The sequence below is a fragment of the Rhipicephalus sanguineus genome, chromosome 6 (genome assembly GCF_013339695.2).
Source record: "Rhipicephalus sanguineus isolate Rsan-2018 chromosome 6, BIME_Rsan_1.4, whole genome shotgun sequence".
NCBI classification, from domain to species: Eukaryota; Metazoa; Arthropoda; class Arachnida; order Ixodida; family Ixodidae; genus Rhipicephalus; species Rhipicephalus sanguineus.
In genome coordinates, this window is record NC_051181.1 from 175,572,903 (window position 1) to 175,717,081 (window position 144,179).

Sequence of the window (144,179 nt, forward strand, 5' to 3'; positions counted from 1 at the left end):
TAGCTCAGTGGGCTAAACGCCCGCCAGCCATCGTCGCGGACCGAGAGGTCATGGGTTCGACTGATGGCGTTAATTTTGCTTACGTATTTCCGTGACGGAAGCACGTCATGAAAGCCTTGGTGGACCCCGGCATAACACACTTTCGTGTTGAAATGTCCAGGAAGGATTCCGCGCGGTGTTTTTGTAGAGTGCCGACAGCCAATCATATGAGGAGCGCTCCCGATAGAAGGCTACTCCATAATTCCTCGCCCCCAATACTAGAACATGTATTGAAACACAGCGCAACCACGACGCGGACCAAGAAAAAAGAGGGACAAACCACAGCGCTGGGTTCGCCCCCTTTTCTCTTGGTCCGCCTTGTGGTTGCGCTGTGTTTCGATATGTTTAAGAACTGTCACCAACTGGCCCAGCGTTCAGTTCCCTCAATACTTCACGACAGCGGTTAATACTTAATGCGCGTCGCATGGCGCTGTCTAAACACAACTAAACTTACGACAAGGGGAAAATGCGCGGAGAGGTTCATTGTAGCCGCTCATTTCCGACGAAATTTCGATGATGCATATCATCACACATCGGAATGCCACAGTAGTGGTTCGCAGTGGAACCCGAATTTAACGACACTCAGCTTGGCGCATGCCTGTGCGTCTGATCGTCGTCATTATGGGTGCGCGCATATGCGCATTTGACGTGCACGCTGGTATTCATTGCTATGGATTCATGCATGTGTATGCGAGCGTTCGTTTACGTCCTGCACTCGTACGTGCGTACAGAGCGTGCTTGTTTCTGAGCGCGTGTTACAAAGCGTTCATGCACGTGCGGTTAGAGTATGTGCGCTTTGTGGGAGCGTTCACGAGTGTGGTTTGTGTGTGTGTCCAATGCACACGTTTCCGAGTGTTTACAAGCACGTGCGTGGGTGTGTGCGTTTGTGCCTAATCGTGCTTGCCGATGCAAGCGCGTGGAATACTGCGCGCGCGTCTGAGTGTGGGTGAGCATATGAGCGTGTGTTCTAAGGTGCAGTAAAGAGAAACCGCAAACTAGTTTATAGGTTGATTAATCATTCTTCTTAATGTCTGGGTCTTTAATGTCACCGTTACAGGTTTATTGTTAAAAGAGGAAGAGAAAACGAACATCGAAGTTTCATTCGCCTAGTTTCTCGCAATAACCTCGTCGCCGGTACACCAATTTCATAAATGCTTTCTACTTGATTGCCTCCTTTATTGCTCCCAAATATTTTAATGTTAAGACCTTGGTTTTCTTTAAGCACAACGTAATCCATTTTTACCGATAATTAATTAACTGGCCTCGGAGCTCCAGCAGACGTCGTCACGACACGAAGTTCCAAGGCACGTAAGCGTCGAGGCGGCACTTAATTTTATCGCTTACCAAGCGTCACCTCGTGGCAGATGTGGTGTTCTTCGTAATGCAAAAAGATAATGTGCTAATGCGGGCGCAGTAACGTTGCCCTTAAATGTCTTTCTCAAGTAACTGCGTGCACGTTAAGCTTAAATATTGAAGCTTAACCAGCCAATCGTAACTGGAGGGGATTCGGCTTGCACGACACCGGCGCCAACTTACCGGTCGCGTCGAGGAAGAAGTTGATCAGGAAACCCTTGGCCGATCCCCTGAGCGAAGAGGACTTCACCCTGCGACCATGTAGCACACGCGTGCAGACACACTGATTTTGTCAGGTCGGCAATAGGGAGGGCGTTGCACAGTGAATATACAGATGGATGGGCTCGGCACCCCGCTGCTGCCCATTTGCCGCCTAAAGGTATTTGGGAAACATCCTTGAAAGACTTGAAGAAGCTTGTTTGCCGGCCGCTTGCCCCGCCAAGCACACATTTAATCTATATCCTGACCTTCGGGAGCATTTGGACAGCAAGGTGCAAGTTGGTACCACATGATTGTGTAGTTGCTCTGCAGACCTAGCGCAGGTACACAGACAACTGGCACAAGAACGTAAACCAAACACAGGCCTGTGCTCGTTCCGAAAACTGACACAATATTTTCGTGTCGGTTTTTCTGTCTATTTGTTCCATCTCTGCTGCCCAACCGATCACCTCGCAATCCCTTTGACCAATGATGATGCGTAATGCTTACCTAATCTTGTATTACAACCTGAATGAACCATTCGGCGCTTGTGCTCGTGGGGTTAAAGGCTTTTCGTCTTCTCTGTTTAGCCGTTTTCTTAAAAAATGCATCCATACCAACTCGCCCACCTGTCAGTAAAAAATTAAGAATTTGCAGTGTTGTCGTTCATCTTTCGTATTTTTAACTCGAGCGGCAAATGTTCTTTTACATAATTTAAGCGCGTGTTTACAACCGTTTTCTGCTTTTCATACGCGATATATTGCAGTTTCGAAGCAGCAGAGTACGCATACAGGGTGTATCACGTAATTAGGACCACATATTTTAAAGCAAGTGTTTAACAGAAAGTGAACTGAATTAATGAGCGTAACGATGTGGGCTTGTTGGTACATAATGCAAAGGCCGTTTCTGAACGCTGGTGTAGACGAGGAGACATAGGAACAGTGTCTAGTGTCTCTTCATATGGCCTTCGTCTACACCAGCGCTAAGGAACTGCCTTTCCTAAATCAACGACATATGGTTTGCCGTCATGTGAACCTATTTATACATTGCACTTCAATAGTTAATTAAGTAAGATCAATAAGCAAATTTTTGAAACCTACTGAAATTTTAAATGCACTGCGCTACAGAACCACCCTAAGCTGTGGAAAGGAAAAAGCAAGATATGGCAGGAAACAGCGCCGACTGTCAACTCTCTCAGCGCTATTTCTGAAATGGTTGAGCCCCATTTCCTCCAGTAATTCCAGCGCTGTCGTCTTGCACTTTTTCAGACACATTCTTACTTCCTTGAAGCTCGTTGTGACGGCTTCCATCACCTTGTCATCGTACAGGTTTTCTGCTAAAACAACAAATCCTCCCTTCTTGTCGGAAGTAAAAAACCGTGAGTCCTTCTTTTCTAAGGGTATCTACAATAGAGAGTTTTAGTTTAGCGCGCGCAAACCTGTACGTACGCAACGGCCTGCGCGCTGCGTACGTTAGAGTTGAGGCTGTCTCCTACATTTTTAGTTTACCGTACGCAACAACCGAAACGTGGACTGCGTCTAAGCGTCAGCACCTTCGTCTCGGCGTGTTTTTCTGCGCCATCTAGTGGCTAAGAAATAAACTACAATAGCCGATCATAGCTGACACAAGTCAAGGCACGAGACAAGGCAAGATTTTACGATGGCGCAAATTTTGTTGAGGTGATCTGTGGTGAACGGTGACGGTTGGTACGACTTCTATGAGGCTTGAAGCAGCGAGGGAGGAAAAATGCCTTCCAGCATCCTTTCGAATCAGCGCCTTTTGGCCACTCTTTCATGGGAAGAGATAGACGATTTGATGCTCACAACCCGAGAGCGGTGGCTTTTGAAGGGCGACTGCAGTCTCGACGACATCGAATATCTCCTGCATCTTTGCAGCGATCACTGTCCACTGCACTGGGTCCGCGAACGGATTCAAGCTACTCAAGTAGACAAGGAGCTCCAAATCGAGGGCAATTCCGAAATGGACGCGGGATTTATTCGCTGCCATGACCGCCGTGCCTCTTGTGCTGCTGTCGGACGCAGCCATTTTGCTTGTCTCGACCGGTCGAGATCTCGCGAGAGAAACGCCCGTAAGGTACGCAACGGCCGTAGCGAGCGCAACGTAAGCGCCGATATCTAACGTGCGCATCTCTTGCGCGCGCAAACGCACGCATCTCTCTTAGGTTCAGCGCATGCGCAGTCTTGCTCTCTCTCACCCGTTGCGTGCGCAAGGCCGTTGCGCGCGCTAAACTAAAACTCTCTATTTTTTTCTACAATAAAACGCAAAGGACGTTTGGGAACTTGTTTGCTGCTCATACTTCTAACGAAACATTCCACTCCTTCACCCATGACACATTTGACACGTTGAAGCGAACGAATAATTATTCGTCCGCTTCAATTAATTCCAGTTAACGCCGCAATTAGTACGCTACAGTTAGAGACAACAGTCAAACGTCCTCTATGCTTTCCCTGGCCTAACTGCCTGTTGGATTCACTTGCTTGCGTTCAACATATAAACGAGCCTGTCGGCAAGATTCCCCTTCTTTCGTTCAACCTTGTGGAGGAGACGGACAAAGTGAAGGGGCATAACTATAGCCACGTGCTCTTACTTTTTTTTTGTAATTTCTTTTATGTGATAGGATTTCACCCATAAAAACTGTTACCACCACTCGGCGAAGACCGCGCCACAATTAATGGGGAACACCTCGAGTGTTTCAGACTATCTGACAAGACTCCGCGCACGAGACGAGCAGTCGAGTTTATTCTGGAATTAACACGAGCCCCAACGATAACGCTGGAATTTTCGATCATTCATTTATAGAAGACGACACGTTAAACCGAGGGTTAGATTACTCGACGACCGACGAGCGGCGGTCGACGATATCGTTGTCTTGTCTTCTTCTTACTCGCTTGTACTACAGACTGGCGCGATTTGAAGGTTATCGCGCGAGCGTCGACCAAGGACTACAACAGTGCCACGGCCCAGAACCCTCTTTCGAAGGCAGGAACGTATCACACAAGCTTCCCTCACTCTTCTTGCTGTTAGTTAAGCTGCGATCACTCCAGTGTAAGAAAGGCGCATTTACACTTTCTTTTGTTAATGAAGACGCCATGAGTACATTTTGTGCAGCTGCCAAGTCGTTCAAATGAATCAGTGCCAAACAGAAGCTTTACCACACCTTTCCTATGAATTTTGCTATTGTCTGGGGAGATAAGAGCCAACGAACTATACACTTGATTGCAACGAACGGAAATCTTAAAACTGAGAGAAAGGGTGAAGAGTCCGTCTTGGGGGTGATCGTTGTAGCACGGAACAGCCAACGAGGGAGAGAAGAATGCGAAATCTTTGTTTTCATTGTTCCAAAACGTGTCGCTTGGTCCGTGGGACGCTAGGCCGGTCGACGCTCGCGCGATAGCCTTCAAATCGCGCTGGACTGTACAGTGAGTGTCACTTGATTTTCTCGGCACAAGTTGGCCAAATAAAGAGTTTCATCTTTATTGCCAGCCTCATTGCCACCTTCCTTACTGGCGTGGGACGTCGATGCGGTCGGGAAACGAAAAGGGCGCAATGCAGCTTCGAAGAGAGAAGAATGGTTTCTCGTAAAATATTAGCTACAAATGCAACATGCTTAGTAATTGTCTCAAACTCAGATGCACACCTGGAATCCAAATCCTTCGTGTAGTTTGGCGGTATGTGAATGGTGCCCCAGGCCTGCTCATCGAGCACCGCATCGAAGGCCTGGCGGAGGTCGGAGAACGGCTTCTGAAATAACAGCACGGATGTCGGGCTAGGTTAGGCTTATCAGCGGCGCCACGTGAGTTTGGCTGCCATTTCCGTATTTCTTTCTCGTTCTCTTTCTTATCGAAGGTGACGGGGAGAGAACTCTGACATTTCGAGCGAAGGTGGCCTTCTTTCTGGAGGTCAATATTTTAAATGGCCTTCAATGCCAGTTTACCGAATATTCACTAATACTGATATAAATAAAAAGGCAAAATTTACCCTCTTGTCGCGACCTTCTATGCGTGTAATATAATTTTATTTATTATCTCAAGTGCACTTAATGTGCGAGGTTATTATGCAACATAACACACACGACTGGTAATAAATACGTAGTGAACATGCGAGAACAGAATTCGTAGCAACGTTACAGTATGAAATAAAAAATAAGCGTGAGGGCTTTTTACAGTGAAGAATAGAGCCCTTTTACACCCTTTTACAGTGAAGAATAGAGCACAAATGTACGAATGCAACGCGCAATAACAGCAGTTAACAGCATTGACATCAGTCTTTTTTCAGCGTCGTTCTTATACAAAAAGGCTACTTCATGTGCAATAACGTGCGTTGAAAGTTAATTTATTATTTTTTGTTAGTTAATTTTATCTGAAGCGAAGCTAACCTTCAAGTGTTGCCTTGGTCAACCTTATTAATCCTGTTTACGTCTATATTCGACTAACGCGCAGCTCTTGTTTTCAAACTATTCGTCACTGCTCGAAGACAGACGCGAAGGTGGGCTTCGCGGCTGTGCCACTACACAGACCACTAACCGGTTCATCCTGATCATGGAGGTTTTTGCCCGCATCATCGCCGGCCTGCTCGTGTCTACCTTTTTGACAGCCTCGTCTGTCACTTCGGGAAACTTCGTGCCTGCTACCGGCGGAAGCGAACCTTGCGTTTGCCTCCTCCCTGTCGCCCATGCTTCAGGACATTCGGCAGCGCCCCCACCCCCGCTATGGATCATCGAAAGCAATCCAGCTGCCCTATCGCTGTCGACAACATCTTATGCGCAGCCTATAAAGCAGCAACCGCCGTCCACTGCACAATGTGGGCTTCGCGGCTGTGCCACTACACAGACCGCTAACCCGTTCATCCTGATCATGCAGGTTAGTAGTTCGTATCAAGCACCTACTAAAAGATCAAGTGATTACCTCTTGGTGCAGCTGCCAAGCCCACAGTGCTGCCTTTTACTTATTTCTGAATGTATCGATGTCCTACGCGCCTTGCTACTGCTATCGGGGGATGTAGAGACAAACCCCGGTCCTGACAAAGTCGTCCTCGACGAACTGAGAAAGTTGTCTGCCGGCCAGGCCACACTAATATCTGAGATGCAGAGCCTCAAAACCCAGCTAACAAGCACAAACAACACTATCGCCAATCTAAGCACCCGCCTCACAGACTTAGAAAATCATTGCCAAAATCTTCTAGCTCTCCGAACGTAGACGCCCTTAACTCTAAGACCGGCCAACTAACACATCGTATGTGTGACATTAAACAGCGCCTTGACGACCCCGAGAACCGTTCCCGACGCAACAACTTGATATTCTACGGTTTTCCTGACACCAACCCGAAGGTAACATACGCTCAATCGTAACAAATAATCATTAACCATTGTCTTAAAAGCTTTGGCCTTACAGTCGTGACTAAAGATACAGAGCGTGCGCATCGTCTAGGACGTTGCAGCACTAACCGGAAACGACCCATTATCGTTAAGCTTTCATCTTTCAAAACTAAAGAATCTTTCCTTTCGAACGGCCCAAAACTAAAAGGCACAAACCTCAGCATTGGCGAAGACTTCACGCGTCCAGTTCGAACTGCACGGAAACAACTTGTTACCTTTGCTAGGAGCAAATCCGTGCCATTTTCATTACGCTTCAAAACCCTGCACATTGGAGACCTGCGATATATCTTTCACAGTGCGGCAGGAATTGTCAGAGCCGTATCGTAGGCATCATGTCGCCGTCAGCAAGCACGCCATCAGCCCCGTACAAACGCAAGAGCAAACCTTTCATTTTCTGTACTTTACACTGTCGTGCCTGGGTATTTGGATCCATCCCTCCTCGGCAACCATGCTGTTGCTACGATAGGGCAGCGTCGTACCCGGACTACGTTTGGTAGCGTAGTCGAGTCTCCGGGTTGAGGAACTGCTGCTATAGGGGGTATGCACTGTATCTTGATCCGCGAGGTGGCGATAGCATCGCCGGGCAGCGACGCCATTTTGGCGGTCCGGCCGTTCGTGAGCGCAGTAGCAGTAGCGGCAGTATCGGGCTACATTCTGTATGCGTTCTGCTTAGCCCACGCACAGCAGTGTCTCGTGCGCTGTGCGTATTTATTACGTGAAAATCTTTGAACGAATTTATTTGCGTGTGCGGAGAGACGGTACGTGCCGTGGTTGCACGTCAGCCAGCTGCGACAATGGTGAACTGCGCCGTGTTTGGTTGTAACAACCACACGAAAAAGAAGCCTGTGGATCAGAATGCTGCCTCGGTTGGTTTCTTTTTCATACCAAAGGCCAGCTTTGCAGGTGCAGTGAGCAGCTTGTACCTCACCGTCTTCTTTGATGAGAAGCCACGGCGTAAGGGGCTTTTCATTAAATGACTGTGAATGAGGAACCTGGGAGCACAAACAGACAACCTCAGTGATGTGACCTAAACATTTGAAATAAATTAGAAAGCTATCGTAGCTGCAAAGTTGGAACACTAAGAAATTTCTGAATAAAGCAACGTCAACGCTGATTTGCAAGACGTAAGTGATCGACGCATCACGGATTCTTAAATTCTGGCGATCGCGTTTAACGCGGAATGGAGTTAGATCATACTTAATCCTTCAGGAAGCTGCGCGTCGCCCTAGCTAGAACTGTCGCTTAACGCTTGCGATAACTCAGCTACACATGAGCAAGGCAATCAGCGGTTGTTGAAATGCGAAAATCATTTAGAAACAGCCACTGGGAAGTGCTGTAATCCCTTCCTGCCCTGACGTCTCGTTACCGTGTTTACGGGTTTCACACGGCGCTAGCACGACAGAAAAAACGCGATTAGAAATAAACGAGGAAGTCAGCTTACTTTTCTGACAACAGCGATTGTGCTGTACGGCAGAACTTTGACGCCTGCACTAAAAAGCTGCGATAAATCGGCTGCACATTAGAACCGCTCGCAGCGGTTGTTGAGAAGCAAAAACCATTTGAAAACAGCCACTGGAGCAATTGCTGTGATCTCTTTCCTGCTATTACATCCCGTTACTGGGTTTTCAGTATCGGCAGAGCGCTCGCACGGCACAATAAACGCGATTACAAGTGGACAAGGGAAGTCTGTTTACCTTTCCAACTACAACTATCGTGCTGTCTGGGAGAACCTTGACGCCCGGCTGCTGCACCCATCCGCTCGTGAGATAGTTGTGACCATGCATGGATTTATAAGCTTTCAGTTGCTCACGCGACACAAAACTTGTCGCGTGAACAAGGTAGTCCTTTATGTCGGTGAAGTCGACCCGCGGCAGCAGTGCAACATTGGGTTCAAGTTCAGCGTCTTCGAGCTCGAGTGGGTCTACGCCGCCGCACAGACGACCTTTCTCCAGGTAGCGCAATCGCGCAGGTTTATCTAACCCACGTGCGTATGCGCTTAAATCCATTGCAGTCCACAGGTGCACCAAGAAAAGCGAAAAAACAGATAGTTCCACAGTGCCACCGTGAGGGCATCGAACCACCGAGACCGCCAAAATGGCGCCATCCTGGAACGACGCTAGCGCTCCTTGCGGATGACGTCAGGTGCATACCCCCTATAGCAAGATGGGAAAACAATAACAAGTTTACTGGCACATTTCGTACACTCAATTACATCGTTACAAGGGAAGAGTTCAGCGACGAGCGAATTGGATGAGCCTGTTACCGAGGGCTCAGAGCCCCATTTCTCACTCAGCACCGTCGTTTTAACCCCTCAGTTTGGCTCCTCCCTCTTGATGACCACCAATCACACACACGACCCCACCCACCATGGCACAGTCCGTTTCACTGTCGCTGAGGGGTCTGCACACTTGAAGCAGCAAGGGTCCGGCGGTTGACGGCACGCAGGTGGGGAAAGCAGGACAACAGGTTCCTCGTGCTTGCCCCTCCGATTCTTTCCGCGAAGGCAGAACGTTCTTGCTCCTACGATTCTTTCCCCGAAGGCAGAACGTTCTTGCTCCTGCAGTTCTTTCCACGAAGGCAGAACGTGCTTGCTCCTGCAGTTCCTCCCCGAAGGGCAGAAAAAGGTTTGCGGAGACTCCCGTCCAAACATACCCGTCAGGTGGGTTCGGCAGCGTACCAAGCCAAGCCCAGGTGGCCCATTGTCTCCGGCTTTGCCGTCCCGGACTTTGAGGCCGAGATTCTGCCCGTTGTTGGTCACTCGTCGTCCCAGAAATTCCGTTTCGTGGAAGGATGCAGGTGTTTTAGCAGTGTGAGAACGCCTCGCCCGCAGATTCTCATGGTCAGCGCATCGCCACCGACTGCCAGTCATAACAGCCTCCTCCCTCGCCAGTGGAGAAACGGAGGGTAGCAGCCACCGCTGCTGCTCGAAGGGTCGACGTAATTCGCCACCGTTGAATGCCCAAAGCTCGTCTTCGCTTGAAGCATTGTCTGGTCAGTTGCAACCCAAATTCTTCGGCCTCTCTGAAACTCAACCACATGCAGAGCAAGCACTCGGCCGCCTCCGAGCAAACCAGGCCAAAAGAGGGTTGGTATACAAACTTTCACTACTAGCTTTTACGAAAAGCTGACACTCAAAACTCTCAGGACTCACTTATGCTGAGAAGTCAAACGTGCTGCATTACTCAATTACACAAATAGTTGCACGAAAAAAACCTCAAATATCAATTTCGAGACATTAGGAAGGGCGCCCCAGACTCGCTTAGAAAGAGCGGCTAAGCGCGTCAGCGTTTCCATTCAAATTTTGCCCTTCTTACACTTAATGTCGAAATGATATTGCTGAAGAATCAAACTCCACCTCAGAAGGTGACTGTTCCTTGATGTCGCGGTTTGCAGCCCGGCAAGGGAATAACGGTCCGTATCTACGCTGAATTTGACGCCTCTGAGATAACACTGCAACTTATGAATGGCCCACACAATGCAAGCGCACTCCCTTTCTGAAGCGCAGTACGCCATCTCTCGAGAACTCAATTTTCGGCTCAAGTAGAGCACGGGATGTTCATTACCTTCGTCATCCTTCGGACATTGAACAGCACCTAGGCCTCGATCACTCGCTTATCTCTGGACCGTGAACTCTCGGTCGAAATCCTGAGCTCGCACAACCAGACGGTTAATCAGTACCGCCTTCACGCTTAAGAAGGCAGCTTCCTTCTCTTCATCCCAGACTACTTTCGCCTGTTCTGTCCCGCGAAGAACATCGGTCAAGGGGTGGCCAACGATGAATAACTTCCGATGCAAAGACTGCATTCCAGCTGCCCCAAAACGCCCCTTCGTCCGTCTTTGTTTTGGGCCGCGGATAGTCTACTACTGCCGAGCTCTCAAGCTCACTAGGTTTCCTGAAACCTAGGCCTACGCCGTGACTTAAATAATCTACGATTGCACCTGCAAAACGACCTTCTCATCCTTTATAGTCAGAACCCCAACAAAAGGTCCGACCGCGACTCATACATGCCGGAACAATCGCTCACACCGTAACGTTCGGAAAAGCTTAATGATCCGCTTGTGTGATCACTCGATCATTATTCTTTCACAAGAAAAAGAACAAAACATAACGGGATAAGCACTGCTTTCTAACTGGTTCATTTGGTTAAAGTTACCTGCCCGTGCCAACGCCTCTGATAAAAACCACTGTGCTCTCCTGAGCGCTTCAATTACCTCAATCCTACAGTGTTGCAAAAGACAAGGTACTATTAACCACTCACCTAATCCCTCTAAGTTCTTCTAAAAGCTGGTCCTTACGTTACGTTACAACACACATTGTACAACTAAAAAAATTAATAACCCCAGGTGTAATACACCTCAAAAGCACCTCAAACATTTGCATTGGTTTTATGCTAAAACCTTGCACCAAATGCCTGTCAATCCAACTAGCGCGTAACGAAAACTGCACCGCTCAGTGCCAAACTCATTTCGGAGACTGATGCAGATATCTTTCCTTAAATGCTTATTCACCCCAAATCGACATGAAAGTGAACGCATACGATATATGGACTAAACCTTTCAAAACTACAAAAATTGGTTTTCGCGCTAAAAACACCTTCATCAGAAGTTCATCCTAATGATTAAAAAAATCTTTGACGCTCTCTTCAGCCTTTACTGCTGCGCGGTTTTTCTTCTTAAAACTTTACACCGCATCTCGTAACCCACAAAATTAAACTGGCTGAATTCTTCATTCCTAACAAAACAATGAGTAATCCTAGTTTGCCCGCACGTGCAAAATTACTCGAACTGACCGTTCCCCCTTTCTCAATTAGATTCGCTTGAATCGTCGATGGGGCCGCGGTCCTGCAGGCTTTCTAGCTCGCCAGAGGCTACAACATGCACGAACTATCAGCGGCATTCTACAGTCACGCTTCATTCGGCACCTCGGTCGGCTCCCCCCAGGAAGGCGAATGGAATGCCAGAAACAGGGGGGAAACGCTGTCCATTCTCCCTTTGTGCTCGCCTCCGCGCGGTGCTTTGTTAGCCGCCGTACACTGGCCTTTCGACTTTGACGACTCGGACACACCTGCTTTCCCGAAGCTGTCCTCTACCTCGTCTTCCTTCGTGGGAGCGCACCTTGCTTTCTCCCTCTGCGCCCCTCTCGTTGCTTGCGGCTGAATGAACGCCTCAATTTACGTTTCCGCAAACTGTCCTGTCGCCTACCCTTTTGTCTTTTTCGCGCCGGGTTGGGACCTTTCTTAAGCTTACTCTGTGCCGAATGCTTCCGCCGCTTTCTTTTTCTACGATGTCGGCGAACATCCTTACTCTCGATACCTCGATCATCGCTTCGGGTCGCGACATGCGGAGTTGTGCAGCTCGTTGGTGCTTTTACTACACCTTCTTTCTCGCGCAAGCTTTTTGATTTCTCCGCCACGTCGGACGTTAGGGCCACATTATCTGTGTCAACACTCACAAATTCTGAAACTGGGCCCTCTCCGATGGTATCGCTGCACCCTTGGAGCGTCGCGTCTTTACTATGGTCGGCAGCCCCGCTAACCGTATCTACTTTTGACGGTTCTGAAACGTCCGCCGAACGCTTTCGCCTCTTTCCTTTTCTGCGCTTTCGGCAAACATCCTTTCTCACGACGCCTTCATCATCACTTCGGGTCGCGACATGCGGCGCCGTGCAGCTCGTTGGTGTTTCCGCTACACCTTCTATCTCGCTCACACCTCTTGAATTCTCCGCCGCGTCGGACTGTCGGGCCAAATTATCTGCGTCAGCGCTGATAAAATCTAAATCGGGGCCCTCACCGACGGTATCTCCGAACCTTTTAAGCGTCGCGTCCTTGCTATTGTCAGCCACTACGCTAACAGTGTTTAAGTTTGACGATTCCGAAACGTCCTTTCGAGGCACGAGCAAGGTTTCCAGCTTCTCCTTGAGCCCATCAGGGCGGCTGGCACAAACCTCGTCCACGCCAGGAACGTCTTTCGGAATTGTCCCTAACTCTAGATCGGCCAAGGCCTCATTCTCAACCTGCTCTGCTTTCATGCTCTCTTGAAACAGCGGGCCTTTCTCTGGCGCGATCTCGCCAACGGCGACCTGTCGCTCGTTGTTCTCAGGAGAAGGATCCCTTAGCATGCTTCTTTTGCTTTCCTCTGTCATTCCGAATCTCCGGTATAAATATGCCTTAATTACATCGTAGTTGTCCGCGTCCTTCTCACTGAGTCGCGCAACAACCTCAGCTGCCTCACTGGGAAGAACTGACAATAACCCCTGAGACCAAGTGTCTCGCTCAAAAGACAGTTCTTCACACATTTGTTCAAATTTTGCAAGATACAGGCCGATATCCCCTGATACCACATATGGCTGCATATACCTCGACATCTTGAACTCTGCCTTCTTGTTGAGAAGAGGTACCACTCGCTGGGGACAACTGCCCGACCTCTTACTCAACTCCAGAAGTTCTACCTTGACTTCTAGTTTGCGGAGCTCAATCTCGCGCTTACGCCACCTTTCCTCTCTTTCACGCTCACGCCTCATTTCTTCCCTTTCGAATTCTGCGTGGCGTTCCTCTCTTTCACGCTCACGCCTCTCTTCTTCCCTTTCGAGTTCTGCGCGGCGTTCCTCTCTTTCTCGCTGTCTGAGCTGCTCTTCCTTTTTTTGTTTGATGCACTCCCATTCTTCACAGAGCTCCTCATCATCGGCCCCCAAATCAATGATTGCCTGTATAATTAGGGATTTTCGTGCCAAACCCTTCGTATCGATCCCCAATTCCTTACATAACAGCAACAAGTCCGGCTTCTGCAGCTTCCGTAAATCCATGATCGTTCCGAGTGCCCGCCACTTCCAAAACAACTATCCGAAAGTACGTAACCTTGAGTCTTTCGGCAAAGTTATCTGCCAGTTCTAAAACCCTCGTTTAGAACCTGGTCCACATCAAAGGAAAAGCCAAGCACTCACCCACACGTGATCGATGTCTCGAGACAGCTGCATTCCCTTAGGCTGACTGTCGTTGTCGCTTGTAGCTTCAGATCCCAGCGCTGATCACCAGTCGTCGTGCCTGGGTATTTGGATCCATCCCTCCTCGGCAACCATGCTGTTGCTACGATAGGGCAGCGTCGTACCCGGACTCCGTTTGGTAGCGTAGTCGAGTCTCCGGGTTGAGGAACTGATGCTATAGCAAGATGGGAAAACAATAACAAGTTTACTGGTACATTTCGTACACTCAATTACATCGTTACAAGGGAAGAGTTCAGCGACGAGCGAATTGGATGAGCCTGTTACCGAGGGCTCAGAGCCCCATTTCTCACTCAGCACCGCCGTTTTAATCCCTCAGTTTCCTCCCTCTTGATGACCACCAATCACACACACGACCCCACCCACCATGGCACAGTCCATTTCACTGTCGCTGAGGGTTCGTTGCACACTTGAAGCAGCAAGGGTCCGGCGGTTGACGGCACACAGGTGGGGAAAGCAGGACAACAGGTTCCTCGTGCTTGCCCCTCCGATTCTTTCCGCGAAGGCAGAACGTGCTTGCTCCTACGATTCTTTCCCCGAAGGCATAACGTGCTTGCTCCTGCAGTTCTTTCCCCGAAGGCAGAACGTGCTTGCTCCTGCAGTTCCTCCCCGAAGGGCAGAAAAAGGTTTGCGGAGACTCCCGTCCAAACATACCCGTCAGGTGGCTTCGGCAGCGTACCAAGCCAAGCCCAGGTGGCCCATTGTCTCCGGCTTTGCCGTCCCAGACTTTGAGGCCGAGATTCTGCCCATTGTTGGTCACTCGTCGTCCCAGAAATTCCGTTTCGTGGAAGGATGCAGGCGTTCTAGCAGTGTGAGAACGCCTCGCCCGCAGATTCTCATGGTCAGCGCATCGCCACCGACTGCCAGTCATAACAACACTAACATATGTAGTTTTCTTCCCAAGCGCGTGCTCCTGTCTAATCAAATGCAATCGTGCGGCAGTAGTGTACTGATACTAACAGAAACATGGCTCAGTGACGACATTTCAGATACAGAGGTACTGGCCGACTTGCCAAATTTTAACGTCTTTCGTCACGACCGCAAAAACGCACGTGGCGGAGGCGTACTCATCGCCACTAAAAAAGAACTATCATGCTCTCTAATCAACACATCTTCGCCACTAGAATCACTACGGGTAATATGCCGTGCCCCTCCCGAAGCAATAATACTTGGCGTATGCTATAGGCACCCTCGAACTGATCCAGATTTCGCCCACAAACTTAACGAAATATTATCTCAGCTTACAAATAAACACCCTGACACACATATTCTGCTTTATCGGGATTTCAGCTTTCCCACCATTAATTGGCTCAATCAGCCTTCACCAACTTCAGGAAATACTGAAGCAAGGGAATTTGCCGATGTTTGCCTCAACTTTAACCTTATCCAACAGGTCAAGTCCAAACCAACGCGCGTGACTAGTGAATCCTCAAACATTTTAGACCTAATACTAACAAATAGCCCCGAAAGCTAAAATCTATTGCATACCTACGCGAAATCAGCGATCACAAAGTCATTCATACCACATTTAACTTCACCCCCAAAACACGCCCCATCTTCGCAAAACAATTCACTTGTATGAAAAGGGTAATTATGAAATAATTAATCATGAATTAAGAGATTTCCTGCCGTATTTCGAATTCAATCTCGGTTCCTGTTCTCTCAATGACAGCTGGCTAATGCTTAAGGACAAGATAATTGACTTGACTAATAAATTCATTCCCACGGTGAGCTTTATTGCCAATAAAAATAAACCACGGTTTTCCAAAAGCTTGAAAACACTCGAAAATAAAAAAAACCGCTCTTCCGAGCTGCGAAATATGATGGAAATGCGTGAGCATGGGACAAGTACTATGCTGCGGAAGACGTTTATTATGCTGCAATTAGAAAGGCGAAACAGACATTATATCACAATGATTTATCTAAAATTCTAAAATATAACCCTAGAAAATTCTGGGAAGTATTAAACCCGCAACTAACACAGGACATCTCGCTTACAAACGATAAAGATGAAGATGTAAGCGACGCTGATTGTGTCGATACCTTTAACATCGCGTTCTCATCCGTGTTCACTAAAGAAGCCAACGTACCGCTTCCTACGCCACCTACTATGACATTACCAGTGATGGACCCTGTTGCATTTTCTGTTGGTGGCATTTCATCATTCACTGACAAAATAAAACTTTCATCATCGGCTGGCGCAGGCGATATTAACTCCAAATTGTTAAAAAATACTAAAGAAATTATTGCAGTGTATTTTTCGATGCTGTTCTCACTGTCACTCGAAACAGGAATTCTACCAGACGACTGGAAGGAGGGAAAGGTCATTCCGGTCCACAAATCAAGTAACAGACAGTCCCCCCTAAATTATCGACCCATTTCCCTAACAAGCGTCCCTTGCAAACTCATAGAACATGTCATATACTCTCACATAATGCACTTCAACAATTTTTTCTTTAAATTTAACAACAATTTTTTTCATTTCTCTCAGCACGGATTTCGTAAATCATTATCTTGTGAAACCCAACTTGCTATATTTGTTCATGATCTACATTCTAATCTCGACTGTCACTTTCAGACCGATGCAATCTTTCTCGACTTCGCAAAAGCCTTCGATAAAGTGCCACATAAACGCCTACTACTAAAACGTGCCCAGTTGAACCTGCACCCGAACATTCTTGCATGGATCACACAATTTCTTACAAACCGCTCCCAGTTTGTATAAATTAAAAACGCCCGCTCTAGCTCCCTCCCAGTAGCATCCGGCGTCCCCCAAGGATCTGTACTCGCACCCCTCTTGTTCCTAATATACATTAATGACCTTCCCGCCCATGTATCTTCCCATATCCATTTATTTGCCGGCGACTGCGTCATCTATCGCACAGTTACCAGCATATCTGATCAAGCTGCACTCCAACAGGATCTTAATCTCGTGCAACAGTGATGCGATCTTTGGTTAATGAAGCTTAATCCCACGAAATGCAAACTCGTTTCATTTCAACGCCAGCGTAATCCTTTATCATTCTCATACCTAATCTCTAATTCAACTATTGAACAAGTTCAATCATATAAATACCTAGGCGTCACCTTATCATCTGACCTTTCCTGGAACGCACACATCAACAACATCATATCATCCGCGGACAGATCCCTCGGTTTCCTAAAGCGTCATTTGCGTCACGCACCACTAGACATAAAACTTCTGGCTTACAAATCACTCATCAGACCCAAACTAGAATATGCAGCGCCCATCTAATAAACGAACTAGAATCTGTACAAAATCGTGCCACTAGGTTCATTCATTCTTCATATTCATACGACATAAGCATATCATCCCTAAAACGTGATACTGATGTCGCTAATCTTTCTGTGCGTCGCCGCATCGCCAGTCTCTGTTTGTTCCACCAATTTTTCCACAGTTCCTTCCCTCAATCAAGCACCTTACATCACACCACGGACGCGCATATCTCACCGCACGACCCATCCTTATTCAATGGCACGCGCACATGCTCGCACTACTACCTTTGCTGCCTCATTTTTTCTTCGCACAGCAGTGGACTGGAATGGCCTTCCCCGTGACATTGCAGCCATCACGTGTTCATCATCTTTTGCGCACAACATAAATGCATATTGTTCGTCATGAAGATCACTCTCTGTAACCTCCATTTGTTAACCCACCCCTTATGTAATACCCCCTCACCGGGGTCTTTAAGGTAATAAAGTGAAGTGAACACACTTGAATAAAAATTAATTATAAAGGGTTTTTACGTGCCAACACTCATCATGAGCGTGGCGCACGCCGTAGAGTGGGAAGCCACGCCTGTTTTGATTACATTGAGTTCTGTTGAACGTGCCTAAACAAACTAAATGTATTTTAGAAACTGGCGGCCACCGAGGACGGGATGGAACCCAGCACCTTGGGGTTCATTAGCGCGACGCCACAGCCACTGCGACAATAGTCAGACGATATCCCGGATGTTCAACCAAGGACTGCCGAACGGTTTTTCAGGAAGAGAGAAATGTTCAGCAGTGCTGTTTCTTGGTGAACACATAGCGTAGGGTTGCGCGAAAGAACAAGGACGAAGGTAAGTGGACAGGACGGGCGCAAAACTTCAACTGAATAAACGGAAGGCCAAAGCCGTTAAAAAGTTTGAATCAACATCTGCCTGACACGTGCCTAAAAAACCGAACAAATATAAGAACCAATAAAAGCGGAAAACTAAGAACAACAAAATTTGAAACCTTATCTAAGGTCCACCGCGCAAACGCCAACCTGCAAACATGTGGTGATAGTGATATGCGGGTACAGTATGATCAGTAACATGCGCTGAAGTAGCAAACAAGAAAATAAAACACAAATGAACGTCTCATTACGTAAAACCATCTAAAAATTGCTGCTCCTTCGGGAGCAATGTCAGTGAAGGCATGCTAACGCAATTGTCGCTTCGCGCAATGAAGAAGGCCTCTATTAATTCTCTTTCCATCTTGTCATTAGACTTGTACAGTATTCGGGTCTCCTTTAGTTTCGGCGAACAACCACATCTCCTACAGTGTAAATCGAGATGGCCTCCGGTATGGGAGCGCACAGCTAGATTGTGCTCTCGCGCCCTCTCATTGAAGCAGCGTCCCGTCTGTCCAATGTAGCACTGGCCACAGGACAGGGGGATTTTGTATACCACACCTGTTACGCACTCTACAGCGGGATCAACATGCCGCTTACTACACGGCACGCGCAAACCTTTGTGCATCATGGAACAAACTTTTGCCAACTTGCACGGAGCCGAAAAAACCGTTTTTACCCCATAACGGTTGGCTACCTTTTTCATATTATGCGACACGCGATGTATGTAGGGCATTACGTGCACTCGTCTACTTTCAGTCACATTCTCGTTACGTTTACTACTGCCCTTCTTGCTCTGCAGCAGCCGTTCACAAGAGCTTAAAATCACAGTTGAAGGGTATCCCGCCTTGACCAAGCGTGCCTCCTGGAGCGCTAAGCTTTCTTTTATCTTATGGTGGCATGATTTTTCCAGAGCGGACCGACAACACAAGGACACAATTGCTCGTTTTGTTATCTTAGAATGGGCACTTTCATACGACAGTAAGGCCTTGGTAGTTCTTGGTTTGTACATCCAACACACGTGGTTGTTAGTAAAGAATAGACGCAAGTCTAAGAATTGTAGGCTGCCATTAGCCGGCTTCTCGTGCGTAAATGTCAGACCATCGGTCACACATGTCAGACCATAATATGAAAAAGGTAGCCAACCGTTATGGGGTAAAAACGGTTTTTTCGGCTCCGTGCAAGTTGGCAAAAGTTTGTTCCATGATGCACAAAGGTTTGCGCGTGCCGTGTAGTAAGCGGCATGTTGATCCCGCTGTAGAGTGCGTAACAGGTGTGGTATACAAAATCCCCCTGTCCTGTGGCCAGTGCTACATTGGACAGACGGGACGCTGCTTCAATGAGAGGGCGCGAGAGCACAATCTAGCTGTGCGCTCCCATACCGGAGGCCATCTCGATTTACACTGTAGGAGATGTGGTTGTTCGCCGAAACTAAAGGAGACCCGAATACTGTACAAGTCTAATGACAAGATGGAAAGAGAATTAATAGAGGCCTTCTTCATTGCGCGAAGCGACAATTGCGTTAGCATGCCTTCACTGACATTGCTCCCGAAGGAGCAGCAATTTTTAGATGGTTTTACGTAATGAGACGTTCATTTGTGTTTTATTTTCTTGTTTGCTACTTCAGCGCATGTTACTGATCATACTGTACCCGCATATCACTATCACCACATGTTTGCAGGTTGGCGTTTGCGCGGTGGACCTTAGATAAGGTTTCAAATTTTGTTGTTCTTAGTTTTCCGCTTTTATTGGTTCTTATATTTGTTCGGTTTTTTAGGCACGTGTCAGGCAGATGTTGATTCAGACTTTTTCACGGCTTTGGCCTTCCGTTTATTCAGTTGAAGTTTTGCGCCCGTCCTGTCCACTTACCTTCGTCCTTGTTCTTTCGCGCAACCCTACGCTATGTGTTCACCTGTGCACCAACTAGCCCAAATGAGAGCTTTACTGTTTCTTGGGCTCGTCGGAATAGCACACTGTATTTTTGGACGCGCTTGACCAAGGCAAGGACGCATACGTGTGTGGTTTATGTGTGCCTCTCTGCGTCTTTGTTTTTAAAGCACGTCCAAAAATACAGAGAAACGTTCTTCGAAACCGTTGTCAGGTGCGGCACACGTCCATAAACATTGAAATCAAATAAACTAAGCTTCACTAATTACCTCCTTAAAATTTACTTACGACACACTTATCGGCAGTGCGAATAATGCAGCCGGCGATTTTGACGGAGCATGTCACTCCGAACGAACGACCACGGTCACACTACCTCCGACATACTCATTCCCAAAGTGTGCACAAGAACGATCCAGCTACTTCTGCGTTACAATGCACAATACGGCGTTATGATAAGCATATACTGGAACAACAGTGCAATATTACCGGAAATTGGATGATGCGTATCTGAAAACTTCTACGTATATGTACACCCTGGCAGTTCATTGTAAAGGCCGAACCATATAGAGCGTTTTTGCCGGCGTTTCCTGGCGTTGCGTCCCTCGGCGTCGTCGCATCAACGCCGTCAGAGAGGGCGGCAAACCATATGAAGAGCGTTAGCTCAGCGTCACACAGTGTGACCAGAGGGAATGAATCTGACACCTCGTAAAGCAGTGTACAGTTTCCGTCAATGGACCAACAAGATATATTCCTGATTATAGCTTTTATGTCTCATTAGGAGTTCTGTGGTGCAGAAAACGAGTCACAGTGACACAACGCCACCGAAACGTCTATTTTTTTTATTTGACTTGTAGCGCCAGCTATTGGCATTAAGAAGAAGCACAAACTTGTAATATATGGCCTCTGAGCTTGAAGCTGCCGTATATCTTTGAGGCCACGTATTTGGCCAATACACTCATTCCTGCTAAGCCTACCGATGAACTTGAGTACGGCACCCGGAAATACTTCAAAGATATCACGATCCCTTTGCTGTCGAAGCTTCTAGGGAACAAGCTAAGTCAAATACAAGCATCAGTTGAGAACTTAAGGGCCACACAGTGCACGGCGACGACTTATTAGATCCGAGGCGGGCGGCAGCCATTTTGGCAGCACCGACGACGCCGTTACGTAGCGGAAGTCGCTGCCAGCCGCACGCTGATTGGTTCTGCGTCCATCGAACTGCTTCCGGCGTCGACGCTGGCGCCCGTGATGTCTGGACCGTCCAGAGGTGGACGTTTCGGCCACCGTCACCGGTAGCGTCGACGTCGAGGGACGCCGGCGTACGAAACGCCGGGAAAACGCCGGCAAAAACGCTCTATATGGTTCGGGCTTAAATGTTGTGCAGGCTCAGCGTTATTAGTCGCCAAAGTATGATAACGTAAATATCATAACGTAATTAAAGCGTTAATTGCACCCACCGTGCGTGACAGTTCCCGTTTGATAAAATTCTCTTGTATACTCCGAATCTTTAGGAATTTTCGCCACTATTAACACGTTGGCCAATGATAAACGAGGTTGGGGGAGCAAGCCTGCTGCCACATCAGGCAAACTTAACTGAGAAAGTGACATCGCCTCGCGATACACGCGTCCACGTCGATCGAACGTCCCAAAACCCTGATGTAATTATGAGGGACGACGAAGTAGAGCGCTCTGGAAATTTCGACCACCTGGGGTTCTTTAACGTGCACACTAAATCTAAGCACACGGGCGTCTAGCATTATTGCCTCCATCGAAAATACGGCCGCCGCGGCCGGGATTCGATTCCACGACTTTCGTGTTAGCACATTTGCACCATAACCACTAGACCACCGCGGCGGGTATCGAACGTACCAAATATTAGCTTGGAAGACGAAAAAGTAAGCTGCACCTAAGGTTGACCAACATGACGAAAATGCACTCCTCTGGGCTAGTCGGCACATAGTTCGAACTTGAGCTATGTTTACAATATCAAAAAGGGGGTTTCTTGCATCGAAAACCATGTTGGTGAACACTTGAGAATGGCGCGAAAGCAGAAAATCCGTTTCGCCGCAAGGGCGAAGAAGTGAATGCGATAGCAACAAACTGGAATGTTATACTGTCACGGGGTCGTGACGTCGACGAAGGCAGCAGTCGGCGTGTTAGGCCCGTATTCACAAACCGACCTTATCCTTATCTTTTGCCCTCCTTACCATTTCGGCCCCTTAAGGCGTTTCATAAACAAACCTTATGCCGTAATCCAGCCTTTCCTTAACCTTATCGCCGTGAAAAGGTGGCGTTCGATAACGTAGCCCGGCAGGTACCTTAAGGCGCCACTTATGCGGCGCGCTATGGCTGATTACGCAAGAAGCTTTACAATGTCATTAAAGAAAAGGTGACTTACGCTACCGGCATCCATATGTGCAATTTATGCTGCGAGTGCTCGTGAACCGTCAAAATTCCATGGAAGAGTTCAGCGACGATGCTGAGCAGATTCCGCTTATCGAAGCGAGCTCTTCATGTCCCCGAGCTTGCCGCTGGAAACGGCCCTCACTACGTCGGTTCTCCCGTGCCATCGCTCCTTCAGCTGCTGGTGGCGCTCTGTTTCTGCATCGCAGGTGCTTTTTAAATCGTGAATGGTGACTTCCACAGTGTCCCGCATTATTAAACGTGTGAAAAAATCAGTCATGGTACGGCGCGGAAGCCGACGTGTTTCTCTGCAGGATGGGATATTTTTTACCTATTTTTGCACTCACGTAGCCGCTGATCGGTGCGCAGCCGCACGTCGCTCTTGCTGCTTTGAGCTGCTCCCATTTTCTCGTGTTGTCTTTCACTAACACCGCGTGCTATCACAATTTTTCGCTATCACAATGCGGCGTTTCATGTCGACGAGTAGCGCTCAATCTTCAGTGAAATTCAATTTTCGCCTTTCTGTCGCACTCAATAACAAGCCTATGTATGATACACGCAAACAGCCACACACGCACACACGCAGACAGACGGTCAAAACCGCTCGCAACTCCACGCGCCTGTCGGCGCCCTCGTAGAAACCAGCGCTTCGTGGACCGGCGCATCTGGGCCCGTATTCTCAAACGATCGCAAAAGGCGAAAGTATCGCGTTTGGTGACGTAGAATTTGATGCGTTCAGTAAGTAAAAAAAAACATGGCTGATCCCTCCGTCATAGGAATCGGTATAACACGAAAGTGAAACGTGTCTTCACAGAAGTAGTGCTTACGATATATGACAGCTTGTACAATGTCTATTTGTGTTTGGCAGCTATAGCACCGTTTGACGTGGATGCACCCAAGTTGACAGCATGTCTCTATCGCGACGACTAACGCCCATGATCATGATTAAACCGTTGAGGTAGCTCACGGTGTGAACATATATTTGGACACAGCGAATCGCGAATCGCGCGTAAGGATGATATCAACAAGCTCATAATCAACACTGGTACCCGGTATGCACTTCTTCAAAGCGTCGTCAATTAAGGAGAGAAACGGCACGGTGTGCGCTTTCTAGTAATGGGTAGCCGACGCCTGTGAACACACACTACATTTCAGCAACGCGGGAGGTAGAGGTTCGTAGCCTGAGCCGCAAACGCGTGCGTCCCGCTGGCCTCTGTCTCGCAGGCGCTGCTCTCGCTCCACCAAGGCACGACATTCGCCCGTCGAAATCGCGTCCTTTCTGCAGCGCATATTGCAGCAGTTTTTGTAGTCGGTGTTCTCACAATTGAAGCAGTCGGCGGCAGAGAAATCCCGTTCGTGCACGTGGAAGCTGTACTACTCCGATGAGCCGACGCACGCTAACACGAATCCAAAGGCAAAGAACGTAACTGCGTCAAGGGTGCCTCGGCGACGCCAGCGCGGCCAGTCTACCTCTCTGGTATCGAGACGCTTTAACCGCTTTAACCATGACCTCCGATATCACGTGCAATCTCGGAGTAAGCGCTAGGTAGTGTCGATCGTGAAGCAGTACTTCTTTTCACCTCTCACAGACGGCAGCACCGCCCCGCTCCTCCTTTAGCTCCTCCCGCCGCGAAAGAGAATGTGTGAAAGATATAAGGCGCGTTCGCGCCGTGCCTAGCATCTCCCGAGTTGGCTTAGTCGGTAGAGCGTCGGGCGCTTGCCGTCGCAGCCGCAACGTCGTGGGTTCGATTCCCAGGGGGGTATCTTTTTCATGGTTTTTTTCTTTCTCACCCGTTGGCGTCCATTTTATCAACGTCATATCCGTGACGGATGTACTTGGTGGACCCCGGCATAAAACACTTTCGTGTTAAAAAACACTTGCCTGTGACGTCATTGTTGCAACTGGCCGTTGGTATTTCGAATGTCTCAAAACACAGGAGTGAGCGCACCGTACGAACAACCCGAGTGCGGCGTTTTCGAGCGTGTGCTGCTGCTTCTACGCAGTGGCCAGGCTTGGCCGGCTTGGCTGTGGCTACTTGAAGTATAAGACGTGTTGAAAGTGCTTTCAACGTTTTTTTGTTTGATTATTTAATGCACAGTATAATATATAAAGAATGCAACTTTGCGTGAAACGTATTTTCGTTGAGAGTTTAACACGGTGTACTCGGAGAGTTCAGCTGTAGCGTGCCGCCGCAGCGACATCGTCTCAAGATCTCAACATGTTGCCGGCTCGCGATAAGCCACGCGAGCAACGCACGGTTCATGTTCCTGGGACGTTCAAACCACGAAAAAACACGCGCTGGCAAAGAACGAGTGCTGATAACACCCCAAGGTAATGCTCGATGAAAGCTTCAGCGTAAAAAATGCTGCGTATATCCACCGAGGATTGAATACTAGAAGCTACCGCCTACGTCACTGAAATGCTAGACTTCACCACGAACCGACGGTTAACGGTGCCTTCGTTTATTGCAAATATGTCGAGAGCACCGTCGAGCACCATGACGCAAAATTGACGTCGGCGGAATTACCAGATGGCGCCCTAACTTTTCCGGTTTGCTCAATCGCCAATCAGCGCGCACCAAAGGCGATACTTTTGCGATTGTCGCCTTTTGAGAATACGGGCCCTGCCTCCGCATGTGGCGGCGCGTCTACGCGAGCCGCCGGTTGCTATGACAATGGTAAAACGTTAACAAAGGAAAGGAGCAAACGGCGCAGTAAGACGGCGCGCTTTCTTACCGAAACTTGCACGGTCATGCGTTCCTGCATTTGTATTATTATTTTGAGGAGCATGCAGTTATTTTTTCTTGCTAATAAACCAACAATGAGCCAGTAAAAGTTCATAGCCTCGCTCCCATGCTCGTTCCTTATGACGACAAGGCCGCCTTCCGTAAGGCTGCCTTAAAACCGAATAAGGCGAGTTTATGAAACGCACTGCGACCTTTTCTTATCCTTACACTTTTGCCTTCCTTACGAAAGGCCGCCTTATAGCGTTAAGATAAGGTTGGTTTGTGAATACGGGCCTTAGACTAAACTCTTAATTTGGCCGAACTTGCCGGGAAGCGGAAAGTCAAACTACAGCAATACACACTGTACACTGATAGAGGCAAACAGAGCGTCGGCCGTCGATAAAACTGATCTGCAGTAAGCGCGTCGGCATTTATACATGCGCAATCGAACATTCGAGCCTTATCGCTGGTGGCCGCGTTAGTCCCAGAATAATCTCAACTGTTAGCGTTTGCGCGCTCAATCGTATAAGAAGATTCTAAAATAGTCTGGAAGGTTCCCAGGGCATCAGGGCGCGGCTTGCACAAGGCAGCGGATACGCGCGCAATGGACTAGTTACATAAAAATAACAAAAGAAGCGCGCCTGGCAATACGAAGTAAGGCTAGCGCTAACCTCTTTAGGATCTTTAGGTAAGGGAATACGGCCACTCCTGTGAGCGCAGCGGTTTTCGTGCTGTCCTGAACGCGAAGTTGTGAGAGCACCGCACATACAACGGCAGGAGCCGTCTGCTCATGTATGTCGACATAACGCGCGCGCCAGCGCCCTTCTGATCAAAGTGCACAGTTGCTGCACGAGCGACGCAGCCCCCCACGGGCGCCCCTTCATGCTCCTCCGCCCGACGGAGCCGGCCGCTGCATTTAATCTCTGCTTGAGCCGCGCCCGTCTGCAGCCTCCGCAAGCTTTCGCTCGCACATAGAACAGACGGCGCACGGGGCGATGCTATCGATTTGGACTTTAAACGGAACACGACGGCGACGACAAAAATGCGCCTCGAGTGTCCATATAATTGCTATCGCAATAATAAATAATACCTATTTGAAACGATCATAAGCTATATTAGGCCAGGGCTAAAATGCATGTCACCTGCGCTACGGTCTCGTTGGAGATCTCGGCGAGAAAGGCGTGGCTGAAGGAGCCGTTCTTGTCCTCGTTGACCACGCCTACGGGCAGGTTGGTCGGTTTTCCGCCTACGAACAGGCAGAACACGACGCCCACGCAAGACGGTACCACCAGCTGGAACACCACCGTGCTGGAAACGAGGTTCCACCATGAACGCAATATTACACCATGTATGTATGTATGTATGTATGTATGTATGTATGTATGTATGTATGTATGTATGTATGTATGTATGTATGTATGTATGTATGTATGTATGTATGTATGTATGTATGTATGTATGTATGTGTGCATAGGCGTGCGCACAGGGGGGCAGGGGAGGCGGCCGCCTCCCCTAATCACCTAAGAGGGGGGGGCGCAAAATCTGCCCTATACATTGACTTAGAAGGGGGGGGCGCTGCGATGAACCTTTCCCCCTTATGGGGAACCCTGCGCACGCCTATGTATGTATGTATGTATGTATGTATGTATGTATGTATGTATGTATGTATGTATGTATGTATGCAGTGCTGGGCAGTATCGTAGATACATGTATCTTTGATACTATATTAGATACTCTATGTGTATCGTATCTGTATCGCGATACTTCTCGAAAAACGAGTATCTGTATCTGTATTTTCGATACATTTGATAATGTATCGTGTATCTTAAGATACAAGATACTTCTATCGCTACACAACCGTGCGAAATAATAATCGCTGGCCAAGCTCCGCTTCTCAAGCTGGTACTGGTGCCACTAAGCCATCCGAATAAGTCTTAGGGCAGTGAGGCAATTTTATTTTTCCGCCAGAGTAGCCCAGTGAGGGCAGAAGATGAGGAAGACAAGCGCGCGGACGTGCACGCCCAGCCCACGTACCTTTTGTTTGCTCGATTTCTTTTCTTTTTAGTTGCGCCAATGCCGCGATACTTGCTCTTAGCCACTGTCCTGCGCCGCGTCTATCGCGCAAATTCTGATGTTGCTACAGTGTCGTTATTGAAGATTCTCTCGCGTCTTGCGTCTTGCTCCGTAACTAAATCTGATGCGTGCAAAAATGGGGTTCCTCTGCGTCGCGTGTGTTTTACATATCAACGATTTGAAGGATCTCGTGGATGTAAGTTTGACTTGCATGCCATGAATTAACTTATATGCAAATAAGAATCTAACAACGTTAGCACCACTGGTACTGATGCTAGATCTAAAAGAGCAAGCGTTTACCTAACAGAAAATATCTTCGCGTACCGTGTTTTTCACTTCTTGCTACATTTATTCAAAGAATTTATGAAATCATAATTTTATTATTAGCACAAGTGCTTTCTTAGCTGTCATTTTGCATCCCTTACATTACCTAAGTCTGTGCAGTGTTTTTCCGGTCTGGTCACTGCAGTATGTCTTTTGTAACGCGCTCCCAAAATAAGATCTATGTTTTATTGTTCTGTCTACTTTATTTCCACTAATGTTTCCACAGTTACACGTTGCCAAGGCGATGTTGAAAACAAGTATATAATTACGTGGGCGTACCTTGAGTAAACAGTACAAAACATTCTGCTTACCGATTAGGAAAATAGCGAAATTGAGTTTGCAATATAATATTGGAAATCATTAGGAGCCATCTTAAAGATGTTAGGAAGGGGATTCGAGAAACTTTGTTTTTCTGAATGCTCTGTTTTGCTCATGAGCATCCCAACGATCCGTTTGAGGCAATTTTCCATAGGCACTGAATTTTCTATTGTCTCAACATTTAAGATGACAATACTTCATGCTCACAGCTATTAAGGGCGCCGTCTGCATTGTGTTTCTGTACTCATTCAATGTGAATGTTTGATGCACAACCACCTCTCTATTTAACTTATATTTGTTTTCCTGTTTTAGGCTTTCTTAAATATTTTTCGCATTACTAATCGCCACGTAATGGGAGCTACAAGTGGCAATAGCGCGAATAGCGGCGGTGTCCTGCGACGCTTTGTGTAACTATACAATACGTCTGAGACGTTTCTGTGTTGCACGTGTTCTCTCGTTGAAGAAAAATTGCTAAAAGATTGCACGTTAGTGAGTATATCAACAAAGAATCCTTTACGCCGGCAGATAAGTAGAATATGAAAATTCATTGCACTTTTATGTCATCTACGTATACACCAGGGGTCTCAATCTGAGCTTATAGCCAGCGGGCCGCAGTCGCGAAATTTAGTTGCAAGGGCCGGGACAGTGAAGATGGTGGGAGAGAGTTTGAAGAAAATGACGTTTGAAAGGAAGCCTTCCCCATATCTTATATATAGGTCATTTCTGAAGGCGATTTGGAGTCAGGATTCGAGAAACATCGATGCCGATGTACAGAATGACTGATATCTGGACGCTGATTTTGAAATATAGAGTTTTTGCTCCACGGTTATGTTTTAGTACATGGTGATCACATGCTCCTGACGAAAGGAATGCTTGAGACCAGTCATGCCTGTGCAGCTCACGAACATACTTATTTAGAAACTAAAAACAAATGAGACGAAGACAGTCATGTGTGCGGGCCGGGCCGCTAGCGAAAGGTCTCAAACCCCTAGGATACACCATGCGTCACCCCACCCCCCCCCAAAAAAAAAATAAGAAAGAAAAATGTCGCTACCAGCGTCGTTGCTGCTCTACACCTAGCTGTCCGGATATACGGTATTGTGCAAGCTGTCTTTTACAGATAAGGAAAAAAATTACACCATCTCCCGCTAAAGGGGACCATGAGGCGATGCGAAGCCGGAGCACTTGCACGATCGCGTTCCGTTGGCGTTCGTTGGGCATGCTACCGACCTCGCGTCGTGGAACGCGAAGAGGGACGCTACGCGCGTCGTATGTTCCATCTAGCCTGGCCGTTAATTCTCACAGGGCGAGCGGGGAACGCGGTCGACAGGCGGGCGAGAGCGGGGCAGCGTAGGAGAGGAGGGAGAAGGGGAGGGGACGCGCATGCGCTCGAGCTCATCGCGGCGTTGCGCAGGAGAGAATTTCGGCATGTCTAGCCCGCGTTTCAGAGGAAGAGTGGAAAGGGGGAGGGGAGAGGGAAAGTGGAGAGGGGAGGGGAGAGGGGTATGGCAGAGGGGGGAGGGAAAGGGGAGAGGGAGAGTGGAGAGGGGAAGGGGAGAGGGAAAGTGGAGGGGGAGGGGAGAGGGTGAGTGGAGAGGAGGTGTGTGGAGAGGGTACGCGCATGCGCAGTAAGGGTGGTCACGCCGCACACCACCACCACCACCACCACCACCGGATTGAGCTCCACCTTAAGATACTTCGCATCTAAAAGTCCTCACCGGTATTTGCGCCGTCGTGCGAAGGCTTCTTTTGAAGTTACTGTGTTTATATGGCAACCTGCCAGATGGTCGGCAAGCTGTGCAAAGCAAGTACCGCTGTCAGCGAAGTGTACAAAGAGTTGTCCTGTGAGGAAGCTAAAACAAACCCCGATAAGTTGTTTTGGAAGGAAACTAATGTTTCCTTCCAAAAACTAATGCTTTGAGCAAGAAGGGCAAAACGTTTGCGATACTAACAGACATTTCATTCAAGTGAAACAAAATAGGTCACAGTAAAGACATTTTCGTGCATAGGCGTTTGCTGCTACATTATATGGATCTATAACAACAAATTTGAGAATGTATCGAAGTATCTTAAGATACAATTGCCAAGTATCGTATCGGATACAATTTTTGCGGCAGTATCTTGTATCTGTATCTCCAATACTTCTTGCCTGAGTATCTTGTATCGTATCGCGATACAATTTCAAAGTATCTTTGCCCAGCCCTGTATGTATGTATGTATGTATGTATGTATGTATGTATGTATGTATGTATGTATGTATGTATGTATGTATGTATGTATGTATGTATGTATGTATGTATGTATGTATGTATGTTGGCATGTATGTATGTATGTATGTATGAGTGCTGGGCAGTATCTTAGCAATATCTTAGATACCCCTTGGATATCTTGTATATGCATCACGATGCGTCTCCCAAAAATTGTATCGCTATCTCTTTCCGATACGTGAAACAATGTATCGTGTACCTTAAGATAGAGGATACTGCTATCCCAACATCACCGTGCGAAATAATGAACGTTGGTTGAACACCGCTTCGCCAGCTGATACTGCCGCCACTGATACTGTCGTGGAGTTCTGCCTAGCTTTACGAGATGTGTTGAAAACTCTGTCATTCGAAGGGAAGCGGGTGATTATTTTAGGAGATATGAATAACAATCTTCTTGATGACACCAACGCAAAGGTTTCCGAATACATTTCCTGCTTCAGTGGGTATGGCTATGAGTGCCTCATAAATGCACCCACTCGTGTTCCACTTCATGGCAATGGCACTATTATAGATCACATTTTGTCTAACCTCATTAGCCCTCCTGAAGCAGCTGTCATCAAGGTGCCTGTCACAGATCATTATCCTATTTATGCAAGCATAGGTATTTCCAGTAATAATAAAACAAGTCGACGCTTCAAGAACAACCTGAATACTCCATCATTTGTTAGCATCATCGAGCAGTGTGATTGGTCGTGAGTTAAGAAGTGCGAAAATGCTGAAATAGGCTATGAACAATTTTCCTTTATAATTTCAAATACAGTCACGGCCGCTTCAACATTAATAGAAAGCAGAAAAAAAGTACCTTGTCCCAATTAATCCGTGGTTGACACCTAACCTGTTAAAATGTCTGCGGAAAAAGGATAAGTTATACAAAACGACGAAAAAGACCCCTTTCAATGTGTACCTTCAAAAGCGCTATAAAGAATACTCAAACACATTAGGAAAGTTACTTAAAGCCGCTAAATTAAAGTACTTCGAAGATAAAATAAAGCGAGCCGGAAATGACGTTAAGCAGCAGTGGAAAACTGTAAACTATTTTCTTGGCAGGGCCACGGTACATTCAGATATAACCTTGATTCACTCAGAAAATCGTGTGATCGAAAACCCATCTGATATCACGAACTCGTTTAATGACTCATTCGGTATTGATATTCCTCAGTCGACAGCACCCCTCGAATACACTTGTTCACCATTAACACATTCATTCTTTCTTTATCCGACGTCACCCGAAGAAGTATTCACCGTTATCAATAGTATTAGGAATACAAGCGCTGGTCTCGATAAGTTCTTTGCTGCTGACATGAAACTGATAGCTCATTTAATCTGTAATGCATTATGTTACATTAGAAATCTTGTATTTGAAACTGGGTTGTTCCCGACAGACCTGAAAAAAGCAAAAATTATTCCCGTCTTTATAAAAGGCGACAAGCGTTTAATCTCCAATTACCGGCCTATAGCAATTATCTCATTCTTCAGTAAAGTCATAGAAAAACTTTTTGCGGGACGTTTAAGGTGTTATCTAGATAAGTTTCACATTCTTTCTGATAAACAGTTTGGTTTCAGGCCCGACTACTCAACTGAATTAGCCATGATATCGCTAACCGACGAAATTAAATCTGCTGTTGACAGCGGTTGCGTTGTTGGAGGCGTTTTTCTTGACCTTTTAAAAGCGTTTGATTCTATTTCACACGACATTTTATTTCAGAAACTAGAGTCAATTGGTGTATCTGGCGTCCCACTAGAACTAATTCGTAGCTATCTGCGTGATCGAGAACAGTTGGTATACGTGTCCGGTACCTTTTCCAACCCTAAATCCATCAACATCGGTGTTCCGCAGAGTTCAATTTTGGGCCCGCTTTTATTTTGAATTTACATCAACGATCTTCCTCATTGTCTACCACATTCGTCCTGTATAATCTATGCGGACGATACCACTAAAGTAACTACAGATGAAGAGGTTGACTCGGTGCTGTTTAAACTAAATACCGACCTGACAAATATCGTTAAATGGTTCAATAAGAATAAATTACATAAAAATGCTTAAAAGTCAAACTTCGTTGTATTTTCGTCACCTAATCGAATTATACCAAGGAACCCCTCTGTCTACGTAAGCGATACTCAAATTCACTCTACCTCTAGTACAATGTTTCTCGGGGTCGAACTTAATGAACATTTAAAATTTAATTCACATATATTACAGCTTACGCGGAAAGCCGCATATGCCATTCGAATCTTGCTAAAAGTTCGCCCCTTCTTTCGTTTTGAGATATTGTTGTCACTATACTACGCTTTCTTTCACAGCAACATATTCTATTGCATTTCATCATGGGGAAATACGTATGCCACTCATTTATCAGCCATCCAACATCTTCAAAATCAAACATTGAGAATAGTAACCTTCAGTAGCTTCATGTCCAATGCATCATCCTTACTCTGTTCCCATAGAATTTTATCAGTTCAGAAGCTGGCCAAATATTTTCTCGGCATTCTTATCTACAAATATGTGAATGGAAAACTTCCCATTCCTTTACTAAAGTCAAATCAGTTTCCTCAGGCGTCATCGACTCGTTTTGCAAAGGCTAATACCTTCCTTTTACCCAAACCCAGGACTAATTACGGCAAGTTTACCACAAAATTTTCGTCTGTATCCTTGTGGAATTCTTTACCTTTGGAGATCAAAAATAGATCCCTCGAAGTGTTAAAAAAGGCTTGCGTTCGCACTTATTAAATTCATAGTGCTTGATATTATACGGAGTGAATGTTATCGCATTTTTGTGTTTTTTTGTGCTTATCTGCATGTTCTGTATAACTTATGTTCGCTATCTCGTGCTTATCTGTACATTTTGTATATCTCAATTTTTCTTTCCTTACAGTCATAATGCTTGATATTATACTCAGTGAATGTTATTGCATTTTTGTGTTAGTTTTTTCGCGCTTATCCACACATTTTGTATAACTTATGTTCGCTATGTTCGTGCTTATCTGTACATTTTGTATATCTCAATTTTTCTTTCCTTACAGTCATAATGCTTGATATTATACTCAGTGAATGTTATTGCATTTTTGTGTTAGTTTTTTCGTGCTTATCCACACATTTTGTATAACTTATGTTCGCTATTTTCGTGCTTATCTGTACATTTTGTATATCTTAATTTTTCTATCCTTACCGCTGTTTACTATTGTGTGGTACCTCTGATGAATGATTTTATAGGAGGTCTCACTCACAGTCTCGCGACTTTGAGACCTCCTTCTGTATTTGTATATAACACATGCAATTTATCGGTTGTATTTCCATTCTAGATAAAGTTCTAATAAAGTTTTAAAGTTCTTATAAGCTACCTGAATAAAACTAGAGGCAGCGACGTTATTTTAACTTCCCGCCAGAGTTCTCCAGCGAGCACAGGCGATCATGTCTGAGCGCATAGGCGTATCTACCGGGGGGGGGGGGGGCAAGGGGGGCGCTAGCCCCCCCCCCTCCCACTGAGAAATGTTGCGGGGGCGGATTCCCCCCACTTTCGACAGAGGTTACTGTCGGCTGCAGACAGGGAAACTAACAAGTCAGGCAAAGTTTTACTTGAACGCAGCAACAACATAATTTTGTAACAAAATTTCTCCTACGATTCTGCTGTGACGACTGTCTTCCGTTTGTCATGACGACGCACTGTAGGCTACCTGCGGTGCGGGCTGCCTATTCCACGCCTGTGCGTCTTGCGCTCGAGCATTGCAGAGGAGGCTATCGCTCAGCAGGGGCTCTATAACATTGCAACAATCTGTCACGATTTTGTCTTGCCTGGCCTGAAATTTAAGTAATCCGCGACGCAAATATGGGCGGGAACCAGTAAACGTTTTATAGCCCTATCAAACGCTCTCCTTTTTCAGGAAATTCCATTTCCTTGAAAAGGAATAGCATCGCCACTGGTCCATATTCAAGCTGCTGTGAGTTGATGAGTGTGCAGAAGTGTCCAGTATTTCAGTTGTGCCTAGCCAGGACAGCTAAAATAGATTCGCACTTTAGTCTCCGATTAGCCGGCTTCACTTGGCTTATCATATGGTAGCCTGCAGCGATCGTGGCGGCTTGTGAGCACATTGAGAAGCCCAGCTTTCAAGTTTGCCCCTTTACTTGTTCTACCTCACCAGGGAGATGATCAGCGTCCACGGTTTTCTCGACTAAGAAGGCTGCCTACTTGCAAAGGATTGTGTCGTTCCTAATAATATTTATTTCTCTCTCTACCTCTTTGTCAGCAACGATGAGTTCACAGGGAGTTGTACACGCGCAAAAACAGCTCAACATGGTTATACAACTGAAAGTATCTATCATACACATATGAATCCATCTCGCCCGCTGCTATAAGCAGTGATGCTACCGAGGACTTCTGATTCGGAGCAATTTTTGGAGCAGCAAAATTACCGTTTTGGAGCACTTTGGAGCAGCAAAATTTTCATCTTGGAGCACTTTGGAGCAGCGAATTTTACATCCTGGAGTGCACTACAGAAGCATATTGCATTAACATTCAAGCACCCGAATATTATTATAGGCTCTTATGAAGGCTAGAAATACTGGATTCATTGCAAACCTCATGGAAAAATCATCTCAGGAGCATAGGCGTGCGCACAGGGGGGCAGGGGGGCGCCCCCCCCCTAATCACCTAAGAGTGGGGGCGCAAAATCTGCCCCGTACATTGAACCTTCTAGTCACCTAAGAGGGGGGGGGGCACAAAATCTGCCCCATACATTGACTTAGTAGGGTGGGGGGGGGGCGTTGCGATGAACCTTCGCTCCCCCCTGATGGGGAACCCTGCGCACGCCTATGCTCAGGAGAACTCCATATTTCACTCGCTAATGAAAAAATAAGGGCTCATGCAGTTGAGTGTTCTGGATTAACCTCTTCGGCGATTATTTTCGACACTAGCAAATAAACAGAATACCGGGTCAAGAAAATTGTACTTTATAAAATAACACTCTAAGTACACCTATGTGGTTATCAGCAGACATGGTAGACAAACGCCGTGATGTACAGCAGTGCCTCAATGCCAAAGAGCCACACTGTCCCTGATGCATTCCCCTAAGACAACCCCAATGCGAAAGCCAGGTTCTTTGCCTTCTCGATCGACGGGTAGATCCTCCCCCTCTCTCTCTGCAAGCTTTCTGCACCTCAACTGGTTTTGCGCTAGCTCCATGATCGGCGCACCGATCACGGAAGCAGTGTAAAGTGACGATCTCATGTGATGGCGTCATCACGTGACGTCACGACATATGACGCCATGATGACGTCACAAGTTTTGACGATCTATGGCGTGATGATGACGCCATCACATGATGATTATTTTTAGCATCAATCGATTGACGCCGCCGACGGTCAATTTTCATGTTTGATAAAGCATCTAAGGCTTTCGCATTAATATTGCGTATTGAACGTTAACAGCCTGGCCTTACATACCAAACTGTCCTCCACCATGTCACCTCTGTGCCATGCGCGAAACAGCTTCGCTTATCATCCACTTCACAGAGTGAAATGGCTCCTCAACTTTTTAAAAATTTTTATTGTGATAGCAATTATATGGACACTCTCGGCGGACCTCTGCGGTCGCCGTTGCCGTAATTTTCCGTATAGAGTCTAAATTATTAACATCACCACGCGCATTCGAGCCGCTGGTAAAAACTCGCGAGCGCTGGCGACGATCGCGGCTGAAGCGGAGATTAAACTAGCCGGCCGTCTGTCTCCGTCGCACGGACGGCGCATGAGATAACATCTTCCCGCTTGCGGGCCTGCCGTCGATTGCTTATCAAACAGAGAGGAAACGCCCCGCCCATCTTTCGTAAGGAGCATGAAGGGACGCCAGGGGAGCGGAGGGAGGGGGGGGGGAGGGGACCGCATCGTTCGAAGGGCGCAGTCGCTTGCGCGCGCGCTATCTCGAGGCATCAGGAGACGGCTCGTTTAGAGAACTCAGAGCAAGAAAACGCTTCGGTTCCTGGAGCGGCCATATTCCCTTAAACCAGCGTTTTGTTGAGTTACGCGAGATCTGATTCAAAAGAGTTAGTTGCTAGCCTTACTTCGTTTAACAATACAATTTGTTGATATCGCATTCATTGCTTCGCCCTTAAGCGAAACGAGTTTTTTTAACCGTTAGCTATTGACCCCTGAAAGCGAGGGGCGGACGTGTAACATGGCGCAGCCGCTTCACTGTGGGCCGTCAGCGACGGGCCCGCTACTGACAGCTGCGCATTTGCGGCTGCTCCTACCAGGAGATATGTTTTTACTAATAAGATGACATTTTTTAAAAAACCAAGCAAAAAGTTCGAATTGGAACCCTAGCACGTGAGATCGAAAGGGCGGGGCCTTTTAGGGGGTATTTACCGCAGAGTGATTACAAACTCGGACGTGCTGGCGGAAGGAATTACGAAAAAGCTCTTCTGGATGAAGATCCATGGATAAATTATATCTGAGGAAAAGTGTCAGCGCGTTTCCACCGTTCGCGTGCTCTTCCATAACGCAAAGCAAGGAAAATTCGATATTCTTCCATATATCTACTGCTAGCGATCCCAGATTTCATTCCGCGATGTCCGGAAACAGAAGTGACAGACATTTTAGCGGCACGCATCTAGTTATTACTGAACATTGCTTTCCTTACGTGCCGTGCGACGCTTGAAACGAGCTATCAGCAGCGTTTCTGGAACAGACGACGTCCGCCGATAAATAGCCGTCGCACTTTCTCGCTACCGATAGGTCTAGACGTCACGAGCCTCTGCGGAGAGCGCGTTTTGCTGTCGAGCCGACTTGCAGAACAGAAGCTGCGTCGGCACCGTGCATGGCATCGTGGCTTAGGTACTCGGAACGCACGCGCGAGCGCTATTTATTCACCAAAGTGGTAAAGTGGGCATGTTGGTATTCCATGTTGGTATTCCATGCTATGTGTGTGCGTGTGTGTGTCTTCATTGTGTGCTCGTCTTCAGTGCGCTTCTACCCTTTGTTATGATCGGCCTGCCTGGCTTGGCGCCGCTTTGACGCATGAGACGTTGCGGCTAAGACTACCCTGATTTCTTCCGGGTCAGCGGTTCCAGAGATGCCCCAAGAGCGGCGACAACACGAAGGTCGTTCGTCTAATATTCTCAGGTTGTCTGCGCCCCTCGTAAAACCCTTTGGGCACGCCTGACCGACTGACAGTTTAGGAAGAGTTGTTGGCCGTCGAGGCGGCTTGCTTTGTCGTCAAGGTGCCCCGGACAAAGGACCCAGCGTCTGGGAACCGTCTGCGGATGCATTTCCCACGTTCCCCGTGGCGCCTTGTTGCCGCTGTTTCCACAATTCGTGGCCTGCCTGACGCCGCATCCCCATCACTGCAACAGACTACGAAATTGACTTCCACGTAAGACTCAACGTCTTCGTGCTGTGCCGTGTAGTGCGCGGTGGGCAGTGTTTTCCCCTCGCCATGGGACGAACTGGGCGTGCCTCTTTCTCCTTTCGTGGGTTGGGAAGGAGGCGGCGTTTCACCTTTCCCTTTTGGGGGCGGAGGTGAAGATGGAAATTTTCATTGGACTATCCTGGCCTCCATTGTTTTATCCTACAGGGAACCCTGGAAAGGCCAGGACATAAAATGCGAGCGCCGATGCGCTCCCGACAAGCTCTCACAAGTTCTCTCAAGCTCTCACGAGCTCCGAGAGCTTCCATGATGCTAACCCCATCATGTAGCAACACGCTACCTGTAAATAAACGTTACTGTTAACAGCTCCGGGCTCCTCTCCTCGACATCTCCCCGGTACTCTGGAAGGCTCCGGTCCTCTGGGCAGACCCCCGATTACATCAACTGGATGGCAGCGGTGTGATGCTGCTGACAACTGGAACACATCAACTGGTTAGCAGCAACGGGATGACCCATGCTTGACTCGGGCCTCAACGATATGGTGAGTGCTTGACTTTCTTTGAGTTTTGCCAGGTTTTAGCTTTTGAAGTTTTCTAAATTTGTGTGTAATCTCCTGTGCGTATAGGCTTCGTTGTACCGCTACCATACGTCACAGCTATTCACCATTTTAGTTTTCATGTTCTAAAACTGGCAGTGTTTTACCGTGCGTCTAGGCTTCGCTTGTTCGCTACCTAACGTCACGGCGGGTAGAAAGTCCTCACTCGTGAAGACCATGGAGTTGGTAAAGAAGCTAGAGAGACCAGACCTCTTACTACTGTGTGAAGAGCTGGGAATTAAGGTTGGGAGAGAAGAGAGAGAGTCACAGCTGATTAAGGCTATTCAGGAATGCGGGGCGGAGGATGATGAAATTGAGGAGTGCTGGGAGGAAGTTGAGAAGAACAAAAGATGGGCTGAAGAAGAGAGGATAAATGAGAAAAGGCGATTGGCTTTAGCACTTTATCAGACATCAAGTAACCCGAATAACGAGATAGCACCCTCAGATAAGAAAAAGAAAGGCAGTCCTGCTAAGTCCACGTCTACAGTGAGCCACTCAGAAGATCGAAAGAAAGAAAAGGCGTTTAAGGCTAGGAAGCCGGTTGTATGCCACCGTTGCAAAGAGCTAGGTCACATCGCAATCGGCTGCCGCAAGCCTAGGAATGTTCTCTGTTTTCGGGACAGCAGCGACAATGATCTGGAACAATTGAAACCCCCCATTCAGGAATTAGTTAAGGAAAACGTACCGCGGGACTCTGCCGCAACGTTTGATAGTGTACATCCGTACCCTTTGACAAATGAGGTGACCACAGGGGAACGCCCGTGTGCATGGCAAGTAGTTGAAAATGAAAGTGTGTGTTTGCCATTAGCCCGCGTTGAGAGTGAGGGACCGTTCAGACTGCTCGCCACGAAAACTTTGGTGTCCCAAAACCTGCCCGAGCATTATCCCTCTCAGAATGACGTGGATATGCTTTCGAAAGGCCTTTGTTTTGGTGACGAATCTGCGGCAGCTATGACGGATCCGATGGCCTGTGAGTCTGCTCATGACGTTCCGGAAGCAGAAAGCGCTAACGAAGCAGACTGTAAAAGTTCAGATGATGAGGCGCTTAGCTTACCACGAGAGGAAGAGGCGCTCAACATAGCGCGAGGTGATGAAGCGCTTAGATTAGCGCGAGGTGATGACTCTCATCAAGGAGAGACATCTGATGGCGAGCCGGCTGGTTTAGCAAGTGTCGATTGTAGCGTTGTTTCTGAAGAGCAGACAGCTAGAAATAACGCCGAGGATAAGCCAGTTGAGCCGCCTGGAGTTTTGAGCAATGTACTTCCGAGTATTATTGCCGAGTCGGGGAGCGTTCCGTGCCGCCCTGAAAGAAAAAGGCGCCAGCGAAAACTTCGGGGAAAGGGGAAAGGTCCAAGTTGCCTCGAGCGGAGGCTGGAAACCCCGAAAAAGTTGCGGATCTCGCACAAATCGAGATTAGGCATAAAGCGTGTCGCGAGGGCCAAGAAAAAGAGACGCCGAAGTGGTCGCCTGGTTTCATCATCTTTGGTGAAGGCTAAACGGTGGAGCAAAGCGAGGTGGTGCGTACGCGACTGTAACGACAAAGGTCCTCCCCCAAGTTTGCGAGAGAGTGACCGCTGCTCTGGGCGGCCCACAATGAGGAAGCTTAGGCGTCCGGGTGCGTCTTTGTCGGAGTTCGGGGCCCGCGGAACAAAGGTCACCGCCACTGTGTGCTTCAGACAGGTTGGCTTTTTGTCCCTCCGTCGCGATCTGGCCCATCGACAACTGTGGTATGCGCGTCCCCCAAGAGCACGTCTGAAAGGGTGCCGCATTAAATTACGCAGTGTCACGAAGGATACTAAGAATTTGTCTTGTATCCAGTTTTATTATTGTTTTGTTTAGCTGTCTAACGTTTGCATGTCTGCCGATGAGCAAGGACTGTGTCGATTTTTGAAAGTTTTATTTTCCTCCTCATCTTAACTGCAGACATTGAGATATTTGCTAAACTGCTTGTTTGCTTACATTTTGCAAAAGCTAGCACCCGAGTAGAGGGTTTTGCGCTGATTTTAACAGAGAAGTAGACTGGAGGTAAAAGCCTCTGTTTAAACCTTCTGTTCTTGCAGTGAAGTGTAGGTTTTGTTTCTGTGTTTGTTTTATGTTTTACGCGCAAGTTTATCTTAACAGAGAAGTAGGCTGAAGGTAAAAAGCCTCTGTTTAAACCTTATGTTTTTGCAGTGTAGTGTAGGTTTTTGCTTTTGTTGATTTTATTTTATCCGCATAATGTTCGGACAGTGTAAGGCTACCAAGAATTTCTCTTGTGTCCAGTTTTGAATTGTTTTGCTTTTAATGTTCGCGTGTCTGCAGATGAGCAAGGAATATGTCGATTTTTGTAACTTTTATTTTCTTCCTCATGATAACTGCAGACATTAAGATACTTATTGAACTGAGTGTTTGCTTACATTTAGCGAAACCTAACACCCGAGTAGAGGGTTTTGCGCAAATTGATTTTTAACAGAGAAGTAGGCTGAGGGTAAAAGCCTCTGTGTAAACCTTGTGTAAATTGCAGCACACTTGTTAGTATGCGCATCAGTGTAGTGTAGGTTTTTGTTTCTCTGTTTGTTTTATTTTCATACGCGCAAGTTTGATTTTGAGTTTTACTTATACTGTGAGAGGCGTAATTCATTAACTACCTCCTTTCGTTTTGTTTCGCCCGTAGCACCTGCGTGCCTTGAACGCTGTGAATCTCTCTGGGAAATGATACAAAACGTTAGGCTGTTGATTTGCTTCGCACGTAGTAGGTCTGAGTTTGTTATGGCTTCGTTATCTGATTCTTGATTTTCACGAGTGAGCGCACCAATTGTAAATTTCTAGGGAGTTTTACCATAACTGTAACCTGGCATTTCTCGAGGTCAGTTGAGTGCTCTATGTTTGTTGTGCCTCGGGTCTTGCGTGGTTCGTTTCTGGCGTTTGCTGGCCATGGCTCAGGTCCAGAGATTGGTGCAGCCTGCGTCAACGTCTACAAGGGAGCAGATCTACGGTCTCTGCGGAGTGCTTTGGTGCTGCAACCCCTTCGAGACCTCCTGTGACGGTGGACGGGCTGTTATGATCGGCCTGCCTGGCTTGGCGCCGCTTTGACGCATGAGACGTTGCGGCTAAGACTACCCTGATTTCTTCCGGGTCAGCGGTTCCAGAGATGCCCCAAGAGCGGCGACAACACGAAGGTCGTTCGTCTAATATTCTCAGGTTGTCTGCGCCCCTCGTAAAACCCTTTGGGCACGCCTGACCGACTGACAGTTTAGGAAGAGTTGTTGGCCGTCGAGGCGGCTTGCTTTGTCGTCAAGGTGCCCCGGACAAAGGACCCAGCGTCTGGGAACCGTCTGCGGATGCATTTCCCACGTTCCCCGTGGCGCCTTGTTGCCGCTGTTTCCACAATTCGTGGCCTGCCTGACGCCGCATCCCCATCACTGCAACAGACTACGAAATTGACTTCCACGTAAGACTCAACGTCTTCGTGCTGTGCCGTGTAGTGCGCGGTGGGCAGTGTTTTCCCCTCGCCATGGGACGAACTGGGCGTGCCTCTTTCTCCTTTCGTGGGTTGGGAAGGAGGCGGCGTTTCACCTTTCCCTTTTGGGGGCGGAGGTGAAGATGGAAATTTTCATTGGACTATCCTGGCCTCCATTGTTTTATCCTACAGGGAACCCTGGAAAGGCCAGGACATAAAATGCGAGCGCCGATGCGCTCCCGACAAGCTCTCACAAGTTCTCTCAAGCTCTCACGAGCTCCGAGAGCTTCCATGACGCTAACCCCATCATGTAGCAACACGCTACCTGTAAATAAACGTTACTGTTAACAGCTCCGGGCTCCTCTCCTCGACATCTCCCCGGTACTCTGGAAGGCTCCGGTCCTCTGGGCAGACCCCCGATTACATCACCTTCTTAAGCTATTTATTCAGCGGAATAATTCTTGGTTTATGGTTGCGACTTTATTGGCAGCCCCAAGATCGAGCTGCACATGCTCTGACGCGCCGGTGGTGCGATTGCCGGTGATAGACGCCCCCAAACCCGAGACTTTGGAGCAGTTTGGCGCAATTTTAGTCGATATTATCAGGATGGCGCAGTAAATACAATTTGGCGCACTTTGGCGCAGTTGGCGCAGGAGTGGAATCACTGCTATAAGCAGCCGCTGCCGATGTGATTGGCGGGCAGCCTTCTTCAATTACGTTCAGAAAGAGACACTGTCTGGCTATTCAAAAAAAAAAAAAAAAGAGTTATTGTTCAGCACAGTAATCTGCTGCTTATTGTGCACACTTTATTTTAACGCCGCGAGTTTTCGCAGACTTGTGACATCGCGTAACAATTGGAGGCGATTTTATGGCACATTGAAAAATTTTGACGAATAGCGAAGAACCAATGACAAACAATGCGCCGTATTGAAAATAGTTCATTATTATTATTTTTTACGCAGTCACGCGTGCGTGGTAATTACGCAGTGGATCACTTACGCGTCATTTTTGCGTCATTTTACGAGCAGGTGCTGAGAGCATGACCCAGAAAATTTTGACCAATCATTAACAGCTAACGACATATACGGAAGGAAACAATGCGGGATAGTTTAACGTTATAATGGCCCGCATTTTTTCAAGGAAAATATAGCTTACACAGTTTACGTAGGCTATTTACTTGGAGGAACAGCAGGGGAGGAGTAAAGGGCCACTTCACTGCTTTCCCGTCCGCCCCCCACCTAAGCTGGGAAAAATAGGAGGGCAAGGAACGACACCTAGCACATGAATTCGTAGTCGTTGATAATCTTATAACTATACACAATCAGCTCAATGTGGTTTGCTTAAGTATTAATTGACTAAACTTGGTCTTCTTCTTAAGAAAGACTTTATATTAGAGGGCTCTTACAGTAAAGAAATTGGCTCTCCGCTTATCCTGAAGACTTCTGCGCAGTACCCTACTTTGTCCGCCACAATTTTTGTTTAATAAGTGAGAACTTAAGGTACTAGAAGCATAGCAGATTCTTCATACTCATCGTATCTACAACGCCAAACTAAGACTGGGAAGTTTGCTGATGCAATGCTCGGATGATCAGGGTAAATTTGGGTGTCATTTTTAAACTTCAAGGTAATATTTCCAAAATGCTAATAAACACTCAGTTGTCGCGGTATAGGGCGGCCCAACCTGCACAGTCTGTCCATGCAGATTCTTCCTTGATTTAAAACAACGTTTTGAAAAGCAAGTCATCTGATCAGCTCTGTAAATACAATATATATATATATATATATATATATATATATATATATATTATATATAATATATATATATATATATACACACACACACACACGGCGGACAGAGCGAGCGACGCCCCCCCCCCCCCCCCCCCACTCGCGAACGAGTTGGTACGCCACTGTCTGAGCGTCCCTATTGGTGGAGCAGAGTCACGTGGTGACGCTCGTGCTGTCTCGACAAACCGTGCTCGGGCGTCTACGCGCAGCCGACTTTTTGTTTTCTCATTTTTTTTCATTTTAGTTGTTTTGACGCCATTACACGTGCTCCTAGACACTGTACTGTGCTGCGTACTCGCAATGCGTGCGGCGTCTTTTGAACATCTTCTGATGTTGCTATAGTCACATGGTGCGCTGGCTTCTCCATTAGGAACGGGTGATGTCTCACCGCAGCGCTCCCGTCGGCCGAGTCTGAACGAAAACAAGCTTCGCAGTGGAAGCACAAATGCAGCGATGAAGCGATCCTCACAATGGCCAGTTTTGGTCCGCGACTCTCCGGAGGCAGAGGTCGGAAGCGAATAGCTTTTTGAACGTAACATAAATCGTCCTCGGTCGCCATCAAAAACCTGCACGGCCATAACTCTGGCCTCTATACAATGACGGGACAGGTCCGATTGAGTAAAGGTGGGGGGCAGACTTGGCGCCCCCGTCAGATGATTATTCATTGACGGAATTTTCACTGACAAGCGTGGTGTGACCAATGCAATGGCGTCAAATTTTCAGTATAAGTAGCATCCCTTCGCCAAAAGTGCACATGCCGGTCACGTTGGAGGCGCTGGTATAGCCCCGTGGATAAGCAACAAGATTTTTTAGAGGGTGGTGGGATAAGACGATCGCCTTCTGAACATAGAGTCGCAGCTTCAGAACTCTCAGCCACTACCATTCTTCCCTTTCAGTTTATTTTGCCTTTACTTATTACTTTCCTTATAGCGATTACCAAGGCGATGTTTGAGCAAACATGATTAATAGCAGAATGTAGCAAGCATGCATAAAAACGACTCATTGCTTCCAAGCTGCTCTCGGTGTCCTGATGTGTGCCGCGCACACGCAACCTCTTCCCCAGGCAGAGGTCTGGTGAGCATCGAGGCGTCCCAACGCGCAGCCCGACTGCAAGAACCGAGCGACGAAGTGCAGGCAAAAGCGTGGCTAGGAGGCTGCTGACGCTGCGCACCACTTTTTAATGCTGATGCTGAGCGTGTTGTCAGTTGTGTGAACTGAACTTTACGAAAACCGAGAACGGCAACAAAATGAAGCTTGACTGTTAATCTTCAACCCGATTTTACTGCTTAAAGCTGGACTGGTCTTTTGTCGATTAATAAAGTCTGGAAGGCTTCAAGAAAAACTATTTCTAGTTCTTTTTCTCTTTTGTGTGTCCACGCTCTTCCTATGCAAATAACGGAACACCTTCTCTGTTCATCTACTCTCCTTCATATTCCTTAGCCTTTCTTCGAACCTGATTTAGCTCTGAGCTTCCCTCACCACAAAACTTTTCCATCCCATATCGCCCTTTATAGCCCCATATAGCCTTCCCGAGAGCGCCCAATACGAGGCCTCCCACAGTCCTTTGATTCACATCCATTCCCGATTGCACCTCTGACTTCATGCACACCACTGAGTTCCGAAATGTAAGCCCCGGAACCATTACACCTTTCCACAGACCTCGATGCACCTCGTACCTATTGTATCCCCATAACATTCTGTGCTTCATTATTACAGCATTTCTCTTTCCCATTGCTGCCGACGCTTTTCTGTACCTCCATGCATCTATCCAGGCATCTCTATGTATCTATCTATCCCTCATGTACCCATAATCCGAGGTGCTTGTATTCGCTTGCCCTCGGTATTTCTTGGTCATGTATTGACACCGCCTGATGATCGGGATCATTGAATACCATTAATCCACATTTTGTTACATTAAGTCCTAGTCCTAGAGCTTCACCTTACCTGAGGTAAAAGGAGCAGCGCAAACACACAAGACGACCCACATAGAAACGACACGGCACACGCAAGCGCTGACTATCAACTGCTTGATTTGTTTGGAAGTCAGATGCATATATACGCGCAAGGCAGCCTCACAGCACATGCGCACACAACAGTAGCTGTAAACAGACGTGAAACAAAGATGAAGTCGGTGATACGCGTAGACAAGAATTCGTACTCAGATGAACGGAGGGACAAGGATGTACCGCTGATACAAAGCTGAACTCGTTTCCTTATGTGGTAAGCTTCTAAAGCCAGCCGCGCATGCTCATTCTCGCTTCTGCCTAGGATCGACGTCCCTTCAAATCGCACTTCACAATTGCTGTAAGAATTATTATGAGCCACAAGATGGGCTCCTTCACCAGCGTTCTTCTTAACCTTTTGTGCATGTTCCCTGAGCCGCTCGTTGACGCATCTCCCCGTTTGACCGACGTAGGTCTTACCACACGACAGCGGGATGGCATGAACCACGCCGAGGGCACACGGTACGTAGGAAACACAGTGTCGGATTTGGCGTCCTCCTCTGCTCACGCCGCAGGTGCGGGAGCATGCGCCGAACAAGCTTTCGAAGCTTTCGAACAGGCTTTCGAACCACATTAGGGAAAAATTCGGGGTGATTTGCGGCGCACGTAGTTGCTTTAGTCGGCGGTAACGTGAGAGTAGGAAACAATTTCGGGGGAGAGTAGGGGGAGGGGGGCTGAAGCCCCATAAGCACCCCCTGCCTACGCCTCTGTGTGGTTCGGCTTTTACAGGAACACCAAAACCACTGCCTCCCCTAGGCCCCTTTGGTACACGTAAGAGCTCTTCTGACCGCTGTCCGTTGTTGCATGTGTAGGTAAAGCGAGGAACTTCGTCATAATAAAGTTGGGGTCTTTATTAGCGCGGCTCTATATATCTTAACGTGGTAACGTTAGAGAGCACGCTCGAAGAACACCCGTTTGCGCCAAAATTGAAACAAAAATCACGGCTTTTCAATCTTTCATTTCTGTAAAAACATCGTTAAACGTAAATTATTACCAAGTTAGTTTCACTAATTCGGTGGCATTGAACACTACGGGTACCTGCCGACGGATGGGAATTTCTTCGTTATATCGGAACTTCGCAAAATCGGGTTTCGTTAGATGGCGTTTTATAACTGCATGCATACCCAGTTATAGTTTAAAAGCAATCAAAATTTCTAAGAGCCTCCTGCCGAATAATGAAGTCAACGTGCAGCGCATAATGCCCGTTTTAACAGACTATATAACGTGACGCAACTCGAACAATGCAATAAAACAGCGCAGCGTACATGACCGCGTGCGTGTATCCAAGAACTTACATAACCTTGCGCATGATCTTGAGCAAGTTCTTGACCACCAGCGCCCTCAAGCGAAGACAGCTTCGGACGGGTCCCCAGTTTGCCCACGTGATCAGCGATTCCGGCACGGGACACGGCTTCACGGGCAACGCAGGGGCTAGCCGCGGCCGCCTCAGTGACTCGGGCTTCGGCTTCTCAGGGACTGGCGGCGGCTTCTCGACCTTCTGCTTTTCGGCGTTCGGCAGCGCCTGTTTTTCGACGGACGGAGGTGGAAAGTCCAGTGCCTGGCACACCTGCGACGAGCAGATAACTTGTTTCGGGCCGGTGCGCCTTCTATGCTCAGTTGTAATGTTCGAAGAGCAGTGGATCTGCCATATCTGACATTGCCTTCAAAAGTGGCCGCAGATCCTGCACGTGCAGATCAGATTTAGACCCACATATGTCTAACATTGACTGATTCCCCCCCCCCTCCCTAAATACAGGTTTATTATTTTTCACATTAATCCAGATGCGCTCCACAACAGCTTACTAAACGGACATTGAAGCACACAAAAAATTATGACGTCATATTGTAAGACGAGCTAGGAAAGCACATCGAAAATCTTGCTAAACTATAGCGTAAGTATACTCTGTTTTAGCAAAAAAAAAAGAAAAAGAAAATTGGTGAAACTTGCACTGAGCACTAAGCCGCGCAAGCCTTGAAACAGCGAAACTGGGCGATTCTGAAGACTAATCTGGTTGCTTCTAGGTTGTTTCTAGGTCGTAGCTAGGTGATGAGGGTTGTGTCTAGGTTGCTTCTAGGCCGTTGCTAGGCTTTAGCTAGGTGATGCTAGGTCGCTTCTACGTTGATTCTCAGCGCAGAGAGGTTCGAGCTAAACCACACACAGTCACACACACGACATGGATGTCCAACTATAGACAAACTCGCGTTGAAACCAAGCGTTCGAACCTCTCATTGATCTACGGGCACGTCGTCGTTGGCGTAGGTCTTCCATCGCTTCGGGGTCTTCTAGTGGCCGCCGTTGCCTTTCCCGTTCTCTAGTGTTGGGCTAACTGCTGCCTTCTGCCTTTTTAGTGGACCAGTGGTGAGTAGTTGGATTTATCCAATTTCTGTGGCACATACCCGTTTATTATGATAGCTTCTCGCAGCCGCCATTGCCTTTCCCGTTCCCTAGTGTCGGGCTAAGTGTGGGTGTAGTGGGACTTTCCCAATTTCTGTGGCACATACCCGTTTATAAATCGTTATACGGCACACGTACTACGGCAGCGTAAACAGCTTCGCTGCTAAAAAACACGCAGCAAATACCTCGTGCGGCATCGTGAATCTCGTCGCCACCTGTATGAATGGTCGAAGCTCACTGACATCATCACGGGTGTCGCCAAGGCAGCTCCTAGCAGTAGGGGACAGTGTGTTGCTAGTGTTTCCTTTTTCGTTTATAATTAGCGCATGGCTGTTGTTATGGCGAACAGAGGTAGCTTCAATGAGTTCGTTGTACGTCCATGAATGTTTGAAACTCGGAGTGCTAGCTTAGCACGTAAGGAGTGGCGCTGCAAAGCTCAAGGGCGCGGTCGCATTTCGATGGCGGCGACACGGAAAGAACATTCGCCTGCTGAGATTCACGCTCGAAGAGCCCCAGGCGGTCGAAATTAACCCGGAATCCCCCAATACGGCGTGCCACGTAATCACATCATGGTTTTGGCACATAAAATAACCCCAGCGATTATGTTTCACCCTGTCACCCGTGTGCGCCCGACGACCGGGGATGCCGCCAACGGCGATGACAGGGCACAGGAAAGCGTGTCCCAGCACGCAGCCATCAGCTGTGATATGCAGGGGATGCAAAAATATTACAGCGAATGCTGTTATGAGATCACAATAGCCGTTTTTGGCGTCGTAGTTGTCCGCCGCCGCCGGTGTCCCTAACCGCTATCGCACGAAAAAAAATAACGAAATAAGAAAAAATATCTAGGATGAAATGGGGTTTGAACCTGAGCCCTTTGCGTGGGAGCCCAGTATTCTACCACAGAGCCATGCCGGTTTTTGTTTTCTTCATTTCCGGTTGTACGTCACAGAAATGGGGACATCAGAATTATGTTACAAGACACCACAACATGTAAGCACACATCTACCGTCAACCACTGAATGGACAACATTGTGATTTAAAATTCCTTCATAGTAAGCAGGGGTTCTACCGAGTGATGCAGAACTATCGGTAAATTGACTATCGATAGTATCGATAGTTTCTTTGAAACTATCGATGGTGTACACAAACTATCGATAGTACTACTATCGACAAACTATCGATAGTCCAACTGGTAGTACCATCAGTAATATTACTAGCGATATTACTGCCAGGCGGGTTAATTGCTTGATTTTGATGTATTCGGGTTTCACCCACAGACTGTTAGCAGCGTGTGACGCAGACCGCGCGATTGCTTAAGATCTTCGCGATTGTTTGAGATCATTTTGTTAAGATTACGCACCAGACGCGAAAATTCAAGTTTATTGGAGAGCTTACGCGAGCACCAGCGATAACGCTGGAAGGTTCGATGACTGATGTATAAAAGACGAAGCGTTCCACCGATTACCAGATTACTCGACGGCCGGCAACTGTTCTCGCCGCAATTAGTGCGCAGCGTGTATCACTTGCATATTGAGTTAAGTTCGACTAAATAAAGAGCTTCATATTTCACAGTCTTGCTGCAGCATTGTTCACCGTCACAACCACGTGACAAACTATCCATAGAGGTGCGAATAACAATGCTGTTGCGGGCTGGCCGAATTGCCCAAAATATTCGCGATAGCCTACTATTAGCTTCGCTTAACTTATGAGTAAATTGTTGGCGAGAGAAATTATTTCTGCTGTGAAAATGGCGGCGCATTTCGATCAATAAATTCATATTCAAAAGCAACCAGTTACAACTTACAATTAAGAAACTTAGTTTGTGATAATTTTTGTTTTGAAATCATACAATGCATGCTATGTAAGTTTGAAGTCGCTCAGTTCCACCCCATGTAACGGCTTCCTTTCTGCTACAGCTGAATATTTTGACTTTATGATCATGTCAGCGAAGCACTCTGGTGAAGAACACAAGCATGTCAACTTTCTTGCCCTTCAGCCTGCTCCTCCGGCTCCGCTATGTACCACGCGCGCGGAGAACCAAGTTTATTCTGCAATGAGTTCGCGCTGTTGATTTTATACTATCGATAGTACTTACTATCGATAGCGCTATCGATAGTATTTTTTACCATCGATAGTTCGATAGTGACTCAGCTATCGATAGTATCGATAGTACCATCGATAGTTCTGCATCACTAGTTCTACCCTAGCCAACCATGAAGGAATACTTCCTTTGTTTTTTCTACCTCGGTCAACCGGATCATACTTTCTTGAAAATACTGTCTTGCTGGTCTTCTGTCCGGGTCACGGTAAAATCTCGCTATTCGTGAGCGCCATATACTGTGCAAGCCAATAATCATGATTAGGTCAAAAGGTAATCCGTCCTCGTTGTCTATTGCTAAGTACCTAATTCCATGAGGGTCTAACGGAATTTTTTTTTTTATTGTCCTCTGCAACACGACTCAAAAATACACCCCCTCCCAACAGTGCAGAAAGACGTGGTCAATAGGCTTCCCAACTTCCAAGCAACGCTTAGCGGCGCTGCTGGATGGATGGATGCTATGAGCGTCCCCTTTATAACGGGGCGGTGACATGTCTGCCACCAGGCTCGAAGGCGAAAAAAAAAAGAGAAAGAAGAAAAAAAGCTTCCTTGTTTCATGTTGTCCTAATGCCTTATCTACATTGATTAAATCTATGTTATTATACCAAAAAATATAAATTCACGGTCCATCTCTCTGCCTCTTAAGGCAGAATGACCTTATTTTCCCCCATTATTTATTTTTGTACTTTATCTCTACTTTTCTGCCACCAATACTCTAACCGTCTCTTACTTATTTCTATCGCGGACGTGTTCAGCTTTCCATTGTTGTCCCTAAAACCCAAGGCTTCATGTAGACTCGTGCCCACACGTATACCTGGGTGAATATCGCCACATTCAATCAGTACATGTTCCATCGTTTCCTTAGTTCCCCCGCAGCATGTACAATGTTCTTCTTCGTTACTGAATCTCGCTTTATAACTACGCGTTCTAAGGCAGCCCGACCTTGCTTCAAACAGTAAAGCGCTTCCCCTTGAATTATCATAAAACCTTTCCCTCCTTATTTCGTTTTTTCCTTTTCGGTAGTTACTCAGAGCCGGTTTCTTTTCCATCGCTGTCATCCAATAAGTCCTCTCCGCCTCTCTGACCTTCCGCTTAATGCTCCTTGTTGCCATATCGCCCGCACTGCCAGCCGTATATTTACTGGTGAGCCTCCTAGTTCTTTTTCTCCACTGCGTGTCAACGCTTTTTCTATACAAATACCTGAAAACCTTCTCTGCCCATCTACTCTCCTTCATTTTCCTCGGCCTCTCTTCGAATCTCATTTTGCTCTGCGCTTCCCTCACTTCAAAGCCTGTCCATCCCATATCACCCTTTACCGCCTCATTTGTCGTCTTCCCGTGAGCGCCCAACGCGAGGCGGCCCACCGTCCTTTGATTTACATCCATTCCTGATTGCACCTCTGACTTCATGCACACCACTGAGTTCCCAAATGTAAGCCCCGGAACCATCACACCCTTCCACAGCCCTCGAAGCACCTCGTACCTATTGTATCCCCATAAAGCTCTGTGCTTCATAATTGCAGCATTCTTCTTTCCCTTTGCTACCGATGCTTTCTCTTGTACCTCCATATATCTATCCCCCTCATTTACCCATACTCCGAGGTACTTGTACTCGCTTACCCTCGGTATTTTTTGGCCCTGTATTAAGACCGTATGGTCTCCGTGATCATTGAATACCATCAATCCACATTTTGTTGCACTAAATCCTAGTCCTAGAGCCTCACACTCCATTCCGCATATATCTGCCAGTCGCTGTATATCATCTTGACTGTCCGCAAGTAAGACAATATCATCAGCATATATACCTCGAGGTAAGTCTCATTCTGTCATGTTAAAGATGAATAATGGTCCACATGCACTCCGAAATGAAGCCGTACACGCCATCGATGTTCTGCGGCGTGGACTACGAATCATATGATTGTTCGTAGTAGAACAGCGCCGGCGAAAACAACAGACCAGACGAGGAGAAGGACACGTAACACAAGGCTTTGATATGGCATGCTCACAGTAGCAGCCGTGTACTTTCGTGAACAAACGTTTGCGGCGTGCGAAAAAAAGATTATACGGCCATGGCACTGCTTCCTGAGAAGGTTAGAGTCAAGTCCTCCGTGCCGCTGGAGAATCACCCGCCGATTAAGACGCGAGGTAGCTAGCTGAGCTTTAACCACTGTGAAGCAAGATGAACTGCTCGCCTCGTTTTTTCGGCTCTCGCGTCATGCTTGCAGTCTCTTTTTATGATATCGACTTGACAGGCGTATAAAACCTGTTGCGTGAACGCGGCTAGAAAATCGCACAAAATCAGAAGGTGGTTACTTCAAGGTTGCAATTGCAAAGCATGTATTAAGTGCCAGTTATATTTAGCGGCTTAAATATATATCACCCTAATAAAGTGACAAAAACAAAGCAAACGTGCAGAACGATGTCAAAGCTTGCTGAAAATGCACAGACGTCCGTTCCGGCGCGATAAAGCAGCCTTCCCGACGCGTGAAATGCAGGCGCCGAACTTCTGAGAATGTGCCGAGTTCAGTTGAATTCAACCAACCGCGCCACGCTAACGGTATAACGCGAATGTGAACGTTCAACAACGGCGGGTAGGTCTCACGAGCACGGGGAATCAAAACACAAAGTTGCTTGACTATATACAACCGTAACTGGACTTTAACAATGCGAGAAGACAGCGAGTATTCATTACTGTAGTCGCTGCGTGCATGCGCCGCGTTACTTACCGATTCAGGTAGTCGGAACGAACGAAAGCGATGAACTCAGACAGCCAAAATAGAAGGCGAGACAGCGCTGTCAGCGATCCACGCTTGCCGCCTTTATTTCTCGTGCGACACGCCCGGGAACCGATACAGTTTAACACGTGAATCGTGTGCCTTGGTGTTGTCTGCACTGTTGTGGCTGGCCACTAAACCGCAATACTTCGGACCACGCTTGCGCTTCCGCGGGGTCGTTTCTGCCATCGCGGAAATGCGCAGCTTCGCACAGCAAGCCTCTCGGTTCAACGTACCCAGCTGACGGCCCCCCAGTTACCCGCACCGAGAGAAGAACGCGTGCGCACGTTCGCTACCGCTACCGTGAAAGGGGCTGAGTCGGCCGCGCATAAGGTTCAGAGCTTTCCCACAGAGCCGCAGCGCGGCTGGCGCGGCGCTGTCGTCTCGCCGCAAACTTGAGCTTGGGTTCCCTATAGACCGATCTCACCAGACCATACGCGCATGCGCGAGTTTCCGACAGTGGCACTGCGGCCAACTTAGTTGTAGTTCTAGGAGCGCTGCTGGTGCGGTTGCTTGCTGCGTGTTTCAGGTATATTGGCGTTTTGCACCAATCCTCGACATTCAAGACAATTGAACGCGGTGGAAAACTGTGTCCGCACCTCCAATGTATGTTATTTTATTTCAGGTTAAACTGCATCCTAGCGCTAAAAGAAAAAAAGAACAGTTGATAGTGCTTACATGTTACGAGGTCGTCTCGTCGGGTTGGTAAGCGTGCGTCGTTTTGCTGAATAAAGAGTAGTAATAAAAGAAGAGAAATCACGTTCCCGTCGTCATGAGAGCAAGTATCTTCTTCAGTGAACGCAAGCAGGCAAGCGACACAAGCTACAGTACCCGGAAAATAACTTGCCCAAACTATAAAGCTCTATACGGCAACAGGCGAAAAAAAAAAAGCCGAAGGGACGAACAAAATAGCTTATTGCGCTTTTTTTTTTTTGTCGAGGCGACACTTTCCATGTAGACTACGTTGTCATCGCAGGACTTCAATCACAGTAATACGTTAAACGTGAATGAACATAAAACGGTCGCGCGAAGCAGGTTAGAGGCGCGTCCGCTGAACGGTGACTGGCCACTCATGCCGTTTGCCGAAGGTTAACATCACAAAAATCTCGTGAATGGCATAATATTTCCTGCTGCACAAGGGATGGATGAGTCAGTAAGAGATTTTGGCGACACACGCAATGCGGCGGATAAGGAGTAGCTCGCTCCGGTCAGAGCCATGTATGCTCCGGCTGGCGGTGGCGGCCTCAGCCGGTGGCTCGGCGCCGGTATCGTCGCTAGGCCTGCCGCTTCGAAACGGCAGTGTACGGTTAATAGCCTACGCTCATAAAGAAGTTCAGCTTTGCTACCGCTGTTGCCTGCTTTACGATGCGTTCACAATAATATCGCATATTGAAAGGAATAGGGAAATCCCGGCGGCGGAGTTGGCTGCGATGCCGGCACGGCCGAGTTTGCGCCGTGCGCTCCACGGCGCGAGCTGTACACAGCATGGAGGAAGGAATACTAAGGAGAAGCCCTATCGTATTTCAATGCATTGCGAAAAGTGTGGCGGAAGTCACGTCAGATTTATGGGGCAAACAAACCGGTATGGGGCAAACAAAACAGCAGACGACCTGCGGCGTGCTATCCGCGGTGGTTTGCTTCTGCGCAAATTTGTAGTCCCGGCGTGAAGTTAGCGCGTATTGTGTGGTTCGCACGCAGTAAAATGTTGCAAGCAGACGTTTACCAGGCTATTCGTGCGTGGCAGGCCCGAGCGCTGCGTGCTGAAATTCTTCGTGGAGCGTTCTTGTGCAACAGTACAGAAAGTACCGGTACGTGCCGTGATCAAAAACGTTCAGCCCCTGCATCATCGTATTCGAACTCACCTAGCAGTGACTTACGCGTTCTGCTGGGCGTTAGGCCTTCCCTTTCTCGCAGCCCGATTTCCCGACCTGTTCCCGGATTAGCGGTTCTTTGTTCTTGTATATGGAGTGAGCGGAGTAGCTATTCGGCGCAACGCCAACCTATAGTTGACGCAGGGCTGGGCAAAGATACTTTGAAATTGTATCGCGATACGATACAAGATACTCAGGCAAGAAGTATTGGAGATACAGATACAAGATACTGCCGCAAAAATTGTATCCGATACGATACTTGGCAATTGTATCTTAAGATACTTCGATACATTCTCAAATTTGTTATTATAGATCCATATAATGTAGCAGCAAACGCCTATGCACGAAAATGTCTGCTTCAAAATTTCTTAACTGTGACCTATTTTGTTTCACTTGAATGAAATGTCTGTTAGTATCTCAAGAGTTCTGCCCTTCTTGCTCAATGTACATTAGCTTCCTTCCAAAATAACTTATTGGGGTTTGTTTTAGCTTCTTCACAGGACAATTCTTTGTACACTTCGCTGACAGTGGTACTTGCTTTTTTGCACAGCTTGCCGACCATCATATAATCACAATAACTTCAATAAGAAGCCTTCTCACGACGGCGCAAATACCGGTGTGGACTTTTACCTTGTTCGTAAAAGACAGCTTGCACAATACCGTATATCCAGACCGGTGTACAGCAGCAACAACGCTGGTAGCGACATTTTTTTTCTTTTTTATTGGGGGGGGGGCGCATGCTGTATACTAGTGGTTTGAGCCATTTCGCTAGCGGCCCGGCCCCCACACATGACCGTCTTCGTCTCATTTGTTTTTATTTTCTAAATCGGTATGTTCATGAGCTGCACAGACATGACTGGTCTCAAGCATTCCTTTCGTGAGGAACATGTGGTCACCATATGTGCTAAAATATAACCGTGCAACAAAAACTCTATATTTCAGAATCCGCGTCCAGATATCGGTCATTCTGTACATCGCTATCGATGTTTCTCGAATCCTGACGCCAAATCCCCTTCAGAAAGGACCTATATATGAGATATGGGAAAGGCTTCCTTTTAAACGTCATTCTGCTCAAACTCTCTACCACCATCTTCGCTGTCCCGGCCCTTGCAACTAAATTTAGCGACTGCGGCCCGCTGGCTATAAGCTCATTTTGAGACCCCTGGGGTGCTATGCAGGATGGCCCGAGCTTCTCGGGCACACGAGTTTGCTCCGAGCCCGCCCTACGACGGTCATGATAGGAAGACAGTGCGGAGCGCGCGATAGAAGCGTTGATAACAGCATTTCCACGGAGTGAATGATGATGAGTGGGCGAAGCTGCGGAGGTTCATCGGTAAACCGTGAATCTTCCGTGAATTCTGCCCAGTACATCATCACCGACGTGAGATAGGGCGCGTTTATACTAAAGGTTCGATGAGTTATGACGACTTGCAGCTCACTTTAATTTTACATGTACGCTGTGAATTTTCATTGTTTAGAAAACCGTTGCTTCAGAAAACATCTGGCGTCTTTCGTTAAGCAGCTGGCGTCTTTTCCTCTTGCTTTAGAAACATCTGGCGTTCTTCCGTTTTGCTTTTACAAAACATCTGGCGTCTTTCGTTGGTTTATTTCATCAATCAACAGCGTTTTGAACAAAATTGTTATTGATTACTCACGCACAGGAGAAATCTCACCAGGCATTACCTTGGAGGTAAAGAATGGCTGCTAGTGGGAATGAGAGACAGAAGAAGTCGGCTTTTAGCTACCGCTGCGAATTTTTTATTGTTCAACAACGCACAGGAAAAATCTCCCACCGGCACCACCTTGGAGGTCAAAGCGTAAGACTGGTTACGGACTACGACTACGACTACGACTACGAGGGACGAACGGGTGCCGCCTTAAGGAGCTTCGCCCCTAAAAACGGCTACAAGAACGAGAATGGCGTCACAAACGCATGCGCGGCATTTCCGGCGGTTTTCAAAGGAATACCGCGTGCGTACGCGTCAGCGCCGCCACTCAGTCAACATTTTGACAGTGCAGTGACGCCAGCGTGATTGTCGCGCTATCTTTTTGCCAACTGATGATCGCGCCTCCCACGGGCGTGTTCGTGGGCGTTTGTCCTCTTTCGGAAAATTGTTTCGTTCCACCCAGTGCATGGAAATTTCCACTCTCGAAGGCAACAAGGGCGACCACGCAGCACTCTGGTGCGGCTCGTTTCGCTTCTCTGGAATATTACAGATAAATAAATGGACAGATTACTGCTATACTTACATTACACGTATGAACATGTTTTTTTTTTGTATTAGCGAATCGGTAGAAACAGTATCTCCGCAAACAAGTAATAGTAACATTTCTCGCCGTAAATCCCACCAGGGGCGCTTGCTTCATAGCTGTGCGTGGTACGTCGTCAGAGCGGTGAAATTGAATGCGAGGCACCGTAGCCACGTGATGATATAACCTTTAGTTCTTCGTGCGTGTGTGCATAGTCTGTGCGATTAGGCTCATAGATGAATCGTGCCGCTCGCTGGCTTTGTTGCGTGAGCACTGCTCCTCGGCAAGAGGAAACACGGTGGGCGGACCCGCTCTTCGCCGCGGGCGTCTGTCAATCAAATTGATTGACGCGCGAACTCGGGCACAAACTCGTTGATTCTGAAAAGGCCCCAGTTCAACTCGTGACTGTCATAGTGCCGGTGTGCCTGTCAAGTGTTTCATGCGGTGGACTCTACTCAGCAGCTTCTTTGCATATAAAATAATTTGTTCAGCTTGCAGTGCTTGTGCAGGGCTTGGGCCATCGGTGGAGCTTGTGAACACCTAGCTTCTTCCAGCTTTTTACGTGGCCCGTCTACTCAGTATGCTTGGTCTGCTTCGGAGTAATGACCGTGTCAGTTCGGTCTCAATATTGGTGCTATTGCTTAGGAAGGTCTTAACTAACATGATAGTGAATAGTCCGTTCTTAATTGTTAATGTTTTAATTACCACATTAATTGAATACAGAGGTAATTAGCATAATAATATTTAGCACGACCCCAATTAACACGTCCTCGGTGAGTAGGGTCTTGATTATCTTTGTTTTAATTACACGTTCCTATATATCGCCGTGTTAATTAGCACTAGTGGAATATATCTTAAATACCGCGCCATTATTTACTCAGGTTTAATTCGCAAGATCCTGGATAGTACAGAGGTAATTAGCGTAATCCTAATGAGCACCATTCTAATTAACACGCTAATAATTAGCGTCGTGGTAATTACCAATAATTAATATTGTCTTAATTATCACGGCATTAATCACACGTGTTTAATTTGCAAGGCCCTGAATAGTACATAGGTAATTAGCATAATCATAATTAGCACGATCCTAATTAACATGATCTCGGCGAGTAAGGTCTTGATTATCTTGGTTTTAGTTACACGCTCCTAATTAGCGTCATGGTATTTATCATGATCTCAATTACCTTGTTCTTAGCTTTACACGACTTCATTAGCATGGTCTTAGTAAGAAGTGGCTTAGTCAGCTCGACCTTAGCAAGATTTGGCCTAATCAGCTTCGTCATAGCACGTCCCGACTTAGCTAGGTATACCGCCCAGCCAATTAGCTAATCAGCTGGGCGCACGTGCTCTGGGACCGAGCAGGCGATGAAGAAGAGAACGACGAGGGCGCGCGCCGGCCGAGCAACGCCCTAGAATGTACAGGCCGACCATGATGATTATACACGTGGCCTCGGCGATTAGCTCTAGCCGCGGTGTTGTAAGGCGCTCGGTCGGAACTAATCTCGGAGGCCACGGTGCTGATTATTCTAAAGGATACTTGCTGCAAACATTAAACGCTTGAAAATGAATTCAAACGGCCTGCGCGCACATAAAAAATATAGTTAGTAGAGCTTTCTGCAACTTTTCCTGCATGGGTGCACGTCTGCACTCAGTGGAATGACAAACAAATGAAAGAAGGTGCCTCTAGTTTTACAACACCACCCAACCTTCTCGACCGCCCTTGACGTGACGTCGGGTTCCACCGTAACCAATGGAACGGAGCGCGCGCTGAGGGATGGGTTTCACCTTATCGTACTATTAGCTTGTTCAAAAGGGGGTGTCGCCAGAGCTCGGAAAGATACCGAGTTTCGCCAAACTCGGGCCATCCTGCATAGCACCCCTGGTGTATACGTAGATGACGTAAAACTGCATTGAATTGTCATATTCTACTTATCTGCTGGCGTAAAGGATTCTTCGCTGATATACTCACTAACGTGCAATCTTTTTAGCAATTTTTCTTCAACGAAAGAACATGTGCAACACAGAAACGTCTCAGGCGTATTGTATAGTTCCATAAAGCGTCGCAGCACACCGCCGCTATTCGCTCTATTGCCACTTATAGCTCCCATTACGTTGCGATTAGTAATGCGAAAACTATTTAAGAAAGCCTGAAACAGGAAACAAATATAAGTAAAAGAGAGAGGTGGTTGTGTATGAAACATTCCCATTGAATGAGTACAGAAACACAATACAGACGGCGCCCTTAATAGCTGTAAGCATGAAGTATTGTCAACTTACCTGTTGAGACAACAGAAAATTCAGTGCCTATGGAAAATTGCCCGAAACGACTCGATGGCACGCTCATTAGCAAAACAGAGCATTCAGCAAAACAAAGTTTCTCGAATCCCCTTCCTAATACCTTTAAGATGGCTCCTAAGATTTCCATTATTATAATGCAATCTCAATTTCGCTATTTTCCTAAGCGGTAAGCAGAATGTTTGCACTGTTTACACAAGGTACGCCAACATAATTATATTATAAAGGCGTTTATTGACGGCACTAGTCGACGAAGCACAACGGCGACAGTCAAGACAGAGCGCGGACTCCGAGCGCGAGGAGCGTGCTGTCAGAGAAGAGCCGAAGGGGACGACCCACTAGAAAGCGCTCGAGAGGGCGACCCATTACAAACTTCCAACGCTTCGCTACAATTACCCCGGGTACGAGAAAGGGAGCCGCCTGGCGACCTAACTGCTTGTCACTATGAGCGGGTCATGATAGGGCTTCAGGCGCTCCACGTTGACAATGTCGCGCCCTCGACGGCGCATGTCCGAAGATGGTTCAATGGGCTCGATCAGGTAGTTGACCGGGGATGTGCGTTCGACGACACGGTAGGGGCCATCGTACTTGGGCAGCAGTTTGGAAGAGAGGCCAGGTGCAGTGGTAGGGACTGAGAGCCATACGAGTGCTCCAGGGCGGAACATAGGCACAGAAGTAGTGGTGTCACCGCGAAGGCTCTTTTGGTGCTCTTGGTCATGCGTAGTAAACGTCTTGGCAAGCTCCCGACACTCCTCAACAAGTCTGGCTGTGGCAGAAATAGGCGCACACTCAGACGGATCCGGCTTGTATGGAAGGATTGTGTCGATTGTGTGCGAGGGGTGACTGCCATACAATAAGAAAAAGGGAGAAAAACCAGTGGTGCTCTGAGCGGCGGTATTGTAGGCGTAGGTGACGAAGGGCAGAATGGCATTCCAGTTGGTGTGATCGGCGGCTACGTACATGGAGAGCATGTCGCCGAGCGTGCGGTTAAAGCGTTCGGTGAGGCCATTCGTCTGCGGGTGGTAAGCAGTAGTTTTCCGGTGAGCAACGTTGCACTCTTTCAGGATGGCTTCGACGACTTCCGACAAGAAGACACGACCTCGATCGCTGAGCAGCTCCTGGGGTGGACCGTGGCGCAGCATGAATCGGTGCAGCAGGAAGGAAGCAACATCGTGCGCTGTAGCCGGTGGGAGGGCGGCAGTTTCGGCGTATCGCGTAAGGTGGTCAACAGCGACGATGGCCCAGCGGTTACCAGCCGACGTTAGAGGAAGTGGTCCATACAAGTCTATGCCAACGCGCCCGAACGGCCGGTCAGGGCAAGGCAGAGGTTGCAGAACTGCCGGCGACAGGTGCGTTGATGTTTTGCGGCGCTGACAATCGATGCAGTAGTGAACGAACTTCTGCACGTAGCGGTACATCCCTCGCCAAAAGTACCGTTGGCGAATGCGGTGGTAGGTTTTCGATACCCCAGAGTGTGCGCACTGCGGATCAGAGTGGAACGATTCGCATATGTCAGAACGCAGACTGCGGGGTATTATGAGTAGCCACTGGCGGCCGTCGCCGTTGTAATTGCGTCGGTGGAGCAGGTCGTCGCGAACGGCGAAATGGTGGGCTTGACGACGCAAAAAGCGAGTGGATGGTGTGGCCGATGGATCAGTCAGCAAGTCTATCAGTGAGGCGATCCAGTGATCCTTGCGCTGTTCAGTAGCGATGGTGTGAATGTCGATAGAAGAAACGGCATTGTGAGACACTGAGCTATGGGTATTTTCGTCAGGCAAGGGGGAGCGCGAGAGTGCGTCGGCGTCAGCATGCTGGCGTCTATTGCGGTACAGCACGCGGATATCGTAGTCCTGTAGGCGAAGTGCCCAGCGGGCGAGGCGACCTGAGGGATCCTTCAGTGACGACAGCCAGCATAGTGCATGATGGTCGGTGATCACATCAAATGGGCGACCGTACAAATAAGGTCGGAATTTCGTAAGGGCCCAGATGATCGATACCCCGCACCTCCACCAAATTATAAAGGCGTTTATTGACGGCACTAGTCGACGAAGCACAACTGCGACAGTCAAGACAGAGCGCGGACTCCGAGCGCGAGGAGCGTGCTGTCAGAGAAGAGCCGAAGGGGACGACCCACTAGAAAGCGCTCGAGAGGGCGACCCATTACAAACTTCCAACGCTTCGCTACAATATATTTGTTTTCAAAATCGCCATGGCAACGTGTAAATGTGTAAACAGTAGTGGAAATAAAGTAGACAGAGGAATAAAGCAGAGATCTTATTTTGGGAGCGCGTTACAAAGACATACTGCAGTGACCAGACCGGAAAAACAGTGCAGAGACTTAGGTAATGTAAGGGATGAAAAATGACAGCTAAGAAAGCACCTGCGCTAATAATCAAATTATGATTTCCTAAATTATTTGAAAAAATGTAGCAAGAAGTGAAAAATACGGTACGCCAAGATAGTTTCTTTTAGGTAAACGCTTGCTCTTTTAGATCTAGCATCAGTACCAGTGGAGCTAACGTTGTTATATTCTTATTTGCATATAAGTTAATTCACGGCATGCATGTCAAACTTACATCCACGAGATCATTCAAATCACTGATATGTATAATGCACGCAGCGCAAAGGAACCCAATTCTTGCCCGCATCACATTTCCTTACGGAGCAAGACGCAAGACGCAAGAGAATCTTCTATAACCACACTGTAGCAACATCAGAATTTGCGCGATAGATGCGGCGCAGGACAGTGGCTAAGAGCAAGTATCGCGGCATTGGCGCAACTAAAAAGAAAAGAAATCGAGTAAACAAAAGGTACGTGGGCTGGGCGTAGACGTCCGCGTGCTTGTTTTCCTCATCTTCTGCCCTCACTGGGGTACTCTGGCGCAAAAATAAAATTGCGTCACTGCCCTAAGACTTATTCAGATGGCTTAGTGGCACCAGTACCAGTTTGAGAAGTGGAGCTTGGCCAGCGATTATTGCTTCGCACGGTTGTGTTGCGATAGAAGTATCTTGTATCTTAAGATACACGATACATTATCGAATGTATCAGAAATACAGATACTCGTCTTTCGAGAAGTATCGCGATACAGATACAAGATACCCATAGAGTATCTAAGATAGTATCTAAGATACATGTATCTTCGATACTGCCCAGCACTGAGTTGACGTAACTTCACGTCGAAAAGAGGACACCGCTGTATTGTATACGCGATCGTGCACGTAAAGTTTGTAATTCCAGTACGCACACAACAACAAGCACGCAGCGAGCGCACACCGCACAATACATACATCACGTAGTCCGATAACAACAACATAAGTTCATTGCCCTTTTGTTGAAAGACACAGCCTCTAAAAACGTACGATGCCTTCGGCGCATGTTATGTACAGCCCGTGAGACGCCAAAAACAAAAGTTCACGTGTGTTCTGAGTTGACACAATGAGTAAGAAGCAACAGAGCGCACATCCGAGAGCTTCGCATGCAAATACCATGCATTAGTGATCAGCAATGAAGCGAACGTGTACGTACACATGAAAAATGACACCCGGTACTTTCCACAGTGCACATGGGCATTACGTAGCTTTCCTAAAGAACACACACAAGGAACAGCATGCGTGAATCGACTGCGCGCCGCGGCGCCGCTTCCACGGCGAAAAAAAAAAGGGCTCGAATCGCGCATGCGCTTGCAAACGATACGACGGAAATCGCGAAATGTTTCGAGGTCTATTCGCTAGGAGGCGATGCGGGTGTTTGCGATGTGGAGGCTTCACGAATGTGACGTCAGGGCCTCTCGTACACAGCATGCAGTTATAATCTTTGCTTGTATTACAGATCTCGTTCGTGCTAGACGCTTGACAGTCGTCATCGCATTGGTGAGAGGTTGGTTTAGGTCTCTCTATATATTAAAGCGATCTCTGCTGAGCCCGGAAAGGACGTTGCATCCAATCTGTCGCCACTGGCGGCGATCGCGCCGGCAAGGGGATCGAGGTCGCGTTATATGAACTTTGGCTGTCGCTGATCAGTCCATCGTTCACGCAGCAAGGTTTTTATGATGCAATAGGGCATGCATCATGCACAGGGAGTTCACAAACACGTTGAACAAGAAAGTGCGCGGTAGTTGCCTCTCTGTCCGACTTCGCTGACTGTCGCACACATTCTTGTCGGAGCTTGAAATCCTTTGACAACACGTAAAATCCGAGTCCTTTTGTTTCAGGCTCCTGTTATAGCATCCCAGCACACAGCACGTCAACCCAACCATCGCAATTAATCTAAATAAGGCCGCTAAAGCTTGTTAATGCAGCTCGCCAAAGCACCAGCTGTAGGCAGCTGAACGTACCGAGTACTACAAGTACCGGCATGCACTGCGGCAGCGGTGGCGTAGTGCAACTCGCGGTGAGATCGGTCTTTGTTACAGATTAAGCAGTCGGAGCCCCATGGCATATAGGAGTACCGCTGGAGGCATACAAAAGTACTGATGACTATTGGAAGCAGCAAACAAAAGAAATAAGCGAGAAAGCGAGCAGGTGGAGGGCAAATTATCTGTCCATGTTTGCTAGGGCTACCGTATGAAACTGATTTTTTTGTGTCTAAGCTATGGTACGCGATGCAAGTGATGTACTGTTCAAGGGTCAATGTGCAGAAAATCCACAGGGTGTTTGCGACATTTCTGTGGGGGTCCAACTGGGAAACGTGCAGTCGCACGAATTTGTTTAGACGGGTAAAGAGTGGAGGCCTTGGACTGGCACATCTGATCATAAAACAGTTGGTAAATAGGTTTTTCTTCTTTCGAGAGGCAAGTGACCCCTTCCTGTTAATAGTGTGCCAAATAAGTTGAATTGGTATAGCGCATTACGGGGAAGAAGAAACGGCCGAGCAGACCGACACAAGAGGACGACACAAGAGGTCTGCTCGGCCGTTTCTTCCCCGTAATGCGCTATACCAATTCAAGTACGACGAACCAACTCGCCCAATCTTCAACACTTGTGCCAAATAAGACTTGGTCGATTGTCGCCCGAGTTTGTTGTCAGCACTCGAGTGATGACAGGTGCAGTACAAGACTATGTGAAGCGAGTTGTGGCAAGTGTGCGTTTTTTGAGCGTCACAGGACGCGAATTCCGCAACGAGTAAGTCGTTCAATGCTTCAAACCCATTAAAAGGGCTCAGCCATAATTCTTCATCGTCACCAGGCTGAGCCCTAACAAAGTTCACATAATGCTTTACAGATGCGTAGCGGGTACCACGGTGCTAAGCAGAATGACGAAAAATGGCATAGTGGCTGCTTCCCTACTTCACAAAAATTATGTTTTTTTTTTTATAGCGTAGTGGGTACCTCACAAATGTGTTTGTATTAGTTGCCAAGGAAGCCCACAAGGCCCCCATGATCCATTTCCTCAAGGCCTCAATAAAGTTCTTTCCCTCTCTCTATCTCTCTTTCTCACGTTAACATTTGTTATGTAGCGTGGTAGGAGAGTGAAATAACGACCGGGCGTTACGCAATGGGAATTACGGTACTAGTAGGTCGTTTTAAGCTTCCAACCCATTACAAAAGGATCAGCCATAAATCTTCATTGTCATCAGCCGCCGCATCAACAAAGTGCACATAATGCCTTACAGATATGTGTAGCGGGTACCTCGCTTCTCCGCAAAATCTCGAATAGTGGCGTAGTCGGTGCTTCCCAACTTGACAAAAATTATGATTTATGGCGTAGTGGATACCTTGCTAGTGTACTTGTATTAGTAGACCCAAGAGAGCTTACAACGGGATCTGTGCTGCGCTTTCCGCGCAGGCGTGGCGTTTTCTACTTCTTGGCTAATCACCAATTTAGTGTTATCAAACCTATCACATAGTCAGTGATCGCGACTGAACCCGACTCAGATCACTCCTTTATCTGGATCAGATGCTGCCATATAGACATCGCGAGTTTGCTTGAAAACCGAAAAGATTCGATCGTGATCGAACACCTCGGTAGCGATTATATACACTTCCCCGTCTGCATCATCATATGAATAATTGTCGTACCGTGTAGCAGCGACGTCTCTGGATCTTCATCGAAAAATATGATCGGAGTCCATATTGAAACAGCGCAAAAGACGTAGGGCACAGAAATACTTGACAACACGAGCGCTGCGCTGGCTCGTTTTCATCGAGTCCGGGCTCGATCGAAACTGCCTGTGCGACATCGACGTGATACTTTGACGATCAAGCCCGGCTGTGATAAACATTTCTGATCGCGATCGAGAGCTGTCGGCACTATACGGGTACAACAAACCAGTTTCTAGCAGATTGATTTGATTCGACGTGTCAGTGCAAGCGACAGCCTGAAATCACGGCCGACTGCATTCGGGATCGAGCAAAACCACGATGGAAAGCACCCGTATGACTGCACACGATCACACGCTCGAAAGGCATTCAAAATGATCGTTTCGCGGTCTGTATTTACGTAGAGACGTAACGATAATCAGCGTGTTAACAAATAAGTGCAACATAATAATCATTCCCAGCGTACGCGTTTGGCGGTACAGCGCGCTAACGCGCCGTGTACAGTTTACGGGCTGCGATGACGTTAGCTTGAATTCCGAGTTCATTGTAGTTTTATCCGGTTTTTGTTACTTTATTAATTTATTATTTTATTAATTATTAATTTCTTTATTTTTTATGTCTTGGAAGTCTCAAAGTATAGTTTTGCTAATATGAAAAAAAAAAAAAGGTTTTTCTCTTTAGTGTCTCTAAGACTTCTCGACGCCTGCATGGGGTCTTTTACCAAAGCAGCTCGAAGCACTGGCATGGCTCTGTGGTGGAACACTTGACTCCCACGCAGAATGCCCGGGTTCAATTGCGGCTCGAACCTCGATTTTTCATTCTTTGCATCTGTCCGAATTTCACGGCCAGAGACAAATGCAGACACCACATTTTATGCGACGCGGGCAGTTTAATGCTGTCACGCTAAAATGCCTACAAGAGTGAAAGTCTTGTAGACGCCGTCAAAATATATGACGTCAGGGCGTTTGGTGCGGGAATTTAAAAGTGGTGTTGCCACCCGCATTTTCTTTTTGCGCATTTTCTCGCTTACCTAGCGTGTTCTCAGGTCTTCTCACAAGAACTCCATGTCGAAGCGGAAATACCGCGCCGCCCCTGAAGTTACCTTAGAATGATTAAGGAAAACTTATTAATTACCTGTCAACTACCATCAACTGACGAAGACAAGTCCACTTGTCGAAACCTTGGCTTTAACGACATTCCCTGTTCAAGGATTTCTTCATCTTTGTGGTTAGACTAAGCGTCAAAGGCTGTCGCCTGGAGCGTCCGGTAATGCGGTATTGCGCGAATGCTTTTGAGTGTATACGGTGCATACTATCAAAGTAACAGATGTGACGTGCCTTGAGGTAGGACTCAGCCAGGGTTGCCGTGCCGTACGTCTCCATGAGTTCGCCCGGCGGCCGCTCGCACCAAATCTTGCCATTCTTCATCACGCCCACCTGTGCACGTAGTGAGCGTCGCGAATGTGTGCCTCATATCATCGAAGTGCACAGCGGCCTTTAGTGGGTGACATAAGCGTATCTACCGGGGGGGGGGGGGGGGAGTCAAGGGTGGCGCTAGCCCCCCCATCCCCACGCACACACACACTTTCGACAGTGGTCGCTGTCGGCTGCACACTGCATGGGAAACGAACCACTGAGGCGAAGTTTTCCTTCGACACAGCACTCACGACATTTTATAAAGAAATTTGTCCTACGCTTCCGCTGTGAAAATTGTCTTCCCCGTCTCACAACCATACACTGTAGGATCTCTGCAGTGCAAGACGCCTATGCGACGCTTTCGTGCCTTGCGCTCCAGCATTCTAAAGGAGGCTACCGCTGAGCAGGGGCACTATAATGTTATAACACTCGGTCATGCTTTTATTCTGCTTTACCTGGCCTGAAATTTACATAATCAACGACGCAAGTACAGGCGGGTACCAGTAAGCGCTTTATGGACCGATGAAACGCTCAGCCTCTTTCAGGATATACATTTTCTCTCTTGGAAAAGGAATAGCATCACCGCTGCTCTATATCCAAACTGCTGTGGATCGACGAGAGTGCAGAAGTGTTAAGTGTTTCAGTTGGGCCGAACTGGGAGAGCGAAAAAGGGTTTCCGCTTGAGTCTCCAAACAACCTGATTCGCCTTGCTTATCATATGGTAACTTTCAGCAATCGTGGCAGCTTGCAAAAAAGCGACGAATAAGGCAGTGGACTCCAGCACATTGGGAAGTCCAGCTTTCAAGCTTTCCCCGCAACTTGTTCTACCGGACCAGGACGATCGCGAAGGTCTATCGTATTTCGCTGCGCCGTGCTCCCGACTGGGCTGCAGAAATAAGCGTCTCTTCCTCTACATAACCACAAACAACAACAACATCGTATTGTGGACTGAGGAGACTGAATTGACAGCCGGGATAGTTGGTCTTCATTCGGCTTGAATTGACTTGTACAGCGCAAAATACAACTCGCATGGCAAAGAAGCACACATGACCAGCGCTGTTTATTTCTCTCTCCCCCCCTCTCTCAGCAAAGCTGCGTTCACAGATTGTTTTCGCGCTAAAACAGCTCAACATCGTTACAATGCAACAAAAAATATGTATTATACTCGTATGAATTCATCTCGCCAGCTGCCATAATCAGCCTCTGCCTGTGTTAGCGGCGGAAAGCCCTCCTGAATTGCGTTCAAGATGAGACACTTTCCTGCTATTCCGAAAAAGTTTACTTATAGGTAAGCATAGTAGGGTGTGTTCAGATAAGGACAGACCAAGGAGGGTCCCGACTATTTTTTGTTTTGCACGAAATTTTTATATGAGCTGGGCAAATGCCTCTATAGAAAGGAATGAACCTTCGTTTTGCGGAAATTGTCACGGATTTCTAGGAAAAAATTCGCGTTTCACAACAGGTGGAAAAAGGCAATTCTGCAACTTTCAGATTTCAAAACTTTGGAGGCCTATCACTAAAAAAATTTAACGCAATGTGGACATCAGTGTTAATTTTTCGTAAATCTTCAGCAATAGTACTATCGGCCCACGGAAATTTAAATTTGTGTGACTGACAGTACATTTTTGAAAAATTGCCAAACTTTGATTTTTGAGCGGCTGCCTCTGGCTGACCCCAAATTCAAGGGTCTTTTTTTGCAGTTTTCGCTAAAGCGCTGCAGCTGAAAATATTTCTCACAAGTCTACGAAAGGTTTTTCGCTAATTAAGCAAAATGTTATGCGACTACATTGCATATTTATTTCGTTATAAAATCCCAAAAATGCCATAATTCCAGAACTAGCGAAAATTGCAACGTTTTAGGGTCGTTTTAAAAAAAATAATCATCACCGATTTTTATGAAAATGATGAACTATACCCGGCCATTACTGCTAAATATTGTGCTGCAAAAATATGTTGCATTATTTTGTTTTAAGTGAGAAAATTGAGCTTATTTTATTACCCATGTATGGTATTAACATCAATGTGTGGCGTTTTTATAATAAAATAAATTTAATAGACATATTTAGTTTGTAGCTCGCTTTTCTGGTTTTAATAATGACGATTGACCCAGCTTGTGCCTTTTTGACCGTTTTGAGTCACAGAAAAGCTGAGCTTGAATTTTCAGAGCTCCTCTGTCTGTGTCCCTACCAGTACATTGAGGCAGCCGGCACCCGAGAGCGCGTACAAATGAAAGCTCGTGGTGTACAGTGCAAATCTTTCTGCACGTCAACCATTTTAGTTCACATCATACCACGTATCTAACGCAAAAGAGATTTAACTAGTATTTCCCTAACAGTAGGGGAAAATGTTATAGTTGCGTTAGTGTGCCTAGACCCAATTGCTCGCTACTGGGTGGTAGAGAAAGGGGGCCCGAAATGTGAGGTTCGCGTTTGTTTCTTTAAGGAAAATGATTATAACTTGCCCTAAGACTACTTGAGGGCCATATTTCGATGAAAATACTGCAAAAATATCTTCCTATACTTTATTAATAATAAAAGTCTTCGTGTTACCATCTTCAACTGCGTACTTACCCTGATTTTCTTCCATCAAGCAACGAAATTTATGGACTAGAGTTGGTTACAATAATGTACAGGTGGCTCGAGCATTACCATTGTATGGGAATATTAAGACCGTTGCGGTCTTAATATTTCGACGAATTTATCATTTGCAGAAACGGGTTGAGATGGTGGGAATGAGGGTGTTATGAATCTACAAGAAGCACACGTTCATGTTGCGCTTTAAATAGTTTATTCACGTCACCTAGAATGAGTAATATCCATTCGGGCAATCAAATTTTGCACACTGCAGATTCACAACTCCTTCCACTCTGTGTCTGCGCACCGCGCTACGTACAGGAAATTCCCTTGGTCCGATTTCATGTGTTTGCACATGTGGGTTGCCTGAATACCATGAACCCGTCTGGCAACTTTCCATTCCTCCTTCTTCAGTTCTCTGAAGGCTTCCACTTCACTCTTCTTCATATGCAGTAAGAAAATCTTTTTAAGTTTACTGGCTACAATAGTAATGAAATCACTTGCGCACTGAATGACCTCGGTTGCGGGTGAACGCAGGTTATGTAGTGTGGCTTGGTGTTTCACATGGCCACCGACGCCGTCGCAGGCATTTTTGCCGTGCCCCGTTGCCGAAAAAAGCCACTTGGTTGTCTGAAGCTGACTGCATTGCAATTCGTGCAGTTGGAAGCGGTTCTTAAAATGGGCAGCTGCTCCATCACTCACAAGTGTTAGTTTCGTGTAAATTGGAGCATAATCTTCAATGTGATCCTTGATTTTTCTCAAGGCCGAGCAAGCATGTGCAGAGTCGTGGCAAACGACATCGCTAATTATTGCGTAGTTCCATGTCGACTTTCTTGTCGATACAACGCAAGATGCTAACTTGCGTACTTTGCCAATGGTAAGATTGTACTTTGTCTGGGAGTACGATGGACCAATTTTCGGCAAAGTCAAAGTGGAAAACAATGGAACCCTTTTCACAACACTGTTTTTCCTCGTGTATGGCATTTGTTTGCGTGCGCCTGAGGTAGTAATGAGGGATCCATTTCATGGTCACATTTTGAAATTCCTTTAGGAATGCTGGAGGCATCATGGTCTTCTTTATTAGTTCACCTGATTCCCAATTAAGTAGCAAATACAATTTCTTCGTCCGGTGCTATGCCAAGAATTCCCAGGCTGAGACCATTCTTCACAGGACATTGTTCGCACTCGCCTAAGAAGCATTTGGTGCTAGGCTGCGTGCACACACAGAGCGTCTGCACATCATCAGTCGACATCAAAGACCCCGACGCATTTTTGATCCCAATAAGGCATAGTTTGAAATTTGCACAATATTGTGCAAATTTCCACACACCTTGTTCTGCAGCTATCTTCCTGGCCCTTAGAATCGCGTGCTTCGTTGCCTCTGGAATGAAGCGTTGCACCTCTTTTATTCTTAGGCTCAGATGTATCAAGGATAGCAGACGGCAGCGCTCTCGAAAAGATGTGCACTTGATGTACGCTGTGTGTAGGTTGTTCTTCCAGCTGGCACAGGCGCAGCAACTGAATTGTGATGGAATGTCTTTAATGCGGTATGCTGTGCGAATTCCGCATCGAATGTTTCTTACAGCAGCTCTAGTAATTTCATCTGCCTTGCGCTTTGCGTACGAGAGTCTCTTCCCTTTCTTTACACTCCGAGGAGGCTTTAGAGGCGACACTGCTGATGGGGCACCAACGACTGCCTTAATGCTCTCCATAACTTCCTCTGTAGTCTGGAAACCCTGATTGGACTGACTGGATTCCTCTTCCATATGCTCAATGTCTTCCTTAAAGTTCCTAAAGCAATTCTGGCACACAAAGTGCGATTCATGCACTCTGAGCGCTGTGTCAGCTTCCAACACTTTCTTTAGATTGTCAATTCCCAAGTCTTTGACACTGCGGAAATTCCTTTGAAACCTGATCTTCCGCTTGTGTCTCTTTAAGTAGTCGGCGCAGCAATTTCGTTCAGGAAACTACGCCATCAGAACTGTGCCACAGTGCGGTCTCTCGGTGACACAGTAGGTTACAGTGAGTATAAGGTACACTCACTTTGGGGTGAAGCTAGCGTCCAAGGAAGTTCTTAGTGCAATAACGAAAGTTCAGTAGCCGGATCGCAGCTGATGTCTTGACACCAGGGTTTACGTGAAGAGACAGGGGCGTAGCCAGAAATTTTTTTCGGGGGGGGATCAACCATACTTTATGTATGTTCGTGCGTGCGTTTGTATGAGTGCGTGCCTATATACTCAAGCAAAACTGAAAAATTTCGGGGGGGGGGGGTTTGAAACCCCCCAACCCCCCCCTTGGCTACGCCCCTGTGAAGAGAGCTGCTTGCAGTGGGCTTCTTACTTACTCCGCAATCTCTATCTTATCTGCTTACGAGATAACTTATTATTAATAATAGAGGACGACACGAGAGTAACTACAATGTGATGAAAAAACTGTATCATTGACACACGTAGAAAACAACACGACTTCTTTCTTCGAGTTCACTATCCAGACTGACATATGGCCCACACCCAAAAAGCTTCTTTTCAGGGGTGAGGGGAACGCTCTCTTCTGTCTGGGGCCGACCGTTGCAGGCGCACCGCGGTGCGTCTCGCATTTCACGACGGTCATGTGTTCTCCGTCACAGGTTCTCAGCGTGCTTGGCTTTTATACGTACTTTTGTTTCCCTCTCTTCCGGGTGGCATTCAATTACGCTCTGGTCTTGCTGTGCGCGCGCTCTCGCGTGCCTGCTGCCTCAATGTGCCGTAGTATGGATACAGACAGAGGAGCTCTGAAAAATTCAAGCTCAGCTTTTCTGTGACTCAAAACGGTCAAAAAGACACAAGCTGGGTCCATCGTCATTATTAAAACCAAAAAAGCGAGCTACGAACTAAATATGTCTATTAAATTTATTTTATCATTAGAACGCCACACATTGATGTTAAGACCATACATGGGTATTAAAATAAGCTCAATTTTCTCACTTAAAACAAAATAATGCAACATATTTTTGCAGCACAATATTTAGCAGTCATGGTCGGGTATAGTTCATCATTTTCATAAAAATTGGCAATGATTGTTTTTTTTTAAAACGACCCTAAAATGTTGCCCTTCAAGGCCCTTCAAGCAACGTCGCAAATGCAAATACGTTAAGTAAAAAGGATGTACTACGCCTCTAATACCACAGATTCTTGCAATTTAAGGGAAACTTGTGGTTGACAAGTTAACGATGGTAATACAATAATAATAATAATAATAATAATAATAATAATAATCAATCAATCAATCAATCAATCATTTATTTAACGTGCCCAGGAACAACCGTAAGGTCTTTGTGCAGGCGCACGCAAAAAAAACAATAAAAATAAACTATACAATACAGACAGTCTTCAGAAATAAAAAGAGCAAATACACGTAGACAAAGAGAAATGAACACAAAAGGGGAGGAGTAAAATAAGACAACACGAGAAATATTGAAGGGGAATGAAAAATTAGATTGCATATATACAACTATGCGGAAAGGCGGAGAAGGGAAGACTTTGTACATTGTGCCATACTATGTCAAAACAGTGCAAAGCTCGGATAAAAACAATGATTGTGGACTATGAAAAATGTCAAGATCAAGAAAATTAACATTATAGAGACTTTGTATTCTGTGAACGGTAGAGTGTTGGAAGAAGCAGGCGGGTACATGAAACGGTCTGTTCTCTCTGGTTAACTTACGCGGAATTCGAAAATTAACACAATTGAGAAGTACAGGGCAGGATATGATACCGTGGACTAGCTTGTAAAGAAACAAGAGATCAGAACGATTTCGTCGGCAGTGAAGTGATGGCAATGATAATAATTCAGCAGTATTTGAACGAGATTTTTTAGCAAAGCGATGGTTATATATGCTAAGGAATTTTTTCTGGACTCGTTCAATGGTGTTACCGCTGGATCGAGCAATGCCATTCCATATCACGGACGCATACTCCAGTTGAGGAAGACATAGCGCGGTGTACAATTTTCGGAAGGGCATAGGAGAACGGAATTCTCTAGACAATCTGCAAACACAGCCTAGGGTGCGAAGACCCCGCAAAGCAACACGCTTAGCGTGAGCAGAAAAGTTTAACGTGCTATCAACAACAACACCAAGATCACTGATTTCATAAACCTTGCATAAGGACACAGAATTGACAGAGTATTGAAATGACACGCTAGATGTTTTGCGAGTGATAGACATGAATTTTGTCTTCGAGGCATTCAGAGAAAGGTTATTAGCGTTGCACCATTCGGAAAAAGAGCGCAAATCTGACTGCAGCAAGCGACAGTCGTTAACTGAATGAATTTCCTTAAAAATCTTGATGTCATCGGCATACAAGAGGAAAGAAGAATTACGAATGGCAAAAGAAACATCATTAACGTAAATTAAAAATAGGAGTGGGCCTAATACTGACCCTTGAGGGACCCCACTAGTCATTTTATACAAAGAAGACGTTTGGCCATTTACCGCTACATAACAATATCTATTGAGCAGATAGCTCTGCAGGAGATTCACAACCGACAAGTCAACATCAAATTGCGCAAGTTTAACCATAATCAGTGTGTGGCTGACTACGTCAAAAGCCTTGCTCAGGTCACAGTAGAGTACGTCAACCTGTCCTCTCTGAGAAATAGGTGTGGAGATCTGCGTCATGAAACTAGCAAGATTTGTGGTAGTTGAGCGGCCAGCGAGAAAACCATGTTGATTAGGAATCAATGAGCTTTTAACACTAAAAGACAATATTTTGTGAAGAGCCAGCTCGAAGATCTTTGATGTGGCACATAGTAGAGAAATCGGGCGATAATTAGAAACATCTGTTTTAGAGCCCGACTTAAATACTGGGAAAACACGAGCAGTTTTCCACATGCTAGGAAATGTGGAAGTGTCCAGGCAGTTATTAAATATCGTAGTCAGTACTGGGACAAATATACTACTATAAGCTTTTAGTATGGCGGAGGGGATGCCATCTGGGCCACATGATAAGGATGGTTTTAAGCACTTAATGCATTCGCAGATAAGATTTTCATCCAGCGACAAAGCACTGGGTGAGCGAACTGCCTTAGGCTGTCTGATGTCAGTGCTAGAGTCTGAGGCCTTATAAACGGATGAGAAATGTGCGGCAAAACAGTCAGCGACGGCATGCACTTCTACCCCATTTGAGTCTAGTAGTCTGAAAGACTCTCCGCTTTTGCTGGACCGTTTACGTACATACTTCCAAAACTCAGCTGGCCTGTCAGAAGCGCTTTTTTCTAAGAATGCAATATACGAACTATGATCCCGTTTATATAGGCGTTTAGCGAGAGTTAATAATAATAATAATAATAATAATAATAATAATAATATTAATAATAATAATAATAATAATAATTACACCAACGCATTATAAACACTACTTCGACTAACAGTAAACATGGCAAAAAACTATACGCAAAATTGAATATGTGCACGAAAGTGTAGTATTAATTAATCAAAAGAAAAGGTGCACTAATTGCTATTTAAATTAAAGACGCAAATATTAGTGTGCAGCTTTTACAAATTAACGAAATTTCAATGAATGATACAAATCTATACCTACTACTGGGAAGGCCGTCATGGACAGAATTGTATTCATGCATAAAGTTGTGTGGTTAATGTATAAAAAGTGTTGCTTGTAATACTATTACACGCATACCACGCATAGCATATGTATTGTTGTCCCAGTGTATGCTACATAAAACTGACTGTACGTCTGTAATGTTATGAAACATAGCTATGCAAATTCACATCGTATATAAAATATCACATCAAACTGAATGCGAATGAATAAGTTGTCTCTCTCTCCGCATATATAAAACACACGCGAACAAGTTGGTACGCCACTGGTGGGTGACTGCTTGCGATCATTGCATATGGCAAGAGCAGCGGCAGTCTTTCTGCAGAGGTGATTGGTGTGCGAGTACTCAAAACCGGCCGGCGTTACTCTTGTTCCATTGCTTCCGAGCAATTCCTCCCTAAGTAAAACAAATTTCACGCTGACATTCCCAGCCTCATTTATTTATTGATTTCAACAATTTCATTTTTCAACAGTTTAAACAATACGAATTTTCCGTAAAGCAAAATCAAAGAATTTATCCGGTATGTTCTTCCGGGCGTGAAGGCTGCCACCAAGAAAGCGTTCATTTTTTTTTATAGGATAAGTGAAACCAACTCACGGCAAAGCAAAAATTGATGACACTATTATACTTGATGCATATCACACGAGGAAATTAATTCGAAATATTGTGCGGTTATAATAAATGCTTGCAAACTGTTTGGAATGTTGAGGTGTTTATTTGACGGCAGTCGGCGACGATGCGCAATGGCGACAGCCAAGGCAAAACACGCACTCAGCGCGAGCGGAAAGAGCCAAAGAGGACGACCCACTAGAAGGCTATAGAGAGTGCAACCAATTACTCATCTCCAAGGCTTCGCTACAGTTACCCCAGGTACGAAAAGGGAGCCGCCCGGCGACCTAACAGCTTGTCATCATGAGCGGGTCATAGTAGGCTGTGAGGCGCTCCCCGTTGACAATGTCGCGCCCTCGACGGGGCATGTCCGACGATGGTTCGATGGGTTCGATCAGGTAGTTGAGCGTGAATGTGCGCTCGACAGCACGGTAGGGGCCTTCGTATTTCGGCCGTAGTTTTGAAGATAGGCCAGTTGCAGTGGTAGGGACAGAGAACCATACGAGCGCTCCAGGGAGGAACGTGGGCTCAGAAGTGGTGGTTCCACCGCGAATGCTCTTCTGCCGCTCTTGTTCATGCGTTGTAAAGGTCTTGGCAAGCTCGCGACACTCTTCCGCAAGCCTGGCTGTGTCAGAAATAGGCGCACACTCCGGTGAATCCCGCTTGTATGGGAGTATCGTGTCGATGGGGTGCGACGGGTGCCTTCCGTACAATAAGAAGGGCGAAAAACCATTTGTGCTTTTAGGGGCGGTATTATAGGCGTAGGTGACGAAGGGCAGAATGGCATCCCAATTTATGTGATGATGATGATGATGATGATGATTGAAAACATTTATTGAAAACAAAAGAGAGGTGCAGCCTTTAAGGGGCTCCGCAATGGGTGGAGTCCCTATTCCGGGACCCCATTGGTATCTGCCGCTAGCTTAGCCCTTCGGACCAAGGGCTTTTGGGCCTGAAGATCCGAGCAACTGAGCAGGGCCGCCTCCCACTCCTCTCGGGTTGGGTTAGGGTTGGGAGGAAGAGCTGAGTTGAGCTGGCAGGCCCAAACCATATGGTAGGTGTCAGCCACCTCCCCACAGTATTTGCACTTGCCAGCGAAGGAAGAATCGAAGTGTTTCAAGATTGCCGGGCACAATAAAGTGTTAGTGAAAAGTCGTAGCAAGATGCGCTCATTAGCCTTGCCCAGCACCTTTGCAGGAGGTGGCTATTGACGATGCCTATCTCTGTAATATGTCGTGATGTCTTTGAATGTAAGGAGATAGCCGCCTTCAGGTTTCAGGTACTCAGGATCTAAGTGGGACGCCCGGTGAATGAGTGCTCGGGCCGCCGTGTTCGCGGCTTCATTCCCCATTAGGCCCTGGTGGCCTGGAGTCCAGACTAGACAGTGGGGGGTAGGGTCGATTCCCCGGTTGCTATAGTTCTGCAATATTCTTTCCGCTAGTGGTGTGACCCAACCAGCCTGATAATTTCGACATGCCCCACGCGAGTCGGTTATGATACATTGAGATCGGGGATCAGAGGCAGCTAGGGCAATAGCTACTTCTTCCGCTTGTGTTGTGCCCGGGGCTTTGAATGTGAACACATCTACTTGCTTTTCCTCGTGGATAACCGCTGCCGTATACCAGCCCCCGCGGCATGAACCGGCCACATCTACATAGAAGACTCCGTGTTTGTTGCCATAGTGACGATGCAACGCGTCTGCCCTCGCCTGGCGACGACCAGTATGGTTAGGCCATTCGTCTGCGGGTGGTAAGCAATAGTTTTGCGGTGAACAGCATGACACTCTTTGAGAATGGCTTCGACGACTTCCGACAAGAAGACACGGCCTCGATCGCTGAGAAGCTCCTGGGTGGGGTGGACCGTGACGCAGCATGAATCGGTGTAGCGGGAAGGAGGCAACATCGCACGCTGTAGCCGCTGGGAGGGCAGCGGTTTCGGCGTATCGCGTTAGATGGTCAACAGCGACGATGGCCCAGCGGTTACCAGCCGATGTCAGAGGAAGTGGTCCGTACAAATCGATGCCCACGCGCCCGAACGGATGATTAGGGCAAGGTAATGGTTGTAGACCGGCTGGTGACACGTGCGTTGAAGGTTTTCGGCGTTGGCAATCGAGGCAGCAGCGAACGAACTTCTGCACGTAGCGGTACATCCATCGCCAGAAGCATCGTTGTAGAATGCGGTGGTAAGTTTTGGATACCCTAGAGTGCGCGCATTGCGGATCAGAGTGGAAGGACTCGTATATTTCAGAACGCAGACTGCGGGGTATTATAAGTAGCCACTGGCGGCAGTCAGCGTTGTAATTGCTTCGGTCCATTAGGTCGTCACGAATGGCGAAATGGTGGGCTTGACGACGCATCGCGCGAGTGGTTGGTGTTGCCGACGGATCAGTGAGCAAGTCTGTCAGTGAGGCGATCCACTTATACTTGCGCTGTTCGGTAGCGATGGTGTGAACGTCGATTGAAGAATCAACACGGTTAGGTACTGAGCAGAGGGTATTGTCGTCAGCCAAGGGGGAGCGCTAGAGTGCGTCGGCGTCAGCATGCTGGCGTGCGTTGCGGGATAGCACGCGGATATCGTAGTCCTGTAGGCGAAGTGCCCAGCGGGCGAGGCGGCCTGAGGGATCCTTCAATGACGACAACCAGCATAGTGCATGATGGTCGGTGATTACATCAAATGGGCGACCATACAGGAAGAAAAACCATCTATTCCGCTGGCAAAACGCAAAAAAAAGGGGGGGGGGGGCGAATCCAAGAAGCGCACAGCAGTGCTGTTGTAGGTCTCCTCATGCTGAGTGCTCCTGGAGTCCTGTTCGCGTTGCTTTTCCTGCAAGTCGTGAACCAACTAGCCTCAGCGCGCATCCTTCTGCGTTCATTTCATTTACCGCCGCTCTTTATATATAAGACAACGAAGTCTCGGATACAAGGGCAAATAAAAGATGCGCTCTGCCTGACGGGAACACAGCAAGCACATGCACACACTCAAGCAGCAACAGAAACTAGAACATTCTACACTTATCAATACATGCACAACAGAGTTTTATACAAAGAAACTGAACAACGTGCATAGTTGCACAATCGCAAAGGAAGATTCATACGGTTACGAATAACGAAAGCTAACGGATAAGATTTCTGCATACACAACCTATTAATCATTAGGGCAGTAAAGGAGGTAGGCTTCAGAATTCTTTTTGAAAGAGTTCAGGGGCACACATTTCCGAATAATTTTGACCGCCGGTAATGCAAATAAGGTAGTTCAGGCGAAGATGCAATCTTGAACCTTTAGAACGCGGGGTGTCACTGCAGCCAACGTTTCGACAGGCCGAAACATTGGCCCCGTGCTCCAAGGATTTTTCATCTATGTCTTCTTGAGAAGACAGGCGCGAAAGCATTCGAGTTCCTTTTCTTAATAAGGCGAATGTTTGTGAAGCACTGCGCACCTCGTGCTGCGGACGTCGTAAATATGTCGCTGCCCGAGGTGAACACGGGATATTTTTACGCATCCTGAATTCACAAATAAGTACCGACCACGTGGCTGTTGCAATTAGGTCGCACGCTAACCGGCGCTTTCAACACGGCCCGCCAACGCAAAAGTTCGTTTTCTGATTATTTCCAGGCAACACGCAGAACTTCCACCGCCAATCCTTGGCCCGTGTAACACGTATATAGTTTGTTCATTTGAAGGGGTACTGCAATTTCCTTTCTTCGAACCCGATAGAATCGTGATGTGACTAATTCGTCTGTTGCCGAATATATAAGGCGCCCGAGCTGTGGCGCAGCAATATTTCTTTTTTAAACAGAAGTGCGTTACGCGAAGCAAACCAAGTACTTATTGTTACCATTAGAAAGGAGTGGCGAATTCTCTTCGTTATTGTTATTGCAGTTTAGTTAATTAGACGTAACTATTTTGTAACTGGACAAGCACTAGCCTATTTATAAAAAAATGTCAACGAGGCATATGCACGCATGTTCAAATAACATCTAACTGCGCTATTTTCAACAGTGTACTAATTGCGTGCTCATTATTTCTTTTTTGCCGGTGGATAAAGAAAGCCAGCGAAATGTGAAAAATAGGCGTGCGCACGAGGGGCATGCGGCCGCCTCCCCTAATCATCTCAAGGGGGGCGTAATTTCCTGAGCCGGACCTTTCACGCCATTTTGAATGCGCAGGGCAAAGCGTGCTTTTATTGCGATGGCAATTATATGGACAGTCTCGACGGGTTTTTGCCGTCGCCGTTGCCGTCGCCGCCATGTCCCGTGAAGTTCAAATTGATAAGATTCCCCCGCGCATCGTATGTTCTACCGTGGGTAAAAGCGCGCGAGCGAGGGCGACGAGCGCGGCCGAAGCAGAGATCAAACGAGCCAGCCCATTTCCGTCTCTCGGAGGGCGCATGCGATAACATTACCCCGCTCGGGAAGCCTGCCATCGAATCATAGAGGAAACGCCCCGCCCGTCTTGAACGAGCATGAAAAGATGCGAGAAGGGTCGGGGGGGGGGGGCGCTGTCGCTCGAGCAGCAACTTTTGAACTGATTCTAAAGGCGCGGTCGAGATCGCTGGCGCGCGCGCTATCTCGGGAGCCATCAGCTGGCGGCTCGTATACCGCATCTACTTGCTGTGGTCTCAACGCGAAGTGACTATGCGGAAAGAGCATCTCTCCCTGGAGCGGCCGTATTCTCTTACACCAGCGTTTTGTAGTTACGCGAGATCGGACACAAAAGTGTTAGCTGCCAGCCTCACTTCGTATAACACTACAATTTGTTGATATCGCATTCATTGCTTCGCCCTTGCGGTGAAACTGTGACTTTTTTTGACCATGATGGCGACAGAGGTTTTCATTTTTTTTTTTGCATTCACTGAAAAGCTTATTTTCTTCGGACTCGACCAATAAGAGAAAGGGGTGGTGGTTCGTTGCAGTGAAACTTCGCTCCCTCTAATAGGGAACCCTGCGCACGCTCATGCATCTGACTAGGCTCCCACCCGCAAAAGAAAGCAGTGCCCTGAAGTAAGCTTACTGCAAGCAACCATTTAGCCTGTTGTCCGCTGGCATGAGAGGCAGTTCCGCACTTTCGCAAGGGTATTGGACGAGCCCTATTCTTACCGATAACGCGGCCGGAGCGCTATGTTCGCTTCTTCGACCGACGCGCGTCTTCCTTGCTTCTTCTGTACGCTTCCCTTGATACTGGCTACCTGGCAGTAGAGGTGTGCGCAGCCGCGCCGCGCCGCCTGCGCCGCCAGCGCGCCGCCGAAGTCCCAAGAAAGATCACGCCGCCGCCGACGCCGCCAACGCCGCCGCCGCGCAATAATTGCGGCGCGCTGCCGTTAGTGTTTTCTTTTAATTCGAATGGGGCATCTGGAAATAAAATACAGCACTACGCCGGAGGAGCTCTTCTCGATGTGTCCATGTAATGAACTGCCCATTACAGCGGCCACTGAATAGGGGGAGCTCGGCGAGAAGCGCGCCCCCTGTTTCTGGTTCCATGTCGCAGAAACGAGACGAGACGATCGAGACAAACTGCGTTCGATGCGAACGATAAACAAGATTCTTCCTTTTTTATAGTTTGTTGTAATCGAGGCTCATTCGTATTGAACTTTCTCAGGGTCATTGACGCCTCTTGGAGGATCTCTTTTGACTCCCGGTAAAGTTTTTCGGCTTCTTCGGGTGATTCGGCGCCCATTATCACGTCGTCGACGTAGATGTTGCTCCTCAGCTGCTTAATGGTCTCCGGAAACTTATCCTCCAACTTGCTGAGGTGGTGTTGCACTGTTTCTGCCAGCAGGAACGTACTCGGAGCTGTGCCAAACGTTACTCTTGACATTCGCCAAGTTACAACTCTTGCATCGCTTCCACTGGGAAGTCTGTCCCACCAAAGAAAACGCAGTGCGTCTCTGTCTTCCTCATGGACCAAAATTTGTAAGAATGCCTTTTCAATATCAGCTGTCATTGCAGTGCGATGGTGTCGGAAGTTCATCAGCATGTGCACAAGATCGCAATTAAGATTCGGTCCAGTTTCGAGGTTGTCGTTTAAAGATAACCCTTTTGTGGACGATGAGGACGCATCAAATACTATTCTTATCTTTGTAGTTTGACGATCTTCCCTGATTACGGCTTGATGCGGCATATAGTAGCAGTGGCTAAGTGGTGCACTTTGGTCCTCGGCCACTTCTGCCACTCCACTATTCAAATATTCTCTGATGGCACTGTCGTAACGCCGCATTATACTTTCGTCCTTCCGTAACCTTCGAGTGAGCTGTTTCAGTCTGGTGATTGCTACACTCTTGTTTTCATCAAGCTCCACGTTGTCTTTCCATGGAAGTCGTACCGAGTATCTCTTCTCTTCATACTTCAAGTTCCTGTTGAAGTACTCCATCAGATCTTCTTCTCTCTTTGCATATTGCTCGGTGCCCTTTATGCCGTTTGTTTCAATATCCCAGAAATGCTTTAGTTCTGTCTCTATGTCAGATTTGTCCACTTCAACATGAAGTACCATAACGGTTGACCTTTTCATTAATGTTGCAGCTAACTTGGCTTTTCCCTGCACCATCCAACCGAATATGGTCTCTGCTGCTGTCAACTTCTCTTCCAGTTTTCGAATGCCTCCGGTCATTATTTGCCAATACTGGTCTGATCCAACAAGGATTCCGATTTCTCTGCAGTCTGTGCTTGTATAAAGGCCGTCAGCCAGCTTTAATCCATCGTCCTGCAGCGCCATCATGGTAAACGAAGCTTTCAAACACTCTCGACACAATTGATAGGGATAGAATGCGCTTCAATGCAACGAACGCAGCCCTCAGAGATTCGATTTTCGGTGCACATGTCTTTTGATCGTGTTAGCCATCGATTTAGGTTTAATGCGGCCGCTCGTCTACCGCAGCTGTAAGGTCGGTACGCATTCCCTGCATCGTTCTCAAACATCTGGGACACATTCATATGGAAATTCAAACTTGAAAAGTTCCTGTTTCTGTGCATTTCGTCCACTCTCTTCTTACGCTAGGAATGTGCTGGCGGGTTCGGTGCGGTGACGTGGTCAAGAGCGAGGTGACATCACGGCTCACCGCTTTTTCGAATCACTGAATACGCTCTGCCGAAAGGGACTGTGGACACCTCCTTTGGATGAACGCATCGAGAATAGCTCCCCAGAAGATGTAGTACCTTTTTCTTCTCCAAAAATATCACGAGTATTGCCTGGCCTTAACGCTGCCGCGTCCTCCAGACTTAAAGGACGACGACCGAACTTGCTGGTTAGCATATTCTTGAAGTCTTGGATCTAGTACACTGCGCATAAATAAATAAAATAGATAAGTAATGTATATATCTCGGTGCGTTAGTACACTTTTTCCTTTCATTTTTACTCAAGTAAATCGATAAATAAATACAGAAGTAAAGTGAATGGCTAACTTCGAATATAGCTGGGCTAGTTGGTAGGTATTCATGTTAAGAAGACATGACGTGGAAACACGGACATAAAAGAAAAGTCAAGAGAGTGAACAAATATCTCTCACGTAGACCACTACTCGCACTTGATTGATGGGTATGGCCTCTTACGTGCTAATGCGCAGATAAATATTTGTGTCTACCTTCGGCTCCGCCGCTGAGCGATTTTTCAGTTGTTAGCGGCGTTTCTGGTGTCTTGACTACTCTCTTGTGTCCGTGTTTGCACGCCCTGTTTATAAAAAAGGACCCTAGCAGCCTTTGAAAATACAACATAAAACAAAAACAACGAGCGCGTTATTCTCTCTTGGCGTTTCTTGTCTTTTGGTGCACTTCGTGATGCCAGAACAGTGATTCACGTGACATCATCAGAGTACATACTCTCGACTGGTCCATATACGAGAAATAACAGTTGTGAATTGTCTTCCATACTGCTTTGCTATGCAGCAAAGCGGTATGGCTCTTGCTTCTCTCGCACGACTATCGTGCGCGATCAAATGATTTCGCTCCATTTTGTGCGTTTGCGACCACGCATGCAGAGATAACAGACTGCCGACAAGCGCGAAATCATGATAGGTTCAACGCTTAGTGCTGACATTGTACGCGTGCTTGATGAAGAAATAAGTAGCGAGGAGATGTCCCCTGTAAGAAGGCTACTGAAGGCGAGAACGAAACCAATGAAAAAGACGCCGGATTATATGATTCTTCCAACGGACGCACTCTTTACAGCGGAGACGATGCAGCTTTCCAGGAAAGAGGCGAGCCCAATTCGACAGTTTTTTGTATATTTTTATTGCGTTAGCGATTGTATGGACACTCAGGACAGGTTTTCACCGTCGCCTTCATGTTCCGTATAAACTCTAAATCGATAACATCGCTCCGCGCATTGTATGTTCTACCCTCGAGTAAAAGCTCGCGAGGGTTGGCAAGGAACATGGCTAAAGCAGAGATGAAACAAGCTGGCCATCTCCGTCACGCGGAATAACATCAACCTGCGTTTAAGGCCTGCCGTCGATTGCTCCTCAAGCAGAAGGAAACGCCCGCCCGTCATTTGCTGGGCGAAGGAGCAGGATGGATGTCTGGGGAGAGGGACTGCGTAACTCGAGCAGCAACTGTGAACTTTGACTATAAGGGCGCGGTCGAGAGCGCTGGCACGCGTGCTATTTCGGCAGACATCCCCCAGCGAATGGCTCGTACACCTTCTACGCGTTGTGAGCGTTGTGAGCGCTGTGATCTCACTGCTTCGCGCTCGGACCACTGATACGACAAACTGACCAAAAACCGCTTCTCTACCAGGAGCGGCCGTATTGCCATACACCAACGTTTTGTAGAGTTAAGTGAGATCGGAGCAAAAAGAGCTGCTAGCCCTCGTTCATGTATCATTACGGCGTGTACTTATCGCATTCACTGCTTCGCCTCTGCAGTCAGCAGACACTGTGCGGTGAAGACAACACGTTAGAAACATACAGCGCGCACATACACGAAGCGCTGCGATTCGTGCCCTGTGTTTGTGACGTGTCGTCTTAATCGCACAGTTTAAACGTTTCTACTGAGTCTATGAACCAACTCGCCCCACAACAGTTGCAGTATTGAAAATTAGTTAATTAAGGACGGCTTATGCGTAATGAGCAGCGGGTGGCCTTAAGAGGTGGCAGGTGGCGACGGTTTTCTTTATTTTAAATAAAGTTAGTGCGGTAGAAAGCGCAACAACGAGAAGCTCTCCGGCAAGCATCCGCAGGCGATCCACAAGCATTTCTGTAATTAACGAAAAGTGAAAAAAAAACGCCTTCACTGTTAAAATCAGTTATCGGCAGACATCTCGCTAGTATGATGAGGAGGTATGTTTATAGTAGGGGGATATATACACAATAATCCGAACAAATAAGCTTGAATAAATGTAAGGAGCATTGTTTTAAATGTTTTCCGTTTGATCTGTATGTTTTAGATTCTCGCTTTTATCGCAATACATAACACTGTGCCAGTGGCGTAAATCCAGCAAAACAACAGGGGAGGTTCCGGACTTTGCATGGCAGCCATCTTGATTATTAGAAATGTGCATTTTATTTTACACAAAAATGAAAACTTTACAATAAAACAAAAAGAAAACACACAAATATTCATATATCGCGTTATTGCAATGCTCTTGACGATCTGCACTGCGCGACGAATGAGTCATACAACGTTCTGAACTAGTTTCTACAACACAGTTCCAAACAGCCGATGAGTATTCGATGAATCTACACACTGGATATGAAACAAACGTTAAAGGAACACTGACACCAAAATTGAAACCTCGAGATGTTTGTATTGTTTGATTGTCTGTATGCGTGCAAGGGTACTTCTGGCCGTTTATAACTGGCGGACGTTAGCTTTCAGTTATCTTAATTTGATTTTGAAGCAAGCGTGAATGCTCATCTGAATTGACAGCACCTCGCGACATCTTCACTAGTATGGCGAAACATTGGTATTAATGAGAACTAACACACAGCAATGCCAAGGAAAGTATAGGGGGTGTTATTTGTAGTAATTAGAATATAAATGTCAAGAAAGTAAAGTGGACGAAAAGATAACTTGCCGCCGGCAGGGACCGAACCTGCGACTTTCGAATAACGCGTCCGATGCTCTACCACTTCGCTACGGCGGCGGTCATCTCCCCGTCCACTTTATAGGGTATATATGTGGATTGAAACTTCAGGAAACTTGGGAGTGTTAGGATTATTGGTCAGCTGCCTGCTCGTATATAGATCACGTGCTACGTGACGCCAAGAAGGCAGAAAAAAAGAGTGTTCCACACTCGACCGCACACTATTCCCCCTCGCCTCGTTCTCTCCGAAAGAGCATATGACAAAGAAAGTTAGAGGCGACCGAAGTCACTTTCATGTCCCTTTCATCAGGTGCATACACAAAATATTTTTACAGATATCAAGAACTCGTTGCGCAGCTTATGTTTACATAACAAAATTAGAGCCCGGTATACACATAAAGCCTTCTCCTTGCTTTCTCACCGCGGGAGCGGTTGATTGAAGGAGCCATGGGGCGACGCCCTTGGACGGTTCGCTCTGTGTTACATCACTACCTGCTTGATGTGCCATAATGGGATGTTTTGTGTCATTGATATACGGGAGATTGAAGTATGCGCTTTTTAATATTTTTTTATTCGCAAATACGCAACTCTGAGCCTTCACATTGCGAGCGTGCATGGTTTCTAAAGCCCTAACCGCACGTACGCGTTACAACGCGTCAGCTCGTGGCGTGTGGACTCGGCGCCGCGTCCTTTCCCTTTGGAGTGAGAGGACGCGCGGCTACACGTAGCTGCGCGACCTCTCTTTCCATAGCAGTCGAGAAGGTGTTGAGAGGAAAGACCAGCTGATCAACGAAGGAAAGAGAGAAACGAGCGAGGGCCTTTTTTGTATCATCAAACACGTGTAACTCAGCTATTACAGCAGCGTTTCGAAAAATTCTCACGGCTACGTGTTCGTTGATTGTAAACAATTTTGTTCATGAATAAACAGACTGTCCGAAAGTTAGCCACCAGCCTGGAGATCGTGCGTAGGGAAACTTTCGCCTGCTGGCATATTGCAGGAAAGCTGGGAGGTTGAACATTACAAAGTTTCGAGGTTCCTTCGCGTGATTCAAGAACCGCGCTAGGAAAGCCATGTAGATGGTGCGTAGAAGAGTTTTCGGGTAGCTCGTCACTGGACTCAATGCCTTGATAACATGTCACTGCTGTGCGTGCGCTTCTATCAACTCCAAGGCGATGACGATTCATGCTAAAATGACTGGGCGTGCAAGCACGGAAACAAGAGAGAAGTCAAGACACCACAAACTCCGATTGCGGCTCACTAGTTCGTCTCTCTGTTATTATTCTAAGGTAATGAATAGTTGGCCGAAGCGTCTAAATCACTCTTCTAAATGGCATTAATTCCTTCGGTGGGTGATCCTGGAACCGGTGTATGAAACCACCAAACATTCCTTGCTTTTTAGCGAATTGTATGAATTAGGGTAGTCCTAATAATAGCTCCATTGAAGCTAGTTGCAACGTAGTTCACGAAACCATTGATTTAAAAGTTATCTAGCAGATTTCTGTTAGTTGTTTAACGTAACGTGGTAGTTATCAACCTGTCTAATGACTGCAAGCCATTTTGGGCTTTCAAGGCGGCATTCAAGTAACTGTCACTTCCCCCTTTTTTAATCAGAATAAAAGTCCTTGTATGTTGCACTAAGGGTACCCGACAAAACAAAATTATAATCAATGATCAATTACATAAAAGGCTCACCTCATCAGTGTTTTTGGTGACATTGTCTTCCGAAGAAGGTCGCTTGGAGCTCGGCAGAAAGAACGAGCTCAGCGAACTCTGCCGCTTGTGCGGCATCTTCCCAGTCCAGTTGAAAGTCACAAGCACATTACGCCAAGAAGGTTGCGCGGCCGGTTGCAGTGCTGGCAGCACTTCTGTGGACGCGTGCAGGCTGAAACTGCCGAACGACTGACAAGTGATGTATTTGTGGAATATTGGGAAGCAGCCCCCATTTCAAAGCAGCTTTAATTGGAAAACCCCGCGGCGAAAAGGAGGAAGAGGGGCAACCCGGGGGACGCATTTTCGGGGTTGCAACCAAGGAGGTTGAAGGCGACGATGAGTACGGGAAGAGCGGAGAACGTCCTTGACATTCGTCGTTTTACGACCCACGCGCCCACCCCGTGAAAGAACACTGAAAGCCACAGGGAGCGTCACCCAACACAGGCAAAGCGTTTTCTCCCTCTGTTCTTCAAATTTGTTGCACGTGCGGGGTGCAGAGAAAATCTTTTGACTGTGCTTGTGTTTCTGTATTTCTATTTTCCTTTTCATTTTGCCTCTCTACGAGAGCACTGTAAATAGTGAACAAACAAAGCAGTCTTCGTGATGCGTTCAAACCAAGCGGACGTGTTCATTCTCTGTCGTCGTCCAACCTACTAAAGAAAATTTTGCCTCCCTGCTTTTCCGCCACAAAGTGAAACCGGAGGACAGGCGTCTTCGTTTGAACTACAGTGTACTAGAATTGGGCAGTGGGCTCACTGCCGTTTCTCTGCGCCGCGTCTCCACGGCCCTCTCTGCGTCGATTGCTTGGGCGCCCGCCAGGGGTCTTGCCGCCACTTTCTCCTGAAAACTTCTCTTGCGGGGTGTGAAGCGCGTCCACTTGGTCGGGGTTACGCTGGTTACGCTGTAATACCGGGGGGGGGGGGTATCAACAAACGCGGGGTTGAAGGCGGGGAGAGGGCCACCACAATGACACAACAAGAGATCACAAAAAAAAAAACAACGGAGGGAGAAGGGGGTTGAGCATTTTATTCTTTTTTAAAGCTGACCCAAGTAGTAGAAGCTACTGTTTCCATTCGTGCATGCCCTGCAGCGCATGTTCCCGCCATTCATTCTCTTGAAGGACCTTTGTCGGCACCACGCGAGCAGCTTTGCTGCACTTATGTATGCTTGTTTTTCTGAAGGAGCGGCATCTGTGTCTATCCGTACACTGCAACTGTCTCAAAGACGGGCCGCCGCTGCATCTGGACGGGAGGGAGGCGCTTTTTACAGTCTCCGGCGGTCGTGCACATAGAGCATGCAGCGTACGTGCAGAGAAATTTCTGGTGCAGCGTTTGACAACAAAAAACAGCTGGACCCAACGAAGCTAAGAGTGACCGCGCAAAGTCAAGTGCGATAACAATAAAAGCAAGAAAATACGAGGGCGGTGACAGCAAAACCTTACTCGTGCTTTGGTAAAGCGGTCAGGGTACTTCTAAAAAATGATAAAGAATTCTGGCTGCTTGTCTCGCTCTAAGTCCTAAGCACAGAACTACTGCCAGATGAAACGGGCTGGATAGAGCTCGATGTACAAAAAAAAAAAAGATTTAGGGGGGATGATTGAAGTAGCGGGGGAGCCCCACGGGGATTGGGCTCCTTTGAGATGCTCCAGTTAGATCGACGGTTGTCATCGGCAGTTTATTGTTTTATCACGAGTGACCATGCATGCATTGTTAATCCATATTGTGATATGGCCAGCATTTGCGCATACATAGGCAGGGTTTCGTGTAAATAAAATTAGTTTGTCAGCGCGTGACGCTGTCGAGTGTTATTTTGGTGGTGCAATTCTGCGGTGTAACAAAAATTTACGCACGTAATCTATGTTACATGTACTCATAATACCTATGTATAGGTTTTTTTTTTCATTGGACCCGCACGTACCAATATATATCGCCTACGAGTCCAACCAGTTTTGGTAACCTTGTATGATCTATGTCTGCAAATAAAAGAATTTAAGATTACCGTGAGGATACATTTAATACAAAGCCAAGTGATTCCGCCGATTATTGATTCACGAAAAAAAAAACAGCATTAAGTAGGTTAGTCGCAGAGACCAGCTCATGCGAAAGCAAGTAAATAAAAAATGAGGCATTGTTTATATCCGGCATAGTGGGGCTCGAAAGGCGGGAGTGAAGTCGCTAGAATCGCTACAGTGGCGAAAGGGCATTGAAAATCGTATCGACCAGCAGTACAAAAAAAAAAAAACTTGAACGCCCCACACGCAGGAGCATTCATATTCATCATAGCCTATTAAAATATCGCCCACCCTCTGTAAATCGGTCACAACGACAGTACTTTATTTCACAACTCACAGAAATTTGCATGAAAAGAAGTTTCGTGTGTCGCGCACCGTAATTCAGACTTTTCTTGCGCGCAAAACAGCAACGCGAGCTAGCCGCGCCCTGCAACCCGCCGGAAAGTTTCAGGTGACGCAGAGTTACTGCATATGCTACTTCTGACTCTAAGTGACTCTAAGGTGACGCTGCAAACACTTCTAGAACACTGTAGTTTGAACGATCGGGTGGATCGGGCCCAGAAGTTCGTCAAAAACGCGCGCGTAGCCAGGGGCTCCGGAAGTATACATATGGGGGCGATGGAATGAACAGGGGTACTGAAAAATGCGTGCAGTTTCAGTTGGGTGTGAAAAGATGACTCATTTGTGGCGATATTTGCAAGCGAAGGCCGAATATCTCTTACTCAATTTCTCTCGCCCCAGATTCGGTGCTGAAGAAATGTCTTCACGAATCTCGTTGCTCTCAGCGAGTTAGAAGGCGCAATGATACGTCACCACGTGGATAAACGGCCGCTGCATGGCAGCGGCTTTCGTGATTGGCGCTATGGATGTGGTTGCAGACTTTGATCATCGCAGGGAAGATGTCGTAAAAATATTACTGTAAGTTGTTGAATTGTGCTTATTTCTTTCGTTGTATCCGAGAGCTGGAACTCTGAGGCGATTTTGAATGGCACGTGTGAAAATAAACTTCAAGCAAGTCAAGATGAAAGATGTTCGAATGCAAAATCTCAGGGGGGGACCATTGCATAGGGGGTCCCCCCCAGTCTAAACACAGGGGGGGGGGGTCAGGACCCCCCTGACCCCCCCGGGATTTACGCCACTGCACTGTGCGCTCTCAACGCGCCATGCTGCTCACCGTGGCGGCCTTAGCGATCTCCTCGATGAAGTGCGTGGTGACGAGAAGGGTGACGCTCTCCTCCTCGGACAGCACGAGAAAGTACCGCCAGATGGCCTCGCGCAGCACCGGGTCTAGACCCACAGTGGGCTCGTCCAGGATGAGAAATGGCGGCTGGTGCATCAGCGCCACCGCCAGGGAAACGCGCCGCTGCTGGCCGCCACTGCAGCGCGCATGCGTCAAACGTGGCGCGTTACACGTGTACCGTCGGATACGTAGAATCCATAGATCGCATCAGGGTCGCCAGGCCGAGGAGACAAAAATAGCCAAGCAATTAGAAAAACTAGCCAGAAAGGTAGCCAACTTGAGCCAAAGACTGTGGAAGTAGCCAAATTAGCCGCACGGGTGGGTAAACAATTGTGACGTTTTCATTTAAATGAGTGAATGCAAGAGCCTTCTTGCGAAAATATAAATTAATACAGCATGGGCCGTAACAAAATCAGAATTGTTACGACTCGAGCACAAACTGCTGACTTTAGCAATGATTCCGTGCAAGAAAATGAATTTTCTCGTGCGGTTCCAAAAATCAGCAGTTTTAGACTAGGGTACGCAAACCTTTCCGTTGTCGTTTGGCGCTATACACATGGGTCATACGGCTCTTTGGTACGCATTTGATAATTTGTAAAGCAGCGTACGGACAGAGCAACGCGAGCGCTACGAACCCAAAGCTCTCTAGCGACACTCTCTACACGCTTCTTGCGTGACTTTTCTTTAAGACGTGAGCAAACAGCGCTAAACCCGGGACGAAGAAGTCTGCCGTTCTTCTTCGTCTCGTGTTTAGCGCTGTTTGCTCACGTCTTAATCATGCACCAACCAGCCCAGTTAAGCGCATTCCTGACTTTTCTTAAGATGGCAGAAGTAACAGCTTTCTGGCGACGATAAAATTGAGTACCGCATGATTATACTCAAGGTCACAGTTGCTGGGATATTGAAGCATAAATCGTAGTCACTTTCGCAATCACCTCTTGCGTGATGACGAAGTCTCAGCAGTTCATACTGCCGAGTCAGTACCTAATCTGAAGAAATGACACAGGCGTCCCATTTCTAATGTCGACGAGTGGAGAGCGCCGTGCATGCCGAGCGCTTTCGATTGTCCTTTTCACGTCCAACTACGGTTTAAAGTGGCGTTGAGCAATATCAGTGGTCTGAAAAAAGTGAGGCCCAATGCAACCGCTTTTCCCGACTCCTAGCAACGCATCTAAAAGCCTTTTTTGTCTAATGCAAGTGCCTAAATCAAATTTTGGAGCTGGAAACATGCCATATTATGACGCCACATGCTCGAATGCAAGCGGCTGCGACGTCATCAAATACTGATAATTTGGCTCAAATCGAGGGGAAAAGAAAGTAGCCAAAAAGTAGCCAAGTAGCAAAACCATTTTTTATGCTGCCATAGGCCCCAAAAAAGTAGCTTCATTGGCGCAAGGTATCCAGATATGGGCGCCAATGATCGGTCATGTCTACGACGGGTTGTCCTAGCAGTAGCTGGTTGGACACAACATGGTACATTTATTGTAATTTTTCCTGACATAATTTTATGTAAAAACGTTAAACGGTTCAACTTTCTTCTTGTTTCTAACAAAGGAATCTTGTGTAACTGCATTAGTGAACTAGGTGAGTCGAGTCTTCTATACTTGTTAAAAATAAATCTGATCGCCTTACGTTGCACTTTTTCAAGAAGCATAATGTCCTTTTTTGTAAAAGGATCCCATATGACTGCAGCATATTCGAGCTTAGATAAAATGAAAGTTTTATATGCCAAAAGCTTTACGCTTGAGGGAGCATGTTTTAATTTTCTTTTTAAAAACCATAATTTACGGATCGCTTTTGTGCAAATGTCTGTTATGTGTGGTGTCCAAGTAAGGTTGCAGCTGAGAGTAATGCCTAAATATTTATCTACTTGTAACACTGGACAGTCATGAAGAATATAGGGGAAGATGACCGGCCGTTTCTTCCTCGTAATGCGTAGCAGAACAGTTTTCTCGGAATTCAGCACCATATCCCACCTACGACACCAATCATCTATTGCCATTAGCGCTGTCTGTAAAATGTTTTGATCAGCCGTAGAGGATATATTTTTGAACAAAATACAGTCGTCTGCAAATAATGTAATGCCTACATCCTGGGGTACAACATCGACCAAGTCATTCACATAGATTAGAAATAATAGTGGACCCAGGACACTTCCTTGGGGAACACCAGAACTGACATGGAGCACCGCTGACTCAGAGTTTTTTATTGCAACAAACTGCACACGATTAGAAAGGTAAGCAGCTATCCACTGGATAATGAACCTTGGTAGCCCTATTTGCTGCAGTTTGTACAACAACTTCCCATGAGGCACTTTATCAAATGCCTTGCTGAAATCTAAGAACAGTACATCGACTTGTCCTGCAAGATCCAAAACGCATGAAAAATCATGAACGGTTGTGATAAGCTGTGTAATCGTGGATAATCCTTTACGGAAACCATGTTGATGGCATGTGAGGATTTTTTGTTTGCTAAAAAATTGTTTATATATTTAGCTACTATATGTTCAAGCAGTTTACAGCAGGAACAGGTAATAGAAACTGGCCTGTAGTTCGAAACCAGTAACCGGTCACCTTTTTTGTGTATAGGTACAACCCTTGCTTTAAGCCAATCAGTCGGAACCTTACCAGTAGTAATAGACTGGCTGAAGAGGTTAGCTAATGGTTGTGATAACTGCTCAGCGTAACGTCTAAGAAAAGCATTCGGAATTCCATCAGGCCCTACAGATTTTTTATTGCTCAAATTAAGCAGCATGTTCATTATACCCTCACACGATATTACTAAATCACACTCCGAGTCAGTAAAGCGTCCAGTAGGCCCTTCCCCATCGGACTCAGAGAAAACCGACTGAAAATAATTATTAAATGTATCACAGATAGCCCTGGGTTCTGTTATAAGGTCATTATTCACTTTTATTTTGTCAATTTCTTCATTTCTTTCACTTAAATGACGCCAGAATTTTTTAGGTTCAGATTTAACGAATTCAGCGAGCCGATTATTAAAAAAGTTTTGCCTGGCTGCACTCAAATTCGTTGAGAGCTTTTCTTTAAGTTCAACAAACTCAGGTAAATGGGTTTTATGCTTTTTCCTAAGTCTTTTAATCCTACGCTTCAAATGTATTATCTCACGATTAATCCACGGGTTTGCACGCTCCCTGCGAATTTTCTGAAGAGGGATATAACTTTCAATACAGTATTTGATTACCGCAGAGAACCGCTGCCATGATGTCTCAACATTTTCTATGTTAGTGTTAAGGTGCCTGTCCAGGTAATCAATGATAGCAACATCATCTGCCTTCTCAAAGTCCCTTACGAGGGCGTTCTTGGGAGTACCACTTTTATGGCAACGGGAAACAGACCACGAGAACGATAGTAATCGATGATCTGATATACCGGATTCCACTGTCACAGTTGCTTCATTAAATCTTTCAGAAGTAAACAACAAGTCTAACATTGTACTATCCCGAGTTGGGCTTTTTACTTGCTGTTCTAAGTTATGAGTGAACATAAGGTCTAATATTGAATCGCAAGAGGGTGAAACACCGTAAGCAAAAGAGTTCCAGTTAAAGTTTGGTAAATTAAAGTCTCCTGTTACAATTATGTCTCTTCCACTTACTTTGAATAGATAATCATAAAGGCTTGACATAAAGGAATCCGGGGCATCAGGGGCACGATAAACAGCACAAAGAAAAAACGAAATACCATGCGACGAAACTTTTAAAAGTAAACTTTCATGTGCATCAATTTGCTCCTCGAGATACACATTAATGGAATCCTTTGTTATAACGGCAAGTCCACCACCCCTGGTGCCTCTGTCACGTCTGCATATATTATACCCGGGCGGGACAACTTCATCGTCACGAATACCATCATGTAACCAGGTTTCTGTAATGACTGATGTGCGGATCATACAAAAGTAACAGATGTTCTAGTTTATCTATTTTATTGACTATGCTCCTTGCATTCAGTGATAGCATACGGAGTTCATGGTTCCTTGATCGCTAGCTGTCTCCCGTCGAGGCAGCCACAGGTGAAATAATTTTCCTGGAGTTTGAGGCGTCATCCCATGTGTAAAATTGATTATCTACGCGCAACTTCTCGTGTATTAAAGTTACACGTTTACCAGCTTCCATATCTCGCTTAGCTTCCTGCCAGAGAAGTTTACGCTTCCGAAGTGTTTCTGCGCTATAATCATTTTGAACATATATGCGCGTCCCTCTCAGTTTACCAGTATTGCGCAGCACTGCTTGTTTCTCGCGAAAATCCTGGAAGTAAAGAATAACTGGTCGCTGCGTGCCTGATTTACCCAACCGATGAATCCGTGCAACTGACGAGCAGTTAACACCCATTTTATTCTGAAAAACCTCTGTGATAATCTTAGTGCGCAATGCGGTTTCTGATTCATTAGGTGCCTCAGGGATCCCGAACACGACCAGATTAGACCGGCGGCTACGATCTTCAAGTTCAACCAGCTTATCATGTTGTGAACTGATTCTTTTCTGGACGTTCAAAATCGTTGGCCGCAAAGTTTCGATAGAACGAACCTGTATGTGTAGTTGCTTCACATCTTTTTCGAGAATACCTAGACGATTCCCAAAACTACTAACTGCAGATTCAGTTGATTCAAGACGATTCTTTATCGCCTGTAATTCTGTGCGAATGTCGTTCTGTCCCTGCAAGATAGTTTGAAACATCTCTTCAACACTGGGACCTGGGTTTTCCTCAACGTCTCCGCACAACAATAGTACACAGACAAGGTAGCAATCATATGCAATCATCATGCAAGTGCGTGGGCTCGGCACAACAAGAAGTAAGAGTTCATCCCCAGATCTAACCTTAGAATGAGAACAACTAACCTGTACAGCAAAAAAGTAATTCCTGATGAGCAACATAGTTCCAGCCGCTTCGCCGTGCCCACTGAAGAGGAATCGCTGAAGATCGCCTTTTATGCAGTCTGAGGCTTGTGACGTCGTCGACTTGCGTTGATACCACTGGTAGGCTCCCGTGACGTCGTCCACTATAGCTGTAGTCACAGAACACGTGCGGTTGTTGTCGCTGATCGGAACATGCTGGTAATCACTGCCGTCGAAGCTTTCGGCTGCCGTCGAAGTTGCAACTGTCAGGAAAACCTGTACAGCAAAAAAGTAATTCCTGATGAGCAACATAGTTCCAGCCGCTTCGCCGTGCCCACTGAAGAAGAATCGCTGAAGATCGCCTTTTATGCAGTCTGAGGCTTGTGACGTCGTCGACTTGCGTTGATACCACTGGTAGGCTCCCGTGACGTCGTCCAATATAGCTGTAGTCACAGAACACGTGCGGTTGTTGTCGCTGATCGGAACATGCTGGTAATCACTGCCGTCGAAGCTTTCGGCTGCCGTCGAAGTTGCAACTGTCAGGAAAACCTGTACAGCAAAAAAGTAATTCCTGATGAGCAACATAGTTCCAGCCGCTTCGCCGTGCCCACAAAAAAGAGTATACACAGGATAGAGCAAGATACACGGACCCGGTGTGCCAACCCCTGGCTACGCTAATGCAACATCAAGGTTCCTGGGCCGTCCTTATCGCCAACAACCTTGCGTGGCCATAGCCCTGAGCATTAAACAATGACGTGACAGGCCTAAATGAGAAACGGTGTGGGACAGAATTGGCGCCTCCTTTTAGATAACTAGGAAAAAGAAGGGCGGGGTTCCCCTCCTGTCTCCCCCGTGCGCACGCCTATGCTCGTTACACTAACGTTTCAGAACGTGCAACGACCCATTGGTGCCTGCGTAGTGGTTAGCGTACGCGCGTGGTGATTGAGTGGCAGCGAGTTCGCATCCTGTGTGTTTGCTGCAAATTTCCTTAAACTTATTTCTGAATGTGATGTCTGTATATCGATTGTACACGGCACTGGTCAACGCTCAGATCTCGTAGTGCATGTGCACAAATATGCAACAAAGGATTGAACGAGGGGATGATAGCATAAGTGGCAGAGCATTGCGCAGGCGTGTCAGCTTTTACCGGTGCCAAACAGCCTTTCAACCACTTTCACCAGGGGCGTAGCCAAGGGGGGGGGGGTTGGGGGGGTTCAAACCCCCCCGAAATTTTTCAGTTTTGCTTGCGTATATATACACGCACACGGACAAACACACGCACGAACATACATAAAGTATGGTTGAACCCCCCCCCCCCCCCCCCCCGAAAAAAATTTCTGGCTACGCCCCTGACTTTCACTTGTCCTTTTCCTGTTCTTTCTACACTGCAGCTAAAAAAAGATAGTTAATTTTGCGCGCTTTCAGTGTTTTTACTGCCTGTCGAGTTCATAGAGCAGCAACTAAAATATCGAACCTGTCTTGCACCCTGCAAACGTGACTTGCCGTTTTTATTTCGTGGCTGGCCCGAACGATTATGGACGTCGTGTAATCACGTGGCAATTCGTTCACACCCACGACAGCTCAAATGAGTGTCTAAGAAGCGGGAAACGTGACAGTTCGTTGTCTCTGCTAAATTCTGTGCAAGCAAATAGATTCGACCCAAAGTATAGCCTTTGTAAAATGTTCGGGGGTTATATGCCTTCACAATATGCTATGCCCGGCTGGTGGCACGGTTTCTGTACTGGAACACTAGACATCTGATTTCATTCCCAGGACCATTATAACTTCGGCTTACTGGAGGAATTTCTTTAATCAGAATGCACCTGCGTGACAGTGCAGCTTTCACAGCTGTTATCACTCCTCGGCCACTGTCACAGAATGTCCCACGTTATCACGGTTTCTATTGGCCGTTTGTATACGTATGCGTCTAGTGCTACACAGAATAAGCGTTACACTTTTGGTCTTAAATTGAACGCCCCGCGAAGCACAGCTTTTAACGAAGGTTACGTCGGATCATGCATGCCATGTATACCGCTCCACACTCGGGCTTTATTCAACAATACCTGCAACCGTATACTAAAGCGCACAGTTGGCGGTGTTGCTTGACGTTCACGTTTGAAACAGCCGCAAACAGGACAAGTGCGCAGTATAGAGTTCGTTTTGATTTGTCCCCAGGGGTTCAATCTCCCCCTCGGCCCCTCCCCTGAAATTTTAGGTACGAAAGCATCTTATGCTCGGGGAGCGTCCGTTCCGCGACGTCCGCACCCATACTGCGCATGCGCCAACTCTCCCCCTCTCCTCGCGTGAGCGTGAGGAGGTGGCGTGAGCGCTGCCTCCGCTTCGTTTCTCCTCTCCCGTTTCTCTCTCTCCGCCACACCTGTGCGCTAGTATATAATGTGGCGCGCGCTCGCTCCCGTTGCACTCTCCTTCGCAACGGCGCTATGGACGCTCGCGAAGCTGAACGTAAACGGCAACGCCGGCAAGCGAATCTCGAAGCTGTGAGGCTGCGAAAGCGCGTGTTCGCTGTGCTTCCGTCATTCTCTCTCTGTGCAACGGTGTGCGAAACGCCATGAACAACGTCGGCGCTAGTTGCAGCAGCAGCGCCACCGCCGCAGAGCAGAGGAAGGCTCGGGAAGCCGAACGTAAACGTCAGCGCCGTCAAGCGGTAATTCAAACGCCTCGACAACCACCGTCTCATAAGTCACATAAGAGAAACGGAAACTCGATGCGCACCCCCCGCGATGCTTTCGCCTCCCACCATGGTTGTCCGTAGGGGAGCTGATTTGTAATTTTTTTTCAATTTTGCACGTGTATGTATATACGCACACATAGAAACGCACGCACGAACATACATAAAGCACGGTTGAACACAAGAAATATTTCTGGCTGCGCTACTGTTCCCCTGCGTCCGATGCAATACCTGAGGTGCTCGACGAATCTGTTGGCGGGCAGCAGCTGAAAGAAGGAGCAGAGGAAGCTGATCCGCTCGTAGATTTTTTCTAGAGGCATACCGAGCAGCTGGCCGAAGAAGTACATGTTCTCGGCTATTGTGAAGTCCGAGTGAAGCGCCAACTCCTGCGAGAAGGTTATCATCAGGACACATAGATTAAAACGTAATGACTACCTACAGAGTTGTTTCAACAATAATAACTGCCACACATCTCTCAACTAAGTGGTTTCAAGGGTGTTTCGAATATCAGTGCTCGTCTTTTTACACGTTGTACATTTACAGCGCGATTTGTCGTTGCCACATTTTGTTTAACTAGGAAACAGTTTTCTGAGTAGTGAAGCGAAAATCCGCTGCAAATGCGTAATCATTGGAAAATATTGCAGTTGTAGCGTAGTAGTTTGTTAAACGCAATTATACCGCAAAGCAAGAAAGTCGTTTGAAAAATAAAATTTACGCAAATCAAATTACAATGCTCATCAATGGCAAACATGGATTTCTTTGGCAATTTACCTTCCGTTTTGGTGGGCACTGGTGCCAGATTTCACTGCAGTATATTTTTTAAACTTAAAACTACATAAGCGCCACACCAGTAGAGAGATTCCGCTAGCACTGCGTTTACGTTGAGCTATCACGATACACAAATAACCTTCGCAGAGAGCAATGCATAAAGCAGTGCATATGTACAGCAATGGCACAAAACAAAGGAAACGGCCGACATGTGCGAACCCACTTTTCAGCGACGCATCTTTTCTGAGCAGGATTTCAATCTCGCCAGCAGTTACATCATATACTCTGAAACTTTGTCGATAGCTTGGCTGTCGTTCGAAACGCTGCTTACATTGCTTTCCGAAACTAAGTGGCTCTCTTTGAACACATGGCGGTAGAGGCATGGTGAATAATATTATTACGTGAAGGCACAGAGAGGAGCAAGGCGTATTTACAATATATTTACACCACGCTTAAGCGTTAGACAAGATGGCGGAGAGCGTGCCCCACACAACATCACGTCGTGTTCTTTGGTGCCTTCCTTGCTTCGGCAGTGTGAAATATTCTTGTAACATGACCCCCGGGTGCTGAAGCACCGTCTCGGTGCTTGCTATGGTGTTGCCGAGCGGTAGAGCTTAAGGCGGGACACATGAACAGTGTCTGTAGGCAATGAAACGGAGGCAGATGTAGACTCGAGTGGGCCTATCTCGTAGGTGACATCTGTCACCTGGCGCAATACGCGGTAGGGGCCCGAGTATCGGGAAAGCAGCTTTTCAGAAAGGCCAACACGCCGGGTCGGGGTCCACAACAGCACAAGTGAAACCGGGGTAAAGGAAACGTCGCGATGATGTGCATCGTAACGCTGCCTCTGGTGGTCTTGCGAAGCTAAAATGCGGTGACGGGTGACTTTTCGTACTTTTGCGAGCTCTTGTGATAGCGTCACGGGCGTATTCAGTCGGCGCATCGACGGCTGCCGGAAAGATGGTGTCAAAAGGTAAAGTTGGGTCGCGGCCAAACCAAAGATAGAAAGGAGAAAAACCAGCGGTATCGTGGCGTGAGGAATTGTATGCAAATGTAACAAAGGGCAATGCAACGTCCCAGTCTTGATGGTCAGAGGAGACGTACATAGGGTGCATATGAGTTAAAGTCCGGTTGAATCGTTCAATCAGTCCATTAGTTTGTGGGTAGTAGGCCATGTATATTGAAATGATGAAGAACGGCAGTGGGGGCTTGGGCACGAAGAACGAGGAAGACGACGAAGCCGGCAGGCAGAATAAGAACGGGCGTCTCTCTCTTACAATGACGCAGTCGCGAAACACAGAGCCATCCCACGACGTTAATAACTATCGCCCTTCGAAGCGCACGAGTGCTTTAGGACTCGCAGCCACTACCTTCCGCGAACGGCGTCCCGGCCTCCACGGCGGCTCAACAACACGGGTGCGACTCCGAAATGATCCGCATTTGGCCATGTTGACGCAAATCTCCACGACGTGGCAAGTGGTTCTACTTCTGGCTTTGGATGCGCCGACTGCCATTCCGGAATTTCACGGGTTTCAGGACGACCCGACTATCTGGGTCTCGACCGTCGACGCTGTCGCCACGAAGTACCCTTGGCCAGTCTATCAAGAAATCCGTCGCGGAAGGCCGCCTCCGAGAAGCTGCACAAGCCTGGCATCGCTTTCAAGGAAGCAAGTATGTCTCATGGGCTACTTGGAGCGCGGCCCTCACGTCCACATTTGCACCGCTTCCGGGCGCCTATGACGCTCGCTTCATGGAGATGAGGTCGCGCCGGCAAGCCCGAATTGAAGACATTGCCGCATACATCTGCGAGAAATTACGCCTTCTGCAAGCTTGCGATATTGCTTGGCCCTCTCCGGCAGCCAGACAGTATGTCGTCGATGGCATATACGATTCGACGCACGCGGCCATACTATACTGTCTTTGCAGACAGCCCAACATGACATCGATGCTTTTATCCGACAGGCGGCAGAGTTGCAGGAAACTGCGCAGTCTCAGTCTCGCTCCTCCAGTCTCACCACTGGAACCCGCTACCACGCGGCGCGGATGCTTTTCCTGCGGGCGCTTTGTGCATGGATACAAGTATACTGCCCACAAGCGCCGCGTCAAGCCATCCAGTTCCAAGTGCGGCCACTTCCAACAGTTCGGGTCCGCGTCGACGGCGTCGGTGAGCTCACGGCACTCGTGGATACTGGAGCCCAGCGAACAGAGCTGCTTCGCCATCACGTGCCAGTCAACCTCCTGCCTTGGACCGAGCCGCCCCTACGCGGCCTCGGCGACAGCGTATTCCCTGTAAGGGGTATTCACACGAGGGAGAAATCGGCGGGGGACACGGGGGGATTGCGGATCACGTGACCACATCGTCACGGATTAGTGAGTGGGCGCGACCCCCCCGCGACTCCTAGGAGGAGACGGGGACCTTTTCCCCGACAGGACAAACGATCCCCCGGCGGTGGGGGATATGGCGTAATTTCGGGCTCTTGTTTGGCCACATTGTTTGGCCAACAAAATGAACGGAGCATTTTGTTATACAAAATGTTTCGTTTTTCTAATGAGCGTCTCAACGAGCCGGTCTACGCTATTTTACATAGGCACTGAACTTTCTGTGGTCTTACCTTAAATGCCTAATTGTCATGGCTATTAGGGATTAACCGCAGCGGTGGTCTAGTGGTTATGGTGCTTGACTGCTAAAGTCGCAGCGGGCGCAGTTCGATGCCCGTGTGCTTATATTTAAGTTTTATAACACCACATGGTTGAAATTTCCGGAGCGCTCCACTATTGCGTCTGTCATTATCATATCGTGGTTCCGTGGGACGTTAAACTCGGCAATTATTATTAGCTCTTGGGAGTGCCGCCTCTATCGTATTCCTATACTTATTCGTTTTGTTTGATGCAGAACCGCTTTTCTATTTTACTTCGTTATATTTGTTTTTCTTACTTAGTCTTCTCTAAATATTTTTACTGTTACTAATCGCCAGGTAATCGGAGCTTATGTGGCAATATAGTGTGAATAGCGGCGGTGTCCTGCGGCACTTTGTGCGACTACAGAACACGTCTGACACGTTTTCTGGGCTACACATGTTCTCTCATAAAAGAAAAATTGTTAGAAGATGACGCATTACTGAGTACGTCGCTAACGAACGCTTTACGCCAACCGATAAGTAGAATATAAAAGTGCTTGCTCTTTTATGTCCTCTACGTAAACAAGATGCGTCGCAAAGAATGTCACTACCAGCGTTCTCGCTGATGTACAACTGTCCGGTGATCGGGTATTGCGAAAACCGTGATACGTTTACGGGCAACGTAGAACTTAACAACGGTATTTGCACCATTGTGTGGAGGCATCTTATTGAAGATGGGAGCCCGCTAGCTGGTTGGCAAGGAGCGCATCGACTCCACGTAATTACAAAAGCTGCAAGTAAAAACCGTTATCAGCGAAGTGTATAAAGAGCTGTCATGGTAAGCATAAAGCAATAAGTTGTTTCGGAACAAAAGTAATATACCTTCAGCAAGAAATACAAAACTTTGGAGATACTAACAGACATATCATTCAAATGAAACAAAATTGGTCGCAGTTAATAAACTTTCAAGCGAACATTTTCGTGCATCGGCGTTTAGTGCTACATTACCGTAATACAGATATATAATGAGAAGTTTCCGAATGTATCGAAGTATCTTAAGATACAATTGGAATGTATCGTATCGGATACAATCGGCGTCGTGGTATCTTGTATATGGATCTCAAGTACTTCTTGCCTGAGTATCTTGTATCGTATCGCGATACAATTTCAATGTATCTTTGCCCAGCCCTGCCTTCTGGCTTGTGCGAGTTTGAGGTACTATGCCAAGTGTCGGAAAAAAAATTTAAAAAGCGATAATCCCCAGAAATTATTACTCCACATTATAAAGCACACTTTTTTTAGGAGCGTGTGAACATTATAAAGCAAGTCCTATTTTTGTTAATTTTTCGTAATTAAAAATTTCATTAAAAGTGGGCCTTACGCGAACAGTCCTAACTCAAGTTCCACTCAATAAAAAAACCTGTTTTTTTGCAGAGACATGAAAGATGCTTTGGCCAGTGCAATGAACCAAAACAAATGTGATACGATGAATATTCAAATAATAGTGATTAAATAACCAGAAAATTATGCACTAACACTAGGGGCACCTTCGTACCAAATAATAGTGATTAATAACCAGAATATCATGCACTAACACCACGGGCACCTTCGTATAACAGGCAGCCGTAATAAATCGTTTGGCACGATTTTGCTTATTGAGGTTCATTACGCACCAGCTAATGTGATAAGGAAGTGTGCGAAGTTTTAATGAAAAATCTTCATTAGCACAAACGTTATGAATGTTCGCGTACGGAAAAATACCAGAAATGTAAGTTCTGAGAAAATCAACAAAAGAGATTCGAAGCAGGTGCAGCGCTTACAGAAAGTGATCAAGAGCCCTAAAATGCTCGATATTTGTAGCTAGTTCCATCCTGGTCCTTACTCTTGTGTGCGTTCGCTCGAGCGGCAACTTCCCTTTTTTTTTCTAGCTTGCATTGCCACATCAGTGCCGTGGTGGGATGCTTTCGCGATGCGGTGCCGATCATTTCTGAGGCAAGTTTTTGCAGTGCAGAGGGGGGGGGGGGGGCAGGCTCGATGCCAACTTGCTTCAAAATATTAAATGTGCTTCTGTTGCCATGACTGAAATGACACACAGCGTCATACAAAGCAAATTTGATGATTTAAGGCTCAAATACGCGTCCTTGAGATGCACGACGTTGCGCGTCCACCTGGTGAGATTATGACTTATGATTAAAAATGATTGGTTTACAATGCTACCAGAGCATTATTACATGCTCTCATTTGATGTGATTGTGAAATAACTAACAAAATACTGCATATCAAGGCAATCTTATGATGCACACAAAACCGGCACTTTCAGTTTCGGTTTCGTAGATAATGGGTGGTCTAACATTTTTGCTTGTATCTTTTCAAAGAAACTGCGTAGACAGGAACTTTATGCACCAAAGTGATGGGCGATGAATTGCGCATTTAACATGACCAAAAACCGAAAAATGACGTTTTGGAAAAAAAAAATCCCCTTTTCTACTTGGTCTCATACCTAAACGTGCATGTGGCATACGTGAGAAGCAGCCCACATCGGCGTGTCGTCAGCCGCTCTTGTAAGAGACGGTGAAGCTGTATTCTTGCACCCAAGGCGGCCACAAGGGTCGCGAAGGTTGACAAGCCAACGCAACGAGTGGTGGTCAGTGAAGACTGTGAATGGCCGCCCATACAGGTAAGAACGAAACTGCGGAATAGCAAATATTACTGCCAAGCATTCTTGTTCCGTGACAGTGTAATTCTGTTCGGGCCGGCTTAGAGAGCGACTTGCGTATGCAATGACGTGTTCACGGTCACCATAACGCTGGACTTGAACAGCACCAATACCTATGCCCCTGCGCAACACCAAGGATGACATCTTTTGAGCAACGCTGCAGGACTGCGAAGCTCGCCCGGATAAGTCTGGCCGTCAATCGTGATTCTTGCAGTGCTGATTCCAGGTGGCGTTATCAGGTGGCCTCCATTAAAGTCCCTGGATATTTTTGGGAAAGTACCGTCTTTCTTTTAACTGAGCCGCCACGCCGAGCACCCTCCTCTCCCGCCTTCCACCTCCCCGCTTCACGGGCCGTCGCCCGGGAAAGGCGCGCGTTATCAGCCTGACATAGCATTCTTGATAGGAAAGTGGCGCAAGCCGGGTTATAGGGCCGGCGCTCTCACGGTGGCCGTTTGGGAGAGGATATACATAACGTTTGGACACTTGGGAGAGGAGGGTTGGACACTTCGGAGAGGATATGGAGGAGAGTGTCGCCACTTTATATATCAAGGGACTTTAGCCTCCATTAAACCCTGGATATTTTTGGGAAAGTACCGTCTTTCTTTTAACCGAGCCCCCACGCCGAGCACCCTCCTCTCCCGCTTTCCACCTCCCCGCTTCACGGGCTGTTGCCCGGGAAACGCGCGCGAACCTCTTTCTTTTTTTCTTATGTTTTCATTTTTCGCCGAACCCGACTTCGCGGGCACCAACGTTGCGCGCGTTATCAGCGTGACATAGCATTCTTGAAGGAAAGCGGAGCGAGCCGGGTTATAGAGCCGGCGCCCACACGGTGGCCATTTGGGAGAGGATATAGATATGGTTTGGACACTTGCGAGAGGAGGGTTGGACACTTTGGAGAGGATATGGAGGAGAGTGTCGCTACTTTCTATATATTAAGGGACTTTAGCCTCCATGTCCGAATTTCGGGTCCTTCCCAAGCGCTCTTTACTTCTTCAGATTGGTCATAGCTTGGTGGCGAACGGGCCTCTGACGACGGGGTAGTCGGCTCCGGTGTCGACCAGTGCGGTGACGTTGTGGCACTCAATAAGCACGTCAAGGTCAGATGTTCGCCGTCTTGCGTTAAAGTTAAGTCGCTGCGTCGGGTCGCGGCTAGGTCAGCTTCTCCCGCTGCTTCTACGTCATTTCGACAGGTGTTCAGGCCACGAGGTTTCGTCGTGAGGGCTTTGTCTGGTTTGCGTAGTGGTCTTAGGGTATCGTTGCGGCGTTGTCGTCGGCGGCGGAGGATCTTCGCCATTTCGTCGCACAGCAACCGCGCCACCATCGGTTGCTGCCCTTAGTTTTCTGGATACGGGCTAGGTGGCTGGCCCCGGGTTGGGCCAGAGTATGGTCGGCGTTGCGGAGAGACGTAGCGGCCTGGTGACGGCGATCGGAAAGGTCCTCGGGGGGCCCATTGCGCTCCTGCATGATAGTCGGCGATGTCACGTGGTCGTTCACCTCGTCCTGGACATGGCGCGTTGATGGCAAATCCACACAAGCCCATCTCGCGGTAGCGCCAGCGGCGGTAGGCGTGGCCGGCTTCTCCGCAGTGGTAGCAGAGTGAACGGTGGTCGGGGGCACGCCACACGTCGGTCTTCCTCGGAGTGTTGCGCTGGCCGACAGTTCGGCGGTACGGCGTCGGTGGCGGCGGCGGCGGCGGTGTCTGGCGGCGGAACTGCGGTGGGGTGGCGTCTTCCCGTGGGCGCGCAGAGGGAGCGCTACGACGCGCTGCAGCAGCGTAGCTCATAGCCTCCGGATGAGGCTGTGGTGGTTCGGGAATGCCCAACGCTTGCTGGACTTCTTCACAAACAATATCGGTGATCGAGTCCACTCGAGGCTGCGATTCCGGAAACATCTTACGCAGCTCTTCACCCACGACCGCTCGGATGGTCTCGCGCAGGTCGTCGGTGTTCTGGACTTAAGCTTCGGCGTAGTCGGTTTTGGGTGAGCGGTGGTTGTACTACCTTGCCCGCATCTCAAGCGCCTTTTCTATTGTTGTCGTCTCTGTAAGGAATGCGTCGAAACGCTTGGGCTGGTTGCGAACAAGTCCCGCAAACAGCTCTTTCTTGACTCCCCGCATTAGGAACCGGAGCTTCTCCTCAGACGTGGCGGGATCGGCATGACGGAAGAGGCGGGTCATTTCTTCGGTGTACATCCCGACGTTCCCATTTGCGGGCTGTACACGGCTTTCCAGCAGGGTTTCCGCCCTTTCCTTATGTACGATACTTGTGAAGCTTCCGAAAAACGCGGCGCGAAATAGATTTCAGGTCGTCAGGGTGGCCTCTTTGTTCTCGAACCAGGTCCTGGCTCCATCTGCAAGGGCGAAGTGTACGGGGCGAAGCTTCTCGTCGCAATCCCAGTTATTGAACTGGGCAACCCGGTCGTACTTTTCCAACCATCTTTCCGGGTCTTCACATAGTGATCTGCGGTATGTTGACGGTTCCCTGGGCTGATTCATGACGACTCTTTGAAGCGACACAGTAGCCGTCATGGTGCCTGTCGCCTTTGTGGTTTGTGGCCGTGGCGCTTGACTTGTCAGGCAGGGGTCCGTATTGTGGTGGCAGTCCTTGTAGTCTGCGGCTAGCTCGACTCTTCTTGGTGGTGTCGGTTTCTTCTTCGCTACGCGGACTGGGTTGACGGGGACGTCCGGGACACGAACAAACAGCACCTCCACCAGATGTCACGGGGTCTTGACGTGGACGAGGCAGCAGCCGGCTTGCTCAAGACTAAACATTTTATTTGGGTGAGCCTGTGCCCTGTAAACGAGAAGTCAAACTACAAGTGATACGCACTTACACTGATAGCGGCGAACAGAGCGTCGGCCGTCGATAATCTGCTCTGCGGTAAGGCGCGTTGGCATTTACACATGCAACATCGAACATTCCAGCCTTATCGCTGATGGCCGCGTTAGTTCCAGAATAGACTCAGCTCTTCGCGTTTCCGCGCTCAGTCTTAACAGATGACCCTAAAATAATTTGGAACATTCTCAGACATTCTGGCGCGGCTTGCGCAAGGCAGTAGTAACACGTGTAAGGGGGCGGTAATATAAAACATAGGTAGAAAGGAGCGCGCGTGGCAGTATCATATAGTATCTATAGTATCATATATATATATATATATATATATATATATGAAGCGGTCTGTGCCTGAAGCATTATCGCGGAGGCATCGAGAAGAAGAAGAAGAGGCTTGTTTTTAGAACAGGGATAATACATGGCGGAAGACATCCATCTCTGTCCAGCTCAATGTATGAGTAAATTACCTTAAAGGAACGCTACATTTTGGCGCAGCCGTCAATCGAACACGTGGGTGACATTCTTCGTCGATCGAACGTCACCAAGTGGGATAACCTTCTCCAGCTACCAAGTGGAAGGTGAGCCAGCGAAGAACCTTGGCCGAGATGCGACAACCGATACCCTCGTTCAGTCGGTGTTGCAAAGAGCTTCAATTAGCCGCGAAGAACTTCTACAGACGGGATCCGCCAGGCTGGCCCTGCAGCTGGACGAGCTCGAGGACTGGGTCTTGAAGCCTTCGCGCCGACACACCGTTCAGAAGGAAGCATCGGCGGAGGTGAGCTTTTTTACGAACCTCATCGAACAACAACAACGACAGATGACGCAGCAGACTGAATTTCTCGCAAACGTAATGAGATTGAATGACCACCGACGAAACATAGTGGAACCAGATATTTTCGAGGAAAGCTCCGCAGGCCCCAACTACTGGCTTTCGTTTTACGAATATGCATGCGAAAAAAATGGCTGGGTCTCTGACGACCAGAAGATTGAGAATATGCGCCGCTATCTTGGTGGTATAGCTAAAAAGTGGTATGACACGCAACTTCTGCTTGAACCACCAGCATGCTGGGAAAACTGGAAAATGATATTTTTGTCAATTTTCCATCGCAACGCTGTGGAATGTTGGGACGCGGCTCTGCGCTTCACCTACCGGTGTGGTTCGTTGCTAGGATATGTTCTTGAGAAACGGCGCTTGTTGCACGAAGCGGAGCCTAAGCTCGCACCACCGGTAGCGGTAGCTTTAATTATGCAAGGGCTATGCGTCGATGTCCGCAGCCAAGTTCAAATAAGAGACCCGAGGACATTTGAAGATCTCCTACAGTGCCTGGAATTCGTGTCGCCAACAGCTGAATTGCCGCAAGAACTGCCGCCCGGTAAAACAGAACAGGTTTCTAATTCAGCTGAATTGAACGCACCACATGAACTGAACGCACATGAGCAGTCAGTTCATGTGTCTAGCTCGTTACCTTGTCTAAAGGAAAGCTCATACCACCATAGCAAGGGTCATAGTGGCACACTGTCAGTACCTCAACCGTCACCGCCGAGAGAACCAGAGGCCTATGAAGAGCCCCAAATGACAGGCTTGTACGATACAGTCTACGTCGTGTCCACTTGCTTGCTCCACGTTCCTGTTAAAGTCAATGACGTGGAAATGAAAGCCCTCGTCGACAGTGGAGCATCCGTGTCGATAATAAACAAGAGGCTCGTGGACGTCAGCAGCCTGCATGCTGGAAGGACTCTGCGCGTTCAGGGATATGATGGGGCTGTGAGTTCTCGTAATGAGTGGGCATCTGTAGTTCTCTAATTTCAAGGCCACAGAATTACAACCGATGCGTTGGTGCTGGCAGATGTCACTTACGAGCTCCTACTATCTCGCCCTGACATAAAGAAGTTAAAGATGAACATTTATTGGGACGACAAGGTTCTAATTGAAGACCACCTAGGAACAAAGGATGAGATAGAGACGCCTCGACGATTAAGACAAATTTACTGCGAGGAAGACATACAAACAAAGTACCCAGAGCTCTCCTGCATAGGAAACTACCCTCCAGCAATATGATTTCATGAGGTTCCTTTCGACCTCGCGGACAAAGCAATTGTTCGACGAAGTCCTTATAATATGTCCCGAGAAAAAAAGGTATGGCTGAAATCAGAGTTACAAGCGATGCTTGATGCTGGCATTATAAGACCTTCGGTGTCGCCATTTGCATCGCCAATAACTATTGCTCCGAAAGAAGACGGTAGTTTTCGTCTGTGCACAGATTACAGTGCTCTCAACCAGCAAAATGAGTTGATACCATACCCAATGCCTAGGATTGATGATATCATTGACGAGACCGGTGGTTGCCGTTGCTTTTCACGATTAGACCTTTGCAAAGGCTTCTGGCAGATTCCATTGAAGGAAGACACAAAGAAGTACACCGCGTTTATTACACCGTTTGACTTATATGAATACAACCGGCTTCCGTTCGGGTGGAAGAATTCCCCAGCCTGGTTTCAAAAGATCGCGTTTATTACACCGTTTGACTTATATGAATACAACCGGCTGCCGTTCGGGTGGAAGAATTCCCCAGCCTGGTTTCAAAAGATCATGAACGAAATCCTGAAGCCGTATTTGGGCATGTTCTGCAATGTTTACATCGACGACATAATTGTTTATTCGAAGACCAAAGAAGAGCATCGGGAACACCTGTCCTTAATTTTGCAAGCTCTGAGTGTTGCAAGTCTTAAAGTGAACTTTAAGAAAAGTGCCTTCTTCCAAGAAAAGGTAGTGTTCCTCGGAAGAGTCTTTCGACGGGTCTACGAAAAGCACAAAGCAGGAATCTGTTGAGAGAATCTCAAAATTGGTAAAGCCCTATGACATACATTCATTGCGTGTTTTTCTGGGTCTGGCCGGACACTTTCGGTCCTTCATTAAAGACTATGCTATTAAAACGAGATGTCTCACACGCTTGACCCAGAAGGGTATACCGTTCCAATGGGATGGCGACTGTGAAAGGGCTTACTCTGACCTTGTGAAGATAATATCGTCGGACCCTATCCTACGGATACCAGACTTCTCCTTACCGTTTGTGCTGAATACAGATGCATCACATTATGCGACTGGAGCAGTCCTCTACCAGAAGCTACCAAACTTGAAGAACCAAAAACATTATGTAGTAGGATATTACAGCTATACAATGAAGCCGGCTGAAGTGAACTACTCGACCACAGAAAAGGAAGCGCTGGCCGTACTGAAAGCTGTACAGTATTTTCGAACGTACCTAGAGGGTGCAAAATTTACCCTCTTTACTGACCACCAAGCATTGACTCACCTACTCGGTATGACACAACCAAAAGGCCGCATCGCTAGGTGGGTAAATTATCTGCAACAGTTTGACTTCGTCGTGTCGCATCGTCCAGGTCCTCTACTCACTGATGCGGATGCACTGTCCAGGCTTCCGATACCAACCGCAGTTGATAATCCTCTACAATTTAATCACACAAAGCTCTGGGAAGGTAGCGCAGAAAGGAAATTCATTAATGGAAAATATCATGTGCCACCAACATTGATTACCAAGATTTTGCATCTTTACCACGACACCCCCAAATCAGGCGGACATGACGGTTTTTGGCGCACGTACGGCAAACTACTGAAAAGATTTAAGCGGCCAGGTATGAAAAATGACATCAGGACCTATATCCGTACATGCCACGAGTGCCAAACGAACAAAGTCAAATACAAGCAGCCCACAGACGTTATGATAACAACATTTTACTCCAGTATCCCATTCGACGTTGTTCACTTGGACTTCGCGGAGCTCAAAAAGAAATGGGAAGGGGTCAGGAAGACGCAAGCTTTCCTGCTCGCTATCGATGAGTGCACGAGAATGGTTACGGCCAGGGCAGGAAAGGAAGACGCCAACAGCATCATGGCTCTACTGAAGGCAGAATGTTTTCGGAGTACGAAGACATTAGTTTGCGACAATGGTCCGGCTTTCCGTAGCACAAAGCTTTCAAAATGGGCGAACGACCACGGAGTGACAATCAAGTTTTGCGCACCATACCACCCAGCTGCTAATGGCCTCGCTGAGCGTGCAATACGAGACGTCAAGCAGTATATGAAGATGTATCCGAACTTTCCTGGTGGTTGGAAATGCTGCCTCGAAGCCGCTGTGAGACATCACAACCGTTCTTGCACTAGTGGTCTTGGATGCAGTCCTCTTTTTGCTGCTTCAGGGACTGTACCGGTGCTTCCAGCTGACCGCGAACTGGGCCTTCTTGAAAACCTGGTGCTTTTTGAGAAAAAGAAAACGGAGAAACAGCAAGAGGCGTACAAAAAGAAAATGAAGAAAAACTTCGACAGCAGACGGAGCAGTGACATACCAGACATACAACCTGGAGACTTCGTCCTGGTGCGGAAAGGAATAAGGAGTTCCAATGAGAAGTTTTGTGGGCCCTTTCAAGTCATCAAGACGGCTTCGCAACGGGGTATCTTGAAGACCATCTGGTACCTGGGAGTCTCTGGGCACACAGAATGCGCCTCCATCAGCAATATTTTTAAATATTACACCAGGAGGTGTGAACAATGAAGTCCGGGAGAGTGAAGCGGTCTGTGCCTGAAGCATCATCGCGGAGGCATCGAGGAGAAGAAGAGGCTTGTTTTTAGAACAGGGATAATAAATGGCGGAAGACATCCGTCTCTGTCCAGCTCAATGTATGAGTAACTTACCTTAAAGGAACGCTACAATATATATATATATATATATATATATATATATATATATATATATATATATATATATATATATATATATATATATATATATATAGCGGTCGTCGGCGGATTCGAGCAATGGTTGACTGCCGTTTGGAGTCAATGAATGAATGAACGAAAAAAATAAAACTTTACTATTTGCTTCCGGCGCATGCGCCGGATGGTAATCGCCCACTCTTCGAAAAAATCCATCTGCTTCTCTCGCCGCCTGGCCACTGGTAACGAGCCGCAGTCAATATTTATTACATTGGTAATAATAGTAATTGTTGGGGCTTAACGTCCCAAGACCACCATATGATTAAAGGAACGCCGTGGTGGTGGGCTGCGGAAATTCCGACCACCTGGGGTTCTTTAGCATGCACCTAAATCTAAGTACATGGACCTCAAGCATTTTCGCCTCCACCGATGATGCAGCCGCCGCGGCAGGGACTCCATCCCGCGACCTTCGGGTCAGTAGTCGAGCAGCATAACCACTAGACCACCGCGGCGGGGATTTGCATATATGACAATCTCATCGCATTTAAGTCGAACTTACACACGTGAGATCCTTCATATAGCTGATGTGTGAAAGCCACGAAACGCAAGGCAACGAAATTCTTGCATTCTTCAGATTTCGTAACGAAGCGCCATGAAAGAGAAGCTTCGATAACGACACTATAGCGGCATCATATTTTGGACGATAGACGCCGCACTTATTGGAGCACACGACCGTGGCTACAAACTTCATGGTACCAACACAACAAAAAAGGGAAAAAAAACGAGAAAACAGAAGGTTTGCCAGACGTAGACGCTTGCGCGCTTGTTTTTGCATAGACGTCGTGAGCGCCACCACGTCTCTCCTCGACTATTAGGGGCGCACAAACCTCCCCGGCTGGCCTCGCCGGAGAATTCTGGCGGAAAGCTTGTGAAAGAATGTCACAGTAGTAAGGAAAGCCGAGCTAGGTGGTACTGAAAAAATAAAACAGCAGTCACCTTGTTCAAAAGAAAATGAATATTTTGTTTTGAACAAGGCGACTGCCTGTTTTATTTCTGCAATGAATCACCCTCGCCTTGGACTAAGCTAGTCGGCATGAATGCATTGAATGCTGCCTTTAGTTTTATTCAGGTGGCTCAGTGGCAGGAGTATCAGCTTGAGATGCGGAGTTCAGTCAATGTTTATTGTTTCATACCAGTATCTTGTACCTTAAGATACACGGCACATTATTTTATGTGTAGGAAAGACAGATATTGATACACGTCTTGCGATATGTATCGCAATATAGATACAACATACCTAAAGATTATCTAAGATACATATATCTTCGACACTGCCCAGCAATACGCTTAGTGAAACATTTTAGCCGCGAAAGAGCACATACACAAAGCAAAGAAACACACAACGACATGCTTTGTGTATGTGCTCTTTCGCGGCTAAAATATGTCACTAAGCAAGTACCAACTAGGCCAACAAACAGTCTTGTTAAAATGCGATTAGCACATGCACGTGCATCGTGTGTTTAAAGGGCCCCTAAACAAGCTCATAAAATACAATGCACGAGCGCGTTATTCTCTTCAGCCTTTTCGGCGCAATTCGTGAGGCCAACTGTCTGCTCACGTGACGTCACGAGAAAATTGTCTCCAACCCTGCTTTGCCATGCAGTTGAACGCCCGTTTTGCCTTTTCTCGCACGACTATCGTGCGCGATCACCTGGGTTTCACTTAGTTTTGTGCGTTTTCGACTGCGCAAGCGGGGATAACAGCGTGCAGCTGAAAAGTGCGAAATCGTGATGGGCTCAACGCTTAGTGCTGACATTGTCCACGTGTTCTATGAAGAAATGAGTGGCGAGGAGGAGATAGCGCGTGTAGGAAGGCGAGCAATAAAGCACTCCCTCATCGTTGAATTCGGAATGGTTTATAGACCCCCCCCCCCAATGTGATGTACTTACCTGTGGCATGAATCCGACGCCTGGACCGGGAACCAATCCGTGGTGCAGCTGCTGGCCGAATATTAGCACTGTGCCAGAGTCCGGCTTGGACAGACCAACGAGGCACTTGAGAAGCGACGTCTTGCCACAACCGCTCGCGCCAAGCAAGCCGTAGCTGCAACGAGGCACACGGAACCGCGCATATAGATGGCACAAGTACGCCAAAACGTGAATAATTACATTACAAATTACGTTTATGTATTAATTGTAATAAATTACATTATAGAGGTCCAAAAGGGATGTCATTACATTACTATTACTTCTGAAAAGTAATGAAATTAACGAAAGTTCATCATTCATGCCCTAACCCAGGTAACGAACGCAGGACCGTGACCTTCCAGCACTTGAACATTCTTGGAACAGCGCAACGACGACGAGGACGAAGAGAAAAGAACCACAAACAACAGCGCTGACTCGCAACTGAATGTTTAAAAAAGCACATGAAAGACGAAAAGGAAGAAAGAAACTACACACCCCTCACACCCATGTGACCTCATTTGAGCAAACAAAAGCCGCAAAAAAACAGCAAGGCAGCATTGCTTCTTGAAACAAAAAAACCGGAAACAGACCACGTGTACTCTCCAAGACAAGGAATATTAAGATACTGTACTACCTAGGAAAATAAACTCGTTATCATGTAGAGCAATAGAAGGTACGCTAATGCATTCCTCACCCCTTTTCCTGATATTGTAAGCCTCAATTATTTCTCTTGTGATCTGGTCGAGATATGTTGACAGCACCTCAGCTTCATGAAACATACGTGTGCAATGGCACAGCGCAAGTTTTATTCGGGTCCTCGTCGTCCAGAAGCACACGTTGTTAGGCTAGTCGGTTCATGTTCATTCAGAAGCCATGGTTATGGCTATTTCGCGCAAAGAAACAACAAGGCAAGGGTTGAGGGGAGCGCAAGGGTCGTTAAGTGTCGTTGCGCTGTTTCAAGAATGTTCAAGTACTGTCCCCAACTAGCCCAGCTTTCAAGCCTTCCAGCAGCGTTATTCAACGTTCCGAGTTCGGATGCTATACGCAGCTTTTCCGTGGGCCTGCCTCGTTTGTACGTTTGAGGTTTGGGCCTCACATTAACTTTGTTATTTTTCTGTGCTTTCTTGGTCAATTTTTATGCAATACGGAAAACGGACATATGCCATATTATTATAGTCAAAAGTAATTCGGAAAGTAGTGAGTAATTTTCTTGAACTCATTCAGTTGAGGTAATGCATTGCATTACTAAATTGTCAGCCGCAAAAGTAATTCATTACATTACTCACAACAGCAAAAAAGTAATTCAATTACTGTAATTTCGTTACTGCCAAGACAGCACATATACGAGATACTGTCCCACCAAGCAGTGTTAAAGGGGCCCTGAAGAAGAAACGAAATGAAATAACGCCGAACAAATGAAGTAATGAACTTTGGTCGGCGTTATTTCATTTCGTTTCTTCTTCATGCTCCTTCCCGACCAGACGATGCTTCGTCAAACCATCGATTTCTTAAAGGGGCCCTGCGACACTTTTTCAGCATAGTCAGAAAACGCTGCCCATTGGTAGTCGAGGCTCCTGAGAACACGCGAGCCAAACATTATTGGTCTGGTGAGCCACCGATGGCGGCGCTGCGAACGGCGCTCCGGTGACGCAAGGGCGGGGATCCGGCTTTTATCGTCTGCTGGCTCTGGCTAGAACAGCAGCATTTTCGTCATAGTTCGCTCGCGTCACGCGGCATTCATCGACTACTAGCTGTATTTTCTTCTACTGATAGTTCTTTACATGGCTACTAGCACTACAGGACGTTAAGAAACGTTAACATTTAACGTATTTTTTATATACCCACAGCCATCGCGGTCAGGATCATGCCCCCGAGATCGTGTCGTCACTCACTGAGCTGGATGGCGTTGAAATAGCTTACGTGAAAGCGCGAACGCCCCGCCAAGCGAGTTAAAGAGCGTCTGAGCTGCTTTGGCAGAGAAGCGCAATCAATAGAAGTTAGCGTTGTGTAAACAGACTTGAGTGGAACGAAAACTCACACCCCACTCCCAATTGTAGTGATGTACACCTGTGTGCACAAAACGTTTGCCGACAAAATAAACTTGATAACTTCACCGACCAGTTATTGCGGACAACTAGCGCAAATTGGGCGAGTTAGACGCACATTAAAACTTGTTACACGTACTATCGGCTCCAAATGAAACGCCAGCAGTGGTGCACGTGGTACAGTTCGCACCGTCATGATTAGAGATACGCTCATGCGCATAGGCGTGCGCAGGGTTCCCCGTCAGGGGGGGGGGGAGCGAAGGTTCATCGCAACGCCCCCTCCCCTATAATTCAATGTACAAGGCAGATTTCGCCCCCCCTCTAAGACGCCCCTGCCCCCCTCCCCCCCTTTGGCTAACTATTGCTATTATTTACTGCGCTGCAACAAGATTGAATATGTTTAAGGTGAAAGCCTTACATTCCTCATCAAACACGAAAATTGACCGTCGGCGTGCCGCGTCGGCAGCGTCAACACGAGTGATGCAAAAAATCATCACACCATGACGCTTTTGCATTGCCTCCGTGATCGGTAGGCCGATCACGGAGGCAATGCAAAACGTGGTAAGAAAGCTTGCAATGCCTCCGATCGTCTAGGCAGTGCAAAACCACGTTACGTCCAGAAAGCATTCGGAGTGGGCGGGGAAGGAACAATACATCGACCGAAGAAAAAGAAGATGGATTTCGCCTTCGAGTCATCGTAGGCAAATGCATAAGGGACCCTGTGAGTCTTTTTAGTACAGTGATCGCACCACGCCCTATCAGCAGTCGACAGCTGAGAGTGATTTACACTATTTTATTGCAAATACATATTATTTACGACTTTCCGATGCGAAAGCTTTTATTTATCTACGTTAGTATGGTTACACTAATTCTTTTCAGCATACTTTCAGACGACTATGAACGAGTCAGAAAACGTCAATTTATTAACGTAGAGATTAAAACCTCTTGCATAAAATAAAACCAACTCAGCACAACCTACCAATATTTCATACCACTGTCGTGCATCCCCTTTTGACTCGGGCTCTCAACTATTTTATTTCGTGTTTAAATTTCAAGTACTTACGACGCGCTTACACGGTAGCTGCTGAAAACTAAGATTTAACCAAAGGTTGCTGCCTGTAACTACCATTTAATTTATTTAAATGACATCACACGTCGTTTCTCATGCGCTTAAAACTCTGAACCAGGGCTGGGCAAAGATACTTTGAAATTGTATCGCGATACGATACAAGATACTCGGGCAAGAAGTATTTGAGATACAGATACAAGATAATCGCGGAATAATTGTATCCGATACGATACTTCCCAATTGTATCTTAAGATACTTCGATACATTTGCAAATTTGCTGTTATATATCTATATAATGAAGCAGCAAAGGCCTACGTAGAAATGTGTTTACTTGAAAATTTCTTAACTGCGACCAGCTTTGTTTAATTTTAACAAAATACCTGTTTGTATCACAAGATACAAACTTTCTTGCTCAAGACGTGTTAGTTTCATTTCTAAACGACCTATTGGGATTTCTTCAGCTATTTAACATGCCAGCTCTTTAACTGCTGCGCTGTTAGTTGTTTTTGCTTGACACTTCTGTAGTTTATTGGTGTCGCTGTTCTACTTGGCGAACAGCTAGCTGGTTACCACCTACTTGCAAGTGCCTTCGCACGATGGCGCAAATACCGCTGTGCAGTCTTACCTTGTCCGCAAGCGTATTGTTTTCGTAATACCGCATCCACCGACAGGTGTGCAGCAGCAACAACGTTGGTAGCGGTATTGTTTGTGACGCATCGTGTAAAGACGATGAACTACATAGTCGGCGCACATAAAACTGCAGTGATTTTTCATATTTTACTTATCTGCTGGCGTAAAGCGTTCGTTAGCAACATATTCACTAACATGCAGTCTTTTACCATTTGTTCTCCGAGAGAACCTGAGCCGCCAAGAAACGTCTCAGACGTACTCTCGGCACAAAACGCCGCAGCTTATCACTGCTATTTACACTATTGCCACTTTGAGCTCTACTTACCTGCGGATTTGTTACAATAAGAATAATTTAAGGTGACCTAAAAAAGTAAAACGAATATATTTAAGTCAAATAGCAAAGTAGTTCCGTATTAAACAATCAATGTGAATAAGTATACAAGGTGTTTCACGTAAGTAGAACCCAATATCAAAAAACAAGTGGCTAACCACCGCTGAATGAAACCAAAGGTATTTGGTTTGCCGTCATGTGACACTCGTTATGGTATGTTTTGTACTAAGCGTAACTGGTTAATTAAATAAGGTCATTTATGCGACATTTTTAATATTCAATTTAGGGCCAACTGCACTTCGACACATCGTAGAGCGAATTTAAAAACGACCGACCCAATTTTTTTGGGTAGCGTACATGCTGCGTGGTGAATTTTTGCGAGCTCTTAGAGAAAGCCCGCGAAATATGAAATAAAACCACGTTCGCAGACAGTTAAAAAACAGAATAAAGGAGAGAACGTATTTTAGCACCAGGTTACAAAACACATATTACAATAAACAGATGGGCGAAAAACTATGCAGAGGACTAGGTAATGTATGGTATGCAAACGGAAGACAGCAAAGAAAGCACTTGTGCTAACAATGAAGTTATCATTAAAAGAACTTTTCAAATAATTTAGCAGGAAGAACAAAGACACAGCACGTCAAAATATTTCCTGTTACGTAAATGCTTCTTCTATTGCATCTAACGTCAGCACCGATAGTGGGACGGTTGTTAGAATCTCCTTTGCATGTAAGTCAGTTTCATCGTACTATGTAAGTCAAGCTTGCATCCACAAGATCTTTCAAATCGCTGATGTGTGAAAGGCGCGAGACGCAAAGGAGCCCCATTTTTGCATTCTTGAGAGATTGCAACGAAGCATCACGCAAGACAAACTTCGATAGCGATAGTATAGCGACATCAGAATTTGTGCGAAAGACGCCGCATGCATTGGAGTACGCAGCAGAGTGCAGGGTCCATGAACAAGTGTCATGACATCAACGCAACTAAAAAGAAAGAAAACATCTAGAAAAAAAGTATAGGCTGCGCGTAGACGTTCGCACGCTTGTTTTTGTCGCGATGGCTCGAGCGCCACCACGTGACTCTGCTCCATCAATAGGGACGCTTAAACATCATCGCCTGTGCTCGCTGGAGCACTCTGGCGGAAATATACAAGAATGTCACTCTCGTTAGTTTTATTCAGGTGGCTTAGTGGCAGCAATATCAGCTTGAGAACCGGAATTCCGGTCGACGTTTATTGTTTCGCACGCTGGTGTTTCTATAGCAGCATCTTGTATCTTAAGATACAGATACATTATTGAATGTATCGGAAATACAGATACAGATACTCGTTTTGCAAGACGTATCGCGATACAGATACAAGATACCAAAAGAGTATCTAAGATAGTATCGAAGATACATGTATCTTCGATACTGCCCAGCACTGCTCTGAACATGGGAACTGAACCAAAGGAGCAGGCTTGGCAACTGAAGACGCGCAGCACGCGGTATACATATATTGCGTTTTAACGCAGACACGGAAGCCGAGGCCCGAACGCTGAAGTCAGTGATTGGAAACGGGCCCGAAAGTCATTTTGAGTGCACCACGGCCATAGAACAGTCGCGAAAAGAAATCGTCGCCATACATGCAGATGCATGGGCATTCGCTGGGCATTTTGCTTGAACATTCAGTACAAATTGCTTTATGAACTTGCCCACTAATGTTTCAATAACTCGAGCAGGACGGACTGGCCAGGAGCTTCGAGCAGCCTTCACGTAGCGAGCGCGCGCACGAAGAGGGGCACCCAAGTCCTCCCTTTGACGTCACACGCGAGAGGGCGCCACTTAAAGATCTCGAGGCGAATAGCGCAGCACGCAGCCTGGAATTTACAATTAACCCTCAAAGTCAACTATAAATCGTTCCCTCTTCCCTCGACAAATGATGCCATAAACCCAAATGACCGCGCCATAAACCCAAAGTCCACGTCCACTGGCTCATTTGAGCATCCTGACCTGCATGGTTACCGCGCCCGCCGCGGGATGGCGCCACGTACCCGCGCGCGCGATCACACTGAAAGCAAGCCGCGCGTTAGAAGAAAAAAAGAGAAAAAGTGCTCAAGGTCATTACGCGCGCTGACAAACGGACACATCTCCTTGCCCCCTTGTCATCCATCTCCTCGCCCCTGCGTAGCTTTCAGCGTGCTCGCTAGTACGAGAGGGGAGAGAAAGCGCTTGAGGCGAGCGGCAAATCCCTCTTGACTCCGTTCGTACTTCACGGATTCTAAAAATTTTTGCGGCAGTCGATTCGTGAGGCAATAAGCTCTTCTAATGAATCTATTCGACGATTACTTGGAACAGTGTTGCAGGGCCCCTTTAAGTGGCGAATGTACGCACAGATGATGATTTTATTACTTGTATGCCGCGGAGTTCATGCAGTTTCTCATGGTGCTGCCCATCACACAGAGCATAAGTGCAGATGTGCAAAGAGCGAAAAGGTAGTCCAAATCCGACCCTTCGCAATGATAGACCGTGTCTTCTGAAACAGTTCGGACACTGTGGGGCATCCCTTGGACGTTATTGCAGAGTGTGTCCGGTTGGAAACAATTCAAGCTGACCTAGCTATCTCAGAAGTTCCCTTCGGCATTGCGAAGACTGCAGGGGTCCTTAGCCAATGGGAAGGGCAATTAGCCCCTCCACATCTATTCATACGCGTCGCGTCATCTGTTCGGCGTCTCCCTGGCGTCTGCACGCAGGCGTAGGTTGAGGAAAGCGAATAGACGGCTTCGCCGGAAAAGAAAAAAAAAAATGGCTGTAGCCATCGCAGCTGGTGCCCTGCTTAGAGTTTATCAACACGTCATCGTGCGCTGTATGACCCGTAACTTACAAGCTCACGCTCGTGTTTGCTTTAGATTAGTGTGCTGATGCTTCGACAGCAATGTAACCGTGGCTATATTGCGCTAATTCCAAGAACCATTATCAAATTCTCGGTGCGTTAGGTTTCGCAAGCTAAACAAGAAGGTGATCTCGCAAATAACGACAAAATGTACCTGATGTCTGGTGCTCAGACTCAGATGGCACAAAGCGATGGCTCATTTCACCATTTATTTGGTGCCGCCAGCGAAGTGGGCGAATAGCAAACGCAAGTTCGGATCGAAGCGGGCGGTCGCATCTGCATAGGCGCTGCCATGTGGATTTGTAACCACACGGATTCTACATCGAGACAGAGCCGTTTCTGAGGTTAGTCTGAAAAGACTGAATAAAAAAAAGAAAAGAAAGGTTAGGGTAGTTGTTTGTATGGAGAAGTTTTAAGGAATCGCAATTGGTAACTACTTTTTTTAGAAATAAAAAGCATATTCAGGCAGTTCACATGCACTGTGGCAATCGATGTTATTGTGAAGCGGTCGGAAAAGTGCTGACGGTGGGACATTGCTCGAATCGGAGCCTAACGTTACGAGACATCTAATGCACGTCTTTGTGCAAATCACAGCGGCTGTGTGCATTACGCGCGCTGAGTGCCTGGTACCAGGCCAAGCAGGGTTGGTTTTATGCGAGTAAGTATCGTTCATGTCACGACATGTATCCCAGACAACACAAAAAGTCCTAAGGATGCTCCAAACAAGTACCCAAGTCCCACATCCAATAAAGGAAGTCATATGGGTGTCCCGTAGACTTCACCTAATGGATGTCCATTAAACATCCCAGAAGAGGACACGAATGGGTGGATGCTTGCATGCCTCATATATCACACGCGTTTTCAATCTACTTACTGGTATTAATTGTATTAACATGTATTAATTAAACAGGCAAGAACACATAACGGCTCTTGTTTGCTGAAATTTTGCATACTAATTATTCTGTCGTGCAGGCATTAATTTAAGCATGTCCGCCTTGGGCAACGATATATTGCGTGATGTGCTGTTGTGCTGCGCGCGTTGCTCGTTTATTCGGAACCAAATTTATGCACGCGATCAACCATGCTCGCTAAACTGTTTCAACGTACTTAGCTCCGATGGCACACGAAAAAGTCCAATATAGTTAAACAATAATGGGGATTAAAACCGCCCCATGTAAAACTAACCTTCTTATGTGCTCCGTTCGAGAAGCGGCGAACAGTGTCGGTTTCAGTTCTTTGAATGTATCGCTTTACGTGTACACTGCTCTTAAGTGGGCAGGCGAAAATTTATGAAAACAAAAGTTTTGTAATTCGTATTTGGAGTGCGCTGTAGTTTCTTAACCTTTTATTTTATTTTATGCTCATTATATGTACGAGAACATTACAACAACGCGGCTGTGGCTGCAGCCTGTTTCTATAGTTCCGCATTTAAGCGCGCCTTTCTATGGCACGTGCAGCTCGTGCGGTTACAAATTCGCGTGCACTCTGAAATTTTGGTTCGCGGAGCTGGCTGTAATCGAAGGTAACTGTTGCTTTCCAACTGTTTTTTGATCTGTCAAGCGAGGATATACGTGTGTTGGCCTTGTTTTTTATCTTCTTTAGAGCTTGCATATACGCTTGGCGGGAAGCGCGCGCCATGGAAAGCGAATACGAGAGTAAGTTATCGTTGCATTTATCATTCCTCTACGTTTGTTGTGTTCATCTGCCTTTTGCAATGTGCATTGCGATGCTATATTAAGCAGCGCGACACAAGTGAATTTACCGGTTAGTGAGAATCCGAACGGCGAAGAACACTGTAGCAAACGAGGAACCACGCTTCCATGGCTTCCATGTCGAGAGCGACTGCTTACCGTCGCATCAGCCACGCCGTGCAGGCCGATGTGAGCGCAATATTGGTAGCTGCTGGCGAATGTATTGACGCGGAGGAGAATCTCTCACGTGTCGCTTTTACCTCCAATCTACCAGAAGTTCCCGAACCGCCTCTGAACCGTTCACTCGGCCAAGTTGCGAGTGCCGGCGTTTATGGCGGCGTGCAGCCAGAAGTTCCCGAACCACCTCTGCACCTTTCGCTCGGCCAAGTTGCGAGTGCCGGCATGTATGGAGGCGTGCTAGAATCTTGCGACATGGAGTACCATACTGGTGACAACATGCACAGTGTTCCCGTGGAACCCGATAACGTGCCTGACGGGTGCCACAGATGCCTTACACAGCAGGACACTGCAACGGATTCTAACTCAAGCATATTGAAAGAACTGGATATTGCATCGTTGAGAGAAGACCTGTGACAATGGAGCTTAAAATCAAGTGTGCCTCACGATGCCGTCACAAATCTGTTAACGGTTCTTCGCTCGTATTCTTGCATGTGTGAGCTACCAAATAGCGCCAGGGCGCTTTTGTCCACACCAAGAGTGGCAAATGTCACACCACTGGATTCTGGAGAGTATTGTCATTTTGGTTTGCGTGAAGGGCTTCAATCTGCTCTCAGGCATGTTGACCATGTGCTAAACCCTATTGTTATCCACGTAAATGTGGATGGACTACCACTGACAAAAAGCACACGTGGTCAGTTCTGGCCCATTCTTTGTCGTGTTTCAAACTGCAAAGTAAGTGAACCATTTCCTGTAGGCGTCTTCTTTGGGGAGTGCAAACCATCTCAGGCTAATGTATACCTGCGGCCATTTGTGCGTGACCTGAAAAATGTGCTCCAAGAAGGCTTGATACTCGAAAGCAAAAATTTTGCCGTGCAGGTTGGAGCGCTAATCTGTGATGCGCCAGCGAAGTCGTATGTTCTTGGCATCAAAGGACATAGTGGATATTTTAGCTGCTCAAAATGTACGACTGAGGGAGATTTCGAGCAAGGACGAATGTGCTTTCCAGAATTGGATGCACCATTAAGAACAAATAACAGTTTCCGCACAGCACAGCAAGAAGAGCATCACATTACGAAGACCATTTTGTTGGAATTGCCAATTGACATGATTCAGCAGGTTCCACTAGATTACATGCACCTGATCTGCCTTGGCGTGGTACGAAAGCTCTTGTTACTTTGGATCAAAGGTGAAAAAAATACCGTCTTGGAAAAAATTCAAAAGGTGCTGTGTCAGAAGCAAATTCAAGAATGAAGAATTTTGTACCATCTGAATTGTCCAGGAAGCCGCGAAACTTGTCAGAGCTTGATAAGTGGAAGGCCACAGAGTTTCGCATGTTTCTATTGTACACAGGGCCTGTTGTATTAAAGTCACACATCGCACAGTGCTTAATGGACAACTTTATAACATTGCATTGCGCTGTCAGCCTGCTTTGTAGCCCACAACATTGCAGCCAGCACTTGGACTACGCCAGAAGGCTTCTGAGGCATTTTTTGGAGGTGTACATCACACTGTATGGTAAGCATGCAGTGTCGCACAACATTCATGGGCTTATTCATGTAGCAGATGATGTTAAAGTTTATGGACCATTGGACAACTACAGTGCGTTTCCATTCGAAAACTATATGTCTAGGCTAAAGAAGTATGTGCGAAAGCCCGAAAAGCCACTGGAGCAGCTACAAAACCGCATTATTGAAGAACGTTCTTTCAGCAAGCCTTCACCTAGTCATTCAGCCCCGCCTCCATCCAGCTGGGATGCCATTTTCACTGGAGCAAAACCTGCAAAGCTCAAAGGAAGACACGAAGATGGACCCTTGCCACCTGGATGTGTTCAGCCACAGTACAAAGGCCTTGAATATGATTCTGTTACCTTCAAACCAGGCAAAAGGGACTCCAAAAGCTTGCTTGAAGATGGAACAATCGTAAAAATTGAGAATTTTGCACTGTCTGAAGATTTTCAGCCTGTAATAATTGGCAGAAAATATGAAAAGTTGGAAGAGCTTTACATGTACCCATGTAGTTCATACCTCTTGGATATATACCTGGCATCTCAAGCTTCTGCTTTGGAATTCTGGCCAGTGTCAGAAATCAATACGAAATGTGTGAGAATTCCAATCGGCAAAAAATTTGCAGTTTTTCCATTTGTGCACCAAAAGTGACTGCATTCCTCTGACCATTTCTGCAGCTGTTTTTATGTGTGTGTGTGTGTGTGTGTGTGTGTGTGTGTGTGTGTGTGTGTGTGTGTGTGTGTGTGTGTGTGTGTGTGTGCGTGTGCGTGTGCGTGTGTGTGTGTGTGTGTGTGTGTGTGTGTGTGTGTGTGTGTGTGTGTGTGTGTGTGTGTGTGTGTGTGTGTGTGTGTTTAGCTTGACATGCCAACGTCATGAACTGTAGGAACCTTTCTGCCTTGACGTTATGTGAGAAAGAAAATCATACTGGTGATTATGTTAACTGAAGTAGTTGCACATTGTTAGGTGGCCCCTTTGCTGTAGTGACATTCCCTGAAGAGGGGGACACCATGGCCGTTATTCACACGTCATGGCTGAAAGAAGATCAGCACTCTACTTTGTGGCCACTAGAAAAGAATCCTGGAAAACGCCGAAAGCTAACAATGCAAGGTGCTAAGCCAACAAGCTCCTGGATTGAAGTTCGGTGCTTCGTGAAACGCTGGGCTGGTGTGACTGCCTTTGACTTTCTCAATTTTATTTTGTAATAAGCTTTTTATTATTTCTAGATACCTATGAGAGAGCGAAGGAAAAGCTTATTGCCCTCCAGTACTCATCTGACTCCAACAGTGGAAGAGAATTGGGACGGGGCAAAAGGAACCGGAAACGTGCTCTGCGTTATGATGATGACGAGGAGGATGGCAGTACAGACGACGGTGAAAGGGATCAATATGTCCAACGAAGGGCACCGACACCACCTCAACGACTATTAATGACAGGCAAGGGGGAGCTTGTCAGCATGCCATTAATGTAAAATGTACATTGAAATTTTGAAGATTTGTAAGACTACTTGCTATGTTACCACTTACTCAGCTTTTTTGGTTGTTTCTTTTGTCACCTTTTGTTCCCTTCATCTATCTTCACAGCACAGAGTAACCAACCGCTACTTGCACTGGCTCCTCTCCGAGACGTTGGCTCATTGTTTTTTTCTCACCCACTCTGCTAGCAGTAAGTCGTGTGTGTGAGTGTGGAACGTATACTTACCCCTCTGTGACACGGCGTCCTCATTTTGAGATAGTCATTGTCATCTCTGCACTATTGGCAAGAAATAGACCACAAACACTGAGCTAATGATAAATTAAGCATTCTTGTTGTCTAAAGGTCCCTTATATCAGTTCTGATTGTTATATTTCGCTACATACTATGGCATGGTGAAGACAGTACCAAATTCAACGAGACATTGAACGTGGTGAGTTTTGGCAGGAATTCCAAAATATTTTTTTACCTTTTTAGGAATGCTCGCTGCCAGCAGAAAATTATCGCATGTAATTTAGGTGGGTCATGGAATTCGGTTCATCAAGAAATATAACGTGATTGACTGTATTATAATTAGGTAATTTGGATGTTGTAACTACAATTAGTTGCTGTAAAATACACTATAATTTACTTTAACACTTTCACTTGCTTTAGATATTTCTCCAGAACCCTGGCATCAAGTTGCGTAGATTTCATGCATTTATAGAAAGTCTATATGTGTCTGGCAATAGGCTATATATAGTTTCTAATGTATATACATATTTTTTTTCTTTTCAGGCAGCTATGAGCCAACCTCAGCAGGGCCGTCTTACCAAATTCCACTCTGTACAGGTAAGCTGCCTTAAAGGGGTACTGACACGAAATTTTCCAGTTTTTTTTTTTGCGTCAAATGAAAGGTCAAGCCTTCAAGAGCCTAGAAAATGTATTGCTAAGCGTGAGTGCACCATGAAAAAGTAATTACAGTGTATTCTTGAAGCTAGTTTCGGTTCCTACTGTACCCCGATGTCATAACACGGCATGAGCTCACGTGCTCGCGCAAAATATCGTGACGTTTCCACGGCCGCTTCGCACCGTGGCTCCATTGATGACGCACAAGCGGCCATTTTGGAAGTTCTGGTATCTGACGTCATCACAACTAGCCGGACTGCTGCGTAAAGTCGCCACAGTTCGTACTGTGCCCCGACATCAAACTAGTGTCGATGTCTGTAGGTGCGCCGCGGGAAAATTGAGTTTAATATCAAAATAAAATATCTTACCAGCATTTGCTGAGCCTCACACTTGCTCAGAGCTGTCTCTGTATAAAGGAGATTTGTATGGCAGTGTAAACACACCCCCGAAAAAGGTGTCAATACCCCTTTAAGCAATTCAAATGCTGTATAGTGTGTAAACACTGTTTTACTTCAGATGTCCAGGACTGCTCAGTGTCACTCATGGAGGCTTCGCAACCAAGTTCACAGCCTGGTATGTCTTTCACTATGCGACTCTTCTCCAACTTTCCGAGTTTAGCCTGACGGAATTTAGACCAGTACACTGCAGGATTCTCTATGTGGTAATTTCACTTTATCTCTAGCTTCGTAGAAAGTTGACTGTCACCTCCCTTGAAATGTTTCAGCTAATTATTTGCCTCTGCCTAAGATTCATGCAAACATGGGCTGTCGCCTGTGTCGTCGTTCCTCCCTCTGTCCTTGTCTTTTCTGTGCAGTCAAGATGTCGAACGAACATGCAAACATGTTCCAAGAAATTGTAATTGCTCCTTATTTCATTCTGGCTAGACTGCTCTTATGTATGGCTACACTGCTTGCCATGCAATAGCCAGGTAGTGTTTACGAGAACGGATAACTGGGCTAGTTTGTGGGAACTCATGTTAAGGCAGGTAGTGGTCCACAATAAATTGTTTTTTCATATATATTACAATAACAATTATAAAGTGGTATCCTGCAGAAAAGTTAGTTAACCATTTGGTGAATTCCCACTTGGTAATTACTGGTAGTACCTTATTGAGTCTTTAACCAGGCATACTTGCACTTGCTCATCTTTTTTTAAGCTGTTCTATATGAGTTCTTGATGTTGTCCAGTTTATTGCCTGTAAATTTTATGCTTCTTTAAGGTATGAAACTTTACTATGCATTTGGTGCACAGTTTTTTGTAAATCTTCCATGGCATGCCTCAAAATCTCATGTGAAACTTCGGCTTGAGGAACTGAGTCTGCAGGCCCGAGTCAATGCATTCTCATGCCTTCACTTTATGCATGCTCTGGAGCATTGTTCTAATTTTTAACTCCACCTATGGCTCCTAACTTACAAGCTAATTATATTGACCCTAACTTTTTGTATATGCCTCCAGTTTGACGGAGAAATCCATTTTCTCAATAAAAGTACCTGCTAAGGACTGTCACTTTGCTGGAAGCTCCAACCATAGGCTCAGCAAATTACAGTATCATATTACGTTTTTTTTTTAGTTTATAAGCTGGTCTTTTAGGACAGCCATATCCAACGTAAGATTTGCACACTTCAGTGTTGTCAGCAAACTGGTCATGATGCAACCTTACAGGACTAGGTAAAGCTAATTATTCTCCTGCAGCCTCTTGGTTGTCTCACACGCTATGGCATGATGCCCCTGTGTCGGCGTAGAATGTTTTATTTCTTTTTGTAAATTCTGTGGACAGGTGGAGCATAACCAGTAGCCTCTTCCTGTTTCAGCTGTACTGTTTAGACCTGGAACTATGCCTTTTGAGACGAGGTAGTATGCAGAAGCACAAGTATCTGGTGTATCATTATGTTACTGCATCCAGTTTATTGTTATTTTTTACAACACTGACAGTGCCACATAATGCGCTTGTGCAATGCAGGACTAGAATATTATGATACAAGTGCATTGTGCGTATTGGGTGGTATTCTATAAAGGTACACATAGTGGACTGTCTATTTTGGCTGCTGCTGAACTGCTGATCAGCTGAGCTGCGGAACAAGTGAAAAGGAGGCAGGTGCCCCAGCTTGTCTTGTTCTCCAGCCTATCCCATCCGTGCTCCAGTGCTTTAACAACAGTATAAAGGTACAGGCCCATGAAATGGGCACTTACAACATACCCGTCCCCCACCACCCCAGCTTCTGCACGTAATGTAGAAAATTTGAGACCATTTGCACAGGCTTTTTTAAATGAATATCAGTGCAATACAACAGAAAAAAACACAGATGCTTTTAATGTGCACGCAGTTTATTAGCACACTCAATGTTTTGCTGGTCTGAGTGTAATATAGGTTTTTATCTGTTTGTGAATTGTGTTTTCAAATGGAATGTAAGCCATGCCGTCTTTGTTTCAGATGGTTTGCAGAGGTCTGTAGCTGCCCATGCTTAAACTCCTAGCTTACACACGGAATTGCAAGTTCCTGGTTAGTTGTCCATGTCATATACATCTTTATGCTGCTGTCATTCACTGTTCTTCCTAGTTTTAGTTTTTGTTCATTTATTAAACTATGGTCCCGTGGAGCATAAACTATGGTATGTTTTCCATTCAGGTTCAGCACACAGGCCGGTATCCACATCTCTCACAGAAAATTCAAGCTTGCACACAAATCCACATGGGGCAGGTATGCAATTCACATGCCACGTGTTTGATCTTGAGGCAGTTCTGTGTCTGTTATTGCTTATGCATTGTGTGGCAAGGTGGAGTACAAACTATGGTTTCTATGTTTTAGGTGCTTTGCACAGGTCGGAAGCTGCCAGCTCTTTTACGGAACTGCAATCCCATGGTATGTCATACGGTATACATCATTATGTTGCTGTTATGAAATGTTTCCAGTTTTTATCCTTTTTTTGTACAGTCATTGCGCTATGGTCAAATGCCTGTTGTCTGTTTTATGTTTAGGTTCATCGTACATACCAGTCACCTCAACTCTTGCTGCGGCTGCAAAGCTACACACGGAACCGCGCATGCTTGGTTTGTGATTCTGGTTTCACATAGCAATGTTTTATCTTGCTGTGATTGGGCGTTTGCTTTTGCATTGTGCGGCAAGGTGGAGTGCAAACTATGGTTTCTATGTTTTAGGTGCTTTGCACTGGTCGGAAGCTGCCAATTCTTTTACGGAACTGCAATCCATTGGTATGTCATTTATGCGGTATATACATCATTATGTTGCTGTTATGCACTGTTTCCGCTTTTTATCTTTTGTTTTGTACAGTCATTGCGCTATGCTCAAATGCCTGTGGTCTATTTTATTTTCAGGCTCATCGCACATACCAGTATCCTCAACTCTTGCGGCGGCTGCAAAGCCACACACGGAACCGCGCATGCTTGGTTTGTGATTCTGGTTTCACATAGCAATGTTTTATCTTGCTGTGATTGGCGTTTGCTTTTGCATTGTGCGGCAAGGTGGAGTGCAAACTATGGTTTCTATGTTTTAGGTGCTTTGCACTGGTCGGAAGCTGCCAATTCTTTTACGGAACTGCAATCCATTGGTATGTCATTTATGTGGTATATACATCATTATGTTGCTGTTATGCACTGTTTCCGCTTTTATCTTTGTTTTGTACAGTCATTGCGCTATGCTCAAATGCCTGTGGTCTATTTTATTTCAGGCTCATCGCACATACCAGTATCCTCAACTCTTGCGGCGGCTGCAAAGCCACACACGGAACCGCGCATGCTTGGTTTGTGATTCTGGTTTCACATAGCAATGTTTTATCTTGCTGTGATTGGGCGTTTGCTTTTGCATTGTGCGGCAAGGTGGAGTGCAAACTATGGTTTCTATGTTTGAGGTGCTTTGCACTGGTCGGAAGCTGCCAATTCTTTACGGAACTGCAATCCATTGGTATGTCAATTATGCGGTATATACATCATTATGTTGCTGTTATGCACTGTTTCCGCTTTTTATCTTTTGTTTTGTACAGTCATTGCGCTATGCTCAAATGCCTGTGGTCTATTTTATTTTCAGGCTCATCGCACATACCAGTATCCTCAACTCTTGCTGCGGCTGCAAAGCCACACACGGAACCGCGCATGCTTGGTTTGTGATTCTGGTTTCACATAGCAATGTTTTATCTTGCTGTGATTGGGCGTTTGCTTTCGCATTGTGCGGCAAGGTGGAGTGCAAACTATGGTTTCTATGTTGGTGGAGTGCAAACTATGGTTTCTATGTTTTAGGTGCTTTGCACTGGTCGGAAGCTGCCAATTCTTTTACGGAACTGCAATCCATTGGTATGTCATTTATGCGGTATATACATCATTATGTTGCTGTTATGCACTGTTTCCGCTTTTTATCTTTTGTTTTGTACAGTCATTGCGCTATGCTCAAATGCCTGTGGTCTATTTTATTTTCAGGCTCATCGTACATACCAGTATCCTCAACTCTTGCGGCGGCTGCAAAGCCACACACGGAACCGCGCATGCTTGGTTTGTGATTCTGGTTTCACATAGCAATGTTTTATCTTGCTGTGATTGGGCGTTTGCTTTTGCATTGTGCGGCAAGGTGGAGTGCAAACTATGGTTTCTATGTTTTAGGTGCTTTGCACTGGTCGGAAGCTGCCAATTCTTTTACGGAACTGCAATCCATTGGTATGTCAATTATGCGGTATATACATCATTATGTTGCTGTTATGCACTGTTTCCGCTTTTTATCTTTTGTTTTGTACAGTCATTGCGCTATGCTCAAATGCCTGTGGTCTATTTTATTTTCAGGCTCATCGCACATACCAGTATCCTCAACTCTTGCGGCGGCTGCAAAGCCACACACGGAACCGCGCATGCTTGGTTTGTGATTCTGGTTTCACATAGCGATGTTTTATCTTGCTGTGATTGGGCGTTTGCTTTTGCATTGTGCGGCAAGGTGGAGTGCAAACTATGGTTTCTATGTTTTAGGTGCTTTGCACTGGTCGGAAGCTGCCAATTCTTTTACGGAACTGCAATCCATTGGTATGTCAATTATGCGGTATATACATCATTATGTTGCTGTTATGCACTGTTTCCGCTTTTTATCTTTTGTTTTGTACAGTCATTGCGCTATGCTCAAATGCCTGTGGTCTATTTTATTTTCAGGCTCATCGCACATACCAGTATCCTCAACTCTTGCGGCGGCTGCAAAGCCACACGCGGAACCGCGCATGCTTGGTTTGTGATTCTGGTTTCACATAGCAATGTTTTATCTTGCTGTGATTGGGCGTTTGCTTTTGCATTGTGCGGCAAGGTGGAGTGCAAACTATGGTTTCTACGTTTTAGGTGCTTTGCACTGGTCCGAAGCTGCCAATTCTTTTACGGAACTGCAATCCATTGGTATGTCATTTATGCGGTATATACATCATTATGTTGCTGTTATGCACTGTTTCCGCTTTTTATCTTTTGTTTTGTACAGTCATTGCGCTATGCTCAAATGCCTGTGGTCTATTTTATTTTCAGGCTCATCGCACATACCAGTATCCTTGGTTTGTGATTCTGGTTTCACATAGCAATGTTTTATCTTGCTGTGATTGGGCGTTTGCTTTTGCATTGTGCGGCAAGGTGGAGTGCAAACTATGGTTTCTATGTTTTAGGTGCTTTGCACTGGTCGGAAGCTGCCAATTCTTTTACGGAACTGCAATCCATTGGTATGTCATTTATGCGGTATATACATCATTATGTTGCTGTTATGCACTGTTTCCGCTTTTTATCTTTTGTTTTGTACAGTCATTGCGCTATGCTCAAATGCCTGTGGTCTATTTTATTTTCAGGCTCATCGCACATACCAGTATCCTCAACTCTTGCGGCGGCTGCAAAGCCACACACGGAACCGCGCATGCTTGGTTTGTGATTCTGGTTTCACATAGCAATGTTTTATCTTGCTGTGATTGGGCGTTTGCTTTTGCATTGTGCGGCAAGGTGGAGTGCAAACTATGGTTTCTACGTTTTAGGTGCTTTGCACTGGTCGGAAGCTGCCAATTCTTTTACGGAACTGCAATCCATTGGTATGTCATTTATGCGGTATATACATCATTATGTTGCTGTTATGCACTGTTTCCGCTTTTTATCTTTTGTTTTGTACAGTCATTGCGCTATGCTCAAATGCCTGTGGTCTATTTTATTTTCAGGCTCATCGCACATACCAGTATCCTCACTCTTGCGGCGGCTGCAAAGCCACACACGGAACCGCGCATGCTTGGTTTGTGATTCTGGTTTCACATAGCAATGTTTTATCTTGCTGTGATTGGGCGTTTGCTTTTGCATTGTGCGGCAAGGTGGAGTGCAAACTATGGTTTCTATGTTTAGGTGCTTTGCACTGGTCGGAGGCTGCCAATTCTTTTACGGAACTGCAATCCATTGGTATGTCATTTATGCGGTATATACATCATTATGTTGCTGTTATGCACTGTTTCCGCTTTTATCTTTTGTTTTGTACAGTCATTGCGCTATGCTCAAATGCCTGTGGTCTATTTTATTTTCAGGCTCATCGCACATACCAGTATCCTCAACTCTTGCGGCGGCTGCAAAGCCACACACGGAACGCGCATGCTTGGTTTGTGATTCTGGTTTCACATAGCAATGTTTTTATCTTGCTGTGATTGGGCGTTTGCTTTTGCATTGTGCGGCAAGGTGGAGTGCAAACTATGGTTTCTACGTTTTAGGTGCTTTGCACTGGTCGGAAGCTGCCAATTCTTTTACGGAACTGCAATCCATTGGTATGTCATTTATGCGGTATATACCTCATTATGTTGCTGTTATGCACTGTTTCCGCTTTTTATCTTTGTTTTGTACAGTCATTGCGCTATGCTCAAATGCCTGTGGTCTATTTTATTTTCAGGCTCATCGCACATACCAGTATCCTCAACTCTTGCGGCGGCTGCAAAGCCACACACGGAACCGCGCATGCTTGGTTTGTGATTCTGGTTTCACATAGCAATGTTTTATCTTGCTGTGATTGGGCGTTTGCTTTTGCATTGTGCGGCAAGGTGGAGTGCAAACTATGGTTTCTATGTTTTAGGTGCTTTGCACTGGTCGGAGGCTGCCAATTCTTTTACGGAACTGCAATCCATTGGTATGTCATTTATGCGGTATATACATCATATGTTGCTGTTATGCACTGTTTCCGCTTTTTATCTTTTGTTTTGTACAGTCATTGCGCTATGCTCAAATGCCTGTGGTCTATTTTATTTTCAGGCTCATCGCACATACCAGTATCCTCAACTCTTGCGGCGGCTGCAAAGCCACACACGGAACCGCGCATGCTTGGTTTGTGATTCTGGTTTCACATAGCAATGTTTTATCTTGCTGTGATTGGGCGTTTGCTTTTGCATTGTGCGGCAAGGTGGAGTGCAAACTATGGTTTCTACGTTTTAGGTGCTTTGCACTGGTCGGAAGCTGCCAATTCTTTTACGGAACTGCAATCCATTGGTATGTCATTTATGCGGTATATACATCATTATGTTGCTGTTATGCACTGTTTCCGCTTTTTATCTTTTGTTTTATACAGTCATTGCGCTATGCTCAAATGCCTGTGGTCTATTTTATTTTCAGGCTCATCGCACATACCAGTATCCTCAACTCTTGCGGCGGCTGCAAAGCCACACACGGAACCGCGCATGCTTGGTTTGTGATTCTGGTTTCACATAGCAATGTTTTATCTTGCTGTGATTGGGCGTTTGCTTTTGCATTGTGCGGCAAGGTGGAGTGCAAACTATGGTTTCTATGTTTTAGGTGCTTTGCACTGGTCGGAGGCTGCCAATTCTTTTACGGAACTGCAATCCATTGGTATGTCATTTATGCGGTATATACATCATTATGTTGCTGTTATGCACTGTTTCCGCTTTTTATCTTTTGTTTTGTACAGTCATTGCGCTATGCTCAAATGCCTGTGGTCTATTTTATTTTCAGGCTCATCGCACATACCAGTATCCTCAACTCTTGCGGCGGCTGCAAAGCCACACACGGAACCGCGCATGCTTGGTTTGTGATTCTGGTTTCACATAGCAATGTTTTATCTTGCTGTGATTGGGCGTTTGCTTTTGCATTGTGCGGCAAGGTGGAGTGCAAACTATGGTTTCTACGTTTTAGGTGCTTTGCACTGGTCGGAAGCTGCCAATTCTTTTACGGAACTGCAATCCATTGGTATGTCATTTATGCGGTGTATACATCATTATGTTGCTGTTATGCACTGTTTCCGCTTTTTATCTTTTGTTTTGTACAGTCATTGCGCTATGCTCAAATGCCTGTGGTCTATTTTATTTTCAGGCTCATCGCACATACCAGTATCCTCAACTCTTGCGGCGGCTGCAAAGCCACACACGGAACCGCGCATGCTTGGTTTGTGATTCTGGTTTCACATAGCAATGTTTTATCTTGCTGTGATTGGGCGTTTGCTTTTGCATTGTGCGGCAAGGTGGAGTGCAAACTATGGTTTCTATGTTTAGGTGCTTTGCACTGGTCGGAGGCTGCCAATTCTTTTACGGAACTGCAATCCATTGGTATGTCATTTATGCGGTATATACATCATTATGTTGCTGTTATGCACTGTTTCCGCTTTTTATCTTTTGTTTTGTACAGTCATTGCGCTATGCTCAATGCCTGTGGTCTATTTTATTTTCAGGCTCATCGCACATACCAGTATCCTCAACTCTTGCGGCGGCTGCAAAGCCACACACGGAACCGCGCATGCTTGGTTTGTGATTCTGGTTTCACATAGCAATGTTTTATCTTGCTATGATTGGGCGTTTGCTTTTGCATTGTGCGGCAAGGTGGAGTGCAAACTATGGTTTCTATGTTTTAGGTGCTTTGCACTGGTCGGAGGCTGCCAATTCTTTTACGGAACTGCAATCCATTGGTATGTCATTTATGCGGTATATACATCATTATGTTGCTGTTATGCACTGTTTCCGCTTTTTATCTTTTGTTTTGTACAGTCATTGCGCTATGCTCAAATGCCTGTGGTCTATTTTATTTTCAGGCTCATCGCACATACCAGTATCCTTGGTTTGTGATTCTGGTTTCACATAGCAATGTTTTATCTTGCTGTGATTGGGCGTTTGCTTTTGCATTGTGCGGCAAGGTGGAGTGCAAACTATGGTTTCTATGTTTTAGGTGCTTTGCACTGGTCGGAAGCTGCCAATTCTTTTACGGAACTCCAATCCATTGGTATGTCATTTATGCGGTATATACATCATTATGTTGCTGTTATGCACTGTTTCCGCTTTTTATCTTTTGTTTTGTACAGTCATTGCGCTATGCTCAAATGCCTGTGGTCTATTTTATTTTCAGGCTCATCGCACATACCAGTATCCTCAACTCTTGCGGCGGCTGCAAAGCCACACACGGACCGCGCATGCTTGGTTTGTGATTCTGGTTTCACATAGCAATGTTTTATCTTGCTGTGATTGGGCGTTTGCTTTTGCATTGTGCGGCAAGGTGGAGTGCAAACTATGGTTTCTATGTTTTAGGTGCTTTGCACTGGTCGGAAGCTGCCAATTCTTTTACGGAACTGCAATCCATTGGTATGTCATTTATGCGGTATATACATCATTATGTTGCTGTTATGCACTGTTTCCGCTTTTTATCTTTTGTTTTGTACAGTCATTGCGCTATGCTCAAATGCTTGTGGTCTATTTTATTTTCAGGCTCATCGCACATACCAGTATCCTCAACTCTTGCGGCGGCTGCAAGGTCACACACGGAACCGCGCATGCTTGGTTTGTCATTCTGATGTCTCATTGCATGTTGCTGGAGTTTTTTTACGTTTACTCTTTAAATTTAGAATCATTTGCCTACTTCAGGTGCTTTGAGCCTGCATGTCTGTCCCTGTGTCTATTTTATCTCTGTCTGCCTGTCTGTGTTACTCTAGATGTTAACTTGTGGTGTCAATTATGTTCAGATTCATCCTACTGTCCAGGACCCACATATCTGACCGGGACTACAAGATCCCAAACAGACCCACAAGTGCTCGGTAAGTCATTCACCTTCTATAATAGTTACAGTGCATACTGTTCAGTGTTCTTGGGTCTTATTAATACTAAGGGAAAATTTTCAGTTTTGTTTATGTGTTTTCTTGCTTCATGTTTACTTGAGGCAAATGTTTCCTTTGTATCGTAGATGTACTATTCACATGTGTGATAGCGCATGCCCAGAAGAGTGAAAGTAATTCCACGAGTATTGTTCTTTACTATAACGTGTTGAAAACGGAAGGTGATATTCTTAGCACTAAATCAACTTAGTTATTTGCTTGGATTACTAGCTTCATGGTGGAAAAATTATGGCAGAACCCATCTTACAATGACTGTCACCAGTAATGTGATTAGTGTTCAAGCAATGTAACAGCCTGCTGTATTGCTCCATCTCCATCATTTGAGCTCGTGTATCTGGGCAGTGTCCTATTTTCTTCATATATGCTATGTATCAGCATAAATAGAAACGCAAACAGCATAGCTTCTGCACAGTCTGCCTCACCTTGCTCTGGTTTCATGATAATGGTATGAGTGTGAGCATTCATTACCCTCACCTGTGCCGCAGCCATGTATCACAAATGAAAAAAAAAATGTATGTTGCTGCTGGCATAACCTACTTTCCCATTGTCGTGACACAGTGATACACTACCATGAGTCATGTTGAAGAGACAGGGCGTGCGAACATGAACACAAGAGGGAACTCAAGACACTACAAACGCCTTGACACCTTGGCTTCTCTCTTGTGTCCGTGTTCGCACGCCCTATCTCTTTAATATGAGTACCTACAACTAGCTCAGCTTTCTGTCATTCTAACATAAGTCAGTGGCACAGTTTATCCCTTTGTTCTTCTTTAGGAGTGTGCTTCATTTGAGAAACGATGGTTGCTAGTGTGCAATCGGTGACTTCTAAAAACATTTGTGCTCGTGGTGCTGCTACAGCATCGATCAAATCGTAAATCCTCACTTACACTGTTATCACCAAGCGAGTGTCGCAAAAACTGCAAAGAAGGCTGTTCAATGCATGGTAAAGAACTCCAGGTGGTCAAAATTTTTGGCTACGATAATCATGTCGTGGCTCGGAACGTAAAACCCCAACAATTCTTATTGAAAAGAAGACTCATGCTTTGCTGTTAGCGCTCCTACGAGTAACTGTCAGCAATGTTCATGACCGTTTCTTTTTTCATGTGTTGCCATATAATTCACTGAAAAGTTTTAAAACTATATTTTGAATATAGGTTGACCTATAGCTACCTGAAAAAGCAAAGCACTTTGAACATTACATACCTTTAGTTATGCCTGGCTATGTTCGTATTATTGCGGCAGTTTTTCATCTTAGACAAAGTGCTGAACTGAAAACTCTCATAACACTGATGCCATCACTTCTTTTTCAGCCTTCATGGAAAGAATACTGCAAGTGTTAAATACCATTAGGCACACCCAGCAAGTCCATTCAGAATATTTCAACGAGCTGCGAAGTAATGCCGACAGGGCAGCTCCACCCCCTCATGGCCTCCCAGACCTGCCCTTCTCAAATGTGGCAGATGTTCTTGCATATGAGGAGAAGCTCAAGACAGACATCCAAGCTCATGATCAAATGGTAATTTCTCTGCTTCATGGCCTAAGCTCAGTAAAAGTTGCCTGTCTTGTAACTACAGCGTGCTGGAGTGACTAGGCATTTATAAATTGATGTGGATATTACTTATGACAGTCTAACTAATGATGTACTGTTGAATTTTTACATAGCTAGCTGCGTATGACAGTTCCAAAGAACTTAACTAAAGCTAGAAGCCAGCTTGTATTTCTTTATTACCACAAGATCATTTAGGTTGCAAAACATTCAAAGTAATCTGGATCCCAATGTATCTTTCTGGCTGTATATCTTCTTGTTTCCTTTTAACAGAAAAGGCACATGGCTGTACAAGGGGGAGATTCGACGAAACAGAAAACAACACGTGTACTGCAGTCACTCCTCAGCTGGAATGCTGCAGTGGGCTTCAGTTGGTTTGGCACAAAGGGGAAAAAAATTCTGTGAACTGCACCTCTGCAAGCTGATGTGTGGTGAGTCAGGTGTAGCAAGCTTGATATAACTTGTATTTTTGTGAAATCTTCTGTCAAGCAGTATACTCAATATAGCTAGGTTGTCTATTTATACTGTGCTGCAATTAGTCCTGGTATTTACTTTGAGTTTTTAAGTGTGTAGTACTTTCGGGGCCCAGGCTGCCGTATGCTGTCATCGCTTGGCATAATGCAGGCAAAACCGCGTATAGCATAGCCATCTGTAGTGTAATGAGCGCGTGCCCGCACCAAGGAGGTCTTCTTCGAGCGCCTTGATGATGATATTAAGTGTGGAGCACATTAGGGGCCCGGGCTGTCGTATGCTGTCGTTGCTTGGCATTACGCAGGCAGAACCATGTAAAAAAAAAGAAAAAAAAGAGGAAGCGAGAAAGAGACAGAGAGAAAGAACAGGAAAAGGTAGAAAGAAAATTAGAAAGAGAAAGAAATAGATAAAGAGAGAGGAATGAATAAATAAAAATAAAAAGAGAAGAAAAGACAGCAAGACGGAAAAGGAGGAAAAAAAAGAGAGGCGGCAAGAAAGAGAAAACCGAAGAGAAACAAAGAAGGCTCCGCACTTCCTTCAGGCTTGGCACCCCTAGTGCGAAGCTGCCTTAATTTCTAGAAGAGTGTCATACCGGCCCAAGTTTTGTGTGGTGTGCAAAACTTATAGGAACGATAATTTTGCTTCTATGCATGCAGGCGTGTTGACTAACGACATCCGGAACCCGAATGCGACCCTGAAGGATGCGGAGAAGGCCGCGATGACCTGGTTCCGTCATGCTGCTGAGCGGCTTGCCGCGCAACAAAAATAGTTTTTTTTTTTTTCAACTAATAAGATAATGCTGAGGGTCAGTTATTTGTTGCAAATTCTCCGCAATGCATGTATTAAAATTTGTGTTTTTTTCACCACTGTTTCATTCCTTCTTTCTTGTTTCTTGTTTATGTACGCCATATTCAGTGCCATCATTTTTCTGGTGCATTGTTTCCTGTGCTGAACTGAACTTTTTGTTTCCTGAAACTTCATTTTCTTACTTGCACACTGCCTGTAGATTTAAGAGCAAAGAGTAATTAACTGCACCAATAATCTAATGCTAAAATCAGGTCCACTAGATAGTACATTGTTGAAAAAGTGTCCTGCAGTAATCGCAAAAGCATCCTAGCAAGTAAATACAACCCTGAATTCTGCACTAGTAGATGAGAATTAAGCAAGTTGTGTGTGCTAGTAAAGAAATTGTGTTTCAGAAAATCAAAATTTCAGTTAGGCTAAGGGAACAACAGAGAAAGAAAATGACTACTTTAGGCTTTGTATTAACAGTTCCAGTGAGGAGAATGTTTCCTTTTTATATATATGCATGCCCTTTATGCAGGGCAAATTTGCAGTAAAATAAAGAATTCAAACTTTTATTTGCATGAACTATATATTGTCTAAGTTATAGTGTGACATTAAACTAGTGTCATACATTTACAACAGATCCAGAAATACTACGAGTATTTTAAAAATTCATTTTTCTGTCTGAACACGCCTAACTTTAGCCATCTTCAGAAAAGTATGAGATGTGTTGCACTTGTCCTACTGCTTTTTAAATGCGAAGCATTTCTTAGCGAACTTCTGCGATTTTGAGCGTATCTATCTATCTATCTATCTATCTATCTATCTATCTATCTATCTATCTATCTATCTATCTATCTATCTATCTATCTATCTATCTATCTATCTATCTATCTATCTATATCTATCTATATCTATCTATCTATCTATCTATCTATCTATCTATCTATCTATCTATCTATCTATCTATCTATCTATCTATCTATCTATCTATCTATCTATCTATCTATCTATCTAGCCGCCTACGACTTTGTGCTCTCCTGGTCGCTTGGTTAATCGAATGTACACCAAAGTTGGTATGGCGTAACATGACTGTATGACGAACATAAATGACAAGTCATAACATGAAAGTCATGACACGCTTGTCATGTACAGCATGATTTACATGCCACGCTCATGGTGCGCTGGTGGCCGTTTCGCTAGCTTGATATACACCAAAATTAGTATCTTGTGACGTGACTGTGTGACGAGCATAAATAACACGAGTTAACATGAAAATCATGACACGCATGTCATATACAGCATAACTTACGTGCCACGCTCATGGGGCGCTGGCGGCCGTTTCGCTAACTTGATCTACCCCGAAATTGGTATTGCGCGACGTGACTGTGTGACGAACATAAATAACAAGAGTTAACACGAAAATCATGACACGCATGTCATGTACAGCATGACTTACGTGTCACGCTCATGGGGCGCTGGCGGCCGTTTCGCTAGCTTGATCTACCCCGAAATTGGTATTGCGCGACGTGACTGTGTGGCGAACATAAATAATAGGAGTTAACATGAAAACCATGACACGCATTTTGCTAAACGACATACAAGACGATGTATGCAGCTCTTTGCTGGCTGCTTCGCATTACATCGATTCCCACAATGCGTGGGATCTGCCGGCTTTTTCTGTACTCATCTCTGTTCTAGAACTGTTACAGGATCATGGAATTCAGAGCTTTTATCATTGGCTCCTTTACTGCTTGAAAGCATCTTCAAACTGTTCTTTAATTCAGGCTTGAAATTGAAACACATAGGGCAAGATCCCTTGTTCTTCTATTTAACATTGGGAACTTCTACATGCAAATAAGTGCTCTGTAGGCAGATGTGTGGGGTTCTGCCCTTGCAGCAGTGTTTGCAGTGTTTTCAAGATTTGGAAAATAAGCAAAGAAGAAAGCAACAGAACCACTGAACATATATTATAGGCCTACAATCACGTGAAAAAGCAGGAGTGAATTGCATTGCTGGAAGAGTTGTGCAGAGGCTTTAAAAACATTCAAAGAAATGTAAGACTTAAAAAAAAGTCAGTTCTTTCTATTAACTAGCATGTGCCCTTTAAATGCTGCATGTACTGATAATGGAATGTGCTACATCCAAATCTAATCCCAATATGATCCCGAGATGTCCCATGGGAGGAAGTCCTATGGATCCTGTTTTTTGTCTCATTTTGGAGGTTTCCAGGAGGGTTCCGGGAATTATTTGGGACATCCTTAGAACTTCCCACACATCCTAAGCAGCGCATCCTATGTGTATCCAAAGGACGCCATTGCGTTGTCTGGGATATATGTTATGCAATGTCATTTGTGTTATTTCATGCATACTAATATTGCCACGTGCGTTTCTTATTATCACTTTTGCTGTATTCGGTTTTCACCCACAAAGGCTGTCAGCAACGCTCAGCGCAAACCGCGCGTCATTGTTCGAGAAGCTTCGCGATTATTGTAGATCGTTTTGTAAGATTGCGCGCAAGACGCGAGCACTCGAGCTTATCCTAGAGCATGCGCGAACACAAGCGATAACGCTGGAATATTCGACGGCACATGTATAAATGCCGACGCGCTTCACCGCTTGTCAGTTTTTTCGACGGTCGACGCCCTGTTCGCCGCTATCAGTGTACAGCGTGTATTGCTGTAGTTTGACTTGTCATTTCCCGGCCACAAGTTCGGCCAAATAAACAGTTTCATCTTGAACACGCCGGCTGCTGTCTTCATCAACGTCACGACCACCTGACATCTGGTGGAGGTGCTGTTCGTCCATGTTCCGGACGCCCCCGTCAAGCCATGAACCAAGCCTGAGTCGCAAAGAAGACGTCGACGCCAAGGCCGAGCAGCAAGCAAGCCGCGTGCAACAAGGTCTACCGTCAGAGCAAGGGCCTCTACCTGAAAAGACCCGGCAAACAAAGACCCTGACCTCGATCACAGCGACGATGACAGACGCTGTGCCGCCCGTACCGATCCTTCTCCGGACGCCCAAGGAGCCGCCAACCTTCCGCGGATCGTCGTTCGAAGACCCGGAAAGCTGGCTCGAAGCCTACGACCGAGTCGCCGGTTTCAATGCCTGGACCAGCGAATACAAGCTACGGCATGTTTATTTCGCTTTGGAAGACGCCGCTCGGACTTGGTTCGAGAACCAAGAGCGAAGCCTGACAACGTGGGACATTTTTCGCAACAGCTTCCTCACCACATTCACGAGCGTCGTCCGCAAAGAGAGGGCTGAGGCTCTGCTTGACACCCGCGTGCAGATGCCGAACGAAAACGTGGCGCTCTTCACGGAAGAGATGACCAGGCTGTTCCGCCACGCAGACCCTACCATGCCCGAAGAAAAAATCCGGCAGATCCCACGCACTGTGGGAATCGATGTAATGCGAAGCAGCAAGCAAAGAGCTGCATACATCGACTTGTTTGTCTTTGAGCCAAGTGAAATCAATCATGCCATGGCATCTAGTTCACCATATATGGCATGTTTTCCATGCACTTATGTATGCACAATCTGGTATATACCATGCTTATGAAACGTATGTTCTGGTATATACAATGCATGACCTGTCATTTATGTTCACCAAGCACTCGTGTCATGCCATACACTATTTTGGTATTGTCGTGCCTGGGTATTTGAATCCATCTCACCGCTGCAACCAGTTGTTGCGACCGGTTATTTGGATCCGTCCCTCATCGGCAACCAGGTTGTTGCTACGATAGGGCAGCGTGGTACCCGGACTCCGTTTGATAGCGTAATCGAGTCTCCGGGTTGAGGAACTGATGCTAGCAAGATGGGAAAACAATAACAAGTTTACTGGCACTTTTCGTACACTCAATTACATCGTGACAAGGGTAGAGTTCAGCGACAAGCGAATTGGATGAGCCTGTTACCGAGGGCTCAGAGCCCCATTTCTCACTCAGCACCGTCGTTTTAACCCCTCAGTTTGGCTCCTCCTTCTTCATGACCACCAATCACACACACGACTCCACCCACCATGGCACAGTCCATTTCACTGTCGCTGAGGGGTCGTTGCACTCTTGAAACAGCAAGGGTCAGGTGGTCAACGGCACGCTTGTGGGGGTAGCAAGGCGACAGGTTCCTCGGGCTCGTTCCTCGTACTCTTCTTTTCCCCGAAGGGCAGAACGTGCTTGCTCCTTCGATTCTTCCCCGAAGGCAGAACGTGCTGGTTCCTCCGATTCTTCCCCGAAGGCAGAAAAGGGTCTGCGGCGACTCCTGTCCAAAGATACAGGTCATGTGGTTTCGGCAGCATACCAAGTCAAGCCCAGGTGGCCCATTGTCTCCGGCTTTGCGGTTCCGGGAACGCCGTTTCCAGGAAAGATGCAGGTGTTCTAGCAGTGTGAGAACGCCTCGCCCGCAGATTTCCTCGCGTCGGCACCGACTGCCAGTCATAACAGTATATATCTAGTTAACAAAACGACCGGAAGCGCACCATGACAGTGTCTATAAATCATACCGTACATGACATGCATATAACATGATTCGCATGTTAGGACCGGTCACCTATGTTCGTCATACAGTCACATCGCGCAATGCCAGTTTTGGTGTGTATCAATCTAGCGAAACGGCCGCGAGTGCGCCATAAGTGTAGCATGTAAATGATGTCGTACATGACATGAATGTCATGATTTTCAAGTTGCCACGTGTCAGTTATGTTCGTCATACAGAAATGTCTCGTCATACCAGTTTTAGTATATATCCATTCATTTAAACGGCAGATAGCGCCCCGAGACCATGTCATGTAAATCACGCTGCACATGACATGCGTGTCATGATTTGCATATTAGGACCTGTCATTATGTTTGTCATGAACTTTTGTCAAGCCATACCAATTTTGGTATATATGAAATTGACGGAACGGCCGCAAGAGCCCCAAGGCCGTGTAATGTAAATCATGCCGTTCATGACATGCGTGTCATGATTTTCATGATATGACTTGTCATTTATGTTCGTAATACGGTCATGTTATGCCATACCAATTTTGGTATACATCCGTTTAACGAAACGGCCAGGACAGCACAAAGTCGTAGGCGGCTAGATAGATAGATACGCTCAAAGTCGCAGAAGTTCGCTAAGAAATGCTTCGCATTTAAAAGTTCGCCTTCTCATGCGAGGAGTCAAGCAGGAGCTCTTCGCTGGGCTGATGCGGAGCCCACCCAAGACCGTCCAAGAATTCCTCTCGGAGGCGACAATCATCGAGAAGACGCTCGATAAGC

General features: G+C 46.5%; 1 protein-coding gene across 1 annotated transcript; it reads right to left on the bottom strand.

Moving 5' to 3' along the window:
• Positions 1-1,516: 1,516 nt before the first annotated feature.
• On the bottom strand, positions 1,517-106,005 carry LOC119397732 (ABC transporter G family member 23). The gene is made up of 8 exons (XM_037665145.1): positions 105,820-106,005; positions 97,944-98,098; positions 90,106-90,307; positions 66,341-66,439; positions 46,576-46,847; positions 26,261-26,426; positions 5,249-5,352; positions 1,517-1,643 (listed from the first exon to the last, which is right to left on the bottom strand). Exons 1-8 carry the CDS (start codon positions 106,003-106,005, stop codon positions 1,517-1,519), a joined length of 1,311 nt encoding a protein of 436 aa, XP_037521073.1.
• Between the last annotated feature and the right edge of the window lie 38,174 nt (positions 106,006-144,179).

Bases quoted from the DNA above. Each gene is read 5' to 3' on its own strand.
- LOC119397732 (XM_037665145.1), bottom strand. From the start codon at position 106,005: ATGTACACCGAAGAAATGACCCGCCTCTTCCGTCATGCCGATCCCGCC. The intron at 90,308-97,943 runs GTATTGCATCGG...TGCGCGCTGCAG, and splicing joins AGATTCGTCGAGCACCTCAG to TGGCGGCCAGCAGCGGCGCG. The intron at 46,848-66,340 runs GCACGTCACATC...TGCTCGTCGCAG, and splicing joins TGGCTGAGTCCTACCTCAAG to GTGTGCCAGGCACTGGACTT.